We start from the raw sequence: 144,179 nt of genomic DNA on the forward strand, positions 1-144,179 counted from the left end.
TACCGTCGAGTATATGTGGAGACCCCACTAGGTTATCATCCTTTATCCATAGGAAGCCGTGTCTGCCGCCTTACAAGTCGTAATGCACTGAACACAGCATTCGGGAAGATTGACTGCCATACGAGAAGTCCTTGGTTTTCATCTGATTGCCAAGGTGTATAAGCAGTTTTACGGATTGTTTGGTAAACCCTTTGCCTAGAGTCTCCAGAGTAGTCACTTTTGATCCTTTTCGAACTCCTTAAAAGAAAAGGTGCCAGTGAGTGTCTTGTCACTTCGTGCTCATTAAAAATTCGAAGGAGAGTAGAGTCACCTTTTCGTCATTTTCTCGACTCTTAAAACATGAAAAGGTCAAGTTGTGTCTTTGCGTCTTAAAATTTATTCGGCCACGATACACATTTACCCGGTTAGATCTTGTTTGCGTTAGCTTGAGTAGGGTTCTTTCTCGTTTTCAATGGCAACCTTCCCCGAGTCTACCGGCCAAGGTGTTCCCCCGGATGGAAACCCTAGTTCATTTCCTTCTTTTGGAAATGTCGGTGCTCCGTATATGGCAACTTTGTCTTTGCCTGGGTTAACCATCGGTTTGCCCGTATGGTTGTTTTCAACCTCGGTGGTCCCGAGTGTGATGACTCCTGTTCCACCGTCTCCTCCACCCGAACAACATCATGTTGATTCCAAGGTGGACCTCTCCCCTTCTTCGCCTATTTCTGCGTCCTCATCTTCTACTTCGCCTGGCGAAAGTCTGGATTCAAGTAACCAGGTGGCCAAGAAGAAGAAGAAGAAGACGAAGAAGAAGAATACTCCTAAGAGAGAGGTTAAAAGTACAACTCAATTCGGGCCACCTTTTGCTCCTCCGCGGAAGGTCAAATTTCCTTGTAGGTTGTGCAAGGAGGACCATCTTCTTCGCGATTGTCCTAGCATTCCCAAGGTCTTAGAAGTATGGTCTCGCGATCCAGCCCGCCCCTCATCGTCCTCTGAAGCTCACGGCGATGCTACACTATCAGCTGGAAATGTTAAGGGAAAAGGGAAGATTCGAATCCCCTGTAGACTTTGTGAAGGCAATCATCCCCTTCACCTTTGTCCGCTCATGGATAAAGCCTCTGTTGTCTTGGAAAGTCTTACAGCTCCCTCACCTCAACTTCTCGTTGGTTATCAACGTCTCTCTGCAGCCGCAGATCGTTCCCCTACTGATAAAGAGATCGACCAAGATTCCTCTCTTGTCCAGCCTCCTCTTCCTGAACTTGGCTCTGCCAAGCCTGTTCCAGACCAACCATTGATCGGAAAGAGTGTCGACTCGAGTTCACCACCCGTCGACCACTCTGTTTCGGAAGAGCATCATTCCCATGTTCTTCTCGTCTCCTCAGATTCTCCTGAGTACGGAAATGACTCTCCTATCCCAGCTGCTCCCGAGAGTCCTGCTTCGGTCCCTTTGGAGCAGGGAGGCAATCATACGATTCCCCCACCAAGTAGTTCAGTCGTTTCCTTTGACTGGAGTCGTTTGACCACCTCCCGCCTTCCGTCCCATGTGCCTTTCTGGGTTACGGTACACGCCTATAATAAGGCGATACCTAGCACTGTTTTGGATGAGGGTGCATCTATCAGTGTTATGCCTGCCACTACTTGGCAAGCTTTGGGTTCCACACAGCTTGTGCCAGTCGCGCCGAATCTGACGGCTTTTGACGGAGGAACTAGTCAACCATTAGGGATCCTTCCAAAGTTCAAAACCGTCTATATAGACATATCGGTTACCCAAGGTGCTTTAGATTTCAATCTTCTCCTTGGCCGTGACTATGTTTATGCCATGGGGGCCCTTGTCTCTTCACTTTTCCGTGTGGTTTGCTTTCCACACGATGGAAGAATTGTGACTATCGATCAATTATCGTTCGTTCGTCCACGGGTCCCTCCTGCGCAGTCGTCATCCCCTCCTAGTTTTCATCCACCAGTTGCATCTGCCCCACCACAGATCAACTACGTGGCCACCTATCCCGTGCCTGTATCCAGCGATGCCGCCATCGTGCATAGTGTCCTGGGGGCATTGGGTCCTAACTTCCGAGATGTTACCCTTCCACCCAGAGTGGCACTTTTGGAAGCCTCGACTTCCTATTCATTATGATGAAGTTTGGGCGGAGCATAGTTCCTTTCCTGTGTCAAGCTCCTTAAAAAATGAAATTAGGCCTAGTCAGAGCATAGTTCGTTTTCCTATGTCAAGCTCCTTAAAAAATGAAACTAGGTCTGGCCGAGGATAGTTTTGATCTTGTGGCGACCTCGTTTAAAAATGAAACAAAGGTTATGAGGATAGTTCTTTTCCTCTGTCAACCTCATTAAAAAATGAAACAACTCCCTTTCCAAATCGAGTCTTTTGATTAAGATCTCGTAAAATACAAAGTCGAGTCTTTCATAGATCTTGAGAGTGAACCTTCATTCCATCCACTTTGTTGAATGCAATGAAGCTTGGGGGGCATGTACCTCGATTTGCGTTATTATGCTGGGGGCATGCGAACTTATAACAAGCATAGTTTTTTGTTTCAAGCTTGTGTAAACATGAAACCGAATCCAAGCAGAGTTCTCCATGGTTCAAGCTTGTGTAAAAATGAACTCATACCCGATTTACATCTCGTGATTGCCGCCTATCCGCTAAATTCTGTTAGATGAGCCTTGGTTGTTGCCACCATCTCTTTGGCTGATGATATGCTCTCACTTGATTGTTTATCCTTTCCTGAGGAACCGCAGCGATGAGTGGTTTTATTAGCCAGCCTCTTGACCATTACATGTTTTGAGCAGTTCCACCATTGCCCGAACCAGTTGCTACCCGTTATACCACTCGTTCCTCTAGGACGAGCCTACTTTCAACTCTTTTCTGACTCGTAAAATATGAAAATATTGCCGAGTATTTTTTCCTTTTTAACTCGTTAAAGAGAACAAAATGGAGGTCTGCTTTCAGCTCTTTTCCGACCGTTTAAAGACGAAAAGATTGTCGAGTTTTCCCTCTTGAATCGTTAAACGTTAATAAGGGGTGGTCGTTTTAAGTTCCTTTTGTCGACCGTTAAAACATAAAAAGATTACCGGGTTTTTGTCGTTTCAGACTCGTTAATGGTTACGAAACGACGTGGTTTTGATCGCTTTTTTACTTTTTCAGGTCGAAATCACTACTTATGAAAAGTACTCCTCGATCGTAATGGTCGGGCGGTTCTTTCGAGCATTGTTTTATACTTTTTCGGGCTCACGAGACACAACTTCATGAAAAAGGACACCCCTGGAGTTTCCTTTTCTGTTGTCTTTTCAAACTCTCTAAACATGAAAAGACGCCGAGTTCTTCCTTTGTCAGACTCATTAAAACCTGATGACATCGGATTTTGTCGAAATGACACACCACAGGCATATGTTATCCCCATCAAGCTTGTTAAAAATAATTGGGGTACTCGCCAGAAATGGCGGGGGAAAAAAAGGAACCATAATTACCGTCGTATCGGCAGTATGTCGCTCTTGAACATGGCACTTGTCTGCTTTCGTGTCTGAGTGGGGATATCTCATCTCATTTTTCACTTGCCTCCATGGACTTGGGTAATCCTATTTGACCTCTCATCTGCTCATTGCCTCATCACCGTGACCTCTGATACATTGATGTCAAATACTGCCAATTCCACTGTCGTGCCGCCGATATGTTCAAGAGAAGTTGACCTCTGCAAAGAAACGACCTCCCTCTGATAGCTCATACAATCTTGATTCAAAACATTATCTCTCTGTCTCGTGTCGATGATGTGGGAAACATTATGGCCCACCTTCGATCAAGGTCACTTCCTGTCGATTTCAACTCATTATCCAAGAAGTTGATCTAGAGACTCCCTTCCGGTGCCTTGGAGCCTGCATGCCTCAATGGCAGGTTCTTCGTGTTCGACGTGAGGTTTTCATCATTGGCCTCCGATCGAATGATTCTACGGGTGTTCGACGTTAGATCACTAATTCGCACGCCGTAGATTGTACCTATAGTACCTTGAGGGCCATTGTCATTATTGGTGGTACCTCTCGTGTCTGTTAACAGTTTTCAATATTGACTGGTAATCAGACGATGTTCCTACATGTTCGACTTCAGCTCATATATTCGCATGCTTTAACTTGTACTTTTGTTCGGGTCGAGATGGAGCGCAAGACCCTGGATTGTGTCTGTTGTAATCCAGGCATGATACATGACTCATTCACTGGATGGCTGCGACCATACTTGAGTCAATTCATTGATCCTAACCAGATAGCTGCGTCCATACGATGGATCTAGATTATTATGTACTCTCTTATGGATGGCTGCGACCATACCACATACATCATGTACTTGAGCTATCAGTTGTATCTCTCAATGCAGATTCTCGGCGGCAGCGACATGTGTTCTTGTAAAGCATTTCACCCCTCTCTCTCTCTCGGGTCTCATGCTTTAGGGGGCATCTGTTACACAGTAATTTGTCACCATTGGTCACCGTCCCTGTTACCCCTATTTCCGTACTTTGGAGGACGCATTCCGAGACCTGTGAACAGTGACATATCCTAAAAACACTTGCATTATGTTCCCCTGAGTATGTACTTCATGTTCCCTGAAGACACCTTCTGCAAATTATCCCTGAAAAGTTCCCTTTTTCCATTAGCGCGGGTCCACAATGTCCTACCTGCGCCAATCACTGAGATCCTCAAAAGAGGGTGCGATCATTGGCGCTCTGTCTTGGAACAACACCCGCGCCAACCAAGTTTGGTAATGATTTTTAACAAACGCGCGCCCAGATGTTTTTTCCCTTCAGATCACGAAGTCTTTTGAGGATAAAGTTTATCTGATAGAGGTCAAGAGTCATCATCTATCCTTGACATCTATCCACAGCGGCTTTTCGGAGATAATGCCAATCCACAATGGGTGTCCTGATGCATTGTATCTTCCTCCCTTCTCCATCTATAAAAGTCTGTCCTCATGCATTTGACAAGCTAGTTTTTGAGTAATGCTAGTTGTGATTATGCTTGTCTTGAGTGATAGTAAGAGTCTTGAAGCATAGGGAGGTTATGCTGTTGGAAGTCTGAGAGAGAGAAGGTCTATTGCAAGACATACATAGCTGCTCGCCCAGCCAGAGGAGAGGTTCAACGTCAGAACCTTGGTTGTATCTTTCTCTGTTTATTATTCATTAATAAACGACTACTATTATGGTTCCAATCTCATTGTTCATCATGATAATGTTTGATTTATTTCCTTTCTGACTGAAATATAGTTGTATATAGTGGATTTTATGCTTGTTCTCGTTTCGTTCTTTGCATGTGTAGGTATCCATACGCGGGGATCGCAAGGATTGTGACCTGCCGGAGCAAGGGAACGGGGGTATCAACTCTTCTTCGACATTAGCGTTGGACTCCAGGTTGGTTCTCGTAATCCACTTTCAGTATGCAACTAGGAACTTGCATAGTAGCGTGATTTGATTGTTGCTAGACCCGTTTTGGGCTAGTGGGATCGCCTCTGTCCGCAGAGGGGATTTACCTCTCCAACAATTTGGCGACTCAGCTATGTATGTCATGCAATAGACCTTCTCTCTCTCAAACTTCCGGCAGCATAACCTCCCTATGCTTCAAGACTCTTACTATCACTCAAGACAAGCATAATCACAACTAGCATTACTCAAAAACTAGCTTGTCAAATGCATGAGGACAGACTTTTATAGATGGAGAAGGGAGGAAGATACAATGCATCAGGACACCCATTGTGGTTTGGCATTATCTCCGAAAAGCCGCTGTGGATAGATGTCAAGGATAGATGATGACTCTCGACCTCTATCAGATAAACTTTATCCTCAAAAGACTTCGTGATCTGAAGGGAAAAAACATCTGGGCACGCGTTTGTTAAAAATCATTACCAAACTTGGTTGTCGCGGGTGTTGTTCCAAGACAGAGCGCCAATGGTCGCACCCTCTTTTGAGGATCTTAGTGATTGGCGCGGGTAGGACATTGTGGACCCGCGCTAATGGAAAAAGGGCACTTTTCAGGGATAATTTGCAGAAGGTGTCTTCAGGGAACATGAAGTACATACTTAGGGGAACATAATGCAAGTGTTTTTAGGCTATGTCACTGCTCACAGGTCCCGGAATGCGTCCTCCAATAGGGGTAACAGGGATGGTGACCAATGGTGACAAATTACTATGTAACAGCTAGGGTACAGGCGCCCCACGAGGCCAGCAAGAATCATTTGCTGCTGGAAACTGAGTGTCTCCAACCTACACTATTTGATTGGGTCACGGCAGTGACGAAAAACATCAAGAGGCAGCTTGCCAAGTGTAAGCATGATGGGATCAAACAGTTCGGATACGGATCTATCGTGGTATCCTTCTTCCTGGAGCGACTGCCGATATTCCGGATTCAGGGGGGTATAGTGGCAGATCCAGTGCCACAGGAGCCGAGATTGACTCGATGGGCAGAACTCATGCCCAGAGGAGGAGGGGTCCAGCAAATGGCCTGGAGGCCCGAGTTCTTCATTTGGCTCTGTCACCAGATGATCGTCGTAGAGGACTGGCCCTATGCGGGCACTGATTTTACTGGAGATCCAGATCTCCCATTGCCTGCGGGAGAAGACTGGGACGAGGAGCTAGGTAAGAACTCTTTGTGTTTTTGATGTTTTTTATGTATTTAAGTTTTTTTTTGTAATACATGCCAGTCTTTGACAACAGCTATATATATGTATGTAGATGTTGGTGCAGAGCGACCGACTGACTTGCCTCACAACGCCCGGAGGGCACAACCCGCAGCCGACCCTCAAGTAGAGGGTGATGCGGGTGACGATCTAGTACAGAACCTTGAGGCACTTACTCGAGGGATTCCAGATTATGCCAGATTGGCAGACGTGCCCAGAGCGTACCAGAGGCACACGGTGGGAGTATCTACTCGTGTCCATCGTCTGTTGAGACGTTTGGTGCGAGCGGTGACATGCTATCATGAGCATCACCGTGATTAGATGCCTAGGTTCCATTTTTGCACGTTTTTGAGAGACATGTTGTCAGCGGCCGTATGAGTTTTGGACATGTATTATTTTTTGGATTATGTAATGCGCGTGGCGCAAACATTATGACACACACGTATATATATACATATGCCTATGGTTTATTATTGTGTTTTTCATGTGCTTGCTTGTATACTGTTTTGGTTACAAATTACGCAAATGTCTATCTAATACATGATTGGCCAATGCATCAGATAATGTGTTTAATTGTCGTGGAATATGTTGATATGTGATAAAATCAAAGTTCCTTTCTAACAATCTCACATGTAAATACAACCTTAGAATGTGATGGTCTCTGACGGAATATTGCCCGTTGAGCTGGTGGACGACAAGTTGAGAGTCCAGGTTCACTACCAATGCACGAATGTCGAGATTAATTGCTTCAGCAAGTAGCTCGATTACAGCACAGTATTCGGCGACATTGTTAGTAGTACGACCCAAACACACACCCTGAAAATCTATCAGCTCGCCATGAGGATCATAGATCACCCACGCCGTAGAGGACAAGTTGCGAGTACTGCGGCAGGCACCATCAGCGAAACCAACATAAGGTGCATCAGACATCTGCACAAGAAGCGAAAAAACACAATAAGTGGCAGTTACGCCTTTGAAAACTGACACACACACACACACAACACACTTGCTAGAGTACATGTATGTACAAAATAAAATGTACCAGCATCACGCATAGTACTTTTTCAGATATAGCCCGTTTCGGGGCTTCCCAAGAGGGTTCCCTTCATAATCAATTAGCTCGTAGGCCCCTTTCTACAAAACTTTCTTGACAATGTAAGGGCATAGCCACATAGACTCGAGCTTTCCCGCTCCTAGCTTATCCTTTGCATGATCGTAGAGCAGGACTAAATCTCCCTCAACAAAAGAACGTGGACGTACGGTCTGATCGAAGTGAGTCTTGACTCGCTTCTTTTGTGTTTCGATGGCCAGAGAGGCCAGGCGACGAGTCTCATCCAGCCGTTCTAAGTAAAGAAGGCGTTCTTCTAACAGAGTAGTGTTGGGAAGTAGCTCGACAGCTAATTTTAATGAAGGGATTTCACATTCAATTGGAAGGGTAGCCTCTAGTCCATAAACTAGTTGAAATGGAGTGAAACCAGTGGCATCCTTCACAGAGGTTCGGTAGGCCCACAAGGCAGGGAACAACATCAAATGCCAGTTAGACTTATGCATGCCAACGGTACGTTGAAGCATCGTAACCAAAATCTTATTGATAGCTTCAACTTGGCCATTGGACTGAGGGTAGTATGGAGTTGAACTATCGTGCTGCAAGCCTAGCTGGGTTGTTAATTCCGACATCATATGATTACGGAAATGCTTCCCGTGATCAGTAACGATGGCTTGAGGGACATCGAATCGCGAAATAACATGATTAAATAAAAATTGCGACGCTGTGTGACCGTCTTCAGTTAATGTAGGCATCGCCTCGACCCATTTAGTAAAGTAATCGACAGCAACGATAATAAACCCATGCCCCCCGGCCGAGCGAGGGTTACAGGTCATATAATCAATGCCCCATTTTGCAAAAGGGCCGACGGTAACAATAGGGTGCAATGGAGCAGGAGGTGCTCGCATTTTCCACTGGTATATCTGGCACTCATGACAAGAGCGGACGGCAAGGATGCAATCCTTGAAGATAGAGGGCCAAAAGTAGCCAGCACGGAGGATATTTTGGGCAGTAGCATATCCGGACATGTGACCGCCACAGGCACCAGAGTGGCAGTCATTCAAGACCCGCTCAGCCTCCTCGAGAGTAAGACAATGGCGGAGAACAGAGTCGACACCGAGGCGATATAATGTATCTCCAATGATACGGTATGGTTGTGATTGATGACGAATCCTTCGTCGAGCATCTTTGGACACGCCCGGGCGAAAGGAGGACGTTTGCAGATATATAATTATATCTCCGTACCATGGATCGAGGGTGCTGTTGAGCCTCAAACCTGCACTCCTTTACACATCCTCTCAGCCTCCTTTTCCTATTCATTTCCTTCTTTTGCCACTCATTGCCTCCATCAAATTGCTCAAATCATTGTATTTTAGGACTTTTTACATGGTTTGCTAATTATGCTAATGACTGTTGTTGGTTTAGAATTTTGGTTCAAAATGCTGCGTTTCCGCAGCTCACACAGGGTTTCCGCAGCTGATCCCGGTTTCCGCAGCCAACCCCGGATTCCGTAGCTGTTTTCTTAAATGGTATGTTCCAGGTGTCCTCCGGGAAGAAGAACCACATGGGCAAGTTCGTGGAACCAAGGACATGGTGTGTTTCCCTCCAGCTCACCCACACTGGTCATAAAAACCCGTAGTCAACAAGGAGGCAAATCCGGTCAACAGAGGTCATTGGCGGTGGCACGGCTCTGCGTGTTCTATTTTGGAGCACGTGAAGAACAGGTGGCATCTTCCTCAGCCACGAAGACAGTGGGAAACATGAATCCAACAGCGGATTGAATGTCCACAACGACCGTTGCCTAAATCCGAGGACGCAGCCAGATTACGTGTTTTTACACAGCTGCTTGAATAGCTGAAGTTTCGTTAAGTTAGTTTGCTTTCCTCTGTATAAATAAAGCGTCTTTGAACGCTGGATAGTTAGTCGTTTTTGTAGTCGTGTTTTGTAATTGTTTTGAGCTCCCCACTGTACTTTTAAACTTGTTATCAATACATGAGAAGACTGTTATGTTTCTAAGCGTGTAACTGCTCTTTGGATTGGCTGAAGTAGGCAGAGGGCCCCTGTTTGCTGCAGCCTCTGTATAGTAGTTTAATTTCTTGTATTTCATTTTCTGATTTCATGTATAATAGCTGTACATATGTCTCTTTATTTGCTGCATTTTTATTTCTTTTTCAACATGTATAATAGCTGTACATAAACTTTGAATTCTGCTGATTTACATTTCTGCACTTTTGTTCATGACTGATCAGTGTGTTATGCAGGTTTCTTAGGCGAGCCCGGGATAGTTTTCTTGCTTTTCTTTTTACAACTAGTGGCATGTGTGATCATCTTGTCTAGGCTGCTGACCTTTACTTTTCTGCAGTTTGATTTTCATTAGTTTTATTCCTTCAACTTGCACTTTACTTTCTGCTCAGTAGTTATCAAGTTGTTCATCTATTGATGGTTCTTTTTCTATAATCAACTAACTTTATTGGAGCCAACATATCATTTAGTGCAGCTTGGTTTATTTTGCTTTAAGACTCACATTACTGACTTGTTCATAACTGTTCTCACATCATTAAGAAGAGGTTAAAATAGTGTGATTTGTCTCACTTAGATTTCACATTGATTAGATTTTGTAAAGTAGTGTAAAGTAGTTGTTCTTGCTTTTAATTGAGTTAATATAGATTTCATTTTCGTTTTCTTCAACAGCAGAGATACTGGGCCGATGCCATTAGTCTTTTATTTGATTTCAAGTTTTAATTTTATTTCAGTTATTGTTCAAGCTTTCTTTTAGAATACTCTTTAAGTTTCAAGAAATCACTTAGAAATCATCACAATCACACACATTCACTCGCTTTATTTCATCTCCATCACATCACATTAGGAAAGATACAATCAAAAACAAACTAAAAAGATAAAAACGACAAAAGATTTAGAAAAGGTTATCTAAGTACATATAGTACACCTCACTTCATCAGCTTACGAGCCCCGGGTTGACAATTAAAAGTAGCAATTTAGACAACACTAAATTGACCAAACATTTTGGCGCCGTTGTCGGGGAAGTGAAATTAGGTAGCCAATTTCTAAAAAAAATTAATTAAGAAAATTTCAAGGAAGGAAAATTAATAACCTCTCAAAGTATGCTCTCCTCTTGCACCTAGAGTGACCTGGAGGATCAGAAAAGAGAAAGTTATTGGTTTAATAGTTTCTTGAGTATGCTCTCTTCTTGCACCTAAAGTGATCTGGAAGATCAGAAAGAGAGCTATTACCACGACTTGAAGAAAAATAAAAAATGACATGCATAGAGCAAGAGATTCTAGGGGAAGGTTTTTAGCTAGAGCCAAGAGTTCGATTTTTACAAGTCCATCTACTTCAAGGAATAGACAAGAGACACCTCCATCATCTCCAACTTACACTCCTAGCTCGAGGATTCCTGGAATTCAAGAGGCAGAAGTCGACTCTCCCACACCTTCTATCGAATTTGAATTAGAAAGAGATCCTTTCCTTCCTTCTACAGAAAGACAAATTGTAATTGAAGAAGTAGAATCATCTGAAGAAGAGGGGGAAATTCCTTCTCGTTCACCCTTTGTAGAAGAACCAGAAGACTCTGAAGTCTCTAGAGAAACCACTATGACAGAGGAAGGAGTTTGTAGAGGTAGAGGAGGAGGAGGAGGAAACAATGGAGGAGGTAGAGGTAACATTGGAGGAAATAGGGATGGAGATAACTCATTTGGGTTTCCTATAGTCGATGAGGACTCCCGAGCCACCATGAAAAACATCTCACCATATGTCCTCCCAAATTTCCCTGGGTTAAGGAATGAGGACCCTGAAACATTTCTATTTGAGTTTGAAGTCGTGTGTCGAACCTATGATTATCTGGATGACTCTCAAAAACTCAAATTGTTTCCTTCAACATTGAAAGGACAAGCTTTGAAATGGTTCATGGGATTACTCACTCAATCCATAAGGTCTTGGAATGATATGAAACAAACATTTTTGGATAGGTACCTAGACTATTGTATGCCCACCAATCACAAGGATGAGGTATTCAAAATGGTGCAAAGAGAAGATGAAAACTTGGAGGATTTACCTGAAAGATTTCAATACAACTTGAAAAGAGAAAAAATGAACAACTTAGATGAGGAGACCTTAAAAGCCCTTCTACTCAAAGCCATTAGAGATGAATGGATAGATATTTTGAACATGATGGGAAAGGGAGATATATCTCAACTTTCACTCAATGATATAGCAGAACTATGTGTCCATCTCTCAAGGGGGAAGTCTAAAACTCAAAAAGGGCCTAGAGATCCTTCTCTCATCAGAGCAAATAAATCTGCAACTGGATCAGTAAGTAGGGCTGAGATTGGCAACATGCTTAATGAATTCAAAACTGACATCTTAGGAAGTCTTAGTGAACAATTAGACACCCTTAAGATTCACAATAAACAGAAAGCAGAAGCTGAGGCTCTGGCCATCTTTTGCCCAAAATGTAGGAAGAAACATGCTCTAAGGGAATGTCCCTTGGATGCAAAAGTTGTAGAGACATGTGTAATTTGTTCAGAAAATCATGAGACCAAGGATTGTCCTTCAATTCCTGGGCTCAAAGCTGTCTTTCAAGAAGATCCAAATACACTCGAATCTCTCTGTTTTGTTGCAAGGAGACCTTGGCAAGGGCAACAAAATCAAGGGTTTAACAACTCTATGAATTTTCAACCCCCACCGAATTGGAATCCTTGGCAACAACCTTGGTCCCAACCTTAAAATCCTTTTCAATCATGGGTACAAGGTATGCAAAATCCTTATGGGAGATTTGCTCAATTTTACCAATATCCTCCATCTTTTCAAAACCAACAAGCTTCACAACTTCCAAATCAAAATCCACAACCATCATTGCCATTTCAACAACAACCTTCTCAACAGAATCTGAATTCTCAACTCTTGCTTCCATTCCAACAGAAGTCAAATCAACTTCCTTCTCAGCCATTGCCAAACCCTAATAATAAAAATCCTCAAAATGCTTACATGTTGGAAGGTCAACCATTTCCTACCTATATGATTGTTCCTCTCAATGAAGTACAACTCAGATCAGGTAGAGTCTTAGATAAGCCTTCTATTAATGATCAAAAGCAAAGCATTTTTGAGGAAGAATCTCTTGAAGCCAATAAGGGTTCTGAAGCATCTCTTCAAAACCCAAACACTCAAAAAGAAAAAGAAAAATAATTAACCCCCACAACTCCCATAGTTGAGCAACCTGCATCTTTATCCACACCTCCTTTTCCTGAAAGATTACAAATTGACAAAGGAGTGGAAAAACAAATTTGGTTTCCTGACTATAATTTTCTAGATGAATTGAAGAATGTCTGTATCAAGATTCCCTTGTTACAAGCCATTAAGGAAATTCCTATTCTAGAAAAAACAATAAAGGAGTTGAGCCTTAAAAGACCAGGAAGGAAACCAAGAGATACCAGAAGGATCCACCTGGTAGGAAAAATTGCAGATATTATGATGGGAAAAATTACTATGCGGAAATATGTAGATCCTGGTAGCCCAATTGTGAAAACACATATCAATGGGGTAGAAATACCGAATACTTTGATTGATTTAGGGGCTGTTATCAACATCATGAGTAGACAGACTATGGAACATCTAAAACTTCCTAATCTTCTTTTTACACCCACCTTATTGCAACTTGCAGATCGATCAATTATTAAACCAGATGGTGTATTAGAAGACATTCCAGTCTCCTTAGACTCTTGGGAATATCCAGTGGATTTCATGATTTTAACTCCCAAGAGTAATCTAGGAGGACATCCTCTTATTTTAGGAAGACCTTGGCTAGCCACAGCTGATGCTTTCATAAGTTGTAGGTCTGGGGATATGTATATTTCTGATGGTAATTCGACAAAGAAGTTCAATCTGTATCCTCCAGCAAAAGCAATTACAGAAATAGGGGATAATGAGTGGATTGATGATGAAGATACTATACAACCTGTATTTACCATTTCTGAGGTTAGTGAAGATAGTCAAATTCTGAACACATTAGAAAATTTTGAACCATCTTCAGAATATGACTCTACACAATTTCAGTTGGATTCTGACATTGAGTGTCTATCATCTAGACAAATGTCTCTTTTCTCTATGGAAGAGTTTGGTAGTTCTGCCATGGAGATTTTTCCAGGAAAAACATTGAATATCAATAGAAACTTGTAAAAATCACAACAAGGGGAGCTAACCAAAATCTTGCAAAAACATTCTACTGCATTTGCATGGGAGTATACTGATATGAAAGGTATTGACCCTAAGACTTGCATTCATCACATCTACATTGAGGAAAATAGTAGACCAATCAGACAACCTCAAAGAAGGATGAATCCAAACCTTAGGGAGATAGTGAAAGAAGAACTCCAAAAGTTACTTAATGTAAACTTCATTTATCCCATTTCAGATAGCCGGTTGGTTTCCCCTTTGGTTATAGTACCTAAAAAGAATGGTAAATGGAGGGTTTGCATTGATTACAGGGAATTAAACAAAGCAACTTTGAAGGATCACTTTCCTTTACCCTTTATTGATCAAGTATTAGATACTTTAGCAGGCAAAAAGTACTTCTCATTTTTGGATGGTTTTAGTGGTTACAATCAAATTCAGGTAGCACCTGAAGACCAGGACAAGACCACATTTACCTATCCATGGGGAACTTTTGCTTACCGAGTACTTCCTTTTGGATTATGTAATGCACCTGCAACATTTCAAAGGGCAGTATTAGGAATCTTTTCTGATATAATTCATGATTGTGTAGAGGTCTATATGGATGATTTTACAGTTTATGGTAATTCATTTGAAGAGGCATTAGAAAATTTGGAAAAAGTTCTTATAAGATGTAAAGAAACAAATCTTTCATTAAGTCATGAAAAATGTTTTATGATGTTTACTGAAGGGATTGTTTTAGGACATCATATTTCAGGAGATGGAATTAAAGTTGATAGATCAAAAGTTGAAGTCATCTCTAAGTTTCCTATTCCAAATTGTCAAAAAGATGTTAGAAGTTTTCTTGGGTTTACTGGATATTATAGAAGATTTATTGAAAACTTCACCAAGATAGCATCTCCGCTCTTCAAATTACTTACAAAGGATTGTGAATTCAAGTGGGATCCTGACTGTCAATCTGCATTTGAAACTCTAAAAACAAGAATATCTGAAGCACCCATTCTGAGAGGGCCAAATTGGAAACTTCCTTTCCATATTTCTACAGATGCTTCAGATACAGCTCTAGGAGCTGTGTTGGGTCAAAAGGATTTAGTTCCTTATGCCATTTATTACACCAGTAAAAATTTGACTCCCACTGAGTTAAATTATACTGTGACTGAAAAAGAGTTCTTAGCCGTTGTTCATGCAATTAACAAGTTTAGACATTACATAACTGGCTATGAAAATTTTGTCCATACTGATCATTCTGCAATTAGATATCTCATGAACAAACCTGTTACTAATGGCAGAGTCACAAGATGGCTTTTACTTTTACAAGAATTCAATATTACTGTGTTAGATAGACCAGTAAAAAAAAATACAGTAGCTGATTTCTTGTCTAGAATCCAAAATACTAACGAAGATTCTCCCGTAGAGGATAAGTTTCCAGATGAATATCTGTTTGCAGTAACTACTAAAACTCCTTGGTATGAAGATATTGCTAACTATTTGGTTACAGGGAAGCTACCTCCACACTTATTTCCTAATGAGAAAAGGAAAATCATTCAGGATAGTTCAAAGTATTCATGGATTTCTAATGAATTGTTCAAAACAGGGCTAGATTGTGTGATCAGAAGATGTGTTCGGGAAGATGAAATGCCTGACATCCTTAAGGCATGCCATGATGAACCGTGCGGTGGACACTTTGCTGACAAGAGGACGGCCTATAAAATCCTTTCTTTAGGATATTATTGGCCTTCTCTCTTCAAAGATGCAAAACAATATGTCAAAAGGTGTGACAGCTGCCAAAGAGTAGGGAGACCAACTCTTTCAAATGAAATGCCATTATAGCCACAGGTACTCATCGAACCCTTTGAGAAATGGGCTTTAGATTTTGTTGGACCTATTAAGCCACCATCTAAACAAAAGAAGTATATATTGGTTTGCACTGATTATGTTACTAAATGGGTAGAAGCCAAGGCATTGCCTTCTGCCACTGAAAATTCAGTTGTTCAATTTCTTTTTGAGGATATTTTTACTCGTTTTGGTGTCCCAAGAGAAATTGTGACAGATCAGGGAAGTCAATTTACCTCTAACTTGATGGAGAAGCTGATGGAAGAATACAAAATCAAGCATAGAAAATCTACTCCATACCATCCGCAAGCAAATGGTCAAGTGGAATCTACAAACAAAGTTCTTGAGAGCATCATCACCAAAACTGTTCATCTCCACAGAAGAGATTGGGCAGAAAGGCTTCCTGAAGCCTTATGGGCCTATAGAACTACATGGAGGAGCACAACAGGACATTCTCCCTATGAACTTGTTTATGGGAAAGAAGTCTTGCTCCCCATTGAGTTCCAAGTCAAGACCTTCAAGATGGCAGTTCAGTTGGGGATGAGTCTATCAGAAGCCCAAAAGCACAGAATGGAGCAGCTGAATGAGCTAGATGAAATAAGACAAGATGCAATTTTAAGGACCGATCTAGTTCAGCACCAAAGAACTAAGTGGCATGACAGATATATCAAAGAGAAGAAGTTTCAAAAGGGAGATTGGGCGTTACTGTTTGATTCAAAGTTTAAAGACTTCAAAGGAAAATTTCAAACTCATTGGCTTGGGCCATATGAGATTGATGAAGTCTTTAGCAATGGAGCAGTTCGAGTCAAGACTATTGATGAGTTTCAAACTCCTCTCATTGTGAATGGCCACCGATTGAAAATTTATCATAAGCCACTCTCAAAAGAGGACTTTGTCAAAATGTTTCAAGAGAATTCTGCAATGAGACTGGTGGAGAAGAATTCTTCTCCTCCATCAGCCTAGTTTTTGTTTCTTTCTGAAAAAAAGAAAAAAAAAAAAAAAAAAAGGAAAAAAAAAAAAATGTGTATAAGCCTGAAAACCAATCTCAGATTGGCGGTCTTATACAGAAAATATGGAGTGAAAATCAGGGACACCTGACACTCTATATTTTCCAAAAAAAATCTCTTTCTCTCCATCTTCACTCCACCTCACTTGTCATTTCCATCTTCACCTCCATCTCATCTTCATCTCCATTCCACTTCACTCCATTCCATTTCCATTTCATTCCATTCTATTAATAAAAGTCCCTCTCAGGACTATTTCATTCAGTTAGTTGTTTTTCTAACTAAATTTGTGCAGCAAAAAGGGGAGTTGTCTTAGTTTCCGCAGCTGGGAACCGTTTCCGCAGCTCGCACCAGTTTCCGCAGCTTGAAATGATTCCGCAGCCAGCACACTCTGTCTCTACAGCAGCAGCACTCTGTTTTCAAAAATCACAGTCAGAGGTATCATCATCACCAAGGGCAACAAGGATAGGAGGCATCTGCAAGATAAGAAAACAATAATGGATCAGCAACCTTAATCAACAAATGGAAAACTTATGAAGGTATGATCAAAATATTTTCCAAACAACAATTTAATGTCATGTTATGCATAGTTATTAAATCGTGGACAGAGCCACTAAATGCAACGATTCAGCAAGATCATCCCACTCCTCCTCCACGATAATGCTTCGTCCACCTCATTCCTTTCTAACGGCCCCATAATCACTATTAATTTAAACTCGAAATGGGACTGCTCTTTCATTTATTGGTCGTACCTCTGTGATGTAACCCAATGTACCACGGCTCTCCTTACCGTCATTTCCGCAGCCAATGCTGAGACGTGTGCGTAAGCCACCCGACTCTAAAGGATTCGGCCGTTATTCCGTCCACTTATCACTCCATTTCCGCATGCATTGAACTCATTTCTCATGTTGTCTTCTACTCTCTCGTACTCACACCATTTCCACTCTCATTTACGCTGCAAACTCCACAGCTCTGTTCTCTGTTTCAAACCCCGATTACTGTTCTGCAATACGCCTTGCATTACGTTACGGCTACTCCACTTACAGCCGTAATCCACCTATCTTTCCCGTGAGTATCCTCCTTGACCATCCACACGCAGTCAAAGCTTTAGTCGAAGTTGAAGGCCGAAGATGGGGAAGCTGCTTAGAGCTGAACCTGAGGGTCCAAAGTATTTAGAAGGGTATCCACAGACGAAGGAAGCATTAAAGAAAGCACAGTGGCTGAAGTTTATTCAGAAATTCAGAGGGTATAATAAGGAGGTAACTAAGGCATTTGCTCGATCCTTCAATGGAAATATCGTGGAAGTAGGGGACCTGAAATTCACAATAACAGAGAACACCATAGCAACAGTAACCAGTCTACCTCAAAAGGGAGACAGATGGTTTAAGAACAGAGGGCTGGAAGACCAAGGATGGAAGGACATGCTTAAGAACCCAGGTATGGACACTTCAATATTCACTAAAGGGATTCCTGTGCATGTAATTAAGGAAGAATGGACTGCATTGTTGTTACTTTTTCAAAAGTTTATCACATGTGAGGGCCGCTTTGGCACTATGTATATGTACCATGCAAGAATTATGATGAATTTCATGGAAGGCCATGCCTTCAATTTACCCTACTTTTTGTTAGCAAGCCTAAAGAAAATGAGTTTCACTGTCCAAAAGCATATAGGTCATATTGAATCCCACTTGTATCATCACGGGTTCATTAAAATTCTCATAGAAGAACAGTTAAAGAATAACAAGGATACATGGGAAAAGTTTCTAACCAGAAACCATTTCCAAGAGGTGACTAAAGCCTCTAGCAGTTCCCCTAGAGTCCCAAAAAGAAGTAGGAGAAGAGAAAGAGGTGCTGCAGCCCAAGATCCTCCTACAGAAGAAACTGAGGAAACTGCTCAAGAAGAAGAAAAGGGAGATAAAACTAAGAAACAGAAAAAGGATAAAGGGAAAACAATTGTTCAAGAATCATATCCATCACCTGAACCGTCAGTAGAAGAAGACTCTCAAACCTTGGCTGATAGACTAGTACAACTCCAAGCTACTGCCCTCTCAAAGAAGAAACAGAAAGAAAAACAGAGTAGTTAGCAAAAGAGCACTAGTGTACAAGTGAGAAGAAGCGATAGACTTAAAGAAAAAATGAGTGTGACTAAATAAAAACAATCACATTTCATTGATTTGGGAGAAGGCACACCTGAAAAGACTCCAACTCAGCTAATCATTGAGCCAAGTCCTCCACGAGAGGAAAGTCCCTTTCAGCAGGAAAGAGAAAACAGTCCTCAAGAATTTGAGTTCAGGCCGAGAAGAACACCTGAAACTGACCCTGACCAGCAGGAGGCATACAATTATTTGGAGACCTTGGAGCAATCAGTTGCAGGTCCAAGCACTATATTTCCTCTTGATGAACAGGTCCAATCTTTAAAACAGGAGGTGTTTGAGTTAGAAGTCCTGAACCGGCATATTAAACAAGAAAACGAAGCATTGAAAGAACAAAGCAAGGTGGACAAGATTGTCCATGACAATACCATGCTTCACTTAGGACTGTGGCAGAAGAAGAATAGAAATTTGAACAAAAAATGTAAGAAGCTGAGCAGGGCACTGATCAATTTGAAATTCAGGTGTTTAGTCAAGAAACCGAGGACCATTTTGGCATCAAGGAGAAAGAGAAGAAGGCTGGATGTTTTGGCAGAAGCATCTGAGCACATGAATTGAAAATAATGACAAAGTTTTGGTTGCATGAGGACATGCAACACCTTCACAGTGGGGGTATGTTGAGCCTCAAACCTGCACTCCTTTACACATCCTCTCAGCCTCCTTTTCCTATTCATTTCCTTCTTTTGCCACTCATTCCCTCCATCAAATTGCTCAAATCATTGTATTTTAGGACTTTTTACATGGTTTGCTAATTATGATAATGACTGTTGTTGGTTTAGAATTTTGGTTCAAAATGCTGCGTTTCCGCAGCTCACACAGGGTTTCCGCAGCTGATCTCGGTTTCCGCAACCAACCTCGGATTCCGCAGCTGTTTTCTTAAATGGTATGTTCCAGGTGTCCTCCAGGAAGAAGAACCACATGGGCAAGTTCGTGGAACCAAGGACATGGTGTGTGTCCCTCCAGCTCACCCAAACTGGTCATAAAAACCCGTAGTCAACAAGGAGGCAAATCCGGTCAACAGAGGTCATTGGCGGTGGCACGGCTCTGCGTGTTCTGTTTTGGAGCACGTGAAGAACAGGTGGCATCTTCCTTAGCCACGAAGATAGTGGGAAACATGAATCCAACAGTGGATTGAATGTCCACAACGACAGTTGCCTAAATCCGAGGACGCAGCCAGATTACGTGTTTTTACACAGTTGCTTGAATAGCTGAAGTTTCGTTAAGTTAGTTTGCTTTCCTCTGTATAAATAAAGCGTCTTTGAACGCTGGATAGTTAGTCATTTTCGTAGTCGTGTTTTGTAATTGTTTTGAACTCCCCACTGTACTTTTAAACTTGTTATCAATACATGAGAAGACTGTTCTGTTTCTAAGCGTGTAACTGCTCTTTGGATTGGCTGAAGTAGGCAGAGGGCCCCTGTTTGCTGCAGCCTCTGTATAGTAGTTTAATTTCTTGTATTTCGTTTTCTGATTTCATGTATAATAGCTGTACATATGTCTCTTTATTTGCTGCATTTTTATTTCTTTTTCAACATGTATAATAGCTGTACATAAACTTTGAATTCTGCTGATTTACATTTCTGCACTTTTGTTCATGACTGATCAGTGTGTTATGCAGGTTTCTTAGGCGAGCCCGGGATAGTTTTCTTGGTTTTCTTTTTACAACTAGTGGCATGTGTGATCATCTTGTCTAGGCTGCTAACGTTTACTTTTCTGCAGTTTGATTTTCATTAGTTTTATTCCTTCAACTTGCACTTTACTTTCTGCTCAGTAGTTATCAAGTTGTTCATCTATTGATGGTTCTTTTTCTATAATCAACTAACTTTATTGGAGCCAAAATATCATTTAGTGCAGCTTGGTTTATTTTGCTTTAAGACACACATTACTGACCTGTTCATAAATTTTCTCACATCATTAAGAAGAGGTTAAAATAGTGTGATTTGTCTCACTTAGATTTCACATTGATTAGATTTTGTAAAGTAGTGTAAAGTAGTTGTTCTTGCTTTTAATTGAGTTAATATAGATTTCATTTTCGTTTTCTTCAACAGCAGAGATACTGGGCCGATGCCATTAGTATTTTATTTGATTTCAAGTTTTAATTTTATTTCAGTTATTGTTCAAGCTTTCTTTTAGAATACTCTTTAAGTTTCAATAAATCACTTAGAAATCATCACAATCACACACATTCACTCGCTTTATTTCATCTCCATCACATCACATTAGGAAAGATACAATCAAAAACAAACTAAAAAGATAAAAACGACAAAAGATTTAGAAAAGGTTATCTAAGTACATATAGTACACCTCACTTCATCAGCTTACGAGCCCCGGGTTGACAATTAAAAGTAGCAATTTAGACAACACTAAATTGACCAAACAGGTGCTAATGAGGAATAAGGTCTCATCCGGAATTTGATCCTCGATGTGAGAGGTCGGGGAAGAAGATGGCAAAGAGCAAATTAACTCAGCAAATACAAGGGATTTCTTGGACTTGGCAGTGGTAAATTCCAAGTCAAACTCTTGGAGGATAACAATCCACTTTGAGTACTTGCCCCCCAGCAACTGGCGTGACAATATATACGTCATGGGGTTGCAGTCAAAAATCATAGTAGTACTACGCAGCAGAATGTAATGACGGAAGCGTTGGACAGCACAAACCACGGCTAAAGCCAACTTCTCGACATAAGCATATCGAGTTTCCGTGTCTAAAAGGTTGCGGCTGAGATAATAGATAACATGCTCAGTGTGATCATCGTTAGTTTGGACAAGAACCATGCTGATACTGGTGTCGGCAGCGGCCAAATACAGAGTGTAGTCACGATAGTAATTCAGAGGACGTAGCAATGGAGCAGAAACAAGGAGTCCCTTGAGACGCTCAAAATATTCCTGAGCAGTGGTATCCCAATGAAAAGGGACATCGCGCTTTAATAATCGTGTAAAACCTTTGGCCACCTCGGCATAGTTTGGAACGAAACGACGTAAAAAATTGGCTTTACCCTGCAAACTCTGCAATTGCTGTAAAGAAGCAGGGGGAGGAAGATTCACTATAGCCTCGACTTTAAGGGGATCCAAACGGATTCCCTCTCGGGAAACGACAAACCCGAGAAGTCAGCCAGATTCAAAGCAGAAGACACATTTGTGAGGATTAAGCCTGATTCGGTAGTATCGACAACGAAGAAAGATTTCGCGAAGGTGCTTAGGGTGGTCCTGACGTTTGGCTGAATGAGCAGGGAGATCATCCAGGTAAGGCTGTACAATGTGTCGAATGTCATGGAACGCATAGGACATTGCACGCTGGAAGGTAGCACCGGCATTTTTAAGACCGAAAGGGAGCTTCTTATAGGCAAAAGTGCCCCATGGACAGATAAAGGCAGTTTTGTGTTGATCAGCGGGAGCAATATTGATCTGGTTATAGCCAGAAAAACCATCCATAAAAGAATACATTTCACTTCCGGCACACTCGTCAATAATTTGATCAATGAATGGTGTGGGAAAATTATCTTTAGGACAGGCTCGATTTATATCACGATAATCAACACAAACACGGATTGTACCTTGTTTTTTAGTCACGGGTACGATATTAGAAACCCAATCTGTGAGCAGAATAGGATAAATAAAACTGGCTTTAAGAAGCTTCTCTACCTCGGCCTTAATCGTTACAGCCTTTCGGGGGTGTACAGGGCGTAAACGTTGACGAACAGGCTTAGCACCTGGGTACGTGATTATCTCATGCACCACTATGCTAGGATCAATGTCGAGCATTTCCTCATAGGACCATGCAAAAACGTCACGAAATTCGCGAAAAAGATTAGAATAAAGTTGAATCTCCTCCGGAGTACAAGTGACTACAATATGAAGATGCTCGACAATCCCTGGTTTCACAGAGATGTCAATGGGCTGGGTTTGCATAATATTTTCCATATTCCCTTCAGAAGACACCTGATAAATCTGAATAGGTGTTTGTAATGGGAGACAAGGAGCAAACCGCTCAAGGCAAGTGAGAATATCCTGAGGGGCAGGGAGAAACGAGGAACGATGGTGAGAATCATGCCAAGGAAGTTCCTCGAGAGACATAGTCTCAATAATGGCTTCATCGGAAGAGAATGTTTCTTGTAAAGGATCCGAAGAAGTTTCATCTACAAGCCCTGAGGATGGATCGAATGAATGGAGAATCGTGCTCGAAGGAGCAAGTTCAGAAGAGGGAGCCGATGCAGCAATAATTTCAACGTAGTTGAGTTCGGCAGGACTCAACAGCATCTGGTCGCCCCAAGAATCTACTTGGTCGGTGGGAGGAATGATCCACGGATCAGGACAAGTAGTGATCATATTAACAGAGGCGACGTTAGGAGGTGGGAGCGGAAAAACACCCATAAGGGCGGGATCTTTGAAAAGTCCGGCTCCCAGACTCTCAGATAACTTCGAGGTATGCTCCACAAAAGGGATGTTACCTTCAGAAGAGGAAGCGAAGAAAGATAGCTGGTCTACGGTAACAATCTTCCCTTGATGAGGGAAACGGATGATACGAAACAGAGACGAAGCAACAGCTTTCATCGCGTAGATCCAGCTACGTCCGAGAAGGAGGTTGTAGGTAAGAGTAGCGTTAACGACTTCAACTTCCATTTCGACTGTCTTCCCTTCCAAAGTGATAGGCAAACATTGGAGTATACCATAAGGATGAGAGGCTCTTCCATCAAAAGCTTCCAAGGTTGTGGGAGACTGGCTCAGCGTAGGAGATCCAATAGCTTTCCAACAGGTGACAGACATGATGCAAGTTGAAGCACCTTCATCAATGACTGTACGATGAATCTTTTTGGAGTCAATAATAACCTGTATAAGGAATGCGATTTGGGGAGGCAGTCTCTGCGTATGGCATTCTAAGTGAAAAGTAATTAAATCCGAGTCGGCCGGGTCTATGCCACCAATAGTGGATAGCAAGGACTTCCTCTGAGAAGGGTAGCTCTGGAGAACTTCTAAAGCGGACATAGCCGATGGAGTCTGCGCTAAGTCCTCAATGATATTGTAGTGCTGTGCAGCACGAGCATTTGGGTTGTAAGAAGATTTCCGGAGTACTCCTTTTGGAGAGGGTCGAAGAGGCATCTCAGTAGTAGGTCTCTCAATGTGGAGCGGACCCAAACTGAACGGTGGAGCACTAGAGGGTATCTCAGGCTCCTTCCCGGCAGATGGCGGATAATATTTTGTTCGAGTACTGATATTGACAGGTATCGTGCCCGCCATAAACACTTGAGAACCGAAGGAAGAGGGAGGCTGAGATGGGTCAGCCACCATTTGCGTTTTTTGAGTTTGTTGTGAGGGAAAGGGTTCTTTAAGCACTGCAGGAGTCCCGGGAGCGCCTTTCAACAAACGGCTAACTTCGGACCGCCTCGGGAAGTCCTTGGTATAGTGATCCTCATCACAGATAAGACAAGGATACTTGGGTTTGCGCTTGGCACCGTCCTCGGGCGGAGGTTTAGGGGCTTCCTGCTTAGGTTGATCTGGCTTATTCTTCGCTTTCCCTTTCTTCTTTCCTTTCGAGGCTTTGTCTGCCGTGGTGGATTGGACGGCATTAACCTCGGAAGTAACATTCGAAGTGGGTATTACCTGAGAAGTGGGTTCATTCGAAACGGGTGGTTTTTGCTTCCCAGGGTTCGCGGAATTTTTCTTTAAGGATGAACTAACAGTACCAATAATACCGTCAACAGTTGGTGTTGGCGGGGCTTTGGATGTTCCTGGTCTAGGGGCATCAGGCAGGTAATCATACAATGTACCTGACTGAGAATAAACCAAGTCAAGGTACTGAGCTCGTGCGATAGCTTGCTCTTCAGTGACACACGCCCCCATGGCGATAACCCGAGCTATTGGAGGAACGAACGAAGTCGTAAACCAATTGGTAAGAAGCTGGTCGGGAATCCAAAATTTGATCATACGTCTACGCCGTCTCCATTCATGGATATGATCAGAGATATGCATAGCCGTCGTTTGTCTTAAGGATGTGAGGAGGTGTGTACCCGTTTCATATTGAACGGGCAACTGAAAATGAGTGAGGAATGCCATAGCCAAGGAGTTAAAATCCTGAAAGGATCCGCGATTGAGCTCAATATACCACTTAGCGGCAGAGCCGGTGAGAGTCCTTTGAAAAAGGCAAAACCGAATTGAATCATCAAGCCATGAATTGGATGAGCACCATAGGTGATAAGTCATGACATGAGCTTGTGGATCTTCATTAGGTTTACCATCGAATTTTGGGCAGTCACCGGGAATTTTTGTTGGAACCAGAGGCCAATATGGATTATGTAGAATAGGGTCATTGGTCAATTTAGACACATCCGGTAATTCTAAAGTCGCTAAGAAAGGTAATTGAGGCTTAAAGGACATCTGGGGCTGCTGTTGGGATGGAGCACCAGGGTTCCAACCAACTGGCGGTTGCCCCCAAGGGCTTGGTCCGGACGGATTTGGCCCCATAGGGTTTTGTCCATAGGGATTTGGGTTTTGCCCCCCAGCATTCCATGGATTACCAATCGGTCCTGCAGGAGCACCATATGGTTGTGGATAATAAGGATTCATCTACAGTTGTTGGTAATTTTGATACGGGGCAAACAAAGGTTGCCCTTGAGGTTGCTGGTAACCATAGGGTGGCTGGACTCCAAACTGAGTTTGAGGAGTAGGCGGAGGTTGATAAGGTGGTTGGGATTGAACCCCAGCTTGAATTTGAAGACCAGATGGGGTCTGGGGTCCATCCTAAGGCAAAAACCCAGGTTGAGCAGTGCCAGAAGGATGTCCTGTAGGTTGGGCTATCTGGCCGGAAGGATAACCTTGTTGATATTGGAATTGACCTCCCTGCCCAGAAGGTTGTACCTGCTGGGAATGGATTTGTTGTTGTTGCACAACTGAAGGTTGTCCTAACGGACCAGATGGCTGAGTGGGCTGGGCAGTTGGTTGGCCTGATTGGATTTGAGGCTGACCGACTTGCCCAGAAGGTTGACTATACTGGACGGTAGGCTGACCATGTGGTTGAACAGCTTGTCCAGATATTGTACCATACTGGACATTGGGTTGGTTTGGGTTAACAAATGATTGACCAATTTGTCCAGTAGGATAACCTTGCTGGATACCAGGTTGGGCTTGTTGAACAGAAGACTGACCTAAGTTACCAGAAGGTTGAACATAAGAGGAGAAAAACGGACCACCAGAGGCAAAAGGGTTTCCATGGAAGGATTGCCCTTGTTGGTCTTGAGGAGGTTGTCTTGGAGATTACGCAGATGAAACCTGACCACCATGAAAAGAGGTGGAGCCCCAATCAATTGACAACGGAACTGATACCTCAACAAACGGTTGAGACGGCAAATATGGATCGTATGGTCCCTGTGTTGGGACATTTGACGTAGGATCAAGGACTCCGAATAAGGAAGCCGCAGGATGACTAAAAATAGGAGTCGAAGAAGCTGCACAGACCGTTGGAGTGGTTGTGATTGAGGTAACAGATGTACTGCGACTTTGCGGAGTAAAAGGCTCCGTGGTAGGAAAAGCGAGTGGTGACCAAATAGAACCCATGAAAGGAGTTCCAGAGGGCATAGTATCTCTTAAAGCTTTATAGCCTGGTGGTAGGTTTGTAGTAGTGGGAGTGCTACTGACAAGTATAGGGTCCGTTGCAGTGGGAATTTCACCGCTCGTCGCAACGGACTCATCAGTCGTTGTAGGGGACAAATCCTCCATGTCAGAGGAATAAGGTGGGACTGAAACACGAGGAGAAGTATAGTCCCAAAAAGGGACATTGTCCTCAGAAGGTTCCCAAGTAGGGTTCCAATGAAACTGGTAAGTCTCGTCGCCTGGGGCACGTGAACTAAGTGGTTGTATACTCGGAACCACAGGAAGACTCACAACCGGTATCTTGGAAGAAGACAAAATTGATAATTCCGCCAGGATGAAACTTCACAAACCCTAAGGAATCTACCGAGAAAAATTCCCTACTCAAACTAACGCAAACAAAATCTAATTGGGTCACCACTCATCCCTAAACATTATGACACACACGTAAATCCCTGAACATTGGGATTTTGTCATAATGTTTAGGGATGAAGTCGAATAATGACGCAAACAGAGGCGATCCCACTAGCCCAAAATGGGTCTAGCAACAATCAATTCACGCTACCATGCAAGTTCCTAGTTGCATACTAAAAGTGGATTACGAGAACCAACCCGGAGTCCAACGCTAAAGTTGAAGAAGAGTTGATACTCCCGTTCCCTTGCTCCGGTAGGTCACAATCCTTGTGATCCCCGCGTATGGATACCTGCACATGCAAAGAACGAAACAAGAACAAGCATAAAATCCACTAAAATACAACTATATTTCAGTCATAAAGGAAATAGATCAAACATTATCATCATAAACAGTAAGATCGGAACCATAATGATAGTCGTTCATTAATGAATAATCAACAGAGAAAGATACAACCAAGGTTCTGACGTTGACCATCTCCTCTGGCTGGGCGAGCAGCTATGTATGTCTTGCAATAGACCTTCTCTCTCTCAGACTTTCGGCAGCATAACCTCCCTATGCTTCAAGACTCTTACTATCACTCAAGACAAGCATAATCACAACTAGCATTACTCAAAAACTAGCTTGTCAAATGCATGAGGACAGACTTTTATAGATGGAGAAGGGAGGAAGATACAATGCATCAGGACACCCATTGTGGATTGGCATTATCTCCGAAAAGCCGCTGTGGATAGATGTCAAGGATAGATGATGACTCTCGACCTCTATCAGATAAACTTTATCCTCAAAAGACTTCGTGATCTGAAGGGAAAAAACATCTGGGCGCGCGTTTGTTAAAAATCATTACCAAACTTGGTTGGCGCGGGTGTTGTTCCAAGACAGAGCGCCAATGGTCGCACCCTCTTTTGAGGATCTCAGTGATTGGCGCGGGTAGGACATTGTGGACCCACGCTAATGGAAAAAGGGCACTTTTCAGGGATAATTTGCAGAAGGTGTCTTCAGGGAACATGAAGTACATACTCAGGGGAACATAATGCAAGTGTTTTTAGGCTATGTCACTGCTCACAGGTCCCGGAATGCGTCCTCCAACAGGGGTAATAGGGATGGTGACCAATGGTGACAAATTACTGTGTAACAGATGCCCCCTAAAGCATGAGGCCCGAGAGAGAAAGAGGGGTGAAATGCTTTACAAGAACACATATAACTGCCGCCGAGAATCTGCATTAAGAGATACAACTGATAGCTCAAGTACATGATGTATGTGGTATGGTCGCAGCCATCCATATGAGAGTACATAATAATCTAGATCCATAGTATGGATGCAGCCATCTAGTTAGGATCAATGAATCGACTTAGGTATGGTCGCAGCCATCCAGTGAATGAGTCATGTAACAAGAATCCGTAAAATCACGCCTGGATTGTAACAGACAAAATCCAGGGTCTTGTGCTCCATCTTGACCCGAACAAAAGTACAAGTTCAAGCATGCGAATACATGAGCTGAAGTCGAACATGCATGAACATCATCTGATTACCAGTCAATAATGATAACCGTTAACAGACGCGAGAGGTACCACCAATAATGACAATGGCCCTCAAGGTACTATAGGTACAATCTATGGCATGCGAATTAGTGAGCTGGCATCGAACACCTGTAGAATCATTCGATCGGAGGCCAATGATGAAAACCTCACGTCGAACACGAAGAACCTGCCATTGAGGCATGCAGGCTCTAAGGCACCGGAAGGGAGTCTCTAGATCAGCTTCCTGGATAATGAGTTGAAGTCGACAGGAAGTGACCTTGATCGAAGGTGGGCCATAATGTTTCCCACATCATCGACACGAGACAGAGAAACAATATTGTGGTGGATCAGAATTATGTGAGCTATCAGAAGGAGGTTGTTATTCTGCAGAGGTCAACTTCTCTTGAACATATCGGCGGCATGACAGCGGAATTGGCAGTATTTGACATCAATGGATCAGAGGTCATGGTGACGAGGCAATGAGCAGATGAGAGGTCAAACAGGGTTACCCAAATCCGCGAAGGCAAGTGAAAAATGAGATGAGATATCCCCACCCAGACACGAAAGCAGACAAGTGCCATGTTCAAGAGCGACATACTGCCGACACGACAATAATTATGGTTCCATTTTTTCCCCACCATTTCTGGCGAGTACCCAAATTATTTTTATTTACAAGCTTGATGGGGATAGCATATGCTTGTAACGTCATCTTGACGGACTCCAATGTCATCAAGTTTTAACGAGTCTGACAAAGGAAAAACTCGGCGTCTTTTCATGTTTAGAGAGTTTGAAAAGATAGCAGAAAAGAAAACTCCAGGGATGTCCTTTTTCGTAAAGTTGTGTCTCGCGAGCCCGAAAAAGTATAAAACAATGCTCGAAAGAACCGCCCGACCATTACGATCGAGGAGTACTTTTCATAGTTAGTGAATTTGACCTGAAAAAGTAAAAAAATGATCGAAATCACATTGTTTCGTAATCATTAACGAACCTGAAACGACAAGGGTCTGACAATCTTTTCGTTTTTACACGGTCAGATTAGAGTTTAAAGACGACCACCTCTTATTTACGTTTAACGAGTCAAGAGGGACAACTCGGCAATCTTTTCGTCTTTAAACGGTCGGAAAAGAGCTGAAAGTAGACCTCCATTTTTATTCTCTTTAACGAGTCAAAAAGGGAAAAATACTCGGCAATATTTTCATATTTTACGAGTCAAAAAAGAGCTTAAAGGAGACTCGTCCTAGAGGAACGAGTGGTATAAAGGGTAGCAACTAGTTCCGGCAATGGTGGAACTGCTCAAAACATGTAATGGTCAAGAGGCTGGCTAATAAAACCACTCATCACTATGGTTCCTCAGGAAAGGATAAACAACCAAGTGAAAGCATATGATCATCCAAAGAGATGGTAGCAATGGAATGAAACAACCAAGGCTCATCTAGCAGAATTTAGGGGATAAACGGCAATCACAAGATGTGAATCGGGTATGGGTTCATTTTTACACAAGCTTGAACCATGGAGAACTTTGCTTGGATTTAGTTTCATGTTTACACAAGCTTGAAACGAAAAACTATGCTTGTTATAAGTTCGCATGCCCCCAGCATAATGACACAAATCGAGGTAGGGCATCTGTTACATAGTAATTTGTCACCATTGGTCAACATCCCTATTACCCCTGTTGGAGGACGCATTCCGGGACCTGTGAGCAGTGACATAGCCTAAAAACACTTGCATTATGTTCCCCTGAGTATGTACTTCATGTTCCCTGAAGACACCTTCTGCAAATTATCCCTGAAAAGTGCCCTTTTTCCATTAGCGCGGGTCCACAATCTCCTACCCGCGCCAATCACTAAGATCCTCAAAAGAAGGTGCAACCATTGGCGCTCTGTCTTGGAACAACACCCGCGCCAACCAAGTTTGGTAATGATTTTTAACAAACGCGCGCCCAGATGTTTTTTCCCTTCAGATCACGAAGTCTTTTGAGGATAAAGTTTATCTGATAGAGGTCGAGAGTCATCATCTATCCTTGACATCTATCCACAGTGGCTTTTCGGAGATAATGCCAATCCACAATGGGTGTCCTAATGCATTGTATCTTCCTCCCTTCTCCATCTATAAAAGTCTGTCCTCATGCATTTGACAAGCTAGTTTTTGAGTAATGCTAGTTGTGATTATGCTTGTCTTGAGTGATAGTAAGAGTCTTGAAGCATAGGGAGGTTATGCTGCCGGAAGTCTGAGAGAGAGAAGGTCTATTGCAAGACATACATAGCTGCTCGCCCAGCCAGAGGAGAGGTTCAACGTCAGAACCTTGGTTGTATCTTTCTCTGTTTATTATTCATTAATGAACGACTATCATTATGGTTCCGATCTTACTATTTATGATGATAATGTTTGATCTATTTCCTTTCTGACTGAAATATAGTTGTATTTTAGTGGATTTTATGCTTGTTCTTGTTTCGTTCTTTGCATGTGCAGGTATCCATACACGGGGATCGCAAGGATTGTGACCTGCCAGAGCAAGGGAACGGGAGTATCAACTCTTCTTCAACTTTATCGTTGGACTCCAGGTTGGTTCTCGTAATCCACTTTTAGTATGCAACTAGGAACTTGCATGGTAGCGTGTATTGATTGTTGCTAGACCCATTTTGGGCTAGTGGGATCGCCTCTGTCCGCAAAGGGGATTTACCTCTCCAACAGCAACTATCATATGATCTGCACCATCAACAGCATTTGTCAATAGCATCCAGACCAGCAACCTGTATATGCCCATAAATATCATCAACCTGTGTCAAAATATGTTGGCATATATCAACTCATCCTCTTGATCTCATCAAGAACTGCATGCTCTTTCTACAAGAAACATTATTATATCATCACTGGGTAACATCCCATATCATCAACCATGATAATCAACATATGTGAGTATCAACCTATCATCATACAGCAAGAACTCATCATCATTGATTAGGTACCGAAGACTTCTAGACATAATGCCAACAATGCTTTATTAGAAGCATACCATGTTCTCCCCCTGAACCTGTTCCACCTGTTCACTGTCAGATCTGATCATTGCATATGTCAGAAGAAATATCAAAACATCATCATCAATCAGATATACATCAAGTTATCAACAACTTTATGAGGACCAATATATTTCCACATGTTATCAACAGATTGTAACCATCATCAAACAGAGCAGATAATTGACAGAACCATAGTAGACCCCTTTTTCCTAAGTCTGGCCCACTGCTTTTCTTCAAATCAACATATATGCGACTGTGCCCACAGAAACCCATGTATGTACGTGACTTCACTTCATGAAACTCACATATAACAACCTTTCTCTGAAAAATAGGATTTAGCAGCAAGATGATGCAACAACTACTCCCAGGTTTTGTCTGAGATATTCAAATGTTTCTCTGGGTAGTGGTTTAGTGAATATATCAGCAACCTGCTCTTTGGAGGGAACATACTCCAATTTGACCTTTTGTTCAAGCACTTGTTCACGTAGAAAATGATATTTGATGGGTATGTGCTTGATCTTGGAGTGCATGACTGGATTCTTTGAAACACTGATGGCACTTGTATTATCACATAGAATGGAGATGGGTGGAGTACATGTGATCTAAATGTCTTGCAAGGTTTGCATCATCCAAAGCAGTTGTGTGCAGCAAGATGCAGCAGCCACGTATTATGTTTCAGCTGTAGATAATGCAATTGAACTTTGTTTCTTGTTGAACCAAGACACTAACTTGGAACCCATATAGAATGCACCACCATTAGTGCTTTTTCTGTCATCAACACTTCCTGTGCAATCTGCATCTATATATGCATGAAGTGTAAGATCTGCATCTCTAGGATATCATATACCAAAGTTCTGTGTTCCTTGAAGATATTTGAAAATCCTTTTGATTGCCTGAAGGTGTGATTCCTTTGGATTTTCTTGGAATCTTCCAACTATTCCTACTGCATGCATGATGTCAGGTCGGGTACCTGTTAGATAAAGCAGACTGCCAATCATGGATCTGTAAGTTGGTTGTTGTACTGTTGTTGACTGATCATTTGACCTGAGACTGCATCCTATTACCATTGGGGTACATAATGGTTTAGAATCTTCCATGCCATACCTTTTCAAGATCTGTTTGAGATATTCAGTGTGTGAAAGAAAAATACCATCTTTATTTTATTGAACTTGTAGACCAAGAAAATAGGTAAGCTAACCAAGCAAGGACATTTCAAATTCTTGCTGCATTACTGAAGCAAAATTTCGACTCATGGATTCTTCATTGCTACAAAATATGATATCATCAACATAAGCAACAATTATTAGCAATTTATCAGTGTCAATTTTTGTATATAGATTGTTATCTACTGATCCCTTTGAAAAACCCTGTTGGTGGAGATATTTGTCAAGACGACAATACCAGGCCCTTGGAGCTTCTTTTAGACCATAGAGAGCCTTTCTGAGTATGCATACAAGTTTTGCATCATTTCCAAGAATGAATCCTTCTGGTTGTTCAATATAGACTTCTTCTTTTAAGTCTCCGTTAAGAAAGGCAGCGCTTACATCCATTTGGTATACTTTGAATTTCTGAAAACTAGAAAGAGCAAGAAACATTCTTATGGCTTCAAGTCTAGAAACAAGTGCAAAATTTTCTTCAAAATCTATAACTTCTTGTTGAGCATATCCTTTACAAACAAGTCTGGCCTTGTTTCTAATAACTTCCCCATTTTCGTTCAGCTTGTTTTTGAATATCCATTTAGTTCCTATTATATTTTTATCATGAGGTCTAGGAACTAATTCCCAAGTATTGTTCTTTTCAATTTGCTCAAGTTCTTCATTCATGGCCTTGACCCAACATTCATCTTGGCATGCTTCATTTACATTTTGAGGTTTGGTGGAAGATAGTAATGCTAGATAGCTTGAGGCTTCTATAATAGTTCTTCTTGTCTGCACACCTGCCCCCTTTCTACTAAAATTTGAGTTTCTGGATGATTTTTCTGAACATACCTGGATGAAGTCTTTTCTTCTACTGTTATTTCTTCTTCTGGTGCTTCATTGGTTTTTTCTTCAGAATTAGTGTGATTTGATGTGGGAAAATGATCCTCATCTTCTTCATAATCTTCGATTTTTATCTGTTTTGGATTTTTGCATGCTTCATCAACCACAACATCAATACTTTCAATAATTTTCCCAAGTATTTTATTATAACATTTATATCCTTTACTTCGGGAAGAGTAGCCAAGAAGAATACCTTCATCTGCTCTAGGTTCAAACTTACCAAGTTTTTCATCAGTCCTTTTGATGTAACATTTGCTTCCAAAAACTTTGAAGTATTTTACAGTAGGAGTCTTACCATAACAGAGTTCATGTGGAGTTTGAGTGTTGTTTACCTAAACATTTGCTTGGTTGAGAATAGTGATGGCGGCGAATGTAACTTCACTCGAGAAGGTTGCAGGAGTTCTAGATTCATCTAGCATAGCTTGAGCCATTTGTTGAATAGTTATGTTCATCCTTTCTACCACTCCATTTTGCTGAGGAGTCCTTGTAGTGGAGAACTGCCTTTTTATTCCATGTTGTTCACAAAAGTCAAAGAATTCATCCGAGGTAATTTCCCCTCCTTGATTAGATCTGAGGCATTTGATTTTGCGATCTGATTCATTTTAAACCAAATCTTTGAAGGCTTTGAACTTTTCAAATGCTTCATCATTATTCTTTAGAAGACCTATCCAACACATTCTAGAAAAATCATCAATGAATAATATAAAGTATTCTTCTCCACGAGGTGACTTTTTCCTTGATGATCCACATAAATCAGTATGAACAAGTTCAAGAGGCTTACTAGCTGACCCTTCCTTTTTGACGAAGTGAGATCTGGTTTTCTTACCGAATTGACATGATTTTCATATAGTATTTTTAGGAATGCTGATATATGGAAGATCACGAACAACCTGGAATCTGCACGCTTTTCTTATTTGAGAAAAGCTTATATGTCCCAATCTTCTGTGCCATAGCCAGTTTTCATCATTTTTGCTTAGATAGCACTGTTTTGGTCCTCCCTTGAGTATGTATAAGTTGTTTGGAGTTCTTGTACGTTTGATCACTATTTCTCCTGTATCAAGCTCACGAACAACACATCTGTTTGATCGAAACACCACTTCATTTCCTTGATCACACATTTGACTCACACTCAACAGGTTATGATTTAGACCATCAACATACATAACATTCCCAAATTTAACTTTTTCTTTCAAGAAAATAAAGCCTTTACCTTTTATGACAGCAGGAGTGTCGTTTCCAAATGAGACATTCTTTTCCTTTTCTAAGGCATTATATGAGTGAAGTTTTTCTTTGTCACCTATCATGTGTTTTGAGCATCCACTGTCAATGTACCACTAGTTTTCTTGTCCTTCTGCATACAAGGCTATACCACATATTTCTGCTTGCGGTTCTTTCTTTCTCATGTTTTGGGATTTAATGGTGTTTGCTTCTTTTGAGATATTTTCCGAAATTTACTCCTATATTCAGATTCTTCATGGCCAAAGTTGTTACATATTGAGCATTCTATTTCATTTTCAAGAAGAGAAAAGTTATTATAGGAATTTTTATTGATCCCTGTCACATTCCTTTGATTTCATACTTCTCTAATCATGATGGTTTTGTAGGCAACACACTGAGCAGCTTTGTGTCCAAAATTATGACATGAGAAACATTGACCATTGAAGAAGTTCCTACGATAATCGAATCTATTGACCTGGTGATTGTAGTTTCTATTCATCTTTGAAGAAAACTGAGTATGATTTACCTGAGTTTTTTTGTGACTTTTGTTCATCCTTGAAGAAAATTGAGCCTGATTTACTTGGTGATCTACTTTATGCCTTTGCTGATGATTGTCATATTGTTCACTGTTCTTTGTGGCATCAAGATAGCTTTTAGTGGAGGTTGACGAATTTTGTGATTGAGCTGCTTCTTCAGTATATCCAAGACTTATCTTTATCAAAGGAGAATGCTGCACTTTGATAATTTCATTTAAGATTTATGATCCTTTGGCAAATCTAATACTGAGAGATTTTGTTTTCTCAAGATCCTTTCTTAGACCCACAATTTCACGTTCTAGTTTTTCATTCTGTTTTTATCTTTCAGCAAGTTGATATGTCAAGGTATCTATAATCATATTATTTTCTTCTAAATAGATTTTGAGTTTAGAGATTTCTTCATGAAGATCATCTTCTTCTAAAGCATCCAAAAAAATTTCATCTTCATACACCATTAGAAGTCTATAGTCATTATTATTTTCATCTTCATCACTATTTGATAGTCCATCGCTATCTTCATGAGTATATTAACTATTTTTACTTACACTTTGTTTTCTATTCCATTTTGCAGATTCCTTCCCTTTATCATATTTATCTTTATGAGGACATTTGGCAGCATAATGGCTGACTCTACCACAAGTAAAACATTTTAAAGGTAGTTTACCTCTAAATCTTCTGGAACCCTGTTGAAGCTTCTTGACAAAGTTTACTTCATATTCTTCTTCTGAAATATGTCATAATTCATTGAGTTCTTCTTTTCCTTTTGCTAAAGCTTTAAATGCGGCTTCTCTCATATCTGATGGGCCTCATCTTCTCATCTCAATGGCAGTTAAGATTCCATGAAGCTGTGTCATAGTAATAGTCTGTAGATCCTATTTTTCTTCTATGGCAAATACTTTTGAGTCAAATTTAGTAGACAAGGATCTTAAAACTTTCTCAACTAAGGTAACTTCCTTTATCTCTTCACCCCGATTTTTCATGCAATTAGCAACCTCATCTATACATAGGAAGTAACTAGCAATACTTTCATTATTGTGCATCTTAAGAGTTTCATATTGAATTCTGAGTGTTTTCAATTTAGCACGTTTTACCTAAGAGTCTCCTTCATATCTTAGAAATATTTTGTCCCATATTTCTTTGGCTGATTTGAGCTGCATAACTTTCACAAACTCTGATTGTGATAGACTTCCCAATAATGTATTGACAGCATTGGCATTGGTTTCGTATTTCTTTTTACCTATCGTATCTATAGGAATTGCTGATGGAAATGTATATCATCCTTCCATGATTTCCCATACATCTGTTCCAAGTGATTGAAGGTAGGTTGTGGTTCTTATCTTCCAATAAACAAATTTTCTCCTATCAAAGATTGGCGGTCTGATGGATCCTCTGCTTTCTTGATTACTCATGATGATGGATCTTCCTTCAAGCGATCAAGCTTCTTCAGAAGGACCTGCTCTGAAACCAATTGTTAGAAATAATACTGAGAGGGGTGGTGAATCAGTATTAGTAACTCAATAATTTTTCATTTTCATAGCCATATTTGTATACGCTACTTTAGCTAAGTGAACCAGCGTGTACACACAACTGTTATTAAAGCAACCAGCGTATATGAAAAGAGCTTTTGATTTACCCAATTTATCATGTATTGAAATTTAACCAGTATGTCAGATATTAATTAGACAATGAAGTAAAAGTAGAATAAAGCATAAGCATCCCACATGAACACCAAGATATAAGGTGGAAACCCAATGTGGGTAAAAACCACTTACTGTTGTCGTCTCTGTCTTCTTTTAATAATAAGAAAATTATGTTTACAATTTTGTACTGGTGCAGACTTATACCAGTACGCAGGCTTCTACCTGCAGAAGGCTACAACCTTCTCTCATTTTCCAGCTACTATTGGAAGGGAGCTACAACCCCCTAGCTCTTGTGCTAGCCGATATGTGTGCTAGTACGTAGGCGCCGACCTACAGAAGGCTACAACCTTCTCTCTTCCTCTAGGGACCACGTTTCATAAATTTTCAGACTAGATCCATCAACAACATCGTAAGTGTAAATCAATCATCAAATATATCTGCATCAACCAATCACTTTTTGAACCAACCACAACCGAATCAATCAATCACTTTGACAACCCATCAAACTGATCATTCAGAATAATGTCATCAGAATACAGTAACCAGAACCCAGAACTCTGCAACAGCAAACAACAGCAACTAAAACATATTTTATAAGGCATATGCTACTTTCATGTGTTGAACCTATGTGTATACGTGCTTTCCTCAAATCCAACCAGCGTATACATATGCAAATATTAATTCATAATTTTGCAGCTATTCCAGACTTCATTTATACCCAAATCATATCATTTACAGAATAAAATATGAATCAATATTCAGATCTAGAATATTCATGAGCAAAAACACATAATGATAGTTCATTTTATGCCTTAAGATCCCAATCCATCATTATATCTAGTCCGTCATCATCCGCTAAGTTTCATCCTTGGTTCAGATCTAGCAATGCACCATAACCCAGTAACCTACATACTAGATCTCACACTTCATCAGATATTCGATACTTGCACACCTTGGCCTAATGATCTTCTCCTCCTTTTATAGTTTTAGGCCTTTCTCAATACCATGGACCAAAACCACTTAGGACCAATACCTTGGACCAAATACCTAGGGTCAATACCTTGGACCAATACCATGGATCAAAATACCATGAACCTAATACTTCATACCAAAACTTAGTTTTCCAAGGTATACGCATTTTTCCTTCTGTGAAAGTGCGTGTGTACATATCAGCAACTTGTATACCATGAACTTGGGTGTATACGCAGCTTGGTCAATGGTGAACCTGCGTATATCTTTATTTTTTCATTTTGTGAAGACTAATATGCAATTCTTTGTTGTTTACCTGCTATACTATGATCTTTCATTTGAGAGAGTTGCCATCAAGGACAATATCTGTATTATAATGCCAACATGGAGTTCGTAGCATTGACCCAAAACCAAAACGGAGGCTCTGGAAAGGTATGATAAACCAAAAGACAAGCATATTTCCCAACCCAATAGCCACAAAGATGAAGTGGAAGAGTTTCATGTTCAAGAGAGACTCACTACCATTAACAAATGGAGTATCCCATTTTCCGAATTTCCCCAACCATTACTGGTTAGTACCTCTTTAGTTTTGACAAGCTCGAGGAGGATAAAATATGCTTGATTTGTAAGTTAATCCTTTGGATGAATCCCTTTGAGAATATTTAATGAACCTAGAGAAGGAGTGGTTTGGTCCTGTTATGATTGATGAGTCCATCATTGTTTGATGTTTTAATGAGTCCATCGAAGGTATAAATCAAAATAATTTTTCATGTTTAGAGAGTTTGAAAAATAGGTGAAAAAGAAAACTCTAAAGGTTATTTTTCGTAAATAGTCTCTTGAGTCTGAAAAGGTAGAAAAAAATACTCAGGAGAACCTCTTAGTCATGTTCGGCTAAGGAATTTCATTTTCGTAAGTAGTCTATCTCAGTCCGGAAAAGGGTTAAATTTATTCTGATTATACGTGTTTTCATTTACTTTTACGAGTTCAAAAAGGCAAGTGCTCGACAATATTTTCATCTTTAGGGAGTTTGAAAAGAGCTCAAAGAGAACTCCTCCTGAAGGAACGAGTTGTATAAAGGGTAGAAACAGGTCCCAGTCATAATGGAACTGCTCAAAGCATGCAAAGGTCAAGAGGCTGACTAATAAGACTACTCATCGAAGTTGTACCCCGGGTAAGGGTAAAACAACCAAGTGAAAGCATATGATTTGTCAAGAAGATGGTGACGATGGAAAGACAAAACCAATTCTCATATGGCAGAAACAGGCTGATAAAAAACATCAATCACGAGAGATAGAATGAGAACAATTTTATTTTTACACAAGATTGAAACATGGGAAACTATGCTTGAAATTGGTTCATTTTTACACAAGCTTGAAATGGAGAAAAACTATGCTTGAAAATACTTGAAGATGGTTTCATTTTTATACAAACTTAAAACATGAGAAAAAGTATGCTTGAAAGTGGTTTGCATGCCCCAAACATAATAATTCAATTTGAGGTACATGCCCCCCAAGATTCATTTCATGCACCTAAGTAGACTACTAGTTACTGGGTGGATGGAATGAAGGTTCATTTGCGAGATCAAGTGAAATACTCGACTTAGAATTTTACGATATCTAATAAAAGACTCGAATTGGAAGGGGAGTTGTTTCATCTTTTAATGAGCTTGACACAAGAAAAGAACTATTCTCAAAGGACCTTGTTTCATATTTTAACAAGCTTGACACAAGAAAATGAAATCTGCTTTGAGAACCTTTTTTCATTTTTTAATGACCTTGACACAAGAAAAAGAACTTTGCTCTAGGACCTTTTTTCATTTTTTAACGAGATTGACAAAAGAAAAGGGACTATGCTCTAGAATCTTGTTTCATTTTTTAACGAACTTGACACAATAAAAATAACTCTTCTCAAACACCTTGTTTCATTTTTTAATGAACGTGACACAAGAAAAATAACTCTGCTCAAACACCTTGTTTCATTTTTTAACGAGCTTGACACAAGAAAAAGAACTCTACTCAGAGACCTTATTTCATTTTTTAATGAGATTGACACAAGAAAAATAACTATCCTCAAAGAACCTTGATGATGACATGCAGATGCCCATGGCTTCCAAGAGGTTCTAATCAGATGGGAGAACAATGCTCTCAAAGGGATACATATCAAGGGATCTAATGGAAATATCAAACTCCAATGCCCCCGATAAATGATTCACCATATCACCTACTAGATCTAGCTCTCAAGAAGTTGAGGAGACAGTGAAAGGCTCATCTTCATCAGTAGGTATGTGGATGGGATAGGCTACCACATAATTAACTTGTGGTGGGGAAGATACCACTTGCACATTTGGAATGCTTAGGGAAGTAGGATTATTGGCAGTCAAATCAGGACCAACAAATGAAAGCTAATCGTTAGTCACAATCCTTCCATCATGCGGGAAGCACGTCACTCGGAAGAGTGTGGAAACAACAACATTAATAGTATAAAAATAGTCTTTCCCCAAGAGAAAATTGATGTCCAAAGGGCCCATGAGAACCATCACATCAATACATACAATTTTTCCTCCCAAGGTAACAGGAAACTAGGGAAGGATCCCTAAGGGTTGGTTAGTTCTTCTATTAGAATATAACAGGTTCAAAACGATAGACACAAGTGGTGGGGAACCCAAAGCTTGTCAATCAGCAGAGGAAAAAATACTAGTAGAAGCTCCCTCATCTATAATAGTGTGATGGATACTCTTATCATAAGCCTTTACCATGATCTTAAAAGGCATGTAAGAAGGGAGATGAGGTTTTTTCAATCGAGTCTAATCAAAGGCAATGGCCTATTTTATTGGAGGGGGTTTCATAGGAATGGGAGAAATGCCCCCTTGTCTAGTAGAATCAGAAGAAATAAGAAGAACCTGAGCGGTATGATCCTCACTCTCTATGGGAAAAGTACGATAAAATGAAAGTGGAATCAAGTCACCATTTTCTCAACCACTTGTTGGTCAGGAATGGACTCATGGGATTCACGTTCAGAGAGACTGGGATTGATTGGATTCAGGTTCTGATCCATCACTTCATCAAATAGTATAGGATTAGAGGAAATATTTCGATAACCAGCCGAAAGTTGAGGCTGAAAAGTTGTAAGTTTTTCAAACACTTTTGAGTCTTCATCCATTTAAGGAAAAAGGTGAATAGGATTATTCCTTTCATATAACTTACAAGGAAATTTGACCTTACCCTTATTTTCGTGAACCTTATGATCACTAATCAATGGTTTGTCACCAACATTATCTCCAGAAGCTGCCAACAAAGTCCGATGTGAGCTTATGTACCACACTTCTAAGGCCTTGGGAATACCAGGAAAATCTCTATGAAATTGGTCACCCTTACATAACTTGCAAGGGAATTTAACTTTCTAGGGATGATTGGAAGATTCTGTTGAAATAAGGAACTGTTGAGAAGGGGGGGGGGGGTGAATCAGTAATTATGAAACGCTTTTCATTTTTCTGTTATGCTTACAATCCCTTCTTATATTCTTTTACTTGTGAGAGAAATCATTCACTAAAGTAGTGAATCAACAATTTCCAATACACATGTTCATACAACAATCTCATGAGCAACACACACACATTTCACAAAGTGTTTTTCATGTGGAAACCCAAAGGAAAAAAACCACCAAATTTGTTGTTTGTTTATGATATAAATTAAGAACCCACTCAATGACATCTATTTGTTTGTGAGAACCCACTCATAGGAAGCATCAACCCCCTTTGGTTAGAAAGCACCAAATTGCCAAGAGGCACCAACCCCTTCAGTGTGTAAGCACCAACCTTCTCTTGAAACTATTCTACTACTTCATACAATTTTCAAACTAAAAATAGAGGTATACAATATTAAAAGTAAAATACCAAAGTGGTTGATTGCAGATTCAATTTCTACACTCTCTCTTCTGTGCTCTCATACATCAGGTATTTTCTTGCTTCTCACAACAACACTTCCTTTGTGCTCTGCCTCCTCTATCGAGGGCTCTTTGCTCACTGCTCTTCAAAAATACCCTTACAATTTCCACACAGTACTTTTGATGCACTTGTTGCTATTTCACACAATGTTCTCCATGGTGCTTTGACATTTCTATCTCAATACACACCTCACACAGCACAACACACTGGAAATTAGCTCAACTCCCCCATCTTCTCCATTGCAGGTGATGGTTTTGTTTAATTGAGTTAATTTTCACAAGGAAGTCTTTGTTGTTTGTCTTTTAGCTTCCCAAATGTACTTAGGTATGGCTTCCCTTATTAATGTTGTGTCTCCTAGTAGTTTCTTGTCACTGTACCAAAACAAAAATGGACCTTGCAATTCTTTTTTGTCTGACTGGGTAGAACTCCATGCTGAGAAATTAATTCTCAGGTGACTTGCAAACTCCTCTGAGAGTCCCATTCTCATTTATCACTCCGCATATCTTGACAGTTCATAAAGGTGACCGCTCTATTCCCATTTATCACAACCATTTGTACACGCGAAGAAGCAAATTTCTTCCTTCATTCTGCCAAATTTGTCTCTACCAGAAATGTCATCCTCGATTTCTTGTCACAAAGTCTTCTACAGGTTTAGCCCCTTTCAATGATCAACTCCTCTAAGCTACATTGAATTTCACTACTGCCGACCCATACATCCTTTAACTCATTGTACTGCATCATCGGAGAAACACCACATCGTAACTTCACAAATGTGGAACATTACGATGTTTCTTAGCCTCAATATCCTTAGCTCCTGTGACACTTATCTCCTTCAGCATTGTTCCTCCATAGGACTGAGAGTTGTGACCTGCGGCTTAGCATTTATGTGCTAAGGCATTTTGTTCCTACCGAGGGCCAATATTCCTTTGCTAACTGCTTTGCGCCCTTAGTTCTTTGGATTCTCATGACCATGTGTCAACCCAATATTAGAATCCCCTTTCATCATAACTTTTCAAAATCATCTACACTAAAGTTACGATGTCTTCATCCTTTGATATGCCAACCTTTGATATGATATCATTACTCCATGTGGCAGCTTCATAGTGATGCCATGTGTCACTCAAATCTGGCACGTAAGTCCACCCAATAACGTTGAATCAACCTGCCACATGTCTTGTCATACTACCACATCATGCTAACATTAGATGCCACTACAGCTTCTCAGATCCAATCTTATGTCGCCATGTGTACTACCAGAGGAGAGAGAAGAGGGCCCATAAAACCTTGGTTTTGCAACATAATTCTTTGTTAATATTCTTTGGCATTCCTCAATGCTTTTTAGTATTATCGAAACGATTGAACATTGTAACTTCTTAGAATATCTCAGTTAAGAAGTTTTGATATTCCGATGTCCCGGACCTCCAATATATTAATATTTTAATGCCTCAATCCTTCCAATATCCTAAGGTTCCAACCTCCGATGTGCCAACTACTACAACTCTCTGAGGTTCCGATATCTAATGTGTTGATCTCCAGGGTTCCGAAATCTAATGTGATGATGTCTTGATGTGTTGATCTGCAGGGTTCTTATATATGATATGTCGATGTGCTAATATCTGATATGTTGTCTACTCTGATATTCCTTACTTCATAAGGCTTCAAATCCCTGGATTTCGACAGAGCATATCTTTTGATTCAAGAATCCATTTTTATATGTTTGCATATCATTGGAAAAATATTCTAGAGAACTTTGCATTGGGTAGGGTCTGATGTAGGCTTTGAGAATGTTTTCTACTTGTGATATGGCTACAAACTCTCTGCTACACTTTGCTACTTAAATCTTCTTCTTGTGCTTGGAAGGCCGAACTCACAACCACCATAGTGATCATTTTAGGGTTTCTTTAGTAAGCCTACTACTGTGATGATTCTCTACATAAATCCTACAACTTCCATGGAATTCCATCACTATATCCATCATGTTATGGCTTTTTCAATAAGCTTTCTACTATGATGATTTTCTACAAAACAATCCAAAAACCATGGGATTCCTCCCGAACACCCAATCATCATGTTGACCCCTATTTGACATCAATGTGAAAACTTACACATCCACCGATACAACACCAATTACCCAACAATCTCCCCCTTTGGAATTGATGGAAACACCATAAGCTCCCCCTAAGGCAAGGGATGGTCTACTGCGATGCCAATCCTCCCCCTTTGACATTAGTGGCAAAGAATACTTCTTGACAAGCCCCCCACCCCCCCCAAACCATTGAAACCTACTCTCCCATGAGTTCCACGTGCTGAGTAGCTCCCACCACCTACCAAAATGAAGTCATTTGGAATCTAGTCACAACTCCTATCTGTTTCCTAAGATATCCAAATGGTTCTCTTACTAGTGGCTTAGTAAAGATATCTACCAGTTTCTCTTTATTGGCCACATACTCAAATCTGATAGTGTTGGCTGCAACCTATTTCCTCAATAAATGGAACTTGATAGGAATATGCTTAGTCTTTGAATGCATGACTAGATTTTTGGAGATGTTGATGGCACTTGTGTTGTCACACATTATTGGAATGGGATCAGTCAACTCTACCTGTATATCTTTCAAAGTTTTCTTCATCCATAGAATTTGCATACAACAGGTAGTAGCAACAATATACTCTACTTCAACAGTCGATAGCGAAACAGAGGCCTATTTCTTGCTAACCAACGACACCAAGCATTTTCCCAGGAAGAAAGTTTCACATAAGTACTCTTCATGTCATCAAGGCTTCCAGCCCAGTCTGCATCCATGTAGGCCTTCAACTTGAAATCTTTGCTCTTCGCATACCACAGTCCATACTCTGTTGTTCCTTGAAGATATTTGAAAATCCTTTTGGTATCAACAACATGGCTCTTATGCAGGAATGCCTAGAATCTTGCCACAAGCCCCACTGCTTGTGTGATGTCTGGCATTGAAGTTGTGAGATATAATAAGTTTCCTATCATTGACCCATATTCAACATGATTTATGGTTGTTTTCTCTCATATTTGCACAACTTGCAGTCTGTAGTCATGGGTGTGGTGACTAGTTTACAATCTTCCAGCCCAAATTTCTTCAGATTTTCCTTGAGATATTGGATTGTGATATAAACACTCCTTGTGGAAACTGAGTAATTTGCAAACTCGGAAGAAGGAAATATCTCCTATCATGGACATTTCAAATTCTATTTGCATAAATTTTACAAATTGATGTGCCAATTGTTCCATATCTTTGCCAAATAGTATATCATCCACATACATAACTACTATCAGTAGATGGTCACCGTCAAACTTTACATAAAGGTTACTATCAACTGTGCCTTTCTTAAACCCTTGTTCTGAAGGTACTTATCCATCCTTTTGTACCAAGCTCTGGGGGGCTATTTTAATCCATACATGGCCTTCTTCAGTTTGCATACGAACCCTTCATCGGAGGTGAGAAGAAATCCTTCTAGCTGCTCAATGTAAACTTCTTCTTCTAAATATCCATTGAGAAATGCAGACTTCACATCCATCTAATATACCTTGATATTCTTATGGATGGAAAGAGCAAGAAATATCTTGATAGCTTCCAGTCGAGCTACTGGTGAATTTTTTTCTTCGCAATCTATCCCTTCTATTTGGGCATACCCTTTACACACCAATCAAGCTTTGTTCCTGATTACTTGACCCTGTTCATTCAGTTTGTTATTGAAAACCCATTTGGTTCCAATAACATTTTTCTCTCTTAGCCTTGGAACAAGCTCCCAAGTGTCATTCTTTTCAATCTGATCAAGTTATTCATTCATATATTTCACCCAGAACTTGTCTTCACTTGCTTGACAGAGATTCTTGGGTTCTATCTATGATAATAGAGCCAGATTCACATAACTTGTATTGCCAACAAGTTTCCTCCTGGTTTAGACACCATGTCTTTGATCTCCAAGAATCTGACTCTCAGGATGTTCCTTTTGTACATACTTGGAGGGTGTCTTTGGCCTTGAAGTCGTGCCTACTTCCTCACCTTCACTATTTGAATCTATTTCCTCTAGATCCGCGAACCTCAAATCTGAACGTTATTCATTATCTGAGTTCATTTTTTTTTTAGAGGACCCAGGTTGTGAACCTACTACATTTACTATTACATCGATGCAATCCTCAATCTTCTTTTTCCGCTTTTTGTAACACTTATATCCATTTCTTCGAGTACCCGAGAAATATCCCTTCGTTAGTGTGTGAATCAAACTTTCCAGGATTCTTTTCGTTACTTTTAATGAAGCACTTTCTTCCAAATACCTTGAAGTGTTTAATTGATGCAGGTCTTCCCTTCCATAACTCGTAGGGAGTTTTATCACTATTAGGCCTGATTTGAGTTTTGTTTGACAAATATAATACTGCATTCACTACTTCTCCCTAGAAGTTGTGAGACACTCCTACTTCATCCAACATTTCTCTAGACATTTCCTGGATTATTATGTTCTTCCTCTATACTGCTCCATTTTTGTAAGGAGTTCTAGACACTGAGTACTGCCTCCTAGTGCCGTGATCTTCACAGAATTCCTCAAATTCTATTGAGGTGTACTCTCCCCCTTTGTCTAATCTTAAGACTTTTATCTTTAAGTATTTCTCATTTTCTACTTAAGATTTAAACTTCTTGAAATGCTTGAATTCTTCCATTTTTTCTTTTAAGAGAACAATCCAAATGGCCCTGGTGAAATCACCAATGAGAAACATGAAATACCTCTCTCCTTTTGAGTTTTTGGCTTTAGTAGGGCCACAAATGTCTGTGTGAATGAGCTCCAGAGGTATGGATGAGGAGGAATCTTTTAACTTGAAATGAGTCCTTGTTAAAAAATTATATATTACAGAGCAATGGAACACATAAAAATATTTCATAAATATAAACACAGAAAACTCATAAAACAAGAGAGGCACAGATATACGTGGTTTACCCAATTTGGGCTACGTCCATGGAGAAACAGTCAATCCTTCCTTTTATATTATCCAGCAAAATGAAGATATACAACCGACAACAGATCCGTTGTAATTTCCTCTTTGCTCTCACACAATCTCCTCTTTCTTTCTCGCTCAGAATACAGATCTACATAGCCATAATACAATTCCCTCATATATAGTGAGGGGTTTCCTTCTAGGGGAAAAACCATAAATTAAACATAACTTCTACTGTCACATTTCTGCTTAATGAACGACCCAGATTGACTATGAAATTAAAAAATTTTACAAGGCAATTTACATCTATTTTTAGATTCGAGGGCATTTCCCCTGATCCCCCCCAAGGGGGGGATCTAAAGAATCATCGTCGCCCCCCCTGGTAGCATGAAAAAATGGGTGGCGTTGCCGCCCCATTACGAACTTGGGTCCAATGCAAGAATAAAGAAGATAATTAGGCTCCACACCCAACAATCCTAGTTTGTTTGCCAAAATAACATGACTTGCAAATTGAGTTATCAGGACTTGACAACCTTGGTAATCCTCTCACGGCTCCCATTTCGGTCACTTTTATCAACTGTCAAAATTCATATGCCCAAGCCTATTGTGCCACAACCGTGTTTCACTTGTTTTGCTTAAAATAGAAGTTAACCCTTGAATTGTCAAACACATATGCATTATTGTGGGTTCTGATTGCTTTTCCCACCATTTTCATACTTCATGTTGTGGATATCATAGTCTTTAGATCGAAAGGTCACATCGTTTTCATTATCACACATTTGGCTAACACTAAGAAGATTTTTCTTGAGACCTTCTACATACAGCACATTCCGTGCTTATGTTTTTTAATCAAGACTAAATACACCTTTACCCTTTATTCTTTCTAGAGAATTGTTTTGTTATGAAACCAGCTCACAAAAAGATAGAAAATAAAGATCAACGCCTTAAAAATCAGCCTCTTCGAGCGGGAAACCTCCTTTACATTACACAAATGAACAATTCTTGGATGATACAAATGAAAAAACCTCCTTTACATTACAAAAATGAACAATTCTTGGATGATACAAATGAAAAAACCTCCTTTCTATATATAGGAGTCTAAGGGGTCACAGTCTAATCAAAGTCGACATAACAATAATAATATAATAGTACAACAATAACAATAGTGGGCTTCTATGGGGCACAATAATAACAATATGGGGACAATTGGGGCACAACAATAACAATAAGGGCTACAATGACAATAGTAATGGGGGAATCTCTAGTATTATAGGGACCTAACATGCCCCTCTCCTTCAAAAAAGTGTTTTCCTCAACGCTTGAGTAGTTCTGGATGCTTCTGTATAAAATTCTCATCCTCCCTTGTGGAATCTTTAGCAGGTAAGTTCTTCCTCTTGACAAGATACTTCGAAATTGATCGATTTCACAGCTATCGAGTTCTTTTTTCTATGACTGCTTCAGGTTACAATATGATTTTTCCTTCCTCATCAACTTCTGGCAATATTGTTTGAACTAGGATCTTGTCACCAATAATCTTCTTTAAGCATGAAACATGGAAAAATGGGTGCACTCAGGAAGCTACAGGAAGCTCCAATTTGTATGCCATAGTACCAATATTTTGCAACACCTTGTACGGACCATAATACTTTGGTGATAATTTATTATCCTTCTTAGCTTGCTTGAGGGACATTTGTTTATATGGTTGTAGCCTAGAAATACCCAATCACCTATATCAAAACTTCTTCCCTGTGATGTTGATATTCCTGTTGTTTCATTCCATTATGTGCCAAAGTTAGGTTATCCTTTAAGAGTTGGAGAACTTGTTGTTGATGCTCGATGTGATCTTCCATTGCTTGAACCTTAGAATTTTCTCTTAAATATGATGTGATGGATGGTGGGTGATATCCATAAAGTTCCATAAATGGGGTCATTTTTGTTGCAGTATGGAAGGAAGAGTTATACCACCATTCAACCCCATTTGACCCATTGTGTCTATTTATCATATACAAAACAACGAAGATATCCTTCCAAACATTTGTTTACTATCTCAGTTTTCCCATCAGATTGAGGATGATAAGATGAGCTATGAGCTAACTGAGTACCAACAAAAGAAAATAATTCTGTCCAAAAATTTCCAGTGAAAATGGGATCTTTGTCGCTTACAATAATCTTTGGGATTCCATGTAGCTTTTGAATTGTTTCCATAAATGCAGTAGAAACTGCACTGGCTTTAAATGGATGAGATAATGCACAAAAGTGTGCATACTTGGTAAGTCTGTCAACTACCACCATGATGACACTCCTTCCTTCAGACTTGGGTAAACCTGTGATAAAATCCATTGAAACCTCCTCCCAACATTGACTTGGAATGGATAAAGGTTGTAATAGACCCAGGGTCTTAATTGTTTCAACTTTATTTTGTTGGCAAACCAAACATTCTGCCACAAACTTTTGAATATAGTATTTAAGGCCATCCCAAAAAAATTCCTTCTTAACCCTATGGTAAGTTTTTAAAAATCTCTAGTGCCCTCCTAAGGGAGAGGCATGCAATTCTATAAGAATATTTTGTTTGAGTTGGGAATTCTGACATAGGTATAAGCGATCTTTGTACCATAACGGATCATTTTTCCAACTAAATGTATCATATGTATTGGGATCTTGTTATATCTTTTGGATGAGTGCCCACACTTCTTTGTCATTCTTCCATTCATCCCTTGCTTTGTTTATCCAATCTAGTTGGATAATAGAAATGGCACAAATCAATGCTTCCACATCCTCATCCTTTCTTGAGAGTGCATCTACCACAACATTTTGCTTCCCTTTTTTGTATATGATTTCAAAGTCATAACCCAACATATTTGTGACCCATTTTTGCTGCTCTTCTGAAGATAATCTTCGTTCTAAAAAGTATTTAAGACTATCATGATCTATTTTTACCTTGAAGTGTCTTCTCATTAGGTAGGGTCGTCATTTCTTAAGTGCATGTAGTATTACCAACATTTACCTCTGATTAGATGACTTTCGAAAGCAATGGGTATTTCTTCTTGCATTAAAACAACACCAATTCCATTTGCTGAGGCATCACATTCCACAATAAATGTTTTTGTGAAGTTCGGCATAGCTAAGACTGGTGCTTGCACATTGCCTCTTTAAGATGTTTAAAGGCCTTCGTTGCTTCCGGAGTCCATAAAAATGCATCTTTATTCAATAATGTTGTTAGAGGTGTTGCTATTATTCCATAATTCTTAACAAACTTGCGATAATACCCTGTCAACCCAAGAAATCCTGGCAGATGCTTTATTGATGTGGGGATTTTCCATTCCTTAATGGCTTTAATTTTTCTGGGGTCTACCTTAACACCTTCATGAGATACAATATGACCCGGATATTCCACCTCTTGTACTCCAAAGAAACATTTGGAGGTTTTTGCATATAATTGTTTCTCCTCCAATAGTTTGAGCACCTCGTCAACATGTTGAACATGATCCTTCCAAGACTTGTTATAGATTAGTTTATCATCAAAAAATACTAACACAAATTTTCTAAGGGGTTGAAAATGGAATTCATCAAACCATGAAATGTAGAAGGTGCATTGGTAAGGCCAAAGGCATGACCAAAAGTTCATAATGACCCTCATGGGTTTTAAATTTTGTTTTTGGAATTTATTCAGTCTTCATTTTGATTTGATGATATCCTGAACGAAGATCCAACTTGGTGAAGTAAATTGATCCATGCAATTCATCCAATAGTTCATCAATGACATGAATGGGAAATTTATTTTTAATAGTTAGCTTGTTGAGCTACCTATAATTCGGACACATGCACCATGATCCATCCTTCGTGTGCACCAATACTATTGGAGTAGAGAAATAACTTGGACTAGGTTGAATTATACAAACCTCTAGCATTTCTACAACCATACGTTCAATTTCACTCTTTTGGGCATAGGGATATCTGTAAGGATTGATGTTTGGAGGAACGCTTCCTGGAATCAAATGAATAGCTTGACCATGATCACGAATAGGTGGGAGACCTTTGAGAGTCTCAAATACCTTGGAATAATTGTCCAATACTTCTTGGAGATCTGGAGAAATAGATGATTTCAATGTGGGAACCTCTAGCGAACATAATTGTGAAATTACGCCTCATTGTTCTTTCTTTAGAAGTTTTTTCATTCCATTAGAGATGATTATCTTTCCTTGTTTTCCTATGATACCTCTTAATTCAACTTCCTTTCCTTCTGAATAAAATTTCATGAAAAATTCTTGAAAATTAAAATCTATTGTACCTAAGGATTGTAGCCATTGGACTCCTAGTACAACATCAGCACCACTTGGAATGGAAATCATTTTGCTATTCAATACATATTCTCCCATGGATAGCTTGATATTATGGCACTTTCCAAAGCAATTTATGGTTCCTCCACTTGCAACCATCACTTGATACTTTGGTTTTGGATATAGGTAGAAATTCAATTCCTTGGCTATCTTACAATGAATAAAATTATGGGTACTGCCAAAATCAATCAACACTATTACCTTTTTCTTCTTGATATGTCCTTCTATCTTGATAGTTTGAGGAGTGGTAATTCTGGCCAATGCATTACAAGATATGGTCGGATTCATTTCTTCTTTCTCTAGGGTTTGTTCCTGGTGTATATCCTCTTCTTTTGATGTTTCTTGTTCCTTTTCTTCCTCCTCTTCACAATCTATGTAAAATAATTTCTTCTTAGCACACTTATGACCTTTAGTGTATTTGCTATCACAACTGTAAAAAAGCCCTTTTTCTCTTTTTTCTTCCAATTGTTTGGGTGTCAACCTTGTAGGTTGTGTAAGGCTAGGGGAAACAACACTTCCATCCTTATAGTTGTGAGTTGTAGGCTTCCTTCTTGCCATACTTTTTCTTTCCATTTTTCTTGCCATCCTGAATGCCTTCTCCCATGAGTCAGGTTCCCAAAGGTGGACCTCATGTTGGATGTTATCCTTTAAAGTCCCTATGAACACATCAATCCTATGATCCTATGGAATATCTTTTACCCTTATATTCAAATTTTGGAAGTCCTCAATGTGCTCCATCATTTAACCCTTTTGTTTGAGGTTTATCAACTGGCTAAAAAAAGTGTTTTTTTTTGTATCCTCATAATGTGCTATCATTTCTTCCATAAAAATTGCCCAAGTGACAATTTGTTTATGAGAGCAAAGCCATCAATACCATACAAACTGATTTGGTTCCAAATATAAAGTTTCAATTCATACCTTTTGTGTGTTTTGCACATTATGGAGATCGAAATATTGCGCCATCTGTAGTATCCATGTTTCGGGATCCTTTCCATCAAACTTCCTCATATCGGTCTTTGGAACATGGTGGGTCTTCAATCCAATGTTAAAGTCTATGAAATCATGATTAAAATTTCTTTTGTTCTCATCATGAGTTTCCTTTACTACCCTTTCACCATTAGTAAGCATTTCTTGTAGCAACTTAGTCAAATCTATCTTCAAATATTCCATGTCACCTTTCAGTTTTTCTTTTATACCATCCATCTTAGCATCCATGCCATCCATCTTAGCTTCGACGACATCCATCTTAGCTTCCACGCCATCCATCTTAACTTTCACTCCATTCATATTAGCTTCCACACCATTCATCTTAGATTCCATGCCTTTCTTCAAACCAACAATCTTAGCTTTTGTTACCTTTTGTGAGAGTGAAATTTGTTACACTTGGTCTCATAATTTTGATATATCATGTTGCATTTCTTCCTCTTCTTCATGATTCGTGCTATAATTTTCAGGTTTCTTACTAGGTGTTTCCATTTTCTTTCCTCGGGGCATCAATTAATGATAATTATGCTTCACTATGCCTTTTGAACTTCAAACTAATTTTTCAACCCAGACTTATGCAAAATTTTAAAAAGACTACACACTTTGATTTTCACTTTGTAGAATCCTGATATTGAATCTGTTGTATATTTGTAATAGCAAATCCAAGTTTTGAAATTACTTCCTGGTGTAGCCCTTTGAGTCCTCTTTCTAATGCCACTAGTCTGATCAAAATTTCATTCTCCAAGAAAGTGTTATGCCTGATCTCCCAAGATGACCTGATTATATAATTTTTCAGTAGAGAAAACTTGTATGACATTTCATGTGTCACTATTTTGACCTTTGGACCTGAAAAGGATACACAGAAAACTATAGTCTGTCCTCTTTCTGTAACTTCTTACGAAATTTCAATGTGATGCTCAGAGAGAAATTTATGACGATTTTCCCAAGGTCACCTGTTTGGAATGTAATTCGAGAGTCTGCAAAAACCCTAACTTCCTTAGATCATATCTCCGCAAATATAGCTAGACAAGATCTGAAATTTAGACCCGAGGTTCAGAATGATTTTGGCTCAAATGGGTTGTTTGTTTAGCTTCTAAAACATCGCAGAAAAAAGTTATAGCGAAAATTCCATGATGACACGTTTGGAGCAAGGAAACCCTAGAATCCAATGCTCTGATACCAAATGTTATGAAACCTGCTCACAAAAAGATAGAAAAGAAAGATCAATGCCTTAGAAATCAGCCTCTTCAAGGGGGAAACCACCTTTACATTACAAAAATGAAAAATTCTTGGATGATACAAATGACAAAACCTCCTTTCTATATATAGGAGTCTAAGGGGTCACAATATAATCAAAGTCAGCACAACAATAATAATATAAAGGCACAATAATAACAATAGTGGGCTTCTATGGGGCACAATGATAGCAATATGGGGACAATAGGGGCACAACAATATCAATGAGGGCTACAATGACAATAGTAATGGGGGAATCACTAGTATTATAGGTACCTAACATGTTTCCAAAGGTGACAGTGTTTCCTTTGTCCTTTTATTTTAGCGACATAAATTTGAATTTTTCCATAGTCATATGTTTCAAACAAGCACTATCGACATACCATTTGTTTTCTTGATTATGAGATGATGAGGCGAGTCCACACTGCATGCTCTTTTTAATCTTTCGTTTCCAACTCCCCTTATCATTTTATATAGTTGACTGTCTAATATTTTGGGACTTAGACAGGTATTCAAACCTGCATTTGCACTCACTAGATTGGTGCCCAAAATTATTACATTTGAATCATTCTACTTCACTTATAAAGGTAGAAAATACATTCTAATTTCTGAGGGAAGAGTTTTGAGATTCAGAAATCCGATGCGTATTATATCTGGGATTTTTGTCTCTTTCAAAATTGATCTGTCAAATGTCAATAGCTTTATGTCCAAAGGTATGACACTTATAACAGTCACCAAAAAAAAAAATAGGCATGCCTATTGTTGGAAGCATTATGAGATTGTGCAAGAAAATACCTTGGTCGTCTAGCTAATTGGTTCATTCTCCATTGGCAATCTCCCCTTTTCTCTATTTCTCTTTTCTCTACATTAATTCTTTCATGATGCTTGTTCCCATGGCTATATGATTCTTCAAAACCTGTGGACCTGAAGTTTATCTTCCCCGTATAATATTCTTGTGTCTTAGATTATCCCACACTAGTTTTGATTCCTAAGGGCCTTCGACTACTCAGGATATGATCTAGTCTCCTTGTCCCTTCAAAAAAATTCCTTTAAACTCTTCTCGGTCTTTATTCTCTCAAGATCGGTTCTCACAGAGATAATCTCTGCTTCAATACTCGGATAGTTCTCTTCCCATTCGTGGATCACATCTTGAAGAACCTCTTCTTTTCGTTTAGTCTCCTCCAGTTTAAAATACAACAACATAATATCACCTTTGCATGTTTTTGAGATTGTTTCCCTTTTTAACTTAAGCAACTCCTGTTTCAGATACTTGTTCTCCTCTTCTATTCTCTCACAAATTCCTTTTTTTTCTTCCAGTAGAAGGACTCGAGTATCTTTGCTCTTGATAACGTCATCAAGCTTTTCTTTTTTATAGGAAAACTCCTAATTGTTAGATTTATACATACCTTCCTATGCACACTGTAATTGTTCCTTCAGTTGCTTATTCTTCTTCTTTGCCTTCTTTAACTCGTCAAGGGAACTGATGAGTTCCCCTTCGAGGTCGACTACTCCTTATTCTTCCTCCTCTTCAGAATCCATAATACCTTGTTTCTTGGAGTTTTCTCGAAGGCCATAAGAAGATACTTATATGACTCATTCTATAATTATTTTTCACTATCTGAATCTGGTGTTGAGCTATGCTCTTTAGAGTAGAACCCATTTTTCTTATAGAGTTTTTTCTTCTGATGTGTTTGAGACTTTTTCCCAAATTTCATATCCTCTTCCCTTTCAACCTTTTCTTTATAAAGGCATTTGGATGAGAAATGCCCAACTCTTCCACGATAAAAACACTTAAAGGGAAACTTCCCTTTATATTTTCCTAAGACATGCTTTAGTTTTCTAGCTAGTTGAGCCAGCTCCTGATCAAATTCACGGCTGGAGTAGTCTTGATTATCTTTATGCTCCTTGGCATTTCTGGATATTTTGAATGCTTCTTCCTCTGGTTCATACTTTTATATTCCTACTCTCATCTCATAGGTTGTGAGAGTACCATGCAGTTGGTCCATCTTGAGATCCTTTAAATTAGCCATATCTTCAATAGTTGAGACTTTGGCATTAAATATCATGGGTAGAGATCTTAATATTTTTTGAACAATCATCTCTTAGTTGACCTCTTCACCAAGTCCTCTAATCATATTAATCACTTCATTAACTCTGAGGAAGTATTCTGCTATGCTTTTATTTTCACTCATTCTCAAGCTCTCAAACCTCATTCTGAAGGTTTGAAGTTTTGCCTACTTGACTTTGTCATCTCCTTCATGACTTTGATTAATCTTTACCCACACTTCCTTAGCAAACGTACAGTGCATAACTTTTACAAGTTCTGATTGACTAAGGTCAAAGAGAATGGAATTCTTGGCTTTAGCATTGTTCCCATATAATTGTTTACCATTTGCATCAGTGAGAGTAATATTAGGACATTGTAGTCTACTAGTATTGAATTCCAAACATCTACTCCCAGGAACATAAGATACGCTTCCATTCTTACTTTCCAAAAGGCATAGTTTGTCCCATCAAAGACTGGTATTCTATTTGAGTAAACCTTTTGACTCTCTTTCCTAGACATAATTCATTATAGATCTACCTTCCAGTGATTAGACTGTTATGGAAGGAACTTGGTTCTAATACCAATTGTTGAAATAAGGAATTGCTGAGAGGGTTGGGGGGATGAATCTGTAATTATGAAACTCTTTTCCTTTTTTTGTTATGCTTACAGTCCCTTCTTATATTCTTTTACTTGTGAGAGCAATCATTCACTAAAGCAGTGAATCAACAATTTCAAACACACATGTTCATACAACAATCTCATGAGCAACAAACACACATTTGACACAATGCCTTTCACATAGAAACCCAGAGGGAAAAATCCACCAAATTTGTTGTTTGTTTATGATGTAAATTAAGCACCCACTTAATTACATATGTTTTTTTGTGAGCACCCACTCACAGGAGGCACCGACCCCCTTTGGTTAGCAAGCACCAAATTTCCAAGAGGCACCAACCTCTTCAGTGTGCAGGCACCAACCTACTCTTGCCACTGTTATACTATTTCATACAATTTTCAAACTGAAAATAGAGGCATACAATATTACAAGTAAAATACCAAAAAGGTTGATTACAGATTCAACTTATGCACCTTGTCTTTTTTGCTCTTGTGCAATGGGTATTTTCTTATTGCTCATAGCAACACTTCCTATATTCTCTTCCTCCTTTATCAAGGGTTCTCTGTTGAATTTTATTCATCACTACCCTTATAATTCTCCACACAGCACTCTCAATGCAATGTTATTTCGCACAATGTTCTTCTTGGTGCTTCAACCTCTCTGTCTCAATACACACCTCACACAACACAACACACTTGCAATTAGCTCAACTCCCCAATATTCTCCTTTGTAGGTGATGGTTTTGTTCCACTGAGGCACCCTGCACAAGTCAGTCTTTGATGCTTGTCCTTTTGTTGCCCAAATTTACTTAGGCATGGGTTCCCTTACCACTATTGCATCTCCTAGTAGTTTCTTGTCACAGTACCGAAACATAGATGGACCTTGCAGTTCTTTGTCGTTTGACTGGGTAGAGCTCCATGCTGACAAATTAATTCTCAGGTGACTTGCACACTCCTTCGAGAGTCCCATTCTCATTTTTCGCTCTGTAGATCTTGACAATTCATAGGGGTGATCGCTTTGTTCTCATTTATCACAACCATTTGTGCATGAGAAGAAGTCGATTTCTTCCTTCATTCTCCTGAATTTGTCTCTTCCAGAACTATCATCCTAGATTTCTTGTCACAGAGTCTTATGAATTTTTAGCCCCTTTCAACAGTCAACTCCTTGAGCCTGCATTCAATTTCACAGTTGTCGACCCATACATCCTTTAACTCATTGTACTACATCATTAGAGAAACTCCACATCATAACTTCACAAAGGTGGTGATCCAGGTGGATATTGGTGGCCACCCGCTTATTCCACTTGGACCCCCACCATTGTTTCTTCCAGTTTTTTAGTTTCCTTAATTATAGCATAGTTTATTAATTTTGGCAGTTTTTCGAGTCCTGAACTTCTAGAGCTGTTTTGAGGCCCTAAACATTGTTTTTTGGGAAAACCACCGGGGAAATTACGATTTTTCAACTTAGTATTCACTATTAGCAGTTGTAATCTTCAGATAGATCTTTCTAACGAGGTACCATGTGCGTCAAATGGGGATCATATGCCAAATTTACGACCCCAGGAAGTTGACGTCCAACTTACCCCAACGGGGCCCATAGTTTGGAGTTTCATCTCCTAAGGTTAGGTTTTTGGATGTTTATGGTTTTTCATTAGTTCTCAATAATAAATAGGCCTTCAAGCCTCATTGTAACACATTTCAAAGGCATGTAGCCGCCACATCTATTCTTAGAGATAAGCTACCGTCGCTCGAGCTAGTCTTATTTCCATTCTGTTTGTAAGCATATTCCAGTATTTGATTTAATTGGATTTAATTGTTTAAATATATTAAAAAGAATGAAATAAATTAATAACCAAATAATTTTATTTTTTTTAATAAAATGTTAGGGATACCCCTTTACTTAAACTTGATTGACTTTATCTTATCCCGTTTGAACTTAAATAATTAATTTAATTACCAATAAAATTTATAAATGAAATAGTATAAAATTCAAATATATAATATATTATAATATATAAATTATTGAATTAAAAAAAAATGAAATAGTACAAGATTCAATTATTTAATATATTATATAAATTATTGAATTATTTATTAGGAATATAATGAGTTACTTTGACTATATATTATATTATTGACCCATAATTAACATTAGAATATTATTATATAATTTAACCGCCTTTTTTTTTATATAGTTGTTAATGGTCACACCTAGCTGTTTTGAAGATCTGCTCTCCCTATTTAACTTGCAGCTATGATCTGACTCCTCAACTTGTCCTGACGATGAACCACACTAGTTGGTTTGAAACGTGTCGACAAAGGTTTTCTACATGTGAATTACGCTAAAACTCTTATTAAAATATTATTAATCACAGAAGCCTCAATTCAACAATTGATTCCCTTCCTTTTATATTATCCAGCAAACTGAAGAGATACAACCTACAGAAGATCCGTTGTAATTCCCTCTTCGCTCTCACACGATCTCCTCTCTCTTTCTCACTCAGAATACAGATCTACATAAACGCAATACAATTCCCTCATATATAGCGAGGGGTTGCCTTCTAGGGCAAAAAACCCTAAATTAATCATAACTTCTATCATCATATCTCCACCTAATGAATGGCCCAGATTGACTACAAAATTACAACATTTTATATGGAAATTTTACATCTATTTTTAGCTTCAGGGGTGCTGCCCCTAATCCCCTACCACGGGGGGGGGGGGGCTCTGCTAAAGATCATTGCCGCCCCCCCTGGACCCCCCTTGCAGCACAAATATTATGGGAAATGTTGCCACCACATTACGAACTCGGGACCAATGCAGTGATACCTCTGAATAAAGAAAATAAACAGGCTCCACACCCAACAATCTCCCACTTGGAGACTGATTATAGCAACTACACCATTACTTCATTTACTGGACAATGACTCCACTTTGGACCTGCTTGTTTCTCATCTTCTTCATCATACTTGAAGACCAATTGAAACTAAGCATAATATCAATTTCTCCTTGGTTACAACTTTTGTTAACATATCTGCAGGATTCTAGCTAGTGTGTATCTTTTCCAGCTTCAACTATCCATCTTCGAATTTTGATCGTATGAAATGGTACTTGAGTTGTATATGTTTAAGCTTGAAATGAAATGCAGAGTTCTTTGCAAGATGTATGGCACTCTAGTTGTCACTATATAACCTTCCCAACTCCTACTTCTTACCCAATTCATCCAGAAACCTTCGTAACCAAATCATTTCTTTATTAGCCTCTATAGCAGCAACATACTCTACTTCCATTGTTGAGAGTGTAACAACACTTTGCAGTTTTGAAACCCAACTAACAGTTGTTCCACCTACAATAAACACATACCTTTTTGTGCTCCTCCTATTATCTCTATCAACCACAATATCTGTATCAACATATCCCTGTAGAGCAATGTTTGAAAAACCAAAGCATAATGCTTGATTTATGGCACCTCTCAAATACTTGATAATCCACTTCACCGTCATCCAATGTTCTTTTCATGGATTGTTCATGTACCTGCTTACAACTCGCACTGCATGTGCAATATCAGGCCTTGTACAAACCATTGCATACATTAAGCTTCCAACTACTGATGCATATGGAATTTTAGACATATAAGCCAATTCTTCCTAAGTCTTGGGACACACCTCCTTACTTAGTTTGAAATGGCTAGCCAAAGGTATACTAACTAGTTTTTCATTTTGTATATTAAATATTTTCAACACCTTTTCTATGTACTCACTCTGAGACAATGTTAATTTTTGATTCTTCATATCTCTAATTATTCTCATACCAAGGATTTGTTTTGCAGCACCTAAATCCTTCATTGCAAATGAGTTCGCTAGTTTTATTTTGAGCACATATATTTCCTGCATGTTAGAACCTACAACAAGCATGTCATCTACATACAATAACAATATAATATAGCTGCCATCATTTTTTCCTTTTGAGATAAACACAATGATCAGAGTGACATCTAGTATAACCTTGTTCAGACATAAACCTGTCAAATTTTAGATACCACTACCTTGGAGCCTGTTTTAAGCCATACAAGATCTTCTTCAACCTGCACACTAGTTTCTCCTTCCCTTTTACCTCATATCCTTGTGGTTGCTACATATATATAATTCTGATTGAAGTCATTTGAACAACAGGAGAAAATATCTCATCAAAATCTATACCCTTTTTATGTGCAAACCCCTTCACCACAAGTCTAGCTTTATACCTTTTTCTACCTCCATCTTCTTCCTTCAACCTATAAACCCATTTATTTTGCAATGTTGTTTTACCTGCAGGCAACTTGACTAAGTCCCAAGTTTGGTTATGTGCTAAGGAGTCCATCTCTTCCTTCATGGCTTGCTCCCACTTCTTCCTAGTTTCTGCCTGCACTGCTTCTTCATAACATTTTGGTTCACCAGAATCAGTCAACAATACATAATATAATGAAGGAGAGTATCGTTCAGGGAGTCTACTTATCCTGGTAGATCTTCTAACACCACTTTCAGGTGTTTGAGGTGCTTGTTGTTGTTGTGGTTGTTGTTGTTGTTCTGGTTATTGATCATTATGATTTTCAGGCACCATCACTTTTTATGTGATCTCGTCAGGCACTGTATATTCCCTGTTTTATTTTTCCTATTTCTTTTCCTGCATCTGATCCTTATACAAAACCTTTTCATTTAATATGACATCTTTGCTTCTAATGGTTTTGTGTTTTTCATAATCATAAAAGCGATAACCAAAATCATTAACACCATATCCAATAAAGGTACATTTCTTTGATTTTACCTCAAGCTTTGTTCTATTTTCTTTACTAATGTGGACAAAGGCTTCACAACCAAAAGTCTTTAAAAATGAGTAGTTTACCTTTTTACATGTCCATGCCTCCTCTGGAATACCACCATCCAAGGAACTTGAAGGCCCTCTATTTATTAGATAAACAACAGTATCTACAGGATCTACCCAAAATTGTAAAGGCAATCCTGCATGCAATCTCATACACCTTCCATGCTCCATGATTGTCCTTTTCATCCTTTCTGACACACCATTTCCTTGTGGTGTTCCTGGAACTGTCTTCTCTTTGTGAATTCCATTCTCTGAACAATACCTATCAAACTATTTGTTGCAATATTCACCTCCATTATCGGATCTGAGACACTTCAACATTTTTCATGTCTCATTTTCAACCAAAGCTTTCCATTTCTTGAAAGTATCAAATACATCAGGTTTATTTTGAATACAATAAATCCAAGTTTTTCTGGTTGCATCATTAATAAAAGTAACATAATAACGAGAGCCACCGAGAGATGATACCTGAGCAGGTCCCCATACATCTGTATGCACAAGCTCTAATTTTTCTCTCTTCTTTTATTTCCCAACTCTGAGGAATCTGACTCTCTTCTGTTTTCCATAAACATAGTTCTCACAGAATTTTAAATCAGCATGCTTCAAACCTGGCAACAATTTTCTTGAGTGAAGAATCTACATCCCCTTCTAACTCATTTTCCCAAGCCTATGGTGCCATAATGTTGTATCTTCTCCTATAGAGGTTAGAGAATTAACAGAATTAGAAATACCATTGCATAAATGCAATGTACCAACCTTTTCTCATTTTTCTATTACCAGGGCCCCTTTAGTGACCTTCCAGGTTTTATCTATAAAAGTAGTCACACAGCCTTCACCTCCCAACTACCCTATTGAAATCAGATTTTTCTTCAGATCTGGAACATGCCTTACCTGATTCAATAGTCATTGATTTCCATTCTATTGTTTTATGAAAATTGTACCCATTCCAATGATTTCATAGGGTTTATCATCACCCAATCGAACCTGTCCAAAATCTTCTTGAACATAATCATGAATGTAGGGTTGTGTTATATTCTTTCCACAACTAACCTACATAGTGAACCGGGGGTTTAGAGGGGGGGTGAAGCCCCCCTTTCGTTGCGCCGATTGCGCAGTGGAGGGGTCACAAAGGGGTGGCAACCCCCTTTGTCTGGGGGTTTCTACAGGGTTTGGGGCAGCGCCCCACGAAAAAAAAAATATGGACCCTATATTAGGTTGGGAGAACCTACCTATGGTTTTCGGTCCATGGTTTTCGATGCGATGGTTTTCGGTCCATGGTATTGGATGCTTCGGCATGTATAAATATGTATTGTAACATTGAAAGGAAAATAATGAAAAATCAAGCTAGTAGTCCCAGTTTTGGGATCCAGGGGAAAATCTCTGTGTATATGTGTTCTATGTGTTATGCTCTCGCATTGTTTATTTTCTGTGTTTTAGAATTCATATGCAGGTAATTTATGTACGGGGTTAAAACCTACATTTGGTATTAGATCTGTTTTGGCTTCAAGGGGACGCCTTTGTTGCTGAGGGGTTTCACTCGGGCTTGTGGTAGACCCTATTCAGTGGGAGATCTATGAGATCAATTCTGGTGGTGAAAGAAGATAGTGAGCAGTGGAAAGATAGAGATCGAGAAATTTAATGGTCAGAGTTTTGAGTTGTGGAAACTCAAGATGGAGGATTTGTTGGTGGATAAAGATCAGTGGATTACGGTAGATCCGGGTACTAAACCAACAAGAGTGTCCGATGAAGAATGGAAGAATTTGGATCGGAAGGCAAAAAGCACAATATGATTGTGTGTCTCAAATTCAATATCGTTGAATGTATTAGGGGAAGCTATGGCGAAGGCTTTGTGGGACAAGTTAGGGACTTTGTACCAATCTAAATCTCTGGTGAATAAACTGTTCTTGCAGAAAAAGCTGTATAACCTGAGGATGAAAGATGGAGACTTAGTGACAGAGCATCTGAACACATTTAATACTGTGGTAAGTCAGTTAGCATCTGTTGATATTAAAATTTCAGATGAAGATAAGTGCATCAGTGTGTTGTGTTCTCTACCAGATTCGTGGGATAGTCTGGTTATTGCAATAGGTAGCAATGTAACTGCCTTACAATTTGATGAAATAGTCTCAGCATTGATGATGGAGGAGATGAGACAGAAAAATATGGAGAGCCAAAATGGTGATGCCTTGTCTGTAGCAGGACGGTCCCAGAACAAAAACAAAAATAACTCATCAAGTGGGAGATCTAAATCTAGAGGGAGACCTAAATCTCCAGGAAAACCTGTAAAGGTGGTGTGCTGGAAATGCAGAAAGGAATGGCACTTTAAAAGGGACTATAAATCTAAAGCTCCTGACAAAGGAAATGGATCTGATGAGGCTCCTTCTGCGGAGGCGAAAACCACCTCAGATGAAGGTGGGGATGTGTACTTGGCTTCTTCAAGTACACATGTAGATCATGAGGCATTGTTGATTGACTTAGGTGCATCCTTTCACTTCACTCCCCATAGAGAGTGGTTCTGTGAGTATGAAAAATATTGGTGGTGATGTCTTCCTAGGGGATGACAGGAAGGCTAGAATCATTGGTCACGAAAATGTAAATTTGAAGTTGCAAGGTGGAAGGGTTAGAACACTTCTAAGTGTTCTACATATTCCTGCATTAGCTAGAAATTTGATTTCTGTAAGCAAGCTGGATGATGTAGGTGTAAAAACAGTGTTCGAGAAGGATACCTCCAAAATGGTTCGGGGAGCACTGGTATTAATGTGGGGAGTTTGGATTGGAACTCTATACAAGTTGCAAGGTAGCAGTGTTATTGATGGGTGCAACAGTTCTGTGGTTCCTGAAAGTGGAGCAAAAAATATAGTGGTCTCTGGAGAGAAGACCATGTTGTGACATCAAAGGCTTGGACATATTGGAGAGAAGGGCCTTCGAATAATTCATGGTAAGGGTATGGTAGAATGTATGAGTAATAGCTCTCTGGATTTTTATTTATGTGAAAATTGTGTATATGGGACGCAGAATCGGGTGAGTTTCCCCTCTGATAGTAAGAGGGCGAAACAGATATTAGAGCTTGTGCACAGTGATGTGTTTGGACCTGTGAAGGTTCCATCACTCGGTAAGTCTGTGTACTATGTATCATTTATAGATGACTTCTCAAGGAATACATGGATATATTTCCTTAAGAAGAAATCAGAAATCTTTGACAGGTTTAAATAATTTAAGGCTCTCGTGGAAAATCAGACAGAGAAGAAGATAAGGGTGCTTGATCAGGTGCTCATGTCCTAAGTGTCGTAAAATGCTCAAAATTTAAAGTGCTTAGAACTGGTTCAAAGTGGAATGACTGGAAAGTGCTCGACCTCCTGATTCCGGCACCATGAACGGTTCGAAAAACGGTTGTCGTATGAGGAAGTTATGGCAAAAAGACGAATTTGTCAATAACATTGGAAATTTTATTTTTTTAAAAAAAAAATTAAAAAGGAATATTCCACAGAATATTCTAGGGAATATTCCCTTTTCAGCAACCAATCACAGGCTACCACGTGGCAGGCCTGGAGGCCGCCATGTGGCCTCCAGATGACATCAGCAAGCTCATGGGCGGATATAATCAAAAAAATTTGGGAGTTCAGAGTTTTGAACCCACAACCTATGGCATAACACTCAAGCGCCTTACCGTTAGCCCACGGTATTGGTTCTTGTTAGAAGGGCGAAAAGAATTTAATATGAAGTCTAAACTTTAGTGGGGTGGAAACCAAAGGGGGCCAGCCCCCCTTTCATATGACCGCGGGCCCAGAACCAAGGGCTTAAGCCCCAACTGCCAGCCCAAACCGCCAGCACGAACTCTGAGATAAACCACAACATTAAATGTAACTGCAGTCTTTTGGCGGAAATTCTGGCAGCAGTGCCAAAATTGGCGGGCCCGCCATATTTGGCGAGCCTAACTGGACATTAACTAAAGTTAGTTGGAGTTCTTTTAGGCTAAACTGGAGGGGATCATTAAATGGCCATAACTTTGGCTAGGAAAGGCGGTTTTGGACGAATTTTTTTTTGATTTTGGGTATTTTCGACCTTCTGAAGCCATTGGTGCAGGTCTTACAGCCATCTGAGGTCATTTGCAGAGGTTTTGGAGCCGTGAAAGTTCTAGGAGCCACCAGGGCCTAGTTTTGTGAAGACTGTATAGGGTTGCAGGTATCCATTGGAGGTGATCCAATAGTCAATCCTGAAGGATTCAAGTGTTATGAATCCATTTTTACCATCTATTTCTCCTGTAGATGCTTCTATTCAGCTGTATTTTCAATTTGAGCATTTAATGAAAACAAGGACAAGCCCAGTTGGGAGCTTTGGACCCAATAGACGTAGCCCAGGAGGGGTGAACTGCTTTATCAACTTCTTTTGCATCTGTGGTTGAATTATTTTGCAGAACAAATTCATTTTAATGTGTTAAATAGTAAAAGGAAATAAATCTTCTATGCTTAAATGGATCAAGAACAGCTGAAATTTTCATTTGTTTTCTTTCTGCAAGACATGGAAATCTTTTAAACATGTATAATTCTGAATTGAATACCTTGCAAACAAATTACAAGTAGTTTCAAATTCAGATCAAGTTGGTATCAGAGCTCAGGGTTTTTTGCAAAGATATTCTAACTATCTTGCAAAGTATTGATGCTTACCAGGTTGAAACTTAAAAGAGGGGAGGGACAATTGACTTGAGAACGAGAGAATCCTCAGTCAAGGAAGGCCAGAGAGCCATCACCTCCACCTTCAATTTCACCCTCAAGAGTATCAGCAGAAGCTTCAAGAATGTCTGCACATGAAGGAGAAATTCCTGCAGACATGGATCCAAAAGAAGAAGAAAGAGTCTTCAGAAAGGCTTTCTTGGACCTCACTGAAATGGTGAGGATATTGTACCAAGAAAGAAATGAGAAATTGGCTGGAGAAGGGTCCAAACATCCACATGAAGGAGAAGGCTCTTCAGGAGGTAAGAAGGATGATGATCATTCCAAGAAAGGACATGGAGGAAATGGTGATCCACCACCCCCATCGTCACCTTCTTCCTCTTCCTCCTCGTCTTCTTCTTCTGTGCATAAGCATAGATCCTCTGGAAAAAGTCCTTTTTTGAAGCTTGATGTAAAATTCGAATTACCTATTTTTAATGGTGAAGTGAATGCAGAAAAGCTTGACAACTGGATTAGGCAGTTGGAAGTTTACTTGAGGATCCAAAATATGCATGATGATGCGACAAAGATTCAGTTGGCTTCTTTGAGAAAGGATGGAGCAGCATTGGTCTGGTGGGAGGCAAAGACTAAAGAGGAGATCAAGAAATTTGGTAAGGTTACCTTAACATGGCCTGAATTTCTGTTAGCCATTAAAAAACAGTTTTATCCTCTTGCTCACATGCAGAAAGCCATTATGAATTGGCAAAATTTCAGACAACTTAAGGGTCAGAGAGTCCAAGACTACACCCAAGAATTCAGGAGAAGAGCTCTCTTGTTAGGGGTAGATTTACAGACCCAAGAAACCTTGTTGAAATACATTGGTGGCTTGCATAGCTACCTTAGACACACCATCTTGATGTTTAACCCTACTAGCCTGGACGAGGTTTGTGTCCAAGCTACCCATTTAGAGGCCAGGGGAAAAAACACATTTGAAGAGGGTAGAAACAAGCCCCCCAAGGGGAAAAACAAAGAGAAAACATCCAAGGGAAAGAGCAAAAAGAATGCATCTGTCAAACAGGAGAGTGAGAAAGTGACATGTAAACACTGTTCTAAACCAGGCCATGAGGAGAAAAACTGTTGGAAATTATATCTTGAAAAAAGACCTCAATTTAACAAATCCAAAGGGAAACAGAAAACTGCTGCTACTACATCTACCCCACAGGATTTAGGGGATGATTCAGGTGATGAAACCAAAATTGCAGCCATGGGTTTGAAAAACTTGAAGGGAAAAGAAATTGAAACTCAAGCCAACACTAGTACCTCAAACTGCCATGTACAAGCTCCTAATGAGGAAGAAAGAATTGAACTGTTTCATGTGAGGGTGATTTCAAAACATACTAAAATTGACACACTTTTTGATAGTGGGTCACAAGCAAATCTTATATCAGAGGACTTGGTCAAGAAGCTTAAACTTGAGACCGTTCCACATCCGAAGCCATATCCACTTGGATGGATTTGCAAGGATGCAAATTTACAAGTTTCAAGAAAGTGCACATTGCGCTTTGCAATTACTGCACATTTTATTGACACAGTTGAACTTGATGTGGTACCTTTTGATATAGTAGGAATTGTTTTGGGAAGTCCTTACTTGTTTGATAGGAAAGCTATCTTTCATCACCATGAAAACAAATATCATCTTTTCAAAGATGGCAAGGAGTTCATTGTTAGAGCTCATCGTAAGAAGACAAATATAGCGATGGTGAATGCAGGATAGATAAAAAGGCTGGTCAATTCAAGTAAGAATTTTGTTCTTCTTATGATTAAGCCCAAGGTTGATGTGAATCATGAGTCATTTGACAATTGTGATCCAAAACTTAAATCAGATCTGTATGATGTAGTTGATGCATATCATGAGATGTTTCAGGAGCCAACAGGTTTGCCTCCTAAGAGGGAGATTCAACATGAAATCCATTTGCATCCAGATTGTCCTCCTCCAAACATAGGCATGTACCGCATGTCTATTATGGAGAATGCTGAAATAAAGAAACAAATCAAGGACTTGTTGGACAAGGGTTTCATAAGGCCAAGTACTTCGCCATGTGGGTCACCGATTGTATTGATTCCAAAGAAATATGGCACTTGGCGTATGTGTGTTGATTTCAGGGCCTTGAACAAGATAACGGTAAAGAATCTTTACCCACTCCCAAGGATAGGTGATTTGCTAGACCAGCTGAAATATGCTCGATATTTCACTAAGCTAGACTTGCGTAGTGGATATCATCAAGTAAGAATTGAAGAAAGTGACATTTGGAAGATATCCTTTAAAACCAAACAAGGACTCTTTGAGTGGCTTGTGATGCCGTTTGGTTTGTGCAATGCACCTGCAACTTTCATGCGGGTAATGGATGATGTCTTGCGTCCTTTTCTTGATGATTTCATTATTGTCTACTTAGATGACATCTTAATTTTCAGCAAGTCTAGAGAAGATCATGTCATGCATGTTAGGAAAGTACTTGATGTTTTGAAGAAGAATCAGTTATTTCTTAAAATGTCAAAGTGTGAATTTGGAAAGACTTCTTTGGTTTATTTGGCACACATAGTAGGAGGAGGTGCTTTGAGAATTGATCCTGCTAAGATTGAGGCTATTGTGAAGTGGCCTACTCCCAAATCCATAACAGAGGTAAGAAGTTTTTTGGGTGCAGCTCAATATTGGAGGAAGTTTATCTCTAACTTCTCTTCTATAGCAGCTCCTATGCATGCAATGACAAGTGTGAAGCATGCTTTCCAATGGGGAGGCAAGCAGCAAAAAGCTTTCGAATCTTTGAAAGAGAAGATTAGTTCAGCTCCAGTCCTTGCATTACCGGATTTGGGACAGCCATTTGAGATACAAACTGATGCTAGTGATTATGCTATGGGTGCAGTTCTTTTACAGCATGGTAAGCCTATTGCTTTTCATTCTGAAACTTTTAATGGTGCTGTTGTAAATTATCCTACATATGATAAGGAGTTGTATGCATTGGTACAAAGCGTCAAAAAGTGGAAACACTATTTGATGGGCAAAGAAACTGTTATACATACCGACCATCAGCCCTTACAGTACTTGCAATCACAAAGAAAGTTACAACAGTCACGACAGTTCAGATGGATGGGCTTCTTGCAACAGTTCCATTTGGTAATAAGGTACAAGAAAGGTACTTTGAATAAGGTTGTTGATATGCTTTCAAGGCCTATTATTGGTGTTGTTACTTTACTTAAGAATGATTCCATTGTACATGATAGTTACATAGAACAATATGCATCTGATGATGACTTTAAAGATGTGTATGCTAACTTGAGTAAAGGGAATCATGTAGAGGAAAATGACTATCACATGCATAACAATTTGTTGTTTCATTTGGGCAAGTTGTGTATACCACAGGGGGAGAGGATAAATGTCATAAGAGAAGCTCATTCTTCTCTTATTGCTGGCCATTTTGGTGTGAGAAAAATAGTTGCACATCTACAGAGGTATTGTTATTGGCCTCGCATGGTAGATTCTGTTTCAAGGTTCATAAGAGGATGTTCATTATGTGCTACAAGCAAGCCTAGCAATAGGAAGCTTGGCTTGTATACTCCTTTGCCGGTACCTTCTAGACCATGGGAGAGCATCTCTATGGATTTTGTAGGAGGTTTGCCAAAATCTAGAAAGCAGCATGAATATTTATATGTAGTAGTTGATCGTTTCAGCAAAATGTGTATACTTATGCCTTGTAAGAAAACTATAATTGCTGAACAAACTGCTGAATTATTTTTTCATCATGTATGGATTCACTTTGGTTTGCCTACTTCCATTATTAGTGACAGGGATTCCAGATTTGTGGGGAATTTTTGGTCCAACCTATGGGAGATGATGGACACAAAGTTGAAGAAAAGTACTGCTTTCCATCCGCAAACAGATGGACAAACCGAAGTTGTGAACAGAACCATTGTGCACCTCTTGAGAGGTTATTGCAGCAAGCATCCCAAGCTTTGGGATGAACATTTGCACTACATATAGCATGCTTACAATCGTGCCAAGCACTCTTCCACAAACACCTCACCGTTTGAAGCTTGTTTTGGTTACTTGCCAAAATCACCTCTTGATTTCATTCTTGAGAAAGATGTTACCATTGAGGGACATAGTGATATTGACAAAGCTTGTTCATTCATTGAAATAATTCAGCAAATACATCAGCAAATTCAAGAACAGCTTGAGAAGAGTCAAGGCAAGTACAAGGAAAGACACGACAAGCATAGAGTCGATCACAAGTTTCAAGAAGGAGATGAGGTATGGCTGTACATTAGTAAGGAAAGGATGCAAGGAGAAGGTAAAAAGCTGAAGCCTATTCGTTATGGTCCATTCAAAATCCTCAAGAAGGTTGGAAATAATGCTTTTCAATTAGATTTGCCTTCCTACATGCAAATGTATTCTGTTGTCATTGTGGAGAACTTACGTTTGTATGAACCTCCTTTGATTGCTGATCATGAAAATGTTGTTCAGCTACCATCTATAGAAGATTTCTCGCCAGAATTCTTAGATGAGCTGAAATAAGATACAATCCTTGACAGAAGGACACGCACTTCAAGGAGGGGCAGTGTAGATTATGTTTGGGTTGGTTTCAAAGGCAGCAAACCGAACAAGGAAAAGTGGATGGAGGTGGACAGAGTGAGGGAGTTGTACCCTCACCTCTTTAACAGGTAGTTGAAGGATTTTGGGGTCCAAAAGCTTCCCAATGGGGAGGCGTGATCAAGTGCTCATGTCCTAAGTGTCGTAAAATGCTCAAAATTTAAAGTGCTCAGAACTAGTTCAAATTGGAATGACTAGAAAGTGCTCGACCTCCTGATTCCGGCACCATGAACGATTCGAAAAACGGTCACTGTATGAGGAAGTTATGGCAAAAAGAAGAATTTGTTAATAACATTGGAAATTTTAATTTTTTTTTTTTTAAATTAAAAAAGGAATATTCCCTTTTCAGCAACCAATCACAGGCTGCCACGTGGCAGGCCCGGAGGCCGCCACGTGGCCCCCAGATGACGTCAGCAAGCTCATGGGCGGATATAATCAAAATTTTTTGGGAGTTCAGAGTTTTGAACCCACAACCTATGGCATAACACTCAAGCGCCTTACCGTTAGCCCACGGTATTGGTTCTTGTTAGAAGGGCGAAAAGAATTTAATATGAAGTCTAAACTTCAGTGGGGCGGAAACCAAAGGGGGCCAGCCCCCCTTTCATATGACCGCGGGCCCAGAACCAAGGGCTTAAGCCCCAACCGCCAGCCCAAACCGCCAGCACGAACTCCGAGATAAACCACAGCATTAAATGTAACTGCAGTCTTTTGGCGGAAATTCTGGCAGGAGCGCCAAAATTGGCGGGCCCGCCATATTTGGCAGGCCTAACTGGACATTAACTAAAGTTAGCTGGAGTTCTTTTAGGCTAAACTGGAGGGGATCATTAAATGGCCATAACTTTGGCTAGGAAAGGCGGTTTTGGACGAATTTTTTTTTTTTATTTTGGGTATTTTCGACCTTTTGAAGCCATTGGTGTAGGTCTTACATCCATCTGAGGTCATTTGTAGAGGTTTTGGAGCCGTGAAAGTTCTAGGAGCCACCAAGGCCCAGTTTTGTGAAGACTGTATAGGGTTGCAGGTATCCATTGGAGGTGATCCAATAGTCAATCGCGAAGGATTCAAGTGTTATGAATCCATTTTTACCATCTATTTCCCCTGTAGATTCTTCTATTCAGCTGTATTTTCAATTTGAGCATTTAATGAAAACAAGGACAAGCCCAGTTGGGAGCTTTGGACCCAGCAGACGTAGCCAAGGAGGGGTGAACTGCTTTATCAACTTCTTTTGCATCTGTGGTTGAATTATTTTGCAGAACAAATTCATTTTAGTGTGTTAAACAGTAAAAGGAAATAAATCTGCTATGCTTAAATGGATCATCAACAGCTGAAAATTTCATTTGTTTTCTTTCTGCAAGACATGGAAATCTTTTAAACATGTATAATTCTGAATTGAATACCTTGCAAACAAATTACAAGTAGTTTCAAATTCAGATCATTGCTGAGGACAGATAATGGTGGAGAGTTTTGCAATAAGGAATTTGAAGAATTCTGTAAGAAGTGTGGTATATCATGACAGAATAATACTCCATATACACGTCAGCAAAATGGAGTTGTAGAAAGAATGAACAAGGCGTTGATGGAAAGGGCAAGAAGCATGCTCAGTGGTGCCAGGTTAGGATAGGAATTGTGGGCAAAGGTGGTGGATACTACATGTTACCTAGTCAACAGGTCACCTTCATCAACGTTGGAGGATAAGACTCCACAAGAGGTATGGACCGGTAAGAAACCCTCTCTTCCACATCTGAGGGTATTTGGATGTGATGCATATGTACATGTTCCAAAGGAGAAATGGACCAAGTTGGATAGTAAATCTAAAAAGTGCATCTTTATTGGGTATAAGGATGGTTTAAAGGGTTATAAGCTTTGGAACCCAGTCACATGGAAGGTTGTGTACAGCCGAGATGTGGTGTTCAGAGAGGTAAAAGATGTTATTAAGCATGAAGTCCAACCAAAGGAACCTGAGAAGATAGAGTTTGAGCTTAAGGAGGAAGAATCAGACTCTACAGCAAAGGAGGAATCAGAAGATGAAGAGCCACAAACTCCAGGTGTGAGAAGATCAGTTCGAGAAAGAAAGTAGCCAGAAAGGTATAGTCCATCTGCTTTCTGTTCAAATTTTGATTTATCTATTACTGATGATGATCCTAGAACTATGAAGGAAGCAGTAGATTCAGAGGATGGAAAACTCTGGAAAGAGGCCATGGTTGATGAAATGGCATCTTTGCACAAAAATGAGGCTTGGGATCTAGTGGAGTTGTTGGCTAGAAGGAAACCCATTGGCAGTAAATGGGTGTTCAAAAAGAAGACAAATGCAGAAGGAAAGGTGGAGAAATACAAAGCTCGGTTGGTAGCAAAAGGTTATTCCCAGGTGCCAGGAATTGATTTTGGTGATATTTTTTCTCCTGTTGCCAAGGTAACTTCTATTAGATTACTTTTATCTATTGCTGCTACTTTTGATTTTGAAGTAGAACAGATGGATGTGAAAGTAGCATTTCTTCATGGGGATCTGGAAGAGGAAATATACATGAAGAAACCTGAAGGCTTTGCGGTGAAGGGTAAGAAATAACTAGTATGCAAGTTAAAGAAGCCTCTGTATGGGTTAAAACAGTCACCAAGGATGTGGTATTAGAAATTTGATACATTTGTACGAGGACTTGGCTTCACCAGAAGCAAAGAAGATCATTGTGTGTATTTTAAATTAATTGGTGACCATGTTATTTATCTGGTCTTGTATGTGGATGATATGTTGCTGATTGGAAATGACAAAGCAATTATCCAAGATTTGAAGACCCAATTGTCCTCCAAATTCGACATGAAAGATCTTGGTGCTGCAAACTATATTTTGTGCATGGAAACTAAAAGAGATCGGGCAAAAAGGAAGCTCTAGTTAAACCAAAGGAAGTATGTCTAGACAATACTGCAGAGGTTTAATATGCAGGATAGTAAACCGGTGAAGGTTCCTATTCCTATAGGTGTGAGGTTATCTACTGAACAGTGTCCCAAGACACAAGAAGAGGAAGAGGACATGTCCCATGTTCCATATGCAAGTGCATTCAGTTGCTTGATGTATGCAATGGTCTGTACTAGACCATACATTGCACATGCAATGGGAGTATTGAGCAAGTTTATGTCAAAACCAGGAAAGGAGCACTGGACAGCAGTGAAGCGGGTTTTCAGGTATTTTTGTGGCGCTAGTGATTATAGTTTATGCTACCAAGGAAGACCAGGATTGGACAGAGTTTTGGATATCCGTGGCTTTGTTGATGCAGATTGGGCTGGAGATCTGGATCAGAGAAGATCTACAAGTGGGTATGTGTTTAACCTGTTTGGAGGTGCAGTCAGTTGGATGAGTAAGAAACAATCTGTAGTGGCACTATCAACTACAGAGGCAAAATACATGGCAGCCACTCATGCAAGCAAGGAAGCAGTTTGGTTGCAGAGATTGTGTTCAACTATGGGGTTAGTACAGGGAGCTATAAGGATAGACTGTGACAAAGAACCCTGCTTATCATTCAAAGACAAAGCACATTGATGTTCAGTATCACTTTGTGAGAGATATGATAGAAGACAAAAAGGTGTTGCTGGTAAAGGTGGATACTTTGAAGAATACTGCAGATGCATTGACAAAATCTGTGAGCTCTGAGAAGTTCTCTTGGTGTAGAGAAACAATAGGTGTTTCAGGGCTGGAAAAATGACTAAGCTCTCCTGTGGCCCCCTGTGGAAAGAAAACAACAAGTGGGAGAATGTAGGGTTGTGTTATATTCTTTCCATGACTAACCTACTTAGTGAACCGGGGGGTTAGAGGGGGGGCGGAGGCCCCCTTTCGTTGCGCAGCGGGGGGGTCACAAGGGGGGTGGTAGCCCCCCCCCCTCCGGGGGGTTTGAGGGGGCCAGGTAGCCCCCCTCTACGGGGTCCAGGGCAGCACCCCAAGAAAAAAAAAATTGGACCCTATATTAGGTTGGGCAAACCTACCTATGGTTTTCGATCCATGGGTTTGGACGCGACGGTTTTCGGTCCATGGTATTGGATGATTCGGCATGTATAAATATGTATTGTAACATTGAAAGGGAAATAATGAAAAATCAAGCTGGTATTCCTGGTTTTGGGATCCAGGGGAAAATCTCTGTGTATATGTGTTTTATGTGTTATTATGTGTTCTGGGTATCATTTTGCAGGTTAAGAGCATAACAAGTGGTATCAGAGCACTTTCCAGGGCCGGTGGGATCTCCATTTCTTAGCAATTTTTTTTTTTTTGGCTAGAGACATGTTCCGGTGTCTTTAAACCACGGGATTTGTCATTGAGCACATAAACCTACGTATTTGGGGAGGCATGCACGCAGGAAATACAAGAGGTGGTCACGTCTGTTGGACTCCCTTGTAACCCCTGTGGGTACCCCTTCGAGTAGTAGCGCATTAGACAGAACCGCGCACAGATTGTCTTCCACGTACCCTCTGGGTATATTGGAAGCCCCCTAGGCTCCCTTGAAACCTCGCCATAGATAAACCATCGGCCGTCTTGCGGCTACAGTACACTGAGAACAACACTCCGGGAGATTACTTGCCCGTACGATAGGGTAGTCGGGTTGTACAGCTAAGGGTACGGTCAATCCTCCTTAGTTAGAGCCCTGAAACATTGGGCTGAGTACTACTGCCAGACCCTTATGTATATTGCGATCTGTAGCACCTGACACTCCTCAAGACCATAGTTCCCTTTTTCTATCAGGGGATCACACAGCATCTCTTCCAGACCCGCTTGTGCAAAAGGGTGCAGCAGCAACAGACATCAGTCCCGCAGTCTCGAGTTCGCAGATCAGCCATTCCGATCTATTAGATCCATCAAATCCGCAGAAGCAGTCTGTTCCACCATCAGATCCGCCATTCAGATCTCTCAGATCCACCAGATCGAAGTCGTTGTGAAGGGTTCCTATACCGGGGTATAATTTTCGCAGGACTTTTGGCCGCATTGACATTTTGAGGATTTGGCCACTGCAGTATTGATAAGGAAGGAGTAAAACTCCGTTGGGAGTTTTCAGAAAAAAAAAAAAAAAAAAAAAACCGAGTCTGAGATCTTCTAGGGCGCTTATTGGTGATCTAGCCCATCAGAATCAGGACGACGAGCTGAGCACGGTGGTACCATTCAATTATTAGTGAAAATTTTTAGGCGGTCCCAACTTTTCATCAGGTTGGTGTATGGTAGAAACTAGAGCTCAAGCGATGGCCAATGAAAGGATGGACAAACTTGAAGAATCCATGCACACCCTCAGCCTTCAGCTTAACAGACTAAGTAGCCAGGTCGTGCAACTCATCCCGAAGGACAAGGAGCAAGCCCACGAGGAGGCGTATAATGGCAATGGATACAATGAGGGTGAGTCTAGCCACTCTCCTCACGTCTGGCACACCCACCAACCACCCAGTCAGCGACCTCCCAAGTTGGATATGCATAAATTTGACGGTTCTCACCTGTTGGCATGGATAGCACAAATGGACCAGTGTTTCAAACTGAATCGTATCTTATATGATGCGACTCAGCTTATGTTGGGGAGCATGTACTTGGACAACGAAAGGTGGCAATGGTGGGAATGGCATCAACGTTGCAATGGACCTTTTAGGACTTGGACCCAATTTACAAAGGCTATTCAAGGCCGCTTTGAACAGGAGGACTCTTTTTTGGGTCGTCTTACTAAGCTCCGACAGACTGGTACAGTGGATGAATATATTACAGCTTTTGAAGCCTTAGCCTTCTGCACTTGGGGTCTCTCAGATGCGTTCTACACGGAATGTTTTATCAGCGGTCTTAAAGAAGCCATCAAAGCTCAAGTCCTACTGCACCACCCTCCCACATGGACGGAGGCTTGCAAGGTAGCTCGTAACGTGGAACGTGCATTAACAGCCCAATACAGTCGCCCAAATTTCTCCGCTAAAGGTCGCCCCCCACAGGCTCACAACACGACTCAAACACTTAAGGTTCAAAAGGTGTCACCTGCGGAAATGGCCGAAAGAAGAAAGCAAGGACTATGTTACTACTGTGATGAAAAATACTCCCCAGGTCATAAATGCAAGGAGCCCAAATTTTTTCAAATAGATGCCACTGACTACAGCTCAACAGAGGAAGATCCACCACTTGAGGACCATGAGGCGCTAGAAGAAGACAACCAACAGGACAATGTCCCTGACGAACAAGTTATTTCGCTGCATGCACTGGCAGGGATTTCTTCCCCTCAAACTCTCAAAATCAGAGGTTTTATTAAACATCGCCCAGTAGTAGTTTTGATTGATAGTGGAAGTACACATAATTTCATCCATCAAAAAGTCGCAGAAGCAGTGCATTGTTTTGTACGCGCAGTTTCTAACTTCCAAGTTCAAATTGCGGATGGAGGCACAATGAAATGTGAAGGCCGCTGTGAAAATGTCAAACTTCAAATGGGGGATTATCAGTTGAAAACCCACATGTTTTCCATACACATGGGGGGTTGCGACATTGTCCTCGGTGCTGAATGGCTCCGCACTCTTGGGCCAATCACAATGGATTTCCAGGAATTATATATGAGTTTTAAGCAGAAAAACTACACACATACCCTTCGTGGACTCCAGGCGGGAGCCTCCTCTATCATCATCTCGTATAGGATGGAAAAATTGTTAAAAAAGGGCAATCATGGAGTTGTAGCTCAATTTAATGCCATCCAGGCAGTCGAAACAAAGCCTCTGCCAATTCATCCTGAGATGCAACAGATTTTAAATAACCATCTTCCGGTCTTTGACAAGCCTCATGAGCTTCCACCCTCGTGAGGGGAACATGATCATAGCATCACCTTGGTTCCAGGGGCCCAACCCCAAAATGTGCGCCCATACAGATATCCGTTCACCCAAAAGAATGAAATAGAAAAAATCATCAAGGAACTTTTGGAAGCAGGTGTCATTCGTCCCAGCATTAGTCCTTATTCATCCCCAGTGGTCATGGTGCTCAAGAAAGATGGGGAGTGGCGGATGTGTCCCGACTTCAGGGCCCTCAATAAGTTGACAGTCAAAGATAAATTTCCCATCTCGGTGGTTGATGATTTGCTGAATGAACTCAATGGGGCTCAATTCTTCACTAAGCTAGATCTTCGCTCAGGCTACCACCAAATTCGCATGGACATCCCCAAGGCTGCTTTCAGAACTCATGAAGGCCATTATGAATTCCTGGTCATGCCATTTGGTCTTTCTAATGCCCCCTCTACTTTTCAGAGCCTTATGAACCACATTCTCAAACCATATCTCAGGAAATTTGTCCTTGTCTTCTTTGATGACATCCTCATCTATAGTTGCAATTGGGCCGCACATCTTCAGCATGTAGATCTACTCTTGCAACTGCTCTGCAAGCATAAATTATTTGTCAAGATGTCCAAGTGTTCATTTGGCATGGCAGAAGTAGAGTATTTGGGCCACATTGTCGGGCGTGAAGGTGTCAAGGTGGACCCCAAAAAGATCCAGGCAATGCAGGAATGGCCTCAACCTAAGACCTTGAAGAGCTTGAGAGGATTTTTGGGTCTCACAGGCTATTATCGTAAATTTGTCCGCAACTATGGTCGCATAGCGAAGCCCCTCACCCAACTCCTAAAGAAAAATTCATTCTTCTGGAATGAGGAAGCACAATAGGCCTTTACAGCTCTAAAAAATGCCATGTGTTCCACTCTAGTCTTAGCACTCCCTGACTTCACCAAATCTTTTGTCATTGAATGTGATGCTTCGGGTACAGGGATTGGGGCGGTCTTAATGTAGGAAGGGCGACCGTTGGCCTTCACAAGCCAACAACTCAGTGGGAGGAATCTGGGCCAATCTACCTACGAGAAGGAAATGATGGCCATCTTACATGCAGTCGAGACCTGGCGACCTTACTTATTAGGGCGACGTTTCCAAATCCGCATAGATCATCACAGTATTAAATATTTTTTGGAGCAACACCTATCCTCCCCACAACAAAATAAATGGCTCGCCAAAATGCTGGGATATGATTATGAGATCATTTACAAGAAAGGGAAAGACAATAGTGTAGCAGAAGCATTATCTCGCCAATTTGAGGAGGAAAGTACTCTGCTAGCAATTTCCCTCCCCATTCCAGAATGGATTGAAGAAGCTAGCAGGGAATGGTTTTCACACCCCGGGCTCTCCCAACTCATTTCTCAATTGCAGGTAGATCCAAATTCCACCAAGGGTTACTCGTGGTAGGATGATATTCTTCGCTACAAGGATAGAGTTGTAATATCACCAACATCCACCCTCAAAAGTCGCATTTTGGCAGAATTGCACTCATCTCCCATTGCAGGACATTCGGGCTTTCAGAAGACGTATGCTCGCACCAGAAGATCATTTTTTTGGACAGGCATGAAAACGTACATCCTTACTTTCGTAGCAGAATGTGATGTCTGTCAACGCCACAAAGGGGAAACCGTCAACACACCAGGCACATTACAACCATTGCCCATTCCGACATTAATTTTGACGGAGGTTTCTATGGATTTCATTACAGGTCTTCCAAAGTCAGGGAACAAGTCAGTCATCATGGTGGTTGTGGACCGACTGTCGAAGTATGCTCATTTCTGCGCCCTACCCCACCCATTTACACCAACTTTGGTTTCTCAATCTTTCATGGATCAGATCTTCAAATTGCATGGCATGCCCACTTCTATTGTGTCCGACCGCGACCCGATCTTCACCAATAATTTTTGGCAAGAACTCTTCAAAATACAAGGCACTCAACTCAAACTCAGTACTTCCTATCATCCGCAAACAGATGATCAAACTGAAGCCGTCAACAAATGTCTAGAAACCTACCTTAGGTGTTTCACTTTAGAAAAGCAACACCTTTGGGTACAGTGGTTACCTCTGGCTGAATGGTGGTATAACACCAACTATCATGCCACCACCAAAATGACTCCCTATGAAGCAGTATATGGTCAAATCCCACCTTCACCTACTTCGTATCTCAAGGGATGCTCAAAAGTACAAGCAGTGGATCAACTCCTACAACACCGCGCAACCATGCTCACCCATCTTCGAGAGAATCTTCATCAAGCTCAGAACCACATGAAGCAACAGGTAGACCAACATCGCTCAGAGCGCCAATTTCAAGAAGGGGATCAGGTCTTTTTACAGCTACAACCATATAAGAAAACATCACTCAAGGACAAGGGGTGTTAGAAACTCTCTCCCAAATTCTACGGACCATATCAAGTACTTCAGCGCATTGGAGAAGTGGCCTACAAGTTGGCCTTGCCACCTACTACAAAAATCCATCCAGTTTTCCATGTCTCATGCCTCAAGAAAGTGATTGGGAACAATTGTATAATTCAGACCAGTCTACCGGAATTGGACGAAGAAGGGTCCATCTGGCTTCAACCCGAACAGGTCTTAGACACACGAGACAAGCAACTGCGCGGCCGCATGATTAAGGAAGTCCTCGTCAAATGGAAAGACACCTCTCCGGAAGATGCAACTTGGGAACCAGCCACTATTCTTCAGCAGTTTCCGCAGCTTCAGCCTTTAGGACAAGGCTCATCTTAAGGGGGAGGGCATGTTAGGGTCCCACCCTAACACCTTATTTATGTAATGGGATCATGTCATAGTCAAGAGTCAATAAAGCCCATATTAATAATTTTAAGTGGTTAATCCGCAATTAATGACGGAACCATAGTTAGTTGCAAATGGGTTGTAGTATTAGATAGATGGTATTAATAAAACCCACGGTATTGGCCCGTGGTATTGCATGTATGAGTCATATATAAAGGATAGAGACTCCCTACGAGGAGCATCGTATCTTATTTTGTAGTCGAGCTCTGCTCTATTGGAGGTTGCCCCCTCGAAGAGGCAAGTGAACATTACTTTCCGAATAATAAAATCATTGCTATTCTGTGTTCTGGGTATCTTTTCTTCGCATATTCTGTATTTGGGTATCATTTTGCAGGTTAAGAGCATAACAATCTTCCGCCATTGCTCCCACTCGAACCAGGAATCCTTCTCTCCTATGATCTTATTAGCCAAATAGACCTTCGACTCTGATACTAGTTGTTAGAAAATTATATATTACAGAGTAATGGAACACATAAAATATATTGCATAAATATAAACACATAAAACACATAAAACAAGAGAGACATAGATATACATGGTTCACCCAATTTGGGCTATGTCCACGGAGAAACAACTAGTCCTTCCTTTTATATTATCCAGCAAACTGAAGAGATACAACCTACAACAGATCTGTTATAATTCCCTCTTCGCTCTCACACAATCTCCTCTCTCTTTCTCACTTAGAATACAGATCTACATAGACGCAATACAATTCCCTCATATATAGTGATGGGTTGCCTTCTATGGAAAAAAAACCCTAAATTAAACATAACTTCTATCGTCAGATCTCCGCCTAATGAACGGCCCAGATTGACTATGAAATTACAACATTTTATAAGACAATTTTACATCTATTTTTAGCTTCGAGAGCATTGCTCCTGATCCTGCACCAGGGGGGGGTTCCCAAAGATCGTAGTCGCTTCCCCCTCGACCCCCCTTGCAACGCAAATATTATGGGTGGTGTTGCCACCATATTACGAAATGGGGTCCAATGCGGTGATACCTATGAATAAAGAAGATAATCAGGCTCCACACCAAACATGTTTTTCTTTGCATGTCCCCAGTGAGGTCAGGGTATAAGGAGTTAGGTCTCGATCTGGTTAAACCTCTGCAATATTAGCCTTGTAAACCCAAATGGCCACCCATGGGGGAAGAAAAGAAAGACGAGGGAGCAGAGATCCTATCAAAATATTGCTCGAGGAGGCCCTCGAGAAACAAAGGAACGTGATGATGGATAACTTTTCTCAGATCCTTCAACGGTTGCCCACCAGTGGCGCATCCACATCCAGCAACCACTCTAGAGTCGCCACTCCTTTTAAGGTATAAGTAAACTGTGACATTCCCATATTTGAGGTCCAAGTAGATGTAGACGTCATAGATAAATGGTTAAATCTCCTAGAAGGATATTTTTATGTTCATGTTTTTTCCAGTCAGGAAAATATTACTTTTTCTCTTCTCAAAGCTGCCCCCCACGTCAAGGACTAGTGGGAAACCTATTGTGAGTAGAAGGATGAAAGTGTGCACTCTCTGTTTACAGCCACACCCACTTGGAATTCATTCCAGGATGCCATCAAGGAGCAGTACTGCCCTTTTGGGAGCTATGAGGATAAATACATAAAGTGGAGCATACTGCGACAGGGAAGGGACCAAGACATGTTGGAGTTTACCAATTATTTTCATACCCTTCACACGAAGTTGGGTATCAAGGATTCTAAGAAACATTTGGTACTCAAGTACCGTGACTGCCTACATAGGTACATCCAGGATGAGATGGAGTTCCTAGACATCTCCTCACTTAGTAGGGCGTACCGATACATTGTCAAGATTGAGCAAAATATTAAACAGAAATAAGCAAGACTTTGGATCTGTGAATCCAAATCAAGGGAAAGGTTCCCCAAAACCGCAGAACAAAAGACAAAGCCAAGGTGGGGTGGCCCAGGATAACCTGCCAAATTCACAAGAAAATAACAACATCACAAAGTTGAAGAAGGACACGGGATAGTGGTGTGAGTTCTATAAGAGCTCCACTCACAACACAAGTGAGTGTCAAGCCAAACAGTCACTAGTGGCTGAGCTGAAGGCTTCTGAATCATATGCATGTTTTGACTCTGAGTCAGAACTCGACAAGGGGAATGAAAAATGGAAGCAGATTATCAATGTGGAGCCCAACACCACTTTTGCCACCACAAAGACCAGAAGGAGGAACCTGAAGATCTAGAGGAGGAGGAGTGCCTCTTCCACTCCCAGATGTGGGTAAAGGGTTCCCCGCTATAATTCATTGTCGACAGTGGGAGCCAAAATAACCTCATTTTAGTAGAGGTCGTGAAGCGTCTAGGCTTACCGACCACAACACACCCACAACCATACGCCATCAGGTGGCTTCACCAAGGACGAGATCTTCGCGTAAACCAACAATGTCACCTTCCATACAACATCAAGGCCTTCATGGATGAGGTATTATGTGAAATTTATCCTCTTGATGTTTGTAATGTATTATTAGGCCAACCATACTTGTGGAAGTGACATGTTATGTATGAGTCGAGGCCTCGCGTTGTTATTGTTACCTTGGGAAATAAATTGTACAGGATACCAGAGGTAAGACTGCCTACCGTCATGTTGTCTAGGAAAATCTTCTCTGTAGACAGAGACAATCCCTCTAGCCCAATGAGTGGGACTAGCAACCTACGTGACAATCTACAAGACACTTTCCTAAATTACAATCGAAATGAGAGAAGAGGAAGATGGACTTCCTTGTTCTGATGTTATAATGTCCTTCTTTGCTGAATACCTCGAAACACTTGCGCCTCGGGCTCAATCCTACTTCTCATAGCATTTGAATTCCTACACAAGAGATCGAAGACATAACAAATCATACGAATACAAATAGCATAATTGAAAGTAATCCACTTAAAAAATCAAGGAGCATTAAGATAAATGATGCATTAACACACACATTTATGGAAAGTAAAGAAACAGTTGTACATATTAATAGAATAAAGAAGGAAGTATACAACCAAGACTTGATGTCAAAAATCTCTCCTTGAGTGAAGGTCCAATTCCAAGCTCAAGATCTCTAATAACTCCTTCTCCAAGCCAAATGAGTAGCATGTAGGCACTATCTCAGCATAAGGGTGCAAATAGCCAAAGACCAACCATTTTGGAATGGGAAAAGATGAATATATAGGTAGGGAAAGGGAGTTAGGATCTCTCCAAAGATAGGAGAAGCCCCTCATCTCAAGGATGTATCTCATAGGGATAAGACCAAAGCACCAAGTTGAGAGAATTTGACCTCATCCACGTTGAACAACCTCTAGCTCGTCATTTTGGAAGCCTCTAGATCATGAAGATTCTTGTCCTCATTAGGAAAATTTTCCTTTTAGGGATATCGTGGGTATCCAAGCCAAAATGGCACTGGAAGCACAAGGCTATTGAAGTGGAGCCAGCAACCAGCACGGGTTTCTAATGTTAGGGGAGCGAAGATACTCAAATTATGGTTTTAGCACCCTTTTCTTCAGGGAAATCTCAAGGCATTTTTCAATTAGTGTTTTAGGGAGGATTTGAGCTACATATCAGAATGAGTACACTGCGTGATTTCTAGGTTTCGGGCACTTCAGGGCATGTCACAAGGAAGTGTGGGAGGTGTGACAAAATAATGTGTAACAGATACCCCCTAAAGCATGAAGGCAGAACATGGAGTGATGGTTGAGATTCTTTATGCAACCATCTAGATAGTAAGGACTATCAAAAAGATCCATTGTATGGGCGCAGCCATTCGAATGAGAAGGATCATCTGTAAATCTAAGATCCAAGGAATAGATGCAGCCACCCGATATAGAGGATCATCATAAATATAAAGTCTCACGGTATGGTCACAGCGATCCGTATAGAAGAAACATATGTACAATCATGAACAATACATAGCTCCACACAGCCTGAGTCATATCATAAAAAAAATTAGGGTCTTGTGCTCCATCCCAACCCAATAAAAGTACAAATTCTAACATGCGAATGAATGTGTCGAAGTCAAACATGCTAGAAAATCACCTGATTACCGGCCAATGATGTGGACTGTTATCAGGCACGAGAGAAACTACCAATAATGAAAATGGTTCTCAAGGTATGATAATACAATCCGTGAATGTGAAAATGAAGTTGATGTCGAACACTCGTGGAATCATCCAATCGAAGGCCAATGATGAAAACCTATCGTCGGATGTGAAGAACTTGCCATTAAGGCATGCAAGCTCTAAGGTACTAAAAGGGAGTCTCTAAGTTATCTTCCTGGATAATGAGCTAAAGTCGAGAGGAAGTGACCCGTTGAAGCAGGGCCATGATGATCCCCCCATCATCGACACGAAATGAGGAATAAAGTGGAATGAAATGAGTAGGATCCAAGACTGTAGCAAAGAGTCAGACAATGTATATGTAATAAACTACAGATAGGATTTCTCTTTAACATCGGTGACACGACTCCAGAGTGTGGAAGCATTTGACACAACATAAGACCGAAGGTCGTGATGACGAAATGGAATAGTCAAATGAGAGGAAAAATGGATCACCCAAACCCGAAAGGACAAGTTATTGAGTGAGGATATTCCAAACCTGACATGAGAAACAGATGAGTGTCATGTTCAAGAGCGACATGTTGCCTATACAAGGGATGTTTCACTTTCATTTTCCCCCACTATTTCTAGTGAGTACCACAATTATTTTTAATCACAAGATTGAAGGGGATAACATATGCTTGTCTAATAAGTTCATTCTTCAAATGAATCCATCATAGTAAGTTTTATGAGTCCTAGGAAGGAGAAACTCAATCTCGTCATGGTGACAAGTCTTTTGTCGTAAACATTTTTAACGAGCCCGACAAAAGGATAACTCAATATCTTTTTCATATTTAGAGAGTTTGAAAAAAATACAATAAAGAAAATTCCATTATGTCCCTTTTCGTAATTTGTCCCTCGAACCCAAAAAGGTAGAAAATAATATTCGAGAGAACCTCTTGACCATGTCCACCAAGGTTTACCTTTTTCGTAAATAGTCAATCTCAGCCCCAAAAAAGGGGTGAACGTATACTGAGGTGATGTAAATTCATTTAATTTAACAAGTTCGAAAAGACAAGTACTTGGTGATCTTTTCATATTTTGAGAGTTATAAAAGAGTGTAAAGATGACTCCAGGGGGGTTCCTTTTTTCGTTTATTTTTAATGAGTCCAAAAAAGGGATAAAGAAATCACTCATTGAATCAGTAAAAAATGATCATTAAATCCACCAAAAAGGACCTGTAACTGCATAAAGACAAACACACATCACTGATATCGAGAAAAATAATAAAATATTGGCAAAAAATGAGTTTAAAACTTATAAATAGACCAAAAGTAAAAAAAAATTTACCATTTCACTTGGGGTAACTTGGAGAGTGCATTTTACCCCATTTTCTTCGATTTTTTAGGCTAGTAGTGTGGGAGATTGTTAGGTCCCTATACTACTAGTGTAACCCCTAAGATGGATGGTTTAAAGAAAGACGTAGAAGCTAAAATGGATGGTTTAAAGGAAGGCATGGAAGCTAAGATGGATGGTTTAAAGAAAGGCTTAGAAGCTAAGATGGAAGGCGTGGAGAGGGGCATGTTAGGCCCCTATACTACTAGTGTAACCCCTTATTTTTATTATTATAACACCCTTATTATATTGTTGTACCCATGTAGTCCCCGTATTGTTATTATTGTGCCCTTACATTATTATTGTTATGTCGGCTCTGATTATATTATGACCCCTTAGACTCCTATATATAGAGAGGAGGTCTTTTCATTTGTATAATCCAAGAATTGTTCATTTGTGTAATGTAAAGGAAGTTGCCCCCTCGAAGAGGCTTATTTCTAAGGCATTGATCTATATTTTCTATCTTTTTGTGAGCTGGTTTCATAACATTTGGTATCAAAGCTTTGGATTCTAGGGTTTTCGCTGCTCCAAACAGGTCATCGTGGAATTTTCACTATAACTTTTGTTTTGCAACGTTTCAGAAACTAAAAAGAAAACCCATTTGAGATAAGACCTCGCTGAACCTCGGGTCCAAATTTTAGAGCTTGTCTCACTATATTTTCAGAGATATGATCTGAGGATGTTATAGTTTTTTTAAGCTCCAGAAATTCATCTAAAACAGGTTATCGTGGAATTTTAATTATAACTTTTGTGCTACAAAGTTTCAAAAGCTAAACCAAAAACCCATTTTAGTAGAAATCGGTATAAATCTCGGATCTAAATTTTAGATCTTGTCTCACTATATTTTCATATATATGATCTAAGGAAGTTAGGGTTTTTGCAGACTCTTGAATTACATCTTAAACAAGTGACCTTGGGAAAATTTTCATAACTTTCTCTCTGAGCATCATATTGAAATTTCATAAGAAGTTACAGAAAGAGAACAGAATGTAACTTTTTTTGTATAGTTTTTAGATCCGAAGGTCAAAACAGTGACACGTGGCACGTAATACAAGTTCGATATTCTAAAAAGGTGTATAATTAGGTCATCTTGGGAGATTGTGCATAACTCTTTCTTGGCGAATCCAATTTCAATCAGACTGGTGGCATTAGAAAGAGGACGCGGAGGAATACTAGAGGTCACTATTTCAGAACTGGAAGATCCAAAATTACAGAGTTACAGTCATTTCAAGATCGAGCTCCTAAAATCAATAAAAAGCAAGATGAGGAATTTTGATGGCAAGGATCCAGTAAATTGGATACTATAAATGGAGAAATATTTTGATCTACATGGTGTACCACTGTTACAAAAGGTATGTATTGCATCTAATTATTTAGAACCGAATCAATTTTTATGGTATAAAGGGCTATGTTCTTGTAAACCACTTGTCACGTGGTCAATTTTCACAGAGGAAATGATAACACATTATGAGGATACAAAGAGAAACACCTTCTTTAGCCAATTGATAAATCTCAAACAAAAGTGTTCTAGCAGAGCAAATTGAGGACTTCCAAAAATTTAATATAAGGGAAAATGATATTCCAAAGAAGCAGAGGATTGATGTCTCCATAGGGACTTTAAAGGATAACATTCAACATGTGGTTCGTCTTTGGGAACCTGATTCATTGGAGAAGGCATTCAGGTTGGCAAGAAAAGTGGAAAGAAAAATTATGGAAACAAGGAATTCTACCCCTCACAACTATAAACATGGAAGTGTTGTTTCTCCTAGCCTTCCACAACCTACAAGGGTGACACCACAACAAGGAAAGAAAAAAGAGAAAAAGGGATTTGTTACAATTGTGATAGAAAATACACTAAAGGTCATAAGTGTGTTGAGAAGAAATTATTTTACATAGATTATGAAGAGGAGGGATAAAAGGATCAAGAAACATCAAAAGAAGAGGATATACACTAGGAACCAACCCCAGATAAAGAAGAAATGAATCCGACCATATCTTGTAAAGCATTGGCAAGAATTACCACTCCTCAAACTCTCAAGATAGAAGGACATATCAAGAAGAAAAAGGTTCAAGAAGTGAAATATCACATCGAGAAAGAATAAATGAATCCAACCATATAGTGTAATGCATTGGTTGGAATTACCACTCCTCAAACTATGAAGATAGAAGGACATATCAAGAAGAAAAATGTTCAAGAAGTGAAAGATCACATCGAGCATCAAGAAATGAATCCGACCATATCTTGTAAAGAAGTGGAGTAAATTATCACTCCTCAAACTCTAAAGATAGAAGGACATATCAAGAAGAAAAAGGTTCAAGCAGTGAAAGATCACATCGAGCATCAACAACAAGTTCTCGAACTTTTAAAGGATAACGCCACTTTAGTGCAGAATCGAATGAAACAACAAGTAGATCAACATCGCGGCGAAAAATGTTTTGATGTAGGTGATTGGGTATTTTTACGGCTACATCTCAAGCAAGCTATTTATGAGAAGGAAATGTTGGCAATACTACATGCACTTAAGAAATGGCGACCTTACCCAATGGGAAGACACTTCAAGGTAAAAATGGATCATGATAGTCTTAAATACTTTTTAGAACAAATATTATCTTTAGAAGAATAGAAAAATGGGTCACAAATATGTTGGGTTATGACTTTCACATCATTTATAGAAAAGGGAAGCAAAATTTTGTTGCAGATGCACTCTCAAGAAAGGATGAGGATGTGGAAACATTGTTTTGTGTTATTTTTATTATCCAACCAGATTGGATAAATGAAGAAAGGGATGAATGGGAGAAGGACGAAGAAGTGTGGCCACTCATTCAAAAGTTGCAGAAGATCTCAGTCTAAACAATATTGCCAGAACTTGGCGAGGAAGGAAAAATCATATTGGAACTTGGAGAAATCACAGAAACAAGAACCCGAGAGCCACGAAGTCGATCAATTTTAGATTATCTCACCAAGTAGAATAACTTACCAGCTAAAGATTCCACATTGGAGGACAAGAATTTTATACATAAGCATCAAGAACTACTCAAGAGTTGAGGACAACACTTTTTGAAGGAGAGGGGAATGTTAGGTCCCTATACTACTAGTGTAACCCCTTATTGTTAGTAGTACAACCCCCTTATTATATTGTTGTGCCCATGTAGTCCCCATATTATTATTATTGTGCCCCATAGAAGCCCACTATTGTTATTATTGTGCCCTTACATTATTATTGTTATGTCGGTTCTGATTATATTATGACCCCTTACACTCCTATATATAGAAAGGAGGTCTTGTCATTTGTATAATCCAAGAATTGTTCATTTGTGTAATGTAAAGGAGGTTTCCCCCTCAAAGAGGCTTATTTCTAAGGCATTGATCTATCTTTTCTATCTTTTTGTGAACTCGTTTCATAACAGATATCCAAGGCATTATTTCACGAACCGCCAACTAAAGGTAAGAGCTCTGCCTTTTCTCTTGCATTTCATTATTTATTCACACTTTTTCATTGGGTTTTTTCTTGCCAGAAGGACGGATTTCAATTTTTTATAGTGGGGGTGATCATCATGAATTTTCTCATCGGGCTCGCGATGGTCGCCCCTGAGCCTGAAAGGCTCTCACACTGCTAGAACAAGTTTAATCAAAACAGACGCAATGGTCGCAAGGCAGAAAATTTGAATAAAAATTCTTCTTAGAGAGAATTCTTTGAGTTTTCATCCATTGAAAAGCATCTAAACAATGTTTAATGGTTGTTTCACAGGATATTTCAACAACATGGCCACCAAGTGGAAGGAAAGAGGCCAAGAAGCAGAATATCACCAAGCTGCTAAAGATCTGGAATGCGTGAATTCTTTGAGGAACTGTGGGCTAATGAAATTCTTCTGAACTACAGGACTTAGAGCCCAAAATGAGCTGCTACACTACCTGATCAGTTTATGGGATGTTGATTGAGAAATATTCATTATTGGAGACCAAGAACTAGAGCTAGAAGTAGCCAACATCTACTTCATTAATGGATTGTCTAGAAGAGGGTAAAGGGTTCAACTCTTTGAATCTCGTCCTGGAGGTGAGAGCACCAATGCCTTAATCAGGAGACATTTCCCAGGTGCAGAGACAACAATGAGCGGGAAGGTGAAGATACTAATTGTTGACAATATTCCCTTGAGGACGATTCTACACACCATGGCTCGTATATCCGGGTCACAAGCTTTACATGAGATTTCAAAATCTCAATTCTAGTATGTGGTAGACTATCTTACTCCAATAGTATTCAACTGGTGTGATGGGTTATTGGCCAATATGAAGAGGAAAATGACCAAAGGTAAGCAGGGCAACCTAAAGTAGTTCGGCTTCGGTTCGGTTTTGGTCACTTTCTTTCTAAAGGGGGTGCCCCTATTTTGGTATTAGTGGATAGAGGTGATAGATCCCGCTCCACAAGATCCGAGGTTGGTTTGATGGAGTCAACTCATACCTCGTGGAGGAGGGGGCCAACAGATGCATTTCCCTCCATAATTTTTTAGTTGTTTGTGTTGCCAACTGATCATTGTGGATGACTATTCCTATGCAGGCACAAATTTCAGATGGGATCTAGATCTACCTTTGCCACCGGGTGAACAATAGATTGATGCAGGTAAAACTTGTTTTTTGGATTTTTCAAGTTTATGAGTTTTTTTAATTAAAGTGTATCTGAGATTTAACTTGTGATAAATGTGTAGATTTCAGACCAGAAAGGCCTCCTGGCATGTCACCAATAGCACAACGAGTAGCACGTCAGATAGAAGATGCTCCATATGAGGAAGGAGAAAATCCCATGGTGGAGATGGAACGTAATCTGGAAGTGATCACCCAATGGATTCTAGAATATGCGGCTATAGATGGCATGCCACTGCGATACCATAGGCATACAGTAGGAGTGTCTGCAAGACTGCATCGATTATTAGGCTGAGTGATTAGAGCGGTCTCGTGTTATCGTGAGCATCACATGGCCGAATAGCCTTTCTAGTTGTTTTCACACTATTGTAGGCTTTGAAAGCCATGTTTCTCAGAACACTTTATTTTTTTAGATTTTGATTGAAAAAATATGATAGACGTGATATATATCTATATATCTATATCTATATATCTATATCTATATATATATATATATATATATATATATATATATATATATATATATATATATATATATATATATATATATATATATATATATATATATATATATATATATATATATATATGCATGTTTTATTTTCTACTTATGTGTCCATGAACCATGATGATATGATCAGTTTTATACATTACACAAATGTCTATCACAAACATAATTTGCTAATGCATTTGTTAATGTATTCAAGTTATGTGGAATGTGTTGATATGTGATAAAATAAAAATGTATTTCCAGTAATCAAACACGTAGATACATACGCAGAATTTGTGGATTTCTTACTAATTAATTATTATTCAATTGTAACAAAACAAGTTGTGAATCTAATTTAACAACTAAGTTCATAATTCTAAGAGAAATTTCTTCTAATAACAGTTCAATGACTGCACTGTATTTGGAAATATTATTAGTTGTCTGTCCCAAGAAAATACCTTGTAAATTGATCAACTCGCCATCAGGGGCAAAGAGTGCCCAAACTGCGGAAGACAACTTCTCTGTGCTACAACAAGCACCATCAATAAAACCAAGATAATGGTTTGACAACATCTACAAACCGAGTGGAACAAAATGTAAGCAGAAAAACATGTATGCAAAGCAACCAATCACACAAAAAAAACAAAACCACACACCAATGAATTTACACACTAATGTACAAAAGTAATTACACAGAACTTACGCATAATACTTTTTTAGATACAACCTGTTGCAGGGCTATGACAATGCATTACCTTCGTAGTTGACTAGCTCATAGGCACCTTTTTGCAAGACACGTTTTACAATATATGGCCCATGCCACATAGGTTTGAACTTCCCAGATCCCAACATATTGTTGGATTGATCGTACAGGAGGACCAAGTCGCCTTCAGAAAAAATGCGCGGAGAAACAGTTTGATCAAAATAGGCTTTAACTCATTTTTCTTTGCTTCGATCACCATCGCAATAATACGACTGGTCCCATCAAGCCTCTCGAGATAAAGTAACCGCTCCTCTTCAGGTGAGGTATAAGGAAGTAGTTTGATAGCTAATTTCAACTGAGGGAGTTCACACTCAATTGGGAGTGTCGCCTATAAACCATAAACCAACTAGAATGGAGTGAAACCAGTGGTTGTCTTAGTCAAAGTTCGATAATCCCAAAGATCCGAAAATAGCATGAGATGCCAATCCTTTTTATGCTTCCCAATGGTTCGTTGAAGCATAGTAATCAAAACTTTGTTAATTGCTTCAACTTGGCCATTGGCCTATGGATAGTAAGGAGTTGAGCTATCATGGCGAAACCCGACTGAGCAATAAGCTCTGCCATCATGTATTGACGAAAATGTGATCCATGATTAGTGACAATGGCTTGAGGGATGCCAAAACGGGCTATGACATGGTTAAAGAGGAACTGAGCAGCAGTGATACCGTCAGCATTATATGTGGGCATCACCTCGACCCATTTAGTGAAGTAGTCAATGCAAACGATGATATATCCATGCCCCCCAGTCGAGCGAGGGTTACATGTCATAAAATCTATGTCCTAGTTAGAAAATGGGCCAATGGTAACAATTGGGTGTAAGGGTGTTGCCGAGGGTTGCTGTTTGCAGTTATAAATCTAACATTCATGGCACTTCTGAACGGCCATAATACAATCCTTGAAAATGGAAGGCCATAAATAACCGACACGAAGGATCTTCTTAGCAGTGGCATAGCCTGACATGTGACCACCATATGCCCGAGAGTGGCAATCATTCAAGACTCCTTGAACCTCTTCAAGTGTTATACATCTGCGAAGAACAAAATCAACTCCGACTCAGTATATTGTATCATCAATAATCCGATAAGCTTGAGACTGATGTCGGATGCAGCATTGGTCAGACCAAGATAATTTGGATTGGAAAGTTTGGGTCTGAATATAAACAATGATATCTCCATACCATGGGTCAAGAGTGTTGATGAGAAACAAATTCTCATCATGAATCTGCTCAGAAAAATCAGTGGAAGTGTTTGCGGAAGGAAGGGCGCAAATCAATTCGGCAAAAATGAGTGACTTCTTTAATTTGGTGGCAATAAACTCCAAATCAAACTCTTGTAGGATAACAATCCATTTAGAGTATTTTCCCCCAAGCAATTGGCAAGTCAAAATATAAGTCATGGGGTTGCAGTCAAAAATCACCATGGTCTTCCGTAGATGAATGTAATGACGAAATTGTTGAATAGCATGTACTGCTGCCAAGGCAAGTTTCTCGACATGAGCATATCGAGTTTCAGTGTCAATGATATTTGAACTTAAATAATAAACCACGTGTTCATTACCATCATCATCATCCTGGACCAATACCATAGCAATGGTACTGTCGACTGCGGCCAAGTAGAGGAAATAATCATAGCGATAGTTGGGGGGATGCAATAAAGGAGCACTGATGAGTGTGTTCTTTAGGGCATAGAATGATTGTTGGGAAATTTTATCCCAAATGAATGGGATCACCTTCTTGATAAAGCGAGTAAATCCCTTGGAAAGTTTAGCATAGTTAGGGACAAAGCGACGAAGAAAATTAGCCTTTCCTTGCAAACTTTGCAATTGATGTAGTGACGTAGGAGGGGGTAAATTTACAATAGCCTCAACTTTTAGAGGATCTATTTAGATACCTTCTTGGGACACAACAAAACCTAAAATTCAACCAGATTCTATGTAGAAGACACACTTATGTGGATTAAGATGAATCTTATAGTGTCGACAACACAGAAAGATGGCTCAAATGTGGCCTGGATGGTCATGACGCTTAGCAAAATAAGTTGGTAAGTCGTCTAGATAAGGTTGAACAATGTGTCTAATATCATGAAAATCATATGACAATTCTCTTAGAAAGGTAGCACCAATGTTTTTTAGACTGAAAGGGAGCTTCTTATAGGCAAAATTCCCCCATTGACAGATGAAGGTCGTCTTGTGTTGATCAGCAGGTAATATATTGATCTCATTATAACTAGAAAAAAACATCCATAAAAGATAAAATCTAACTCTGGGCACACTTATCGATGATTTGATCAATAAAAGGAGTGGGATTGTTATCTTTTGAGCATGTGCGATTGATTTCTTGGTAATCAACACAAACTCAGATCATGCCCTACTTTTTAGTAACAATTACAATGTTAGAAACCCAATCTATCACTGGGATAGGGTAATAAAAACTAGTTTTTTTAAGTTTTTCAACTTCTGCCTTAATAGTAGCAACCTTCCTAGGATGCACGGGACGAAACCGTTGGCAAGGGGGCTTCACATTAGGATACATGGGTATTTCATGCACCACAATAGCTGGATCAATACCAGGCATTTCCTCATATGACCAAGCGAAGACATCGCAAAATTCTTTGAAAAGGTTGGTGTAAACCCTGATCTCATCAGGAGAACAGGAAACCCCAATGTGAATGTTCTCAACAATTCCATATTTAATCGAAATGTCAAGTGGCATGGTTGTAGTAATATTTCCCATATTACCTTCAGAAAAGACTTCGTGCACCAAAATAGGTGTTTGAAGGGGATGCATCGGGTTATGAGAAACGAAAGCTTCAAGACACGAAGGAATCTCACTTAGGCTTGGAAGAAATGAGGAACGATGATGAATATCATTCCAAGGAGTTTCGTCAAGAGACATAACCTCAACAATACTCTCGTCGATGGGGAATATCTCATTCAAAGGATTCGAGGAATCCCAAGAACCAAGCCAAGGAAATTGTGAATAGGTATCCAGGTTCATACTGAGAACAACATGAATTTCTGAAGCAGCCACTGAAGCTGAGACAATTTCATGATAACCTTGTTCCAAAGGGCTTAGCGTCATCAAACGAATCAATCTTCTATAAAGAATGAATAATCCATGGATCTGTAGAAATAGAGATCATATTGATCGAGGCGACATGTGGAGGTGGGAGAGACAAATTTCCCATTAAAGCAGAATCTTTGAAAAGACCTGCCCCCACGCTCTCATATGGAATATTGGTATTTCCCACATATGGGAAATTGTCGTTCGACGCACCAAAAGAGAAAAAATACAGTTGATCGACGGTGACAATTTTTCCTTCATGAGGAAAACAGAGCACTCAGAAAAAAGAGGAAACCACACAAAACATGGCATGGGTCCAACTTCGCCCAAGTAGAAGGTTGTAATTTAGATTCGTGTCTGCAACTTCCACTTCTAGCTCGATAATCTTCCCTTCCAAAGTGATGGTAAAACTTGTGAGAATACCAAAAGAACGGGATCCTCTGCCATCAAAGGCCTCCAATGTGTTCAGGGACTGGTTAAGGGGAGGAGATCCAATATCTTTCCAACATGAAATAGACATGATGCACATGGAAGCACCTTCATCAATGACAATTCGATCGATTGTATTTACTTTTATAATAACTTGAATAAAAAAGGCAGTCTAATGAGGAAGACGAGGAACATGGTTTTTGATATTGAATGTAATCAAATTAAAATGAGCAGGATCAATGCCTCCTATAGAAGACAATAATGATTTCCATTGCGATGGGCATGTTTGGAGAACTTCTAAAGAAAACATTGACGAAGGCGCTTGGGCTAAATATTCAACAATACTGTAATGTTGAGCAGCTCTAGCATTCGGATTATAGGATGATTTCCAAAGCATACCTTTGGGAGGTGGTCGGAGAATGGATTCATTATTAGGTCTCTCAATATTAAGAGGACCATAACTAGGTGGAGTAGAAGTAGAAGGTACATCATTGGCTTCTTTCTCCACCGTCTTCTTTTGAGGGGTTTGATAATCTTTCGATTGAGTAGTGACAGAGATAGGCAATGAACCCATCATCATGTAAACTTGAGAACCAAATGAGGTAGAGGATTGTGGTTGGTATACCAACTGAGTCTGTTGAGATGGAAATGGCTCTTTCAAAATAGTTGGAGTCCCTTTTAATAAATGACTAAATTTGGCGCGTTGGGGACAATCCTTGGTATAATGGTCTTCCTCACAAATGAGGCAAGGATATTTCGGCTTTCATTTGGAGGCATCATCAGAAGATGACTTGGGAGGATCTTGTTTCAAGGTATCAGATTTTGCTTTGCCTTTACCCTTCTTCTTACCTTTCGATGTTTTATCTGTCCTGGTAGACTGGACAGCATTGACCTCGGAGGTTTTACCAGGATTCGATGGATTTTTCGAAGGATGACTAGAACCAGTATCTGAAACAAATATTTGCTTCGAAGGAGTTTTGGTGGAAGTTTGAGACACTGATCCAATTATACCATAAATAGGTGGTACATCGGGAGGTTTTGAAGATGCCAGATCAAAAGATGGCCTTGGAGCATCAGGCAACATTTCATATAGCGTGCCAGACTGGGAATATACCAAGTCTAAATATTAGGCACGAGAAATAGCTTGGTCCTCGGTAACACATCCACCCATTGCTCTATCCTTAGCAATTTTTTTTAAGAATGATTTGGTGAACCATTCAGTAAACAAATCATCGGGAATTTCAAATTTGATGAGGCAACACCAATGTCTCCATTCATGGATGTGATCGGAAATATGGGTCACGGTATCTTTCTTCAGAGAGGTGAGAAAATGAGTACCAATTTCATATTGAACCAAAAACTAGAAGTGGGTGAGGAAGGCCATATCCAAAGAATTAAAGTCTGCATAGGTACCTCAAGGAAACTCGACATACCACTTTGCGATAGCACCTGTCAAGGTTTGTTGAAAGAGGTGGAGATGAATAAAATCGTCAACGTAAGAATTGGAAGAACACCATAAGTGCTATGTCATCACATGGGCTTGAGGGCCCTCTTTAGGTTTTCCTTCAAACTTGGGGCAATGGCTCATAATTTTAGTAGGAACTGGAGGCCATTAAGGTGAATGAAGAATGGGATCATTATTAAGCCTCGAAACATCGGGCAGTTCCAACGTAGCTAAAAATGGAAATTGCGAATTAAAAGGTATATAAGGAATTTGCGGAGGCCCAGTCTGCGAGTTCCAACCTTGTTGGTAGGGATTCTGCCCCCAAAGTGGAGGATTTTGACCATATGGGATTTGATTTTTCCCCCACTGAGGGTACCTTGATCATAAGGTGGATTCTGTCCAAGGTAGGGTTGATATTGACCTGCCATGGGCTGTTGATAACCATAAGGAGGATAACCATTATGTGTGGCATATGGATTGTAAGGTTGCTACACATGTTGACCCTTGAATGAAGTGATTGGCCCTGCTACAATAGGGTTGACCTTGTCTCTGCAAGGTTTGACCTTGTTGATATATTGGTTGAGCTTGTTGTTGCAAGGGTTGGCCTTGCGGACACAAGGGCTGCATTAGGGGAATTTTGAAGTCTAAAATGGGCCTCCTAAGAAAAATGTACAAACAAAATAAAATTTATAAGAGCCAATAGGATTCAAGATGACAATGTCAACCATGGGGGATGATTCACCATTTTTGGAGTAGAAAAGTAAAAATATTAAAAAAAATAAAATAATAAAACTACTTTTTCAACTCGTATTTTAAAATTATCTCCCTAAGGTTTTACTCATATTTCAAGTGAGAGTAATCATTGGATGAAAAATTTAATTCCTCATCAAAGGAGTGCCCATGTTTCATACTTTTGATGGACCCTACTACACGAAAAATGAAAAATACATGAAAAAGCGTGACTATAATCATGTTTTTCATGTATTTCTCATTTTTAGTGTAGAAGGGTCCATCTAAAGTATGCAACATGGGTACTTCTTGGATGAGGAATCAAATTCTACATCCAATCAGTGTTGTCGCTCAAAATTTGAGCAAACCCATAGGGAGATAATTTGAAAATACGAGTTGAAAATATAGTTTTTCCTTTTTTCCCTCTAAAATTTGAAGATGTAATCTAATTTTATTTTATTATTTCCACTATTATTTTATAATTTCCTTAGGAGGCCCATTTTAGACCTCAAAATTCCCCTAATGGTTGGGTTGTTTAACAAACTGTGTTTGATGTTGCAAAGGTTGTTGATACTACTGCAAAGATTGCCCCTACGACTATAACGGTTGTTGGACAGTTCCTCGAGGGATTCCTTGTGGGTATTGGTAAGTTCCAAATGGGATTTGATGATATCCACAGGGGAATAACATATTTATCAGGTTGCACATGAGGCCCTGCTTAGGGAATATAGGGTGGATTTTTACGTACCTTTGAACCATATGGAACATAAGATTGTTGGAGTGGTATCTAGGCCGTGTAAGGATGTTGATATTGGATATTACCTACCCCATATGAACCAACAAGATAAGGAATGCCACTAGGATTAGGTTGACTGACTCCAACCATGTGAGGTTGTGATCCACTCACATAGGTTCCCCCTGACACAGGAGGAAAGTTTGGATCTTCCCTCTAGGTTGTGAATAAGGCGGTGGTACATCTTGTCCACTTGATGGAGGGGCTGAGGAACTTATAGATGCGTGAGACAAAGCAGTCGGTTCTACAAAATATAAGGTTGAAATGATGGTAAAGGTTGTGCTAGAATCGTCAGTTGAATGGGAACTAAAGTAACGACAGTTTGTACAAGTATTTGAGAGGTTGCATTAGCAATAAACGGGCCAGGAGTAGGCATGGCATTTGATGACCAAATAGGATTTTGGTACAAAGAGGAAGCACTGGGAGTTCCTGAAACTAATTGATCCAAGGTTATATAACCATGTGGAAGCATAGGCCCACTATTTTCAGGAATTTTTTGAGACGAAACTCTTCCCGTATAAGGAAAGACTTCTAGAGGAAAGTCATATTCGAGCTCTTCATCAACATGAGGAGTGTGAGTAGCAGAGACTTCCGGAGGACCTCGAGGAGAGGTTGGAATCTCACCTTCTGAATCCATGGGTGGAAACAGCTGGCGAGGAGGAATCTGAGATGTACGAGGAGATAACTCCAAAGGAACACCAGGTTGATCGTATGGACTATAAGGATGTTGAGGAGATATCACAAAAGGATCAAATAACAGATTCAGAGGGTATAAGACAAATCTATGTGGACTCTCAGGGGTTTTTGGATCAAACTCCTGAGGTGACAAAGAATCTGGAGGTGGTGGACAAGAAGCAATGGGTTGGATGCTTAGGACAATCCCAAGTTCAAAGCCTTAAGATTCAAGTGACTGTGAAAGTTCTAGATGAACTCCTGGTGATGACCCTTCAGTATCAGACAACGAAGGGGAACTGTGGGGTGAACTCAATTGTTCAACCACGGTGACTTTCTCTCAAGATTATAAGAAGAAGAGATGATTTGTTGAGGGTTGATTAAAATTAAAATTTACAAGGAATTACTCAATATGGGGCCAAGAAGCAACTGAATGGGTTTGACATGTTATCCTTGGCAGTTAATTTTATGACACGAAACAAAAAATAAATCAAAAATGGTAATACTAGGTAAGAGGGTTTACCAAGTGATCGTGAACGGTTATATACACCTTAGCCGAAAGCAAGGACTTGACATACGATGACCGATCTCCCCAAATGTTGTGTTCGATGTGTCACGTTTACAAGGCAACTGACTCAGTTACTTGTGGCTAAATAATAGCAACCTAATGGTGTATCCAAATATATACTCGACGGTACAGGGAGCGCAAGCCCGTGTTAGTGTTGTCTAATGCATAGTCGTTCGATGAGAGTGTCCCTATATACTTATCATACTGAAGTGCCTCATATATACCCAAAAGTAATGGAGAACCTTCTATATACTTCTATACTAGGACGGGATTTCACCCCCAAGATACACTACAGGTAGTTAACGATAGCTACTATGTTTAAAGACGCCAGAACACGTCTCTAGCCTAGACCTCTCGATATTTGTGTTAGGTGACAAATTATCCTTAGGTTAATTGGGGTAGATTTTAAGTTTATCTTGGATTAAGTTTCAATTTGATGGATCAACGGTGTCACTTGTATTCCTATAATGCAAATAAATGATAAAAATGAAATATTTTCATTCGATGAAGGCTAAACTAATGAAGGAAGAGATACATCCAGATAAAGCATCAAACAAGCAAAATGCATCAAAACACAATTCTTTGCAATGCAAAATGTAAAAAACAAAATATAATCTTTCATTTCACTAACAAATGCAATGCCAAGATGCAATCCTATAAGAAATGAAAATCACTTTCCTTTCACTAAGATGCACTAATGATTTTCTTTCACTTTGATTCAACAATGCAAACTAATGCAATGAGCAAAAGGGAAAATGAAATCTAACTCAATGAAAATGAAAATTTCTTTCACTTTATGGGTTCGAATGCAAAAAATGTCTCAAAAATACTTAAATAAAGAGATCGTTGACTTTTTCTTTCTAAAACATAAGAATGAAAATAGGTACTCCCTTTCAGTCCAGCCAAAGCAAACAATTTGTAATCTACGATTGACAATGGAACTAAAGAAATATTCAAATCATCAATATGACTCGACACTAATGAAAACAACTTCACATCAATGAACCAAAAGCAACTTGAAAAAGATGTCTTGATTGTAGGAAGAGTCTTGAATGGAAGCAATTAATATCAAGAGAGTATACCAAACAATGAGTGGAGGGCGACCTAAAAGCCCTAGAAACCCTAGAAAACAATAAAGCCTCAAACACACATTAACAAAGTCAAGAGACAATTGCAGTCATACAAACATAACAACCAAGATAAATACGCTATATACACACTAGAAAATCATTGACAGAGGCCAAAAACACTGAAAACAAGAAGAAACTCTAATTTTTCTTCTATCCTCTAGGATCAGCATGTTTGTTATAGGAAAAAGGGCGATGCAAGGGTAATTAGTGCAGCTGTAATTAAAAAAGAAGCGATGACAACGCAACTGTTGAAGCAGAACACGCGATGGACGAGAAAAATAGGGAAAAATAAAAAATCTTCAAGACCAGAACAAATTGAATGTCCTCAAGCAATAACCAATGAATGCAAATAGCTAAAGTGAATCAAACAAGCCAAGAGACAGATGGTTGGTCAAACTCATCAGAGAATCTAATTGAAGGAATGGATGGAAAGGGTTATAGCTTCCCCAGTGGAGTCACCGTTTCGTTGCCTATGCAAATCCTCTCTGCAGATAGAGCGATCCCTTTAGCCCAATGAGTGGGACTACCAACCTATGTGACAATCTACAAGACACTTTCCTAAATTAAAATCGAAATGAGAGAAGATAAAGATGGCCTACCTCATTCTGATGCTATAACGTCCTCCTTTATTGAAGACCTCGAATCACTTGTGCCTCGGGCTCCATCCTACTGCTCACAACGTTTGAATGCCTACATAAGAGATCGAAGACACAACAAAGCATACGAATACAAATAGCATAATCAAAAGTAATCCACTTAACATATCAAGGAGCATTAAGATAAATGATGCATTAACACACACATTTACGGAAAGTGAACCAGCAACTGTATATATTAATAGAATAAAGGAGGAAGAATACAACCAAGCCTTGATTTCAATAAGCTCTCCTTGAGTGAATGTCCAAGTCCAAGCTCAAGCTCTCCAAGCACTCCTTCTCCAAGCCAAATGAATAGCATGTAGGCACTATCTCAGCATAAGGGTGAAAATAGCCAAAGACCAATCATTTTGGAATGGGAAAAGATGAACATATAAGCAAGGAAAGGGATTTAGGATCTCTCCAAAGATAGGAGAAGGCCCTCATCTCAAGGAGGTAGTTGATAGGGATAAGACAAAAGGGCCAATTTGAGATAACCTAACCTCATCCACATCGAACAACCTCCATCTCGCTGTTATGGAAGCCTCCAGATCACGAAGCTTCTTGTCCTCATTGGGAAAATTTTCCTTTTAAGGATCATCACAAGTATCCAAGCTAAAAGTGCATCGATAGTGTGAGGCTAGTGAAGTGCAGCTAATGACCAACATGGGTTGCCAATGTCAGGGGAGCGATGATCCTCAAATTAGGGTTTTAGAGCCCTTTTCTACAGGGGAAGCTCAAGGCATTTTTCAATCAGTGTTTTAGGGAGGAACTGAGCTACATATCAGGATGAGTACATTGCATGATTGCCAGGTTTTGGGCACTTTGGGTTATGTCACAGGGAAGTGCGGGAGGTGTGAAAAAATATTGTGTAACACTCCATCTCTTTGGTTACTACAAAACAATTCAGTAAGCTCATTTCCAAAACCAGGAAGTATGTTTTCCTGATTATACGCCCTCATGGAAAGAAGAAGACGGTGGCCACGACATCTAGATAGGGACCCTCCGCACGACAACAATAGATGGACAAGGTCATGGAGGAGTACAAGGACATCTTCATCTCCCCCAAAGGGGTGCCTCTGCACTGTCAGGCCAATCACTCCATCGATTTGACCCCAGGTGCGTCGTTGCCTAATGGACCCATCTATCGGCTCTATCTTCTAGAGAACGATGAAATCAAGAGGTACATTCAGGAGTTGTTGCAGAAAGGTCACATCCGACTGAGTTCATCACCTTGTGGGAGCCCGATCATGTTGGTACAGAAGAAAGATGGGACTTGGAGAATCTATATTGACTATCAGGCACTGAGTAAGATCACTGTCTGGAATAGGTACCCGATCCCACAGATTGATGACCTTCTAGACCAACTTGGGGGGGGGGAATATTTCAGCAAGATCGACTTGAAGTCTGAATATTACCAGGTACCAATCAAACCCTCTGATGTGTGGAAAACTACCTTCAAAGCCAAGGAGGGCCTTTTCGAGTCACTGATTATGCCTTTCAGGTTGACGAATTCTCCTGCAACCTTCATGAGGCTAATGGATGACATCTTGCAGCCATTCACCAACTCATTTGTAGTGGTATACTTGAATGACATCCTGATCTTCAGCCAGAGTTGGGAAGAGCACCTCCACCACATTTGACAAGTTCTCCAAACACTGCAGCAACACAAGCTGTGTGCCAATTTGGAGAAATGAACTTTTGGCATGACCCAAGTTCAGTACCTGGGATACATTATTTATGAACAACAAGTGCATGTGGATCTAGCCAAGATCCAAATCATTTTGGATTGGCCAACTCCAACCACTCTGACAGAGCTCCACCGCTTTCTAGGTCTTGCCAATTTTTACTGCAGATTCATGTTGGGGTTCTCTCATATCACTTGGCCCTTGAGTCAAGCCACTAAGGGAGGAGCGAAAGAAAAATTATTTTGGTCTGAATCTCAACAGAAGGCATTCGTAGAGTTGAAACATCGCCTCTTCTCTGCACCAGTGCTCACATTACTAGACTTGCAACAACCATTTGAGATCGAGACAGATGCCTCTGACTATGCTATTGGGGCAATCCTTACTCAACATGGGCATCCAGTGGCATATCATAGTGAGACACTTTCAGACACAGTCCGGGAGTATCCCACTTAAAACAGGGAGATGTATTCCATTTTGCAGGCCTTCCGACAAAGGAAGCATTACATTTTTGGGAAGGAAATAGTTATCCACACAAACCACCAACCCCTTGAGTTCATACAGACGCAAGGGAAGTTGCAAAATGATCGCCATCAGAAGTGGTCAACATACCTGCAAAAATTCCATCTGAATATGAAGTACAAGAAGGGAAGCACCAATAATGTTTCAGACTGCCTCAGCTAAACCCTGATCATGGCGTTAATCACCATGCTTAACTCTTGCGGGAACAAGACTTCTGATTGGCCACTTCTCTACAAAAGCGACCCAAGATTTGGCCACACATACCAGACACTCCTGGAGGGTTAGCAAGTGCCATATTTTCACCTCTAGGATGCACTATTATGCCACCTATGACACCTTTCTGTTCCTTCAAGCGAGCGTGCCAAGATGATTTGGGAAGCACACTACAGTCGGGTCATTGGATATTTCGAGGTTGAGAAAGCAGTGGCAGTACTGCATAATTATTTCTATTGGTCGATCTTCAACAGTATGTCATGAAGTACATCAAATCCTGCATTGTCTGCACCATTTCCTAACTGACCATCAAGAAGCAAGGCCTCTATACTCCGTTTCCTACCCCTAGTTGACCTTGGGAATCCATCTCCATGGATTACATGTCAAGCCTTCCTTCTACTAAGCATGAAAATGACTGTGTTTTTTTGGTTGTCAACAAATTCTCAAAGATGTCCATTATGGCAGCCTGCAAGAAGAATATCATAGCAGAAGCCACTGCTAAAATCTTCTTTGTACGAGTGTGGGTACACTTTGGGATCCCACAGTCTATCATCCCAGATTGGGACAACAGGTTCCTCTGTACATCTTGGTCCTGTCTCTGGTCGATGCTGGACACCAATCTCACTAAGTCCACAGCTTTCCATCCCCAAACTGATGGCCAAACAGAGGTCATCAACAAGATGATCATACACATTATGCGCATGTACAGCTCCAAGCATCCACACACATGGGATGAGAACCTCCCTTATGTCTGGCATAGCTATAACTAGGCTCTCCACGGCATGACTAGCCACAACCCTTTTTAGGTGGGCTTGGGATTCGAACCACTATGTCCCATTGATGTGGCCATACCATTTGTAGCTACTCAGACACATTTGGCTCATGTCTAGTCTGAAGCCGACAAGGCAAATAGATTCATTGAGCACATTCATTACATCCGTCAACAGGTCCATGACATCTTGGACAGAGCCAATGTTAAGTACAAGCAGTGACATGATCAGCATTGGGTGCCACACAAGTTCCAGGTGGGCAACAAAGTTTGGCTACATTTGCAGAAGGAGTGCCTCGTTGGGCCTCAACGTAAGCTTCACCCACTCTGATATGGGACATACACCATCACCAAGGTAATAGGGAGCAATTCCTTCGAGCTCAGTATTCCACCATTCCTTGGTTTGCACCCAGTGTTCAATGTGGACTGCCTTCGGCCCTAATTTCCACCATTGTTGGACACATCCCACATTGCAGAAGATCTCACACCAATGGAGTTAAACCTAGACTGCATGGAACAAACCACAACTAATCGGATCATGGACACACAGATCAAGAACACCCGACAGTAAAGGATCCAACTATATCGAGTTGTCAAAGCAAGCCAACTCCTTCACCAGGGCAAGTGGCTCACCAGGGACCAATTTCAACAGAAGTTTCCTCATCTCATGATCTGAAAATGAGATCTTAGATTAATATTAAGGTATTACAAGCTCATGTGTAGGATTTTCCTATATTACTTAGTGCAACGGATTGAAAGATTGCGAATAATATAGACAATGAAACAGTTAGAAAAACATAACAAATATACACACATAACTAAACAAAATAATCAAGGAGTTCACCCAAAACTCCTGGGCTACATCTCCTGGTCCAGCCTTCAGTGGTGACCTCTCTATTATGTCTTCAAGAGCAGAGTTTTACAAAAGTGAGCTCAATTTGAGTCTCAACACAACAAATACAAAACAGCAGGAGTTTACTTGAATCCTTCAAGTCTCTCTGAGTACACAAACTCTCCCTCTCATTCTCTGTCTCTGTTTCTCTCTGTATCAGGATTGCTTGCCTTTGTCTCTGTCATTCTGTGGCTTTTAAGCTAATCAGCATTGTCTGTTCATTTCCTCTTCTGGGCTCTTTGGCTCTCGGCCTCTATCTGCTCAAATCCCCTCTGAGTATTAAGAAATCATTGCTAAACATCTTCAGCGATGGTGGCCACTTGTTCTGCAATGGAAGGGACCATCGGCGCCTTTGAAATCCCCAAAATAGTCGTTCTCTGTTTACACAGATAAATAGAGTAAAAACTCTAAAAAACCCACAAAAAATCTTTCTATTGGACTTCAAAAATCATTAAATCCACCCTAGACTCCTATCGGGTCGCCTTTGATTGCTATCGCAAGTCGCAAGTGCCCATGTGCCATGGTTTCCTTTGTATTTTCAAAATACATTAAAACACTAAAAATCCCGACGCATGGCTTTATGGTGGACTTCAAATAATATAAAACTGCATTTATAAACCCTTTCAGGTCTGGCTTCATCGCATCGGGTGCATTTTTATCAGCCCCGCTCCTTTGTATCGCTCCGATGCAATATTGCGATATCACAATCGCATATCGCATAGTCCCCGGGCCTTTGATAAGCGCTCCCTTGTATTTTGCCGATGCGATATTGCGAGTTAACCTGGGCCGTCAATCTGCACACTTGATCAATGGTCCTCATTGACTCGTGTTGATCGTTGTCACAACTTTCATATGGTAGCCTCTGCTTTCCATCTCCGATTGCGATATGCCGATCGGATCTGGACCATTGATCAGCCAGATCCGACGGCTCTTGTGCATCATTGTTCAAGCCTCCGATGGCTCTGTTTTTCACTGTTTCTTCATGTTTTTCAAACCTGATAGTGTAATCCACCATTTTTAAAAGTTCATCCTTTGCGATAGATTTTTATTTTTGAAGACTTAGAGGGTTTTTAGGATCCATTTTGGATCACGCCTTCCCACTGAAAATCTTTTGGACCACCAAAAGTTGGTTTTTAAGCATCAATTAAGTGAGGATACAACTTCCTCACTTCTCCAATTTCTATCCATCATGCACTGCTTGGTTTTGAACCTTTGATTCCAATTCTTAGGTGCTCAACATCCCCTCTACACATAGTTATCACCTTCTCGTCCAGAACTATGTCTTCCTGCAACTCATTGAGATATTCAGGCAACAGATCATCAATAGAAGGCAACTGACTTTGCTCTTTGGGATCTTCAATTAATGAAGGTTCAAACAGTCTCAAGTTTTTTGCATTAACTACTGAATAGATGTGCATGTAAGCTGCCAAATCAAGGTGACACCATTTTTCTCTAGTATCTTGAAAGGCCCATACCTTATTGGCTCCAGCTTCTTACCTTCCCCTTGCATTTTGTCTTTGCTAATGTACAACCAGACTTGATCACCAACTTGGAAGCTATTTTCAATTCGATGCTTGTCATGACGTGCCTTATACTTGGCATGGATTCTTTCCAGCTGTTCCTGCACTGCCTGGTGAATTTCTTGGATCTGTTCAATGAACTTGGTTGCTTTGTCCACATCACTATGTCCATCAACTACTATGTCTTTACTAAAGACAAAATCCACAGGAGACTTTGGTGTAAAACCAAAACAAGTCTCAAAAGGAGATCTCTGAGTAGAAGAGTGCTTGGCACGGTTGTAAGCATCTTGCACTTAACACAAATGTTCATCCCAAAGCTTCGGATGTTTGTTGCAATAGCCTCTAAGAAACTCGATCACTGCCTTGTTGACCACCTTTATTTGACCATCTGTTTGTGGATGAAATGTTGTGCTCTTCTTCAATCTAGTGTCCATCAACTCCCATAGACATGACCAAAATTTCCCAACAAATAGGGAATCTCGATCAGATACAATGGAAGTGGGTAACCCAAAATGAACCCATACATGCTGGAAGAACAACTTTGTTGTTTTTTCAACTGTAATCTGCTTGTTACAAGGTATTAAAATACACACTTTGCTAAACCTGTCCACAATAACATATAAATAATCATGATCTTTTCTAGATTTTGGTAATCCCCCAACAAATTCCATGGAAATACTTTCCTAAGGACAAGAAGGAATTGGAAGTGGAATGTACAAGCCTAATTTTCTATTACTGGGCTTTCTTTTAGCACACATAGTACACCCTTTAATATATCTAGAAACTGTTTCATGCATTCCTAGACAGAACCTTTGCAGCTATGCAACTGTTTTACTTACACCAAAATGACCTGATATTAGAGAAGTATGTGCTTCTTGGATTATGTTAACTCTTTCAGTTTGTGGAATGCATAACTTTCCCAAATGATATAAGATTTGGTCCTTAATATGATAATCCAATTCTTCTACTTGTTTGCCCTGACTTAAAGTTGAATATACATCTTTAAAATCTACATCTTGAGCATATTGTTCAATGTAGCTTTCATGCATGACTGAGTTATGCTTAAGTATAGTAGATGCATTTATGATTGGTCTTGATAGCATATCTGCAACCTTATTGTGTATGCCTTTCTTATATCTCATGACAAGATGAAACTGTTGTAGAAAACCCATCCACCTCTAGTGTCTTGATTGCTGTAATTTAGTTTGTGAGTGCAAATATTGAAGTGGTTAATGATCTGTATGTATAATTGTTTCTTTTCCCATTAGGTAATGTTTCCACTTTTTCACACTTTGTACTAATGCATGCAATTCTTTATCATATGTGGGATAATTAATTACTATAGAAGTAAATGTCTCAAAATGATAACATATGGGTTTACCATGTTGCATCAACACTGCTCCCATGGCATAGTCATTGGCATCTGTTTCAATCTCAAATGGTCATTGAAGATCTGGTAGTGCTAGTACTGGTGTTGTACTAATTTTTTCTTTCAAGGTGTCGAAGGCTTTCTACTATTTGCCTCCCCACTGAAACACCTTGTTCAATCCTATTAAAGCATGTAAGGGAGTTGCAATCAAGGAAAAGTTAGCAATAAACTTTCTCCAATATTGTGCTGCTCCTAGGAAACTCCTAACTTCTGTAGCAAATTTGGGTTTAGGCCAAATTACAATGACTTCAACCTTAGAGGGATCTAACTTCAATTCACCACCCCCTACAATATGACCCAAATAATTTAAAGATGTTTTGCCAAATTCACATTTTGATAACTTCACATAGAGATTTTCTCTTTTCAAAACATCTAAAGTCTGCTTTACATGCTTCAAATGTTCTTCCCATGTTTTACTGAAAAAAGAATGTCATCTAAATATACAAATACAAAATCATTAGTAAAAGGTCGGAGGATATCATTCATAACTCTCATGAAAGTGGCAAGAGCATTAGTTAAGCCAAAAGGCATAACCAGCCATTCATATAGCCCTTGCTTTGTTTTAAAAGCAGTCTTCCATGCATCTTGTTCTACAACTCTGACCTGATGATAGCCACTACGCAAGTCCAACTTGGAAAAGTAGATTGCTTCTTTCAGTTGATCTAATAGATCATCAATGCGAGGAAGAGGATAACGATTCTTGATCGTTATTTTATTCAGTGCTCTATAATCAATGCACATCCTCCACGAACCATCTTTCTTTCTCACTAACACGATTGGAGATCTGCATGGTGATGTGCTTAGTCTTATGAACCCTTTATTGAGCAGCTCCTATACCTACTTCTTGATCTCTACATTCTCTAAAGCGGATAACCTGTACATTCCGATGTTAGGCAATGGAGTATCTTGCTGCACATGAATATCATGTACTATTTCCCTTTTGGCTGGTAGACCTTTAGGTTCTTGAAATAGGATATCATATTCTAAAACAACTTTAACTAAGTCAGATTTTTGCTTAGCATCACAGCCCTCAAATACATTGGTTTTATTAGGGTTCTTTTCCTTTACAACTATTAGTAAAACTTTTCTTGCATGAATTTACAATTCTTTTCATCTACTCTGAGTTTATGAGAGAGTAGTTATTTTTGAGTTTATGAGCTCTTACAATATATTATATTCCATCTTTAGTGAGTTTATACTTATTTTCATCTCTATAGAAAATGGCTTTTCCATCATACAAGTAAGGACTTCCTAAAACAATATGACATATATCCAAGGGAACTATATCTAACTCAACCTCATCTACAAATGTTGACCCAATAGCAAACCTAAGTTTACATTGTCTAGTCACTTGTAGCTTTGCTTTATCACATACCCAACCTAATGGATATGGCTTCTTATGAGGTGTTTTTAGTAAGCCCAACTTCTTTACAATTGTTTCAGAAATCAAGTTTACTTGTGAACCACTATCAAATAAAGTATCAATCTTTTGGTGCTTGGAAATAACTCTAATATGGAAAAGCTCATGCCTTTTCCTCTCATTATCTTCATTATCAATAGATTGTGCAGAATTACTTGTATATGCTTCAGAATTTTTACCTTTTATACCTGTCGCTATGATTGTTGTTTCATCACCTGAGTCTGATCCCAAGTCTTTCTGAATAGTAGCAGCAGTCTTCTTCTTCTTACCACCAGACTTCTTAGGTTTCAGCTTCGGATGCAAAGACCAACAGTGTTCATCATCGTGTCCATCCTTCTTGCAGTGATTGCATGAAGGTTTGTTTTCTTGTATAGCGTTTGTCTTCCTCTCCTTCCATTTTTGCTTCTTCTTTTCCTTGTTGTTGCTTGCAGAGGGTTTTGATGATCCCCCAATCTTTGGTTTCACGTTCTTGCCTCTAGCCTCTAGATGTGTAGCCTGAACTGATACATCATCTAAGCTAGTGGGGTTAAACATGAGAATGGTGTGCTTCAAATAGCTATGTAGACCACCTATATACTTCAACAAAGTTTCAAGTGAGTCTAGAGAAATTCCTAGAGTTAAAGCTCTTTTTCTAAATTCCTGGGTGTATCTTTGTACACTTTTCCCCTTTAATTGGCGAAGAGTTTTCCAACTCATCATTGCTTGCTGCATATAAGCTAGTGGATAGAATTGTTTTTTAATGGCAAAAACAAATTCATTCCAGGTAGAAAGAATTTTACCATGCTTCTTCAAATCAGCTTATGTCTTACCTTCCCACCACACTAGTGCAATTCCTCCAAGGCGAAGGCTAGCCAGCTGAATTTTTCTCCTCCCTGAATAAATGTTCTGCACCCTGCAATATACATCAATCTATCTAATCCAGTTATCTAGCTTTTGTGCATTTAATTCTCCATCATGGATTGGAAAATCAAACTTTACATCTAATTTAATCAAAGATGTTTTCTTATTTTTATTTTCACGGCTAGGAGATGAGGATGATGGAGGTGATGGTGGAGGAGATGATGGAGGAGGCTTTTCCCCTTTCCCTTTGCTCTCTGGGTGGGCATCTAGAGAAGGTTCCTCTACTACTTTGTCTTGTTTGGGTGTTGAGGTGCTTTCACCTCGACCCTTCTTAAATTCCCTATACATCTCTTCCACCATGGCTCGCATGGCCATAAAACTGTTCGTGAACTGAGATTCTGATTCCAATGGGACTTCCTCATCCATTCTCCTCTGAGAGTAGACTTTTCCAATCTCTGGATTAGTCTCAACGAGTTCTCCTTCTCCTAGTTTGAGCTTTGACCTAGTTAGCATTCAAGAATCCAACACAAGCTTGTCTAACCTTAGCAAACCTAAAGCTCTAATACCACTTGATCTGAAAATGAGATCTTAGATTAATATTAAGGTATTACAGACTCATGTGCAGGATTTTCCTATATTACTTAGTGCAACGGATCGAAAAGATTGTGAATAATATAGACAATGAAGCAGTTAGAAAAACATAATAGATATACACACATAACATAGCAAACTAATCAAGGAGTTCACCCAAAACTCATGGGCTACGTCTCCTGGTCCGGCCTTCAGTGGTGACCTCTCTATTAGGTCTTCAAGAGCAGATTTTTACAAAAGTGAGCTCAATTTGAGTCTCAACACAACAGATACAAAACAGCAGGAGTTTACTTGAATCCCTTAGGTCTCTTTGAGTACACAGACTCTCCCTCTCGCCCTCTATCTCAGCACTGCTTGCCTCTGTCTCTGTCATTCTATGGCTTTTAATCCAATCAGTGTTGTCTATTCATTTCCTCTTCTAGGCTCTCTGGCTCCCAGCCTCTGTTCGCTCAAATCCCCTTTGAGCATTAAGTAATCATTAGTAAATGTCTTCAGGGATGGTGGCCACCTGTTCTACAACGGAAGGGACCATCGGCGCCTTTGAAATCCACAAAATAGTCGTTCTCTATTTACATAGAGAAATACACTAAAAACTCTGAAAAACCCACAAAAACTCTTTCTATCAGACTTCAAAAATCATTAAATCTACCCTAGACTCCTATCGAGTCCGCCTTTGATCGCTATCGCAAGTCGCAAGTGCCAATATGCCGTGGTTTCCTTTGTATTTGCAAAATACATTAAAACACTGAAAATCCAGACGCATGGCTTTATGGTGGACTTCAAATAATATACAGCTGCATTTATAAACCCTTTCAGGTCTGGCTTCATCGCATCGGGTGCATTTGTATCGACCCTGCTCCTTTGTATTGCTCCGATGTGATATTGCGATATCGCAATCACATATCGCATAGTCAATCTGCATGCTTGATCGACGATCCTCGTTGACTCGTGCTGATTGTTGTTGCAACTTTCATATGGTAGCCTCCGCTTGCTGTATCCGATTGTGATATGCCGATCAGATCTGGACCGTTGATTGGCCAAATCCGACGGCTCCTGTGCATCATTGTTCAAGCCTCCGATGGCTCTTTTTTTCACTGTTTCTTCATGTTTTTCAGGTCCGATAGTGTAATCCGCCGTTTTTAAAAGTTCATCCTTTGCAATAGTTTTTTATTTTTGAAGACTTAGAGGGTTTTTAGGATCCATTCAGGATCATCTCATGGAGGAACTCAACACAATGGGGACCATTGCTTCCTAAGGGGGGAGGAATGATCCAAGTAGATATTTGTGGCCACCCTCCTTCCCCTTGGACCCCCACCATTGTTTCTTTCAGTTTTTCAGTTTCCTTAATTCTAGAACAGTTTATTATTTTTGGTAGTTTTTCGAGTCTTGAACTTCTGGAGCCATTTTGAGGCCCTAAAATATGTCTTTTTGGGAAAAACGCTCACGATTTTTCAACTCAATGTTTGTTATAAATAGTTGTAATCCTCGGATAGATCTTTCTAACGAGGTACCATGTGTGTCAAACGGAGATCGTATGCCAAAGTTATGACCCTGGGAAGTTGATGTACCAACTTACCCCAACGGGGCCCATAGTTTGGTGTTTCATATCCTAGGGTTAGGGTTTTGGATGTTTAGGCTTTTCCATTGTTTCTCAATAATAAATAGGCCTTCAAGCCTCATTGTAACACAGTTCAGAGGCATGTAGCCGTCACATCTCTTCTCAGAGATAATCTACCATCGCCCGAGCTAGTCTTATTTCCATTCTATTTGTAAGCATATTTCAGTATTTGATATTAATGAAATGAAGTGTTATTTCTGTTGCATATTTGTATTTATGGTTATATCTATAATTTGTTGTGTTCCTGTTTAAATCTGGATCAGGTGGAACGTTACGATATTTCTCAGCCTTGACATCCTTAGCTTTTGTGACGCTTAGCTCCTTCAACATTTTTCCTCCATGGGACCGAGAGCTGCGACCAACGGCTTAGCTTTTAGGTGCTAAGGAATTTTGTTCCTGACAAGGGCCAATCTTCCTTTGCTAACTTCTCTGCGCCCTTGGTTCTTTGGATTCTCATGACCAAGTGTCAACCCAATATCAGAAGCCCCTTTCATCATAACTTTTCAAAATCATCTACACTGAAGATACATGGTCTTCATCCTCTGATATGCCAACCTCCGATATGACATCATTACTCCACGTGGTGGCTTCATAGTGATGACACGTGTCACCCGGATCTCTAACATTAGGCCACCTAATAACATTGAATTAGCCTTCCACATGTCTTGTCATACTTCCACGTCATGCTCACATCAGATGCCACTGTAGCTTCTCGGACCCAATCTTATGTTGTCATGTGTCCTAGGAGAGGAGAGAGAGAAGGCCCATCAAACCTTGGTTTTGCAACAAAATTCTTTGTTAATAGTCTTCATCATTCCTTGGTTCTTTTTAGTATTGTTGAAACTACTAGACATTGTAACTTCTTAGAATATCTTAGTTAAGAAAATCTAATATTCTCATGTCCCAGACCTCCGATATCCCCATATTCCAATGCCTTAGTCCTTCCGATATCCTAAGGTTTCAACCTTCGATGTGCCACCTGCTCCAACTCTCCGAGATTCTGATATCCAATACGCTAATGTCCCGATGTGTTGATCTTTACAATTCTGAAATTTGTTACACCGATGTGCTGATATCGAATATCCAAATATCTGATATGTTATCTGCTTTGATATTACTTGCTTCCTAAGGCATCAATCCTTAGACTTTGACAAACCATATCTTTTGATTCAAGAATCCATTTTTTAACTTCCGCATATTGTTGGAAAACTCTTCCAGAGCACTTTGCATTGGATAGGGTCCAATGTAGGCTTTGAGATCATTGCTACTTGTGAGATGGTTGCAAACTCTTTGCTACACTTTGTTCCTTGACTCTTGTTCTTGTTCTTGGAAGATCGAACTCTCAACTACCATAGTGATCATTCGATGGCTTCATCAATAAGCCTACTACTCTGATGATTCTCTACATAAATCCTGTAGCTTCCATGGAATTTCATCATTGTAGTCATCATTTTATGGATTTTCCAGTAATCCTGCTACTATGATGATTTTCTACAAAACATTCCAACAACCATGGGATTCCTCTCGAACACCCAATCATTATGTTGACCCCTGTTTTACAATATTTCCAACACTTACATAGCCACCCATATACCACCAATTTTCCAACAAATTCCTCCATACTAGTTGAATTCATGGCAATGAATGTTTGGTTGTCCCCCTACTTATTTTTCTTCTTCTTAGTCTTCATTTTCTTCTTCTTCTTATCCACCTGGTTACTAACTTTGAGGCTTTCACTAGACGAAAAGGAAGAAGAGAAAACAAGCGAAGAAGGAAAAGTGTCAATTTTAGGATCATCTTGAGGTCGATATTGCTCAGGTGGAGGAGTACTTGGTTGAGAATCAGTTTGGACATTCGCAACCAAAGAGGTCAAAAATAAGCAAACTATCATACCCATGGTAAATCCAGGAAGGGACAATGTTTCCATATAAGGAGCACCAATATTTTTAAAAGAGGGAAAAGGACTGGGATTCCCGTGAAAAGGGTTCCCTTGATTGGTAAACTCAGGAATTGTTGCCATTAGTCTCATCCTAATATCCACTAAGGAGTTGTTCCACGGGGAGGATGTTGTTTCACGATTAATTAATTGATTTTATAAATTAAAAACACAAACAAAAACAAAGATGGGTAACTAGGAAAAAGGGTTTCCCAAGCAACTGTGAACTGTAATATACACCTTGGCGAACCAAGGATTTAACGTACATGTAGGCAATCTCCTTGAATGCTATGTTCGGTGTATCATGATATACAAGGTGTCTCACTTTCCTACCTATTACAAGGATAACAACCTATGGAGGACTTCCAAAATATACTCGACCGTACATGGAAGCGTAGTTTGTAGTAGTGTTGTTTAATAGTAACAGTTCGATGAAAGTGTTCCCATATACTTATCATGCATGGAGCACCATTCTATATACCCAAAGGTACGTGGAGTACAATCCGATTGTTGGGTGTGTGTTATATTCTTTCATTGCACCTGGCACAATGGGGGGGGTCACAGGGGGTCGACAGCCCCCCCTGTCGGTGGGTTTGAGGGGGGTGGTAGCCCCCCTCTAATTTTATTTTTTTTTGGACCCTATATTAGGTGAACGGACCTGCCTATAATTTTGTGCATGGGTTTTTCACATGGTTTTTGGCATGATGATTTTATACCCATGATATCTTGTAGATCCGATTAAGAGAACTACAGTTATATTATAATCTAGGGTTAATGGATGCTTTGACATGTATATATATGTATTATAACATTGAAAGGAAAATAATGAAAAATCAATATGGTTCCCAGTTTTGGGATCCAGAGGAAAATCTCTGTGTATATTTTTTTTATGTTTTATGCTCTCGTCATTGTTTATTTTCTGTTTTTGAGAATTCGTTTGAAGGTAATTTCTATACAGGGTTAAAACCTACATTTGGTATCAAATAAGTTTCGGCTTCAAATGGACACCTTTGCTGTTGAGGGGTTTTGCTCGGGCTTGTGGTAGACCCTTTTCAGTGGAAGATCTGCGGGATCGATTCTTGTGGTGAAAGAAGATGGTGAGCAGTGAAAAGATAGAGATCGAGAAATTTAATCGTCAAAGTTTTTAGTTGTGGAAACTCAATATGGATCATCTGTTGGTGGATAAAGATTAGTGGATTGCGGTAGATCTGGGTACTAAATCAATGGAAACGTTAGATGAAGACTGGAAGAAGTTGGATCAAAAATAAAATAGCACAATACAGTTGTTTATCTAAGATTCATTATTGTTGAATGTATCAGGGGAAGCTACGACGAAGGCTTTGTGGGACAAGTTAGGGACTTTGTAGCAACCTAAGTCTCTGATGAACAAATTGTTCCTATGGAAAAATATGTATAACCTGAGGATGAAGGATGGAGGCTCGGTGACGGAGCATTTAAATTCCTTTAATTCTATGGTAAGTCAGTTATTATTTGTAGATATTAAAATTTCAAATGAATATAAGTGCATCAGTTTGTTTTTTCTCTACCAAATTCGTGGCATAGTCTGGTTGTTGCAATAGGGTAGCAATACAACTACCTTGAAGTTTGATGAAATAGTCTCATCCTTGTTGTTAGAGGAGATGAGACGAAAAAATATGGAGGGACAGAATGGCAATGCCTTTTTTGTACGAGGACGTTCCCAGAACATAAATAAAAATAATACCTTGAGTGGGAGATCTAAATCTAGAGGGAGATATAAATCTCCAGGAAAACCTGTAAAGGTGTTTTGGAAATGCGAAAATAAAGGGCACTTAGAAAAGGATTGTAGATCTAAAGCTCCTGATAAAAGAAAGGGATCTGATGATGCTCCTTTTGCAAAGGAGAAAACATCCTTAGATGAAGGTGGGGATGTGTACTTGGCTTCTTCTTCAAGTACACATGTAGATCATGAGGCATGGTTGATTGATTTAGGTGCATCCTTTCACTTCACTCCCCATAGGGATTGGCTATGTGAATATGAGAAATATGATGGTGGTTATTTCTTCTTAGGGGATGAAAGGAAGGCTAGAATCATTAATCGTGGAAAAGTAAAGTTGAATTTGCAAGGTGGAAGGATTAGAACACTTCTGGGTGTTCCGCATATTCCTGCATTGGTCAGAAATCTGATTTCTATAAGCAAGATGGAAAATGCAAGTGTAAAAATAGTGTTCAAGAAAGATACCTGTAAGACGGTTCAGGGATCACTAGTATTGAAGCAAGCAGTTCTGGTTGGAACTCTGTACAAGCTTATGGGTAGCACTGTTATTGATGGATGCAATAGTTTTGTGATTCCTGAAAGTGGAGCAAAAAAACTTGTGGTCTCTGGAGAAAAGACCATGTTATGGCATCAAAGGCTTGGACATATCAGAGAGAAGGGCCTTTGAATACTTCATGCTAATGGTATGGTAGAATTTATGTCTAATTTCTCTCTAGATTTTGATTTTTGTGAACATTGCATATATGGGAAGAAAAATCAGGTAAGTTTCCCCTCTTGTGCTAAGATGGCGAAAGGGATATTAGAGCTTGTGCACAGTGATGTCTTTGGACCTGTGTCGGTTCCATCACTTGGTAAGTCTGTGTACTATGTATCCTTTATATATGACTTATCAAGGAATACATGGATATATATCCTTAGGAAGAAATATGAATTCTTTTACAGGTTTAAATAATTTAAGGCTATGGTGGAAAACTAGACAAAGAAGAAGATAGAGGTGTTGATGACAGATAATGGTGGAGAGTTCTGTAAGAAGGAATTTGAGGAGTTTTGTAAGAAGTGTGGTATAGCACGATAGAATACTACTCGATACACATCTCAGCAAAAATAAAGTTGCAGAAAGAATGAATAGGATGTTGATGGAAAAGGAAAGAAGCATGCTCAGTGGTATCGGGTTCGGACATGAATTCTGGGTAGAGGCGGTGGAGACTGCATGTTACTTGGTTAATAGATCACCTTCATCATTGTTGGAGGATAAGTATCCACAAGAGGTATGGACTGGTAAGAAAACCTCTCTTTCACATCTTAGGATATTTGGTTGTGATGCATATGTACATGTTCCAAAGGAGAAAAGAACCAAGTTGGATAGTAAATCTGAAAGGTGCATCTTTATTAGGTATAAGGATGGTTTAAAAGGTTATAAGCTTTGGAACCCAGAAACAAGGAAGGTTGTGTACAACTAAGACGTGGTGTTTAGAGAGGTGAAAGATGTTATTAGACATGAAATCCTACCAAAGGAACCTGAGAAGATAGAGTTTGAGCTAAAAGAGGAAGAATCAGATTCTACAATAGAAGAGGAATCAGAAGATGAAGAGCCACAAACTCTAGTTGTGAGAAGATCAGTTTGATAAAGAAGGCAGCCAAAAAGGAATATTTCATCTACTTTATGTTCAATTTTTTCTTTATCTATTACTGATGATGATCCCAGAACTGTCAGGAAAGAAGTAGATTCAGAGGATGGCAAACTTTGGAAAGAGGCCATGGTTGATGAAATGACATCTTTGCACAAAAATGAAGCTTGGGATCTGGTGGAGTTGTTGGCTGGAAGGAAACCCATTGGAAGCAAATGGGTGTTTAAGAAGAAGATGAATGCAGAAGGAAAGGTGGAAAAATACAAATATCGGTTGGTATCAAAAGGTTATTCTCAGGTGTCAAGAATCGATTTTGGTGATATTTTTTCTCCTGTTTCCAAGGTAGATTCTATTAGATTATTTTTTTCTATTGATGTTTCTTTTTATTTTAAGGTAGAACAGACGGATGTGAAGACAATATTTGTTAACGGGGATCTATAAGAAGAGATCTACATGAAGCAACCTGAAGGCTTTGCGGTGAAGGGTAAGAAAGAACTGGTATGGAGGTTAAAAAAGTCTTTGTATGGGTTAAAACAGTCACCAATGATGTGGTATCATAAATTTGATACATTTATACGGGGACTTGGCTTCACCAGAAGCAAAGCAAATCATTATGTGTATTTTAAATTAATTGGCGACCATGTTATTTATCTTGTCTTGTATGTGGATGATATGTTGTTGATTGGAAATGACAAAGAGATTATCTAGTATTTGAAGACCCAATTTTCCTCCAAATTTAACAAGGATCTCAGTGCTGCAAACTATATTTTGGGTATGGAAATTAAATGAGATCAGGAAAAGAGGAATCTCTGGCTAAACCAGAGGAAGTATGTTGAGACAATACTATAGAGGTTTAATATTCAGGATAGTAAATTGGTCATTAAGGGAATTTTGAGGTCTAAAATGGGCCTCTTAAAAAAATGTACAACAAAAATAAAATTTATAAGACCCAATCAAATTCAAGATGATGATGTTAACCATGGGGGATTATTCACCATTTTTGGAGTAAAAATGTAAAAATATTAAAAGATAATAAAATAATAAAACTACATTTTCAACTCGTATTTTCAACTTATCTCACTAAGACTTTACTCAAATTTCAATCGGGAATACTCGTTGGATGCAAAATTAAATTCCTCATCCAAGGAGTACCCATGTTGCATACTTTCGATGGACCCTTTTACACGAAAAATGAGAAATACATGAAAAAACATGATTGCAATCATGTTTTTCATGTATTTCTCATTTTTCATGTAGTAGGGTCCATCAAAAGTATGCAACATGGGTACTCCTTGGATGAGGAATCAAATTTTGCATCCAACGAGTGTTGCCGCTTGAAATTTGAGTAAACCAATAGGAAGATAAGTTGAAAATACAAGTTGAAAAATAGTTTTTTCTTTTTTCCCTCTAAAATTTGATGATGTAATCTAATATTATTTTATTATTTCCATTATTATTTTATAATTTCCTTATGAGGCCCATTTTAGACCTCAAAATTCCCCTAATGGAAGGTTCCTATTCCTATAGGTGTAAAGTTATCTGCTAAGTAGTGTCCCAAGGCACAATAAGAGGAAGAGGACATGTCCCGTGTTCCATATACAAGTGCAGCCGGTATCCTGATGTATGTTGGTCTGTACTAGACTAGACATTGCACATGTAGTAGGAGTATTGAGTAGGTTTACGTCAAAACCAGGAAAGAAGCATTGGGCATCAGTGAAGCGGGTTTTCAGGTACTTGCATGGCACTAGTTATTATGGTTTGTGCTACCAAGGTAGACCATGATTGGACAGAATTTTGGACATTTTTGGATTTGTTGATGCAAACTGGGTTGGAGATCTGGATCAGAGAAGATCTACAACTGGGTCTGTGTTTAACCTATTTTGAGGTTTAGTCATTTGGATGAGCAAGAGACAACCTGTAGTGGTACTTTCAACTATAGAGGCATAATACATGATAGTGACTCATGCAAGAAAGGAATTAGTTTGGTTGTAGAGATTGTGTTCAATTATGGGGTTAGTATAGAAAGCTATAAGGATATATTGTGACAGCCAAAGTACAATTTTCTTGGCAAAGAACTGCGCTTATCATTCAAAGACAAAGCACATTGATGTTTAGTATCACTTTGTGAGGGATATGGTTGAGGACAAAAAGGTGTTGCTGGTAAAGGTGGACACTTTGAAGAATACTGCAGATGAATTGATGAAGTCTGTGAGTACCGAGAAGTTTTCTTGGTGTTGAGAAAAAATGAGCGTTGCAGGGTTGGACCAATGACCAATCTCCTGTGACCCCCTATGTGGAAAAAAAAACAACAAGTGCGAGAATGTTGGGTGTATGTTATATTCTTTCCACAACTAACCCCATGCACAAAGCTAGGGGGTTGGAAGGGGGGAGGCCAGACCCCACTTCATTGTGCAGGGTGCAGCGGGGGGGTCATGGGGAGGCGGTATCCCCCCTCTAAAAAAAAAATTGGACTCTATATTAGGTAGGTAGACCTACCTATGGTTTTGTGCATGGGTTTTGCACATAGCTTTGGGCATGTTGGTTTTCTTCCCATAGTATCTTGTAGATCCGGTCAAGGGAACTATGGTTACGTTCTAATCCAGGGTTAATTGATTGGGGTTTATGGATGCTTCGGCATGAATATATATGTATTGTAACATTGAAAGGAAAATAATGAAAAATTAATTTGATAGTCACAGTTTTGGGATCTAAGGGAATATCTCTATGTATATTTGTTTTATATCTTATGCTCTCTCCATTGTTTATTTTCTGTTTTTAAGAATTCGTTTGCAGGTAATTTATGTACAGAGTTAAAACCTACACTGATACACTTATGTACATGGCACACGATATCATCCCTAGGATACAATGCTGGAAAACAAACACAACTCCTACATTTAACAATGTCGGAACATGACTCTAGCCTATACCTCTAAATTTTTGTGTTAATGTGAGAATGATCCTTAGGTTGATTCAAAATATTTTAAAATTTATCTTTGATTAAGTTTCAATTTCATGGCTCACGACGAATTTCACCTAAATATCCTAAAATGAAATCTAGCATGAAGAAATGGAATCTTTCACTTTCAATGGGAATCTATCTAAAAGAGGGAAGAGACAAACAATACTCAACAAACAATAACTAAGTGCAATTCCCTAAAATGCAACTATTCCAATTCAAATTTACTCACAAAACCCTAGATGCCAATGCAAAGAGATTTTTCTTTTCAATTTCCTCTTAATTTCCAAAATGAGAGAAAACTAAGATGCATGTTTAATCATGGATAAAAATAACTTTTCAGAACGATGATTGTAACACCAATTATTTGAAGCACTCAATGACTAAACAAATTAGTTTTCTAATGACCTAATGACAAGAACACAAGAAAATCTAAACAAATTATCATCAAAGGAAATAAAAACCACAAGAAAACCATATGGAGGCTCGTGAGAGAGACTAAGACATTAAGGTACATGAGGAAGAGCAACTGGAAGAAGGATGGACATAAAGCAAACCAAAACAACGAAAATTTTGGCATGAAATAGGGATCAGCGCAGGTGCTTATGGGACACCAGTGCTCTGCAATGCAAGCACAGAGAAGGTTGGGGTGCATTGCAATGCAAGTGCAAGGAATACTTAGGTGCACTACAATGCACTGTCTCGAGACCAGACGGTGCACTGATCAAGGAATTTCAAGTTATGGCACAAAAAATTTAATGGAATCTCAATGACAGGTCTTCCTATGTCTAATAGGGACTGAGTGAAACTATAAAGATTAAAACAAGTGGCAAGATAGACACTAAGGGCAAGAAAAAACCACCAAGGGATTGAATTGTTCCCTAGTGTGGTCGCCAATTTGTTATACGAAATCTATGACTGCAAACAAAAGTGTATTCCCTTGGCCTAGTGGACTAGCCTATAACAACATAAAACAAAGGGCACAATTTCTTCCTAAAAGTAATTGAATGATGGGATGAAGCCTACCTATAATTCATCACAAGCTTCACTCCTTGCTCAGCCTATATGCTCTAATCCTAGCTTTGATCGCTATAATTAAAACCTGCACAATCAAACAAGACAATACAAATATCTACAACATCTATGTAGCATAATATAATCACTTCATTTAATATTTCAACAAGGTATTGAAATACATGAAATCATAACATCATATATAGGAAAATAATCTACTCTTTGTATTAATAGAAATGGAGAGAGTTACAACCAAAAATAGGATTTTATCTTGTAGAAGAGCTCCCCAAGATGAATTGTCATTTCCTTGCCACAAAGTATGCCTCTATGTCACCCTAATTCATGGAATAATGACTCTCAAAGAAACAACATGAGGGTAGAATCAATCTCCAAAAGCCAACCCCTTGCCCATGGATGGCTATAAATATATAGATGAGGGAGGAAGTTCATGAAATCTTATCCATTTACCAATCTAAGCTTGAGATCCAAAAGTGATGGGAGGATGAGCTCAAGGGATAAGACGGTGATTTCTCCAAGGCGGAATCAAATAGGATTCAAATTTTTATCCAATGTAAATGGTTGAAACAACCTCAAGAAGCTTCTAGAAGAGGAAGCTTCGAGATTCTTTTTATTTTCCCCAGATTTCTAGAATCAATGCACCCCCAAGACTAAGCAACATGTTGGTGATCAACATAAGTGCAACGAATGTCAACTTGGTAGTCAACAATGGTCCCTAAAGGGCTAGGGTGCACTAGCCTTAAAAGCTTGGAAACTTAGCAGTCAAGAGAAGAAACTCAGGGAATTAGCATATTCATGCTTAGGGCTTTGTGTAGGGATGATGACAATATGTTGAAGGATGTGAATTGATACCGTTTGAAGCCCTATTGACTAGATGAGAAAAACTCACATGTAAGAGGGAGCTTAGGCACATGTTACAACAGCAGGGTATAGGTGGTAAGGATGTGGACTATCATCTCACAACAAATGGTTTGGTGAGATTTAGGGATAGGATCTGTGCGTCATACAACAGTGAGCTCAAGAAGTTTATCTTGAGGGAATTTCATGCTTTGTCGTATTCAAGTCATCCAGGATATTAGAAGACATTGAAAATTGTGAAGAAGTTTTAATATTGGTTGAATCTAAAGAAATAGGTAGCTGCGTTCGTCACCAAGTATTTGGATTGTCAACAAGTAAAGGCATAGTGAAAGAATCCAGGAGGTTTATTACAACCGATTCTGATTATAGAGTGGAAATGGGAGGTCATTTCCATGGATTTATTTACAATTTTTCTTAGGACATCTAGAAAACATGATTTTATCATGGTTGTGGTTGAAAAGATGACTAAGGTAGCTCATTTTATTCCAGTTAAGTCTATTTATTTAGCTAGTGAGGTAGCACATGTCTTCGTTGGGGAGATAGTGAGGTTTCATGCTATTCCTAAGAAGATTATATCCAAAATAGATTCTAATTTTACTTCCAAGTTTTGGAAGGAGTTATTTGGAGGTTTAGGTACAAAGTTGACCTTCAATACAACTTATGATCCGCAGACAGATGGAGAGATAGAGAGGGTCAACAAAATTTTGGAGGACGTGTTGAGGATGTATGTTATGCACTAGTAGAGGAAGTGAGAGGAGTATCCTCTGCTGGTTGAGTTTTCTTACAAAAATGGTATTTGGAGTCACTGAGGATGAGTCTGTTTGATGAACTTTATGGGTGGATTTGTAATACTGCCATCAGCTAGAGTGATCTAGTGAATAGGGTATTGATAGGACTAGACATGTTGGAAAAAATGGAACAGGAAATGAAAGTTATAAATAAAAATCTAAAAGCCTCACACAATAAACAAAGAAGTTATTCAGATCATCACAAGGCACTTAAGGGGTTTCAGGTTGGGGAGCATGAGTACTTGCACATCAAGCCCAAGAAGATCTCCTTGAGGATTGGATCATGTGCTAAGTTGGTACCTCGGTATTGCGGGCCTTTTGAGATCCTTGAGAGGATTGGAATGTTTCATCTAATAAATGAAAAAATAAGACCAAGGTCATGGGACGCGTATTCTAAGATGAATGTTGGTTAAAACATCTTATTGGGTGTTTATTTTGGTTTATTATGTCTAAGGAAATTGGCAAAGGCTTTGAAAAGGAAAAGAGGCATTAATTGGAATTTTAATTATGAAAATAAAGGAAAATAGGAGAAAGGGGGATGAAATGTCATAGGTCTGCATGAGAAGGAAATTGGAGGAAAATAGAGGAAATTGAAGAAAATAGGGGCCTCAATGATAAAAAAGATTATGAGGATCAATTCACAACTTCTTCTTCTTTTTCAGTTTTAGGTTGGAGCTCTCTCTATTCTCTCATACTATTACACACTTAGAGAATTCTTGGAACACTCTTTCATTGGAAAAAGGAAGGAAAAGGAAGTAAAGTAAATTAAAGGACAAGCAAGGAAAAGTTGTATCAATCATCTTCAACAGGAATACTTGCAAGTAACATGTTTCTTATGTGATTTCCTAGCTGGTTTGTGAATGTATGGTACATGCATGTATGTATTTGGTTCTCTTGTTGTCATGGGCATGGGTTTTTCCAAGTGTGATAGTGGTTCCAGCCTTGCCTTGTCATTTCTATATAGCCATGGTGTGATGGGGATATTTCATTTGGTTGAGATTCAGATTGTCAGATGGTTTTGGAACCAGGTGAGGTGGTCTCAGGAAAACTTCCAAGGGCCTAGGAATCCCTTGACTAGTTTTGGAGAGATTGTGGTAAAGCCTAAGGGTGGATATTGGAAAATTCCTCAAGGTATTGGTGAAGAAATTTTGAGGCCTCAATGATAAAAAAGATTATGAGGATCAATTCACAACTTTTTTTTTAGTTTTAGCTTGGAGCTTTCTCTATTCTCTCATACTATTATACACTTAGAGAATTTTTGGAACATTCTTACATTGGAAAAAGGAAGGCAAAGGAAGTAAAGGAAAGAAAGGGATAAGCAAGGAAAGTTGGATCAATCAGCTTCAGTAGGAATACTTGTAGGTAACATGTTTCTATTGTGATTTCCTAACTGGTTTGTGAATGCATGGTACATGCATGTATGTATTTGGTTATATTGTTGTCATGGGCATGGGTTTTTCTAGGTGTGATAGTGGTTTAAACCTTGCCTTGCCATTTTTGGATAGCCATGGTGTGATCGGGGTCTTTCATTTGGTTGAGCTTCAAATTTTTGGATGGTTTTGGAACCAGGTGAGGTGGTCTCAGGAAAATTCCTAAGGGACTATGAATCCCTTGACTGGTTTTGGAGGGATTGTAGTAAAGCCTAAGGGTGGAGATAGGAAAATTCTTCAAGGTATTGGTGAATAAATTTTGAGGCATCCAAGCTTTTTTTGGGCCTATTGATTCCTTGAATAGTTTTGGCAGGATTACGATAAAGCCTGGTTGTTTATCTGCTTGTTTTTTGGCCTAGTGATCCCTTGAACGGTTTAGGAGGGAATGTGGTAAAGCCTGGTTTTTTATGTCCTTGTTTTGGGCCTAGTGATCCCTTGATTGGTTTTTCTGAGATTGGGGTAAAGCCAGGTTGTTTACATGCTTGTTTCAGGCCTAGGAATCCATTGATCAGTTTTCCCGGGATTGCAGTAAACCCTGAGGAAACCCTAGTTGTTTTATCTTGAGTCCCACATTCATTCTTGGAATATAGCACAAGGGTGATTACCTGAAAGAAATATTTGGTTCAACTTAATATATGGCCAGGTGGTACGTGGAAGTCCCTGACTTATTTGGCTTTTTCATATGTTAATGAGAGCTTTATTCCTCTTGTATTTTATGAATAATGTACTTGTTATTATGTGCCTTTGATGGTTGTTCTATCACGGTTTATATACTGGTTATAAGTATGGTTTCATAACAAGTTCTAGTTATGGCTCCTAACATGTTTTGATTGGTAAATGAATGGTTATTGAATGCACAACCTAATAGATGCTATTGCAACTACTCTGAGAGGGAATTAGACACTCTTGAGGATTTTCATATAAGTATGAGAACCCTATGTTCAGATATGCATTCATGACTTGTAGATTAAATGTTCTCAATATGTTTGACAAAATGAATGTCATGATTAGGCCTGGTTAGGTCAAATTTTAATCAAATTTTTGTAAGAATGGCTTTATCTTGATGTAATTTGTCATTATCGAAAGTCTTACTAAGTTCTGGGCAGTGGTATGGAAGTTGATATGGAATTTAGGCTCAAAATCTGGGACTGCATGCTCTGAAATGGACATTTTAGGTTGCAACCACATGGGTGCAAGCTTGTGCATGTGTTTTGAGGCTCCCAACTACACAGATGCCTTGTTGTGGGAGCGGTTGAAGGCCCTAAGCAAGGAAAAAGTGGTACAATTCAGGATTTGGCCACCCGAGGTGGTTTCTCAAACCCTGAGGATCCTATAGCCCTGTAGGATGTTGTGAAAGGTCATTTTGTTGTCAGTGGTAGGCCCTACTTCCTTAATGGGACCTAGGGGGTTGGGTCATGTCATAGTAACCCTCTGTCTCATGTTTACCCTGATAGGCCAGTGAAATTGGGTAAATGTGGGAGGGGGTGGTTACAATAATTCTTACTAATTTTGGTAATGAAGCCCTCATTCTCTATTACTTTTTCTTTTTTCTCTGGTGTGTTAGGGTCATTATATACTACTCCCTTTACAATTTTGGTGAATAAATTACCATACCTTATAGAAGCTAAATGTCCTGAAAATACCCCTTCAACATCAAAATATTTGATAGGCTCAACATTCTTTAAGTTGAATGCCTTGATAGTTTTAGATAATTCATATAAGTGAGAAGAATCCTTTATAACAACATCAAATATATTAAAATGTAGTGAAATAAACTGCTTCTTGTTTTTGTCATAAAGAATAGACCATGACCAATATTGTCTGTAGGCTTCAACAACAAAATATTTGTCACAAAAAAACATGGGAAGTAATAATGCTCTACTCTTTGTGTCAAACCATAGAGCACACCAATGTTGATGACTTTTTCATTCAAGGAAAAGAGTCAACTTCGTAGGGCCTTGTTCAGGTTCCACTTCCATTTGTATAGAGGTGGTACTCCTCTTTTCATTCACTTAGATGTTCAAAATAACTCAAAGAATATTAATATGATAATTCAACACATTTACCTATGAGTGGGCCATGTGTTTCATAGGAAAATAAAATAATAATATTGGAAATAGATATTAAATATGAAAATTTATTCCACGGTACACATCCATTCACACATCATGAGGAAAACATATTTGAAGAAAATCTATAGATAAAAAATAGAGTAATGGTCTAGATATTCGAAGGATTCTAGAATAATTTCATGCATTCGAAGATCATAAAGAATCGTAGGAGAACATTCATGAGATTTGTTTGCTCTTTTAAAAATCTCGTTACCACAAATTTCATGGAATCCTAAAAATATCTCTTTATGAGAGTCAAATAATAGTTTTACAGACTTGAAATTTTGAATAAAGTAAATTCCTAAAGCACTTTACAATGTCAATTCTTAAGTGTAAAATTAAAGGTATTCGTCCCTAAGGGACTGGATTGGGCTCCTGTGAAATAATATGATGTTACTTGGAAGAAAAAAAGAAACTATAGTTGAGGATCGACTTGAAAAATATATAAACAATTCATAAATTTGGATGATGAAATTCTAGGGATAAATAAAGGGAAATGCTTCAAAACAATGTAAAGGACACTCAAAATTGCAAAAAGAAAACTAGTGGGATGAATATCCTCTCTCTTGGTGGTAGTTGTTATCAGAGTATATATTGGCTTTTGAATGTCTCTTAATATAATTATTGAGGTAGTTATTCAGGATTAAGAATTTTGTTTAAATGTTTTCTAAGTCATTCTTCAATAGACTCGTTCATTAGTGGGATGATTATGTATTGCTTTACTCTTAGGGAAAACATTCCCTCCTCTATTTCCTTTGCAAATATCCATAGTTGCTAAGTAGTTGCTAGTTGGCCTATGTTGTCATTAAGGAACATAATGAACCAATTCTTGACATCATCCTCTGGAAAATAAGTCAAGTTGTCAAATTCATTGCCCCATGATGTTTTGATAACATTCAACTCTTATTGCAACATGTGTCAACTTGCCGTTCTTTGCTCAATTCTCTTCCCTGATGGAAGGCCTTATTGGCTCTTCTGGAAATCAATAAGAGTATAGATTTTATTAATAAAAGTCATTAAATCATTTTCAATGAATTTTTTATCATGCTCCAAATATTCATAAAATGAAGCAATTCTCTAAGACAAATTTCTTAAGTGTAAATAAATTTCACACACTTTCTTAATTATTTTGGGTTGTTGATTTAATATTTACTACGACATAGGATATGATATCATTTAACCATTGTACTACTTTATTAAATTTTTGGGGTGTGTTGGGTGTGATTACCTCTATAGCTTTAGGTGCTTGAATAACCAAATGGGGCATAATTAGAGTTATGGAACTACAAATTTCCTCCATCTCACTTATCTTTCTTTTTAACCTTAGATTTTCAACCTTTTTCTTAGTAATAGAGTGAGAAATTGCATCCCCTAAGGTCATGTGTAACTTCAAGAGTCTAGTAGATCCTACTTTTGAGACACTAACTTCTAACTTCCACATTTTAGTAATTCTGTTATTTTGGCATGTACATTTTCAAATTGTAATTTTCTACTAATCTTGTTGTAAGGGATATTATTCATGGTCAATGATTGTTCTTAAAAAAAAATACATTTTCAACAACTAACTCTTATATTAACTTCTAACTCTCAACCAAATGTGATGCTACCCAGTTTGAGGTGGGAGCATTGTCCACTTCCATATCTATGGGTACTTCTACTTGTTGTTACCCTCATTTACTTGAACTATTTATTTTGGAAGAAGTAACAATATGGAAGATGACGTGAGGATGTGGTCTTCTCCATCATCTCTACCTGATCGTAGTTCATTGCTATTTCCATGGTTGGTAGTTGTGTCTTGATTTCTTTGGGTTGAGGATTAACTTCAATGAGTTTATGGGGTTGAAGAGGGTTGTGCGCTTGTAGGGTTGTTTCCTCTTTGCTTAGATTTTCCTTCTGAATTGGTGCTCACTTTAGTGACTAATCATCATTATGTACCATTGTTTCCTTCTTTTTTGACAATCATGCTTCATTTTTTGCACTTCCTTATGTAATTTTGGTGAATAAATTACCATATCATACTGATGCCAAATGCATTGAAAATAGGTTTTCAAGATCAAATCCTTGGGGAGATTTAACCTCACTCAAGTTAAAAGACTTTAATATTTCAAAAAAGTATTCCAAATGTACAAAATTATTCACCGTAACCTCTCCAACATTAAATGTTAATGAAATGATTTTTTTTTACTATCAAACATAATTGATCAGGAACAATATTGTCTACAAACATCTACAACAAAATATTTATCAAAAATAAATGTGGGAAGAAAAAACAATCTATCTTCATAACCATATAGACTAATATATGTGTGGCTATCCTTTTCTATATGCACTTATTTCCCTTTCATGAACTCTTATGTTTTTAAAGTTATCCTCTGTGGTTAATTTCTTGTTAACATGTACCTAAACTTTTTAACAAACTAGTCCTGGACAAGGAATATGTGAAATGGATCCTTGTGTCTCCACAGAACATGGTACCAAAATTGTATATGTTCTAATTTAGGGTTCATGTTACTCTTAGGGGGCAAGTTATTAAATAAATAACAATAGACTATGGCCATCACTACATAGGCTGTCATGATGAACCTCTAGGTCTTGTAATAATTTGCTAATTGGAAATAATTCTCATTGGAGATAACTTATGCCTAGTTAAAGATAATGTCTTTCCTAAAATAAAATTGTAATATATACAAGACAAACCTGGGTACATGAGATGTTGGTTTGCATCTCGTAACACAATAAAATAATTAGTAAAAATATATATATGCCTATGCTAGTATGAAATGTCAATGAGAAAAGGCATAGCTAGAATGTGTGTAGTCTCGAGCAGGAAGTCTTGAATAACATTAATTTTTCCACCATGAGAGTTGAGGAAGGCATCAACTTCAGGGAATTTGAGTTGCCTATTTGGGTATGTTAACCTAAGAATCTTTCTGAAAAGTTTGGGAATTAATAGAATTTGGTGTTTTCCTTGTGAAGAAACTTTGATGGTATTGGTCTTGAAGTCGGTGTAGCAAGCACACCAATGAATGATTTATTTAAAATCAAGTACCTTAGGAACACAACCATTTTTCACAAGTCCTATACTCCAAATTTTGTTATTATGTTTCTCTTCAACACTCAAGTTTAAATACTATTGATAAGTTGTAGATCAATGGAGGTTCTTGTCATGTCACATAAGTATTTTAGATGTATCCCACAAATGGGATCCTCCTTCTTTTTACTCATCATATTCTTTATTCATTCAATGCACTTAGATATATGTGATAGGTCAAGTGAGGGTTTACAAATCTTTTAATTGTTTAAATCTTAGTTTATGATTGTTGTCTCGAAATTTTAATAGAGGGAGGTTCGGGCATAGGGCACCAACAAAGGGATCCGTTGTAGTCTAGCATTACACCGACATTTTCACCTACTTAATAAGAAATCAAGGCATCTCACCTGAGGCGTGCTAAGATTTAGAAATGTAAGGGATCATAGAAAGGCATCAAGGAGTAGCGCAACAAACAATTTAATTCACAGATTCATAAAAATAGTCCACATTAATAGACATGCATCATGCATGAAAAATAATTCACAACATGATTAGGAAAAAAGAGAGCATTCATAACATATAAAAAAGAAAATTTTAAAGGGCCCATTGATTTCATCACATTTCATGGACACGGGACATTTCCACAACTCCCCTTTTATTAATAGATAAGATCATCAATACATCATAGTAGCTTGGTCATTACAATAGTAACATCAATTATATTACATGATAGAGATAAAAAAGATAGATAAATGCACAGAACATGTCTCAATTGAGGTTGTGGCAACATCTCAGCCTAGGGTCCTTTGTCTCCCCTTCTGATATCATCCCTTTATCTTTTATAGACTTTCACACTCGCGTGATTTGCCCATGGTCACCTTGAATATCATGCCCATTCCTCTTCGACAAGTTTTGTAACTCGGCCTCAACTGCTCGTTTCTGCGCCCTTATCTTCCTTTGGCAGTGTCTGTGAACTCTGAATTAACTATTCCTTCCTTTTTATTTTCTACACCTTTCTCTTGTCATCTTCAGCGTATGATTATTCTTGGCTTATTCCTTTCCTTTTCTTCAACAGTCTTCTGCACAACTGCTTTCCAGTCAGGCCCTCGTCAAAAATGCCAAAATTATGTTCCCCAAAAATGAAGGACCCAAGAATGGTAGCATCTAGTACCGCATCCCTTCATCAAATACCACCTTCATTGGGCCATGCAAGAATTATGACTATAAGGAGAAGTAAAATAGCCTATGGCATGTCTTTAGGTGTATTGATTGATAATTAATAATATCTATTATTATATATTTTATGTACAAGTTGAATAAGTTTAATGGTTAAAAATATATATCTTCTCCTAAAATATTATAAGTTTAAAAGAAATATTTAGATAAGGAAGATAATAATTATTTCTTACTATTCAAAATAAACTCAATTAACAAAATTAAATTGTTATTATTATTAATTATTTAAATTTTAATATAAAATAATATGATTTTAAATTTTTTTATAATTAAAATTAATAATTTATTTATTTATTGAAATAATAATATATTAGTGATAAATGTTAAATAATTTCAATTAATAAACCATATTGATCTTAGTGGACATTAATCATCATCATCATTAATAATAATCTTTTGAAAAATATTATTTTTAAATAAAAATACGTTTTTTAATATTTATCATGAAACTAGGATATAAATACAAATACCACATATATGTATTTAAATATAAAATAATGACTTAGTGTAACTTATAGATGAAATAGCCTTTTTCACAGAATTCACCAAAATCAGGCAATACAATTTCAATATTTTTGTTGTTTAAAATACATTTTTGAATGTGGAAATAGATTCAGCACCTAAAAAACCTTGGGGCACTCAAATTATGCAAATTAAACCACTTAAACTCAAGTTTTTAAAAATCTCTGCAGAATTTTCATTAAAATTAACCAAAAAAGATGTCGTGAAAAAGGAGTTTTCGTCTATAAATTAGACTACGCCTCAAAATAATGTCCGCCAAGGAATTCGTAAGACATTTAACAAAACAAAATAAATTTGGTGTATTCGATGACCAAAAAAATGTCAATGAGATTTAAGTCTTTAATTCTTCAATTTTTTAAAACCAATTTAGATCCGTCTTAACTCAGGATTTACTAAGTGTTGAGAGGGATCAAATCTCTTTGTTTTGCTGCAAATCATTTTTAGAGTAAAAAAAATTGATCATTTTCGGCGTTTAATAGATCTGGAGTTAAAATGGATCTAGGTTAGTTTAATTATTAGACTTTAAATAGACCACATTAGAGAAGAATGCCATGGGAAAAAACCACAGGTTAAGAATACTATGAATTAGTTTTTAATTTTATTTTTTTTTCCTGAGGAAAAATTGTAATTTTCTATTAATTTGATAAAATTACATGTTGTAGATGTCAACCAGGCATATGCAGAGGGTTAGGCCAAAGCCTTCAAAAAATATATATGTCTGTACAAAATTACCCAAGAGGGTATACTGTAGCTGATCGGAAATATATATATACAGGGAAACAAAGAGCATCATATAAGAGTTTGATAATATCAGCAAAAAAAAGTTGCATTAGGGCCTATCAACCCCCTAAAATATCTTATCTATGTATGGCTGATGGTAATACTGGTAGTGATCATCCTCCCGATGTTCCTGTATTAGCCATAGACCCCTCGGCTGGATTGCGGCCTCCTTGGATAACTGGTCAGCAATCTGATTACGTTCCGTGTAAATATGATGACAAGAAATATAATCAAATTGTGATTTTAAAATTATGGCTTCATCCAATATGTCCCTGAGTAAGTGCACATGAGATGTATTTGTGTTATTGAACCAATTTTTATTCATTTTGGAGTCCTTGAAAATATGTAGGTGTCTACAATCATGATCCAAAGAAAAATGAAGCAAATGTCTAAGAGTGATGAGTTCAACATAGTTGTCTGTACCAACCCCCAGGACCATTTGGATATGGAAAATATGACTGTCAAATAGATGCAATAAAACACCCCCCCCCCCACATCCTTGATCTTGTGCAGATCCATCAAAGTATGCCTATGGGTGATCTCAGTCTATATCTTCAGGTGTAACAGCATGGACAGGAGGATTGTGTTCCTCGTCGGGGATTTCGTGGAATGATTTTATAATCTGGGTGATTGAAAGAGGCCACCGAGCAGCTTTATCTCTAAAGATGATTCCATTCCTCTTCAACCAGAGTGACCAACAAATAATAAGGGGGAGGTTGCGTGCTTTCTGGTTCGAGGACTCAATCCACCAACGATTCCAAGCATCCAAAATGTTATCTCCATGTCATCTCTGAGTAATAGTTGTTGAAATATGGCAACAAGAATATTCCAATTTAATTTGTCCTTGAATTAAATTGTGAATTAAAATCGAATTTAGTCTTAATAGCTACTTGGAAATAATTAATTTATTTATTTCAAGTTAATTAGTTGGAGAAATTCAAGTTAGAAGCTTTATGAAGTCATGCAAGAGTTATCCCTTAAATTAAGTTGATAAGATTGAGTTATATATGAGTTGTAATTAGTTAACTCAGTTTACTGAGTTAAGTCTAGTTAAATTAGTTCCAAACTATTTTAGGAACTAATGGTGAGTTAACAGTGAGTTGATGCATGCATGCACTCAACTAGTGTACTCCAGTTAACTGAAGATTCCCTCATTAGAAACTCATGCATGTCTATTCTGAGAAAGACCCAGTTGAGATTAAAGTCAAGGACAGTGTACTATCAGTTGCATGTGTTTTCTTATAAAGAAAACTCATGCATGTATTCAAGGAATCATTCCTTGAGGATTGCGTAGTTCTGATAGTGTGTGAGATGAGGAGATCATCCACTTGGTGAATGAGTTTTCCGCTTGGTTGAAGGTGAATCATCCCAGAGGAACAATGCAAGGAAATAGGAGCTTGGAGGGTAGAGAGGAAGGCTGCAGAGCAACCAAGATTGCCTGTGAGCATATGTAATGATTGTACTGAGAGCTGGCTAGCTGTGAGAGCTAAGGCTTTGTATAATTCCTATGTATTTCCACCTTGTATGATAATAGAGATAGTGGGGTTTTTAACTCAAGCTTTCCCCAAAGTATTTTCATGTGTATTGTGCATTGATTCTTCTTCTTCTAGTTATATTGTTCAGCTCGATCTTTAAGCTTCCGCAAATTGATAGTAGAAGTAGGTTATAATATTATGCTTTGATTTATATTGCATTATCGGGTTAACCTACCAGCAGATTTTCTACAATAGCTAGTAAGGAGAGAACGTGTTCCCATAAATTGATAGTTGCAGGTCAGATAAGAAAGAAGTGTTCATTTGATTCTTTGGCTTGATGACAGAGGACGCACCAAGAGGGACCATAAAAATACATTTTCTTCATATTTTCCCCAGTAGGAGTTTTGTTCATTAGAACATTCCACATAAATATCCTAGTACCTGGGGGCCCTTTGAGCTTCTAAAGGGTGCACCACCACCCGACCAACTCAGGTGGCTTGTGTGCAGCATAAATAATAGGATAGCCTTCTTTTAGGGAATAAATTCTGGGTGTTGTAGGTGCCCAAATGAGTTCATCTTCATCCTCCAAGATACGAACATGTGATTTAGTCAAAGCGAAGATATAGCCCACCCAATCCTGTTGCCATTTGACAGGGATTCCCAAAAGATCAGCTGATTTCCAAGCTTGTGCAAATATGGTGGAATTCTCTGAATCGTCAATATGGGCAATCGAGTTGAGGCCTCGATCGTTTAGCAAAATTAATAAGATCAAGGGAAACTTGTACATGTTGTCTATTGCACTAAAAATTGTCACCTTGACATTTTGTAATCTGTGTGAGTCCATTACCACTCATACTTTCCTCCTTTGCAAGTCTTAAGCCTCAGTTCTTCATATCAAGCCTTGAAAATAAGAGAAAGTCCTCAAAAGTCTCTAAAACTCTGGTTCCGCACTTTCTCTTAGCATTACCTGCAGTCCCACACCTAATGGTCATGTCTCCTATGCACCTGACCGCTCTGTCTCTGTGTTATGGGTGTGGACCCCTGTAAAAGTTAAAAAGGCGCAAGTATATTCTTAAAAACTCACTTTGAGTCATTTCTAGAAGCTTCTGGAAGGAATCTTGAGGTGGCAAGTTCGCTCCCTTAAGGTTCATGCATCCCATACCTTAAGGAGCTAACCCCTTGATGTGAGGAGCTTATCCCTTTGAAGGAGGACTCTATCCCTTCATAGGTGGACCTGTAACCTCCTCCCTCTGCACTATAAAATGAAGCATTGGGTTGGTTATTGGGGAGGTTGAAAGATGAATATTTTTGAGGTGAAATGTTGCTCGAACTTAGTCTTCTTAATTGATATTTTATGAGGAGAGATTACATACCTCTTTGATCTCATTTGGAAGAGTGTAAGGCTTGTCAAAGTAAAGGAGATTCCTGTTTCGGACCCTGGGAAGAGCTTGTTCAATATCAAGGCTGAAAAGGTTGTAAGGTTCTTCTGCTTCAAAGTTAATACAAATAAGTTTGTTTTTCTCAATAAGCTGTTGTTTTATGGTTTATTTTATGGATTCCTTGATCACCATAATGAACATGATTTATGATATTAGCTATGCAGGTGTTATTTGATGTTTTCTTGTTTGTGATTGCAAGTTCTCAAAAGGAAACTCTTTCGGATGGTTGAAGGATGGCTACTACAAACTAGCGTTGGACTTAAGGTAGGGTCTAAACACCTCTATAGTTTTTATTTACGAATTGAATATGTTTAGAGAAAGATATATTTGTTTGCCTGCTTGTTGCTAGATATCTTTTGATACTAGGGAGATTGGCCTTGTTCGCAAGATCGATTTATCTGGCCAACAAATTGGCGACTCCACTGGGGAATTGAATTTGGTTTTTGGTTTTCCTTTGTCTTTGACTTGAGAAACTTGTTCTCATTTCTAGTTTTTTCTTGATGTATGTTGACTTGGGCAGTTTTTAGGAACTAGAATATTTTTTTTTGTTTCAAAGTTTTCAGGGGACTACACTTTCTCTTTACAGACAGTGTGGGCATCTCCGCACTCTTCCTTTAGTACACAGAGCGGTACCGCACCTATTTCTTCTGGAAGCCTACAGACCCTGTAAATTTTTTTGAAAAACCTAAAATGTTTTCTTCCAGTTAAGTTTAGGTTTCATTTAAGGTTTTTAGTGTCTACCCAGATCTGCATTCTTTCTGTCAAAAATCTCTTGTGAGTAAGTTCCATTGGTATTTTTGTTTTAGATGATTTTCTAGAAGTTTTGCATGCCTGGAGTGGTTTTCACATGGTCTCTGTAGTGACTCAAAGATCAGAAGCTTGAGAAAATTTAGATTACCCTGGGGTCTTTTCATCTTCTTGATGAGTCTGACCTGATTGTGAAATCTGTCCTTTGTGAGAAATAGATTTAGTTTTCTCTTTGCAAATCTTTGAACGAACTTGGTTATAAGTTTTGAATTTCATTTTTACAAAAGAAAACATATTTGGATGTTTTTTGATTGATTTGTTATTCTGAACAAATGAATCCTTAGTTTACTGAATAACTAAGTAAAACGTCCTCAAAAAGAATTGAAGCTTTTATTCAATTAAGTTTTTAGATCTCAAAATTAGTTTTGTAGTTTTGAGTGTTTTCTAGAACTTATAGATCTCTTTTGAAGAAAATTGTTTTTTGTAGTTTCGAGTTTTGAAAAGAGAAAGGGATTTATTGTGAGCCTTAATTAGTAGTCTCGTTTTGAGTTCTTATTGAAAAAGACAAAAAGATTTTCTTTTCATTTCCATGTTGAAAGAAAGACTAGTTTCTTAAAGAATTGCATTTTCGAACTCTTTCTTTTAGCTAGAATTTCATTGAAAGAAAAACGAATTGTTTATCATTTTAGGTGCATCTTTTTAGTGTTTTTGGAGTCGAGTCTTCACACCATCAAAGTTTCATTTCCATACCTATTGACTTAAAGAACAACCTATAAAAGCAACGCTTAATTAAAATTGATCTAGTAATCTTTTTTATTTCTAGGGCTCTTATCACCAATATAGCTTAGGCTAGTATCTTGGAGTAGGGAGTAATTAACTCTCCAAGATAGTTAAAACAAACAAGTAGTTATATCTTGCGGTAGGAAATAAATCCAATTGTAATTGATACATTCTGGGAAGCTTCTCTTAAAGGAGTCAATCACAAGATCATGTCCGAACCTTTGAGACAATCAAGTCTGTTTCATTGGGAAAGATAGAAGATTTGCGCGTATTATAAACGATAAACCTCGGATTAACCATTATCAAGGAGCCTGGGGTCACTTGTTGGTAAACCTCGGATTGATCATGTTGAGAAGCCTTCAAGGGGATTGAGTTTTTTTACTCTACCCTTGTGCGTAGATCGGATCATAGACTGTTCCCCAAGTTGTATTTGTTGCTGTTGGTAACCTTAGTGTCCATAAACTTAAGATTATTTCCTAAGGTGACAGCGAAGGACGGTCTCACTGTACCTAGAGAAGACATTGACTAGACTCACTTGGACTCTCTGGGGGGTTCTCTTCACTTGAGATGGTTTTGTGAAGAAACTTGTGCCAGTCTATTTCATTAAGCAGGTTGTCGGGGTAACTATTCCAACTGCCCTTTCTGTATTAAAATTCTACGACGTTGGATTTCATCACCAACTAATGTTTTTAGTACGGGAAGTTACTGTTTGTGTGTGGTTTGAACCCTTAGATTTTTTAGGCATGCAATTCAGTTGTTTGTTTCTTTAGAGACTTTAGGTGCTTTTATTGAAATTTTCTTTGTTTGCATGTGATTATTTTCATCCTACACCCATAGATTATTATCCTTGATCAATCATGTCAAGACAGTCATCTATGTTTTCCCAATCACCGGAAACATTTTTATATGGCAGTCCTACTGTTCCTTTGGGGTACCAGTCACTTTCTAGTACTTTTTCAGGAGCAACTCCTCGACCGACTGAACATCAGTTATCACCTGGTAATAATGGAACTAAAACGTTGAACGCAGAGCAGATTTTTATGATGTCAGGTAGTATTCCAAATCCTCAACCTCAAGGTAGTCAGTTACCACCTGGGGGGCAAGGTAGTCAGTTACCGCCTAGGGGGCAAGGTAGTCAGTTACTGCCTGGGGGGCAAGGTAGTCAGTTATTGCCTGGGGGGCAAGGTCAAGGTAGTTATTCGAGAAACCCAACCCTGACTTAGTAATCAAACCACCTGCTAAAGGTATATTGCGGAAATCAACTTTCAATCCACATACAAGAGCTGCTCAAAATCATAACATTGTTGAAGACTTAGTTGTTGCCCCTTCAGCAATGTCGGCTTTCGAAGTGCTACAATCATGCCTAGCATAGCGTAAATTACTATTGTCTGCTATAGGAGCTGTCGATATTCAGGATTCGAACCTAATAATCTTCGATTTAGAGAATAGTACACCCTGCCTCCCTCATCAAATGGCTTTCCAGATTCTAGTGTTAGTCAAAAACAGACCTTGCTTTTGGACTATGATTGATGAGGGAGCTTCTACGTGTATTATGTTGATCCAGTGTTGGAGATCGCTTGGTTCTCCTACACTCAATCGGTCTCTGACAATTCTAAAGGCTTTTGATGGCCGAGGGTCCCATCCTTTTGGTATTTTGGAATATTTACCTATAGGGGTCGAAGGAAAAACCGTAAATCTAGATGTGGAAGTGGTTGATGCCCCTCTAGATTACAACCTTCTCTTGGGTTGCAGTTGGTCTTATGCTATGACTGCTATTGTTTCATTGGTCTTTTGGCTTATTAAGTTTCCTCATAACATAAATATCATTACGATAGAATAGCTAAGTTATTTCTTATCCGACTCGGCCTCTACAGATAGTGTTCAGCACGTCGGTAAAACGACTATCCCTTACAAGGATGTTGGGGTAGGTTTGATTAAAGATTCTGGTTTACTAGGAATTGTTCCCCTCCTTCCTACTAACATATAGCCTTCTATTGCAACTATTCATATGATTTCATCAAATACTGTTACTTTTGATGATCCTCAGATCGTACCTTCTGATTCTGAGGTGGATTCATTTAATGGCACGATGCCTTTGAATCTCTTTGAAATTGCATATCAGGCGGTACAGTCATTTTCTGATTCCTGACCAATCGTGAGCATAGTTCCTTGTCTTGTGTTAAGCTCGTTAAAAAATGAAACAAGGAGTCAAGAGCATAGTTCGTTGTCTTGTGTCAAGCTCGTTTAAAAAATGAAACAAGGATTATGAGGATAGTTCTTTTACTGTGTCAACCTCATTAAAAAATGAAACAACTCCCTTTCCAAGTCGAGTCTTTCCAAGATCTCGAAAGTGAACCTTCATTCCATCCACCTGGTTGAATGCAATGAAGCTTGGGGGGCATGTACCTCAATTTGAGTCATTATGCTAGGGGCATGCGAACTTATAACAAGCATAGTTTTTCATTTCAAGCTTGTTAAAACATGAAACCGAATCCAAGTAGAGTTCTCTATGGTTCAAGCTTGTGTAAAAATGAACCCATACCCGTTTTACATCTCGTGATTGTCGTTTTTATCCGCTAAATTCCGTTATATGAGCCTTGGTTTTTTTCATTCCATCACCACAATCTCTTTGGCTGATCATATGCTTTCACTTGGTTGTTTCTCCTTTCCTGAGGGACCGCAGCTATGAGTGGTTTTGTTAGCCAGCCTCTTAACCATTACATGTTTTGAGCAGTTCCACCATTGCCGGAACCAGTTGCTACCCTTTATACCACTCGTTCCTCTAGGACGAGTCTTCTTTAAGCTCTTTTCTGACTCGTAAAATATGAAAAGATTGCCGAGTTTTTTCCTTTTTAAACTCGTTAAACAGAATTAAAAAGGCGGTCCACTTACAGCTCTTTTTTGACCGTATAAACATGAAAAGATCGCCAGACTTTTGTCATTTCAAGTTTGATACTGGTTATGAAACGACGTGTCTTCGATCACTTTTTTACTTTTTCGGATCGAGCCACTAATTATGAAAAGTACTCCTTGATCGTAATGGTCAAGTGGTTCTCTCAAGTATTATTTTATACTTTTTCGGGCTTGAAGGACACAAATTTATGAAAAAGGATCCCCCCATGGAGTTTTCTTAAGTTTTTCTTCTGACTCCCTAAAATTGAAAAGCACCGAGTTCTTCCTATACTGGACTCGTTAAAATTTAACAGTAAAGGACCTGTTCAATTTTAAACAGGAACGAACCACTCCTTCTCAGGGTTCGAATTTTAAACTAAGTTTGACTCATCCGAAGGATGAGCTTATAAACAAGCAAATGTTATCCTCCTCAAGCTTGTCAAAAATAAAGAGGTACTTGCCAAAAATGGTGGGGGAAAAGAGAGAAAAATGAACCTATTTGTTACACTTTGTTTTGTAAAGAGCCGTTAACCACTCTTGAACATGACATTTTTTGTTCACCTGGGTTGGGAAATCCTTTGCCTAACAGTTAATAAAACCAAATTGAAAGTCTTCAGCCGGTTTCTGGGTATTAGCTTTGAGTCAATTGTCACCAAACAATCTGCAGTGTCATTATGTGTTCAAGAGATCAGTTCAAACAAACCATTCATCTGCAAAATATCTGTCATCCATTTTGACCATCCCTGAGTCAGTTCTTGCTACTATATTTCTTTAAAACTTGATCTATGATTTCGTGTTGTGGGTTTGCCTACAATGGATCACTTTCTATCGACTTCAGCTCATTATGTAGAAAGTTAATCTAGAAATCGTCAGTACCTTGAAAGCTGCATGCCTTAATGGCAGGTTTCTCGCCTTCGACGATAGGTTGCATCATTGACCTTCGATCAAAGGACTCTATGACATGTTTGACATCAACTCATTTATTTACATTTCATGGATTGTACTGAGTACTTTGAGAGCCATTGACATTACTGGTGGTTTCTCTCACACTTGTTAACAGTTCACATCATTGACTAGTAATCAAGTGGTTTCTACCATGTTCGACTTCGACACATTCATTCACATGGATAGAATCGTACTAGTTCAGGAAGCGGAAATCAAGACCCTGGATCTAGTTTCTACCATCCAGGCTGCAAAGAATTTTTTTATTCATTATACAGTGGATTATTCATAAACAGATGGTTGCATCCATACTGTGTCTACATATGTCTATACTCTTGATGTATTACAAAATCATTCTTGTATCAGAATAGTTTAGTCAGTTTTCTAGTCAGCTTTGATCTGAATATGGGAATGCCTACCTCAGCGATGATATGTTCACATATATATATTTTGCATTGAATTTTTTTACAGGTTCCGACTGGGGTGTGTTAGCCTCCTATTGCAACAGGTGTTCATCTTTCATGATTGACATTTTTACATGCCAAATATGTCATACTTTGCATGTTGCAATGCTCCATATTTCCAAAAGAGGCAAAAGAAGAGGCCATGAAAGTGTGCCAGTCTAAATGTGACTACTTTATCCCAATTTTGATGAGTTAACCATTTTTGAAGAAGTTTCTGTTAAGAGAAGTCCAAACAGCTTAATCTTGGCTTCCCTAGGTTTCAATTTCTTGTTTTAGAATATAGAGAATCATTATCTGTCCAAACATTTTAATCTTGGCAGATTTGTAGATAGGTAGAGAAACAAAGGAGCCCAACTGCTTAATCTGGGCCCTTGGAAGAAATAAGTGTAGATGTAGATAGGAGGATAGCAAAAAGAAAAGAATGAAAAGCTGGGTCTGCAAGTCCAAGTGCACCCATGCAAAAAAGAAGAAAAAATGCTAGGTAAGTAGGCTGGGTAAGTAGTTCTGTGGTTGCAGAATCAAGCTGTGTGATCCATTTCATGCTTTCAAGTGTTATATATATATTTAGATCACAAGGGCAAGGCAATTCCCCTTTGGAGGAGCTCAAGCAAGGCCTGTCTAACTCCCCCTTCTTCTCATTCCCCAAATCACTCACTAACATCCCCTTGAGGACCTTGGGATCTGCCCAACCAGTCCTGTTAACACTTCATTTTTGTAAAGCACCAAGTCAAGCTTTGACTTTCTTCTGTGAAAAGAAGCCACCTTTCTTGTGTAAAAACATGTCTCCACAATCCATGCACTTCTTATGTCTAAGTTTCAGCTCACAAACTTAGCCTCTCCCCTACACTTCACCTCACAAATTCATATTAACTCCTAACTCTATTATCTAGCTCCCTATATCATTTCCTTATCCCCTGTTCTACGAAAACTATATAAAATCCCAAAAATATTACATATTCCCCTCCCCTTGGCATTATAGCCATATTTATCAAGTCCGGGAAATAGTAGTCCATCTGGGTCTCCTACTAACCCTTCCGTGTCCTAACCTAGAGTTAGTCTGACATCTGGTCACACTAATAACCATTTCCCCTAAGTCCTAACCCTACAATACTCATTTCCCACCCTTATCCTAAGGTCATGCTTGTAAATATTTAACCCCACTTGTATACAACCCAAAAACCCACTTTCCTAAAGTTTTCCCCCCCGCCGGATTAAAACAATTAAATAAAAAGCGCCGCGGGCCCTGTATCTATCCTTCTGCCGCTTTGATCATGCCGCCGACCTTCCGATCTGGCGCGCCCGAGATCTACGGTGAGTGGGTCTTTTTGTGCCCCGACATGCCGAGGGTTAGCGCCCGGGAGATGGGCAGTTTTCCCGTCGTACTCCCACCCCGTGTCACCCTCCCGGCTGTGGCGGAGCCCCCTCCTCTAAAACCGCTTCTTCACAAAAGCGGTGCGACATGAAACCAGATACCGCCCTCCCCTGTGTGACGTCGACGCCACATCTCCCCCATGACGTCATCAACCTGCGTCGGCTTCCTGCCACCGTGTCCCTGCCACGTCATTGCCACGTCGCTGCTACCGTACTACCACATCATCAGCCCTACTGTACTGCTGACGTCACCCTGCCATGTCACCTCCGTACTGGGACCCACTGCTGACATCATGCTGACGTCATCGTCAAAAAGGGCGTGAAGCGCAAATCGCAGCAAAGAGAGCCCGGAATGAAAATCTGAGGCAGTTTTCGTTAGCACTAATCGCGCATCACTAAGGGAAATAGGCCAAAATGGAAAGCCCTTTCATGGCTCGGCCACCAGCAGGCCCGAAAGTCGCAGAATGACAAGAATTTCTTCGCGCAGGATTCAGAAAGGGGCAAAGACAGTTTTTTAAAGCAATAGAGGGCCGAACAGCAACCATAAGATGTCGATGGGATAATTTAAAGAGTATCAGCGGTGAGAAAAGGCGCACATCCAGTGCCAAAGCATATCAAGGAAGCAGCAAAGAGTATCAGTTGAATGTTTTTAATGAAAAACTTTATTCCCAATGCAGGTGAACATTGAATGGCCTCCAAAAAAGTCAAAGAAAACGCTGGAGCTATATCAAGGCTCTCCCATCACAGTTAATGCACCTCAAAACCACTCAAGAGCATGGATCAAAACCCAAAGCACAGTTATGGCTAAGTGATCAGCACAGAGCCATAAAGACAACACATTAACCCTTTTCTGATACAGCTGCACCCAGCGCAGCTCGAAGATATTTTCTCGCATTTATTTCAGACATTTGTTAGGTTAAAGACACTTATTACAACAGATCTATCTGTGATCTGATTTTTGTAGATATTTTACTTATAAAACTACCCTAATTCATTGTTTAAGGGGTTGTTTGGTTGTATAGCTCCAAGAGAGACTCGCTCTGTATGCCTGATATGTTTTACTTAATCAAAGACTGTTGAAAGCTTGGAGAATGGACTGTGTGATGTGTATAAATGTTTTGAAGAATCAAATGTGGAATTCTTGTGCTGCAATGTGACTCAATAAGTGCCTCTTACCTCTGTTTTCATTGATATATGCTCATATATCACATGTATCACCATCTAAATAGCAGAAAGAAAGATTAGCTTAGAACTTGTTTAACTACACTCTATGCTCAATTTCTGTTGTTTCTTTATGTTTTCATCTGAACTGAATTGGTAATGAATATGATTTCCCTTTGGCTCATATTTACCCTAATTCACCCATGTTTGACAGTTATCTAGGGATTCTTTACTGCTCCTAGATAGAGCTCATTCGCCTTCCCTCTGTTAAGTTGAACGAGAGATTCTTAATTGCCTCTCATTCCTTAGCCCTCATTCCATCCCTTTAAGCTTGAATCATTGTTTCATGTGCAGCTAGATTTCTCCATATTCCTTTCTTGTGACCAAGAAAATGCACCAGCGGTCCTACTCCTTGAATCCACGCCCAATGGTTCTAAAACTTTCATGCTATCCCTGCCTCTTTACTTGAAAGCATCATCCTTCCCACCAAAACTCAAACAAAACCCCTTGTACTCAATAACTAGCCTAAAATCATCATCAACAAAGCTAAATCATAAAGAGAGAGCCCTCTCTGACTATTGGTAGGCTAGGACCTGCAATCCAAAGATTGGTTTGTGGTTACCTCGGCCGTATCCTTTAAGGAGCTTTAAGGACAACCTGAGTGATAACAGGGTGTCCACAGGATGATCCTTGAAATGATAAAGTACTTCATTCTTCATAGATGACAAACTCTATCTTCATCTATTACAGACTTCACACTTTAGGGGGCAATCTGTTGCACTAAAAATTGTCACCTTGACATTCTGCAATCTGTGTGAATCCATTACCAATCATACTTTCCTCCTTTGCAAGTCTTAAGCCTTAGTTCTTCATATCAAGCATTGAAAATA

Source organism: Pinus tabuliformis, chromosome J, assembly GCF_031772625.1.
Source record: "Pinus tabuliformis cultivar Carrire ecotype Pingquan chromosome J, CPIR1, whole genome shotgun sequence".
Classification (NCBI taxonomy): Eukaryota; Viridiplantae; Streptophyta; class Pinopsida; order Pinales; family Pinaceae; genus Pinus; species Pinus tabuliformis.